Here is a 121,896-nt window from a genome sequence, read left to right on the forward strand (position 1 = left end):
CCCTTACAAACAGGTTCCATCATCTTGGCAGATAAGATTACCTTGCATTAGGCCAGCACCCCTGGAAAGAAACTACTATTTTTGCTGTCTGCTACATATTTATTTTCCGAGTCAAAAGTTGGTTTAGTTTAATAATCAAGAGACTGCCAGGAAGTAAGTCACGTTCTATGGAAACGCGTGTCCAGGTGGAACCGTGCTGGGCTACTTGTTAATTTATATGCACAAGTTTAAAGAGGAAGACCAGAGCCCAGTCCTTCACCAGCGCATCTGCAGTTGGCTACACTCCTCCTGCACTGTCACCCGTGCCAAACATAGCCTGGAATACTCTCATTATAGTTTAATCTAAACCAATTGGTTTGGGTTTTTTGTTTTGTTTTGTTTTTAATAATTTATTGCTTTTTCTCGTTTGCAAAAGAATAACTCACAAAGTAAATGAAAGCAATAGCAAGAAAGAATTTATTCCAATAGCACTTCATGGGCTCTTAAAACACTTCAACACTTCAAACTTTAGCCCCATATTTGAAGGATGCTGATTTAGATTTAAGCCAACATACCCATTACTAACTCTAACTAAAAACAATGTTATATTTACATCAATCAGACCTTGTGTGATACACAGACTGTCACTAAAAAAAGCAAATACATTTTTCGAAATTTCAGTTACAAGCTGATGGAAACAAAGTTCCAAGAAATAGAATGACTTTTCAATTATATTATTTTTACTGCTCCTGGGAAATTGCAAGTTTTGTAATTTATTAGAAACTAAAATGCTACCTGTGTTAAGATTAGCTGTGCTTAGGAGACTCCTGATCACTGTCAGCAAATGCTAAAAAGTTAAAAGTAATGAGAGAAATATTTTAAGATGCCACTACAAGGTAGCACAGTGTGAGATTGAATATAAGAACTAAGATTGAATACAAGGACTTGAACTCAATTCCAGCCTCTAGAAGTTTGCTGGAGATGAAGTCCAGTAATGTGCAGACATCTGTCATGAAGTGTACACACCTTTTACATTCCCAAATAGCTCAAAGAAAAAGTTAAATCATGGCCCACTGCGCTGTATACGTACTCTGTATCTGGGTACTCTGTATATGGAGAACTAAATTTTGCTCCAGCTTAGTATTGATGGTCTGTGTTTCTGCTCCCCCCGCCCAAATACAAGCACCAAATCAAGATAACACAACATTTCCATGGGCCACATTAACAAGCATTTGGAGATCACTGAGGAGGATCACTGAGTGTATAACTAGAAGTAATGTAACGACACCAAGAAAAGGAAGCAAATATTTACGGTGAGTACCTGGAAAAATTGTCTAAGGTCTGTATGACTATGAAACAGAATCCAGGAGAAAACAGTGGGTGGGAGCTCTCCATCAAGACTTAATTAACAGGACAGAGCAACAGGGAAAAAAAATCAGATGGAACAATATTCTGCAGAGAGGAATAACTAATTTGATTCAACTCCTTCTTCCTTCTCTGATGTGTGTATCCAACAGAGCATGAAAAGGCTGGTGGTTCTGGCTTGGAAGCATTTCTTAATTTGCCTGTTAGGTAGCTACACGTACGAAAGGATAAGTCGGGAATGCTCTATCCAGTTAACTGCAAAGTTTCCAGAAGAGGAAGAGGTGACAGCGGACAGAGCACTGCTGCTTCTGCCAAAGCCTGCGGCTGGGAAAAGGGAGGAGGAAGGAAGCCCTCTTTCATTTATAAAGCTCAACTGCATCTTTCTATGCAAATATACATATTCATAAGAACTTTAAGAGACAGCATAATGCAGATCATTTTAAATATTACTAATCCATGACATATGCACCTAATAATGTCAGACAAACAGAGAAAACTAAGTCTCTTCTTCAGGAGCAGATGTCCTTGAAATTCCCTCAAATACTTAAATTCCATTCTCATACTTTGCCTTATCAACTCTGTCTCACAGAGCCAAGAAATGCATTTTTCAGAGATTATTGATGTGCCATAGAGCATAAATCTAAAGGGGATACTGTCAAATTCATATGGTTAGAAATAAATAGGGTGATTTCTACAGCGATGAAGTCACTAAAACAGATGTGATACTTTTATCAGTGGCTACACACACACACACACCTATATATGCATACACAAACATATATATATATATATATATATATATATGTGGTTTATCAGTACAATTACAGGTAGGGAAGATTATATTTATCTTTGTTTTCCTGTGAATTGGAAAATAAGGAAATTATTTGTCTTCTAAAAGACTTGAATTGAGTAGAAAGTGAAGACCTACCTGTTTTGATAAGTAAACTATTTTTTTTCACTCTGAAATATCAAGATAGGAACAGTAAACAGCTACAAATTACATCATTAGCCTATGCAAATCAAATGCATTTAAAAACAAATTCATATTTAGATATTATTATTTTTCCAATTCAAACAATAGATATGCATGTATCTCTAGCGCTTACTAAAGCATACAGTCACCACCTTACCCAAATATTCCTTTAACACTTTGTGCATCTCAGAGAATGGCTTACATTGTGTAGCAAGGTGGGAAAGGGGACTTGTCCCTCGTCAGCAAAACCACTGCATTTGGCCAATGGCAAATTTAATTTTATAGGCTAACTTTAGCCACTATCTCAGGAGCAATTTTCATTCTAGTAGAATCATCAGTCAGCGTAGCCTACCTTTCTCCATAGCCAGGCAGACTATGTAACGTTCTCTTCTTCTATTGGTCAGCATAAAATTTGGGATCACTGTTTGGGAATGGAACGTTTTCCCTGTCCTCTGCACTTCAAAATGTAGGATGCTAAGGTCTACTTCTTGGAATAGATAACAGAAAGTCAGAAGAGCCTGCAGACTTGCTGCTTTTGCTTGTCCAGCGGCTCCTTTACCATAGCACATCTAAACATCTTACGAGCACTCTGCTGCTGTGTTGCTTTCATGCTTTAAACTATTGCTATTTCTTCCCTTCTTCCAAGTGGATGTATGTGGATGTAACTTAACCGGGAGAAACTGCACCCCAGAGATTCACCTCAGATTCATCTTTCTGACGGTGACAGCATAATCCATGAACAGAAAGCTCAGAGGAAGACAGATAAGGAAATTATCTTTTGCTAGTGAAGGATGGGCTAGTAATCTTGCTGTGCCAATATATAGTGGCATCATAGAAGACTGCCACTGCAATCCCAAAACCGAAACAGTATGGGTAGTTAATAGCACAAAGGATGAAAGGGAATGGTATTGCCAGCTGTCATTCCTTCTTGCCAATCGTCCTTCTTCCTCAGAAGTACTCCATAGTGGGCACTAAGGTAATACAGCGAGGGCCATATGTGTAATCAAACAGATGCACTCGCCTGTTTGGTTTTATTCCATAAACTATTAATAGAAATTTTCAGGTGTAGGTTCCTCACCAGCTCTTCCAAATGTGCATTTATTGATGCAATTAATGTCTAAACAAAGATATCATCACAGTCTGCTTAAAACCAGCAAAACCCGACACAAGAATTTTTGTAACTGACTTACAAAGTCAGTTAAGTTGAGAAACTTATCTGGTGAAGAAAATCATCTGAAAGAAAAACTCCCCCAAATCCCTTTCAGTAAAATAGTGACAAATACTAGATTACTAGATGTCTACATCAGAAATATTTCAGTAGGGATACTAGTGTCAGAAATCTTGGTAGCTGTGTGGCATATTCTTTCCCATCATTCAAAGGTGGGAAAGGTGGGCACTAATAACTTAGGAAATTCCTGTGCTATGTGAGGTTCCTCCTCCGTTTCCAGATCAGTATGGCTCAAGACTATTGAGATACCCCAGATCTAGCTAATGGCAAAAACAATTTATGCAGAAAGGTACTGTTACATTTCCCTGGAATGCTTTTGTAAGGCTGCCCGTGCAGATGTATGTTCATTACATCATTTTACGTATCAGAAGTTGGCAGTGTTAAAGAAGTTTGCCTCTAGATCAGAACATCAGTCACTTCCAAGACATTCAAGACTTGTTTGCCCCTTGGGCACAGTCGAGGGAAATATGACTGATGGCAGTAAAACTGCTTGTAGGAGTGTGTTATTGCGAGCACACAATAACAGAGTTGCCTGTCTCCCCACAGGCGTTTGCCATACATACCAAGATGATTGCCATGAGCAATTCACTTCTCAAGAGGAACCTAAATTCCTTCCGGACCCCTGTTGGGAGCTGTTCCGCCATGCACTCACTTTGACATGAGCAGGCCTCATTTCACAGGATCACAGGATAGCTGAGATTGGAAGGGACCTCTGGAGATCATCCAGTCCAACACTCTGTTCAAAGCAGGGTTAACTAAAGCAAGTTGCTCAGGACACTGCCCAGCCTCTGGCAAGGATTGCTTGCTGTTACACCTTAGATTTAGTATATTGTTCTGTTTCCCCATATGGAATCTCTACCTAGAAATTTTTTATGGTGAGATGGCTTTGCATTTTCCCACTGCTAGTCCAGCACCGGATTATACATCTGCTGAAGTCCCCCACAGGGAATAAGTGGAAGGAAAGCCCTGAATATACATGGAGGTAGGGAAGGAAAGAGGGTAATAAAGCATACACAAGTCTGCCATCTCAGTGGCCTGCCCTGCCAATACGCAGTAGAAGACGCCTAGTGGGATCACCTTAGAAGAACTGATTTTATGGCTCTGATCATCAGATGGCTAACCATGACGCTGTAAAACCTTTTCCCTTCTACAGAAATTATGTGCTGTTCAGGCAGGGGTATCCACACATCATTGGTTTTATATTCCTCATTCAAGCTGACTACATCAATTCCTGCTGTATAAATTTCTAGCATCCCTCTTACGCTCCCTCTGTTCTGATACTTAGAGATTTTATTTGATTTCTTATTGTCATGTTTAATTCCACACTGTCAGGTTTATTTTGTCTTAATTGCAAGAATTTCTGTGTAAATAGCTTCATTGCATCCTTCATTTTGGAGAATGTACAGTTTTAAAGTAATTTTTGTCTGTAGAGGAGTTAAACTTTATATCAAACCTGCTATAGAGCACACTTCTAAGGGAAGACTCCATGCTGAAAATCAGTTGCTACATATTCACACAAGACAGACCTCTATACTGAAAATCAAAATATTTAAAGTGAAGATACCTGGAGCACAGATACACTTAAAATGCTAATTTTTGTAAAGGAAGCTCAAAAATATATATGAAGTAGCTTTGTACTATATGATCCACTCAAATTTTATAGCCCTCACAGCTTTCATACACCCATATAAAAATGGTTTGTCCCTTTGGGACACTCATTTTTCCAGGGCAAATTATCAGCTGGTGCAGGCCAAGGAAGTGCCTTTGACTTTAGTGCCTAAAGAATGATTTCAGTGGAGACAGTAATTCACACTGCTTCAGACTAAAGCAAGAGACCACCCATTAGCCTACGTCCAGCCATGGAAATACAGCGGATTACACAGATTGCTGCAGGCTCTGACAAGCATTAATTATACTGCAATGTCTGGACCAGGGCAGATCAAAGAGCCACTAAACTTAGAGCTCTGTCTCCAACAGCAAATGCCTAAGGAAGGCTACAAGAACAAGGCAAATGCAGGGTGATACTTCTCTACACGCCCTCCCAGCTTTCAGCAATTTGCAGCTCAGTCTGTTTCTAAACCAGAGGTGGTATCTTTTAACAGCCTCAGATGGTCTTGTTTTCTGTATTTTTTTTCCTCATTCATTGAAAATATTTTACATTTCCAAAATTGCTTCTAGCTAATAATCAAAGTTCTTTAGAACACTGCATGAACTTCCCAAGCATTCTGTAGAACAGATACACTTATTTTACAGATTAGTAAACAGAGGATGATCAGGATGAAAACTTGAATTTCAGAACTGTGAACACCCGGGACTACTATGCTTTTCAAATAGATGCAAGGGAAAAAAAAAAAAAAAAAAAAAAAAAACCTACAATCAAATATGACCAAGTTATCACCTTGCAGAACAGGCAGAGTCCAGATTTCAGCCTTCTTCACATCAGACACATGCTGAGGCTCACAGCACATTAGATACAAAGTAGTCTGCTAATCAGAACAGAACTGGTTCATGGAAAAGAATTTATTCAACACATTTTCAACTAATACATCTTAAGACCAAACTCAATCCTTACTCAAGACAGATGTTTTTGGATCCTAAATGGAAGTTATGTACTATGAAAAGAATAAGGAACCACACTCTATTACACTGAAGAGGAGCTCTAAGATGTGAGGTATTGGTGTTCAGGATTTTGGTCTTCCTGACTACGTTTTCCTTCAGCATTTAATGGTATTTGAGAACAGATGTTTGAAATTAATTTGCTTTATTTATGATTAAAGTACTTTTCCAACTTGCAGTTTTTGTAAACAATATATTAATATTAATTTCTAAACTTCTTTCTAGATCAGTTAAGCTACATCAACAAACTTGACACTAATGGTAGCAGAGCTATGAAATACATGTGTTGAATATTTTATAATGTTGATATAATATCTGGAAATTAAATAAAATTAGTTAAGCTGCAACTGGATACAGAAGTAGGCCATATCCTGTATATTTTAACTCATTTTTCCACTAATTAGAGCAAGAGGGTATGCTTAGTTAGGCTTATAATTAAGCAATAATACCCTAGTGGTTCAGTAAGCACTACTGCTAGTTTGTTAATTAATAGCTTCATGAAATCTAATGGCAGCTCTCTTATCACTTTGATCAACCCGTTATTGATCTCGTAACAGTATGGACATATCTGGAGAGGTTACCAATGGTTACCAATTGCACCCACATAATCTAATTTAAAACAGAACCTCATCACTATATTTCTGTAAGAGAAAATGAGCATGCTTATGGCATGGCATTTTCAACCATCCACAGCACTGTATAATTCTGTCAGAATACAGTAAGTTCCTGAAAGGTGGTATGAAGACAGGTAATCTGCAAAAGCAGAATAAAGCATATTGGATTAAATTAATTCTTCCTGGAAATATTATATTCAGAGACTATAAAGACTTGAAAGGCCTGTCATACCAACCAGATTCTCACCTTATCAATAAAAATGACTACCTACTACACAGACTTCAGCTGGGCAGGTATGGATGCTTGGCTCCCGTTTCTGGACTATACCGTCTTTTACGTGTTGTGTAGAATGGAGTTTCTTGGGCACTGTTCATAGAAGATGCATTTTTAAATGCTGTCCGAGAAAATACAAAGAACACTCCAGTAAAGCTCATGGAATCTCTCCCTCAGTGCTCAAGGGACCCCTAAGCCCATCCTGAACCCCAGGACAGTGAACACTGAGCTTTACAAGTTCCTTGATAACAAGGCTAAAATTAACAGAGTCAGTACAATTTTCTTTATGATTACTCCAGCAGCAGAAATAAATACAAGTCAGGCATCTCTCAGAATGAGACTGATGCACTTGATTTTGAAGAATAATTTAGTTTCAGTTAATGAAGCCTGCAATTTTTAAATAGCTCCCTCATGGCATTAAGTGGTGCAAAAAACTTAATGTGTTTAATTTTTTAAAATTATAATGGTTCCAGAATATTTCATCATTGAATGATTCATTGAACACTGCCAGATTTAAATATCTGGCAAACATTTCGTCTTACAAAGAATTACAGTCTTACTAAACCCTGAACATAGCAGGCCAAAGATAATGATTAATTTTTTCTTCTGTTCCAGAGTGATTTGTCATTAAATATTAATCTGTACCCTAAGGCAACCAAAATGCCTGGCCTTAGGTAGTTAAAAAAAAAAAGTTTCAAAATTTTTTTTTTCAAGCTCTGGGCAGCCTCCAGGAGTTGATAGGGAAGTCAGGAAAATCTCTATTATCCTCTCCTGCCAGCCTTGGTAATGAAAACCACATTTCGTCGAACGCAGAGTTCCCTCCCTGATGTCTCCGCCGCAGCACGCGGCCGGGGAGCTTTCCGAGGAGCGCGGCAGCGAGCGAGTGCAGCACATTAGCGCCGGATTATGAAACCCATAAACTCTTGTTCCGTTCGGCCAGGGCAACCCCAGGGAACCCCTCCGCTGCTCCGTCAGAACAACTGCTTCCTACCGCCTGCTTCAGCTTTAATCTTTCCCCGTGGGCTTTGCCTAAGCAGCTCAGATTAAGCCTTTATCATTCCATCCACACAGCCTCGATTCATCTCCTGTATTTCCACCTAGGGAATTCTAATAACTCCCTTACCGGCTTTTTCAATCAAAGGAATTCCTTCAAATCCCACACAGATTATCTGGACAAGCCACTTGGTCCACCAAGACAAGTCAAATAAATCTTTTTTTTTTTTCCTCCCCCCAGACAAAACCTCCAGCTTTCCATCACAGCTGCCCCACCGCATACACTGCTCCACGTTTTATTAAACCAGCTCTGCCCTATCCCTGGGCGGCACGATTTGCCTCTGTTTTTAAGCCAACCACTGCATGAGAGTTTATCAGAACAGAAGCAATTTTTAGATCTCCCTCTTGGAGGAAGGCACACGTTCAGTTTTTCCAGGACCGCTGAAGGAACCGTCCTTACGCCTTTACGGAGACGAGTACCGGGCCACGTTCCCAGGGAACCTTCACACCACCACGCGTCAACGACCTCGTTCGACGGTACCTGTAGAAGAGAGGAGCACCCTTAAGCCGGGACACCGCCGCCGGCCTGCTGGCTGCGCGCTCCCGCCGCGAGCCCCTCGGCCGGGCCCAACCTCCCGCCCCGGGAAAGCCGAGCCCGGCTCGCTCGGCGGAGAGAGGCGCCGGGCGCGGAGGAGGCGGCAGACGGCACGCGCCCTGCCCCTAACCTTCCGCGAAGCGTTAGCCTTGCTGCTTCGCGCAGGCGTCACGGCCGACGGCGAGGAGGGAGTCAGGCCCGCCGGCGAAGCGGCGGCCTGCCCGGGCTCGCGCGCTCGGAGGGACGCGCTGCGGCGGGGGCGCCAGCTCGCAGAGCTCAGAGGCCACGAGGAACGGCACGGTTCCCTCGCCGGCGTTTCGAAGATCGCCTCGCGTCCCAAAATACAGTTTCATATTTCTCTTATTAGGCGAAAGGGGATAATGGTATAAAACTCCATACACCCCGGTAGATACGTAATTCACACGGCCATTTCCTAACCGTACTAAAGACCAGCTACAGCTAGCAGCACGCGTACGGATGAGGAAAATGCCACAGTACAGGTGGCGAGCTGAATTACAAAGCACTGCATTCCCTACACCGAGTGGGAAAAGGCAGGCTGAAAATTAAAAGGGAATTCAGCTGCTATGGTCCATTTATTCCTTTGTCTTTCCGAGGCTGCAAACGAGCCGCGCGCAACGCCAACCCGCTTAGTCACAGCGATCCCAGCTAAGAAAGCGACCGGCAACTAGAAGATTAAATGCTCCACATCTTGTTACCAAATACACACACCAACCCACTCCTTCAAATAATTGTTTAAAAGGCAGATTAAAGACCTTTCGCATAATCGCTACATTTGGTTCCAGGATCAACACAGCCAGTTGCTAACGCATTACTTGTATTAGGAGTTAGAGTCTCTATCCTGGGGCTTGCTGTAAAAGAAAATAAATCACATGGCATACAAAGATCACAGAGAAAAACAGTTAAGAGACCAAATGTTGAGCTTTAGACTGTGGAAATCCAGCAATGACGCTACAAATTTTAGATTAAACTATTTGAAGAGAGATGCATTATGAAATGAGGTTTTTGGTTTTTTCTTTTTCCTGCTTAAATCCAAGGTAAAAAATAGCAAAAGAAAAACAATGTTGCAGGAATTGTAAAAAGCAGAATATTTCAGCCCAATTGGTAGGAACATTTAGCTCTGGCCAAGGACAGTTAATTCTAAGGCCACATCTAAAAATCAGTAAGAGCTGGAACAAAAGCAACCATAATTATATTAAAAGTGCCTCATTAATGTAGCGTTAAGCATCAGAATATAGTAAGGAGGAGGGGCAAGAATTAATAGTTTTATTGTAAAAATAAATTGCTCTGTCGGCCTTTTTGTATCTCTAAGGCTTCCACTAGTAATTGAGCTAGCTAAATGTATGCTTTGTTAGATGAAAACGTGGCCAGGCCTTTAGCTTCTTTTTTATCTGACAGCTTACTAGAGTAAAGCTTGCTTTATAAAAATGAACACTGCAAAGGAAAATTAAGTTGGAAGAATGGGGTGGATTTACTGGGGATCACATCATGTTAGTTTTTTTTTTGTTTTTTTTTTTTTTTTTTTTTTTGTTTTTTTTTTTTTTTTGGTAAGACCTTTTCAAAGGAGGTCAATCAGTGCTTTTTTTTTTTCACCCCTTTTCTTAAGTTTTAATTGAATCCATGTAATCAGATTTCCTACACAGAGAACATAACATTTATCACTGATACACAATGAAATCAATACATGTTGCTGTGCCTCTGTTGCACCATGTGGCTGATTTTATAATGACTGGCACAAGGCAATATAATACTTCATTCCTCTTCAGCGATTTTTCTTTTTTCTTTTGTGTGTTATAGGATACCAGACTTTACACTGGTACTTTTACTCTAAGGCTTTGTGAAGATTAAAAAAAGATACGCACTATACGAAGGGTTAGCTGTCTTTCCACACTGATGCTGATCAACACCCATCTTTTCTACTGATCGATGATGCTGTGGGTAAGATTTGGTCAGCCCCAGGCACTTAGCACCCTACATATATCCAAACAAATTCACCCACAGAAATTGCAAGTATAAATCATATTCTGTAAAAGGGGTGCTGACTGAAAATACTCAGTACTGAGTTCTTCTATACCTGATGTGTTGTGTGGTAGTGCACATCTGTCCCAAATAAGCCCAATTATTACAGTTCTCACCACCAACCATGTTTACATTGATATAAATCTCAAATTTGGCAATCTCAAATGCCAAGCACTTAAGGCAGGCTCTCAAGACACTTCTTATCGGTTATAAAAATGTAAAAAGAAAAAAAGAAAAAGGATGACCATTTTTTATGTGGTTACTGTCTCCTTTTTGGGGCAGGGAGTAGGACTGAGAAGGGGATGAGCGATACTCATCATATCGGTGCCAAAAGATGAAGTGCTGTTAAGCAGTAAATACTTGTGCTGTAATACATGAAACAACTTAATTTGCCTTCCCTGCAGTATCATACACACGCATAGAGAAAAGGTATTAGCACGGAATTAGAAGAGCAGTAGGTGATAAAAGTTCATTGTAGATACAAACGACATTTGCCCACTCCACTAAGAACCTCTTGAGTTGTGACGAAATTTTTCTTTAGAAAACCTATAATGGGAGCAGGAGGCTATAGAGAAGAGAAAACTCTCCAGCATGAAGTTATGTTAATGACCATCGGTCTCATTCTGAAATTCCTCAAAGAAGGCAAGCTCAGTCATCTACAGAGATTTAAAGCCAAGTGAGCAATCCTTGGTATTGATTTTAATTTGCATTTTAAATAAAATACATCCTCTCTGCAAAGATACCAAAGCTCCATTCTCACTTTTAAACCTAGTTTTCATTAATTTCCTGAATATGATACTAAATATATTTATTCTTATAATAAATAATACACTAAATAATTCAATTTAAGCTGTTACTACTTGAACCATCGTTACCTGTACCAGGATTAATGCTAAGTTTTTGTTTTTCAAGCAGAACTTGTCATGACTCCAGTGAAAGGAGCTGACTATGCTTCAGTTGTTTGATATTTATATTAGATAAGGTCTAATAAGACTAACAAGCTCCACAAAACATTCAGATCTCTCTTCTTCCCCAGTGGGCACAACAAGAGAAAACAATATCCCAGAACAAATTCCAGAACAGCTCTCATTGGGGGGGGGTGTCTTCCTTATACTATAAAATTAACAGTTTTCTTAGGCTAACATCTAATAGCCCCCTACATATTGCTTTGATAATAATTTCAATAATTATATAATAATTAAATATTTAAGAATTATTTAATAAAAATAATTTTAATTGCTAATAAACCCCTTCACGTACTTCAAGTGAGCATGGAATGCTAAAGAAATCAATGGCATAACTTAGAGTCTAGCAGACAGGTGTGTGCTTAAGCAGTCTAATAAATCTTTGATGAGTTAGAAGTGGGTGGTTTAATGTCTTTGAGTCAAACTGAAGAGAGCGCTTTTACAGATGTGTATTTTTGCTTCCAATTTAATTTGATGGTAACTCCTTATGTCATCCAATTCAGCACTTTTCTCAGACACATAACTCAAGGTAATGTGGACCAAGAGTTAAATTATATGCTGGGTATTAAGAATATACTCTTCATTGGCTTTTGAATTTGCCATCTGCAGTTTGACTCAGTCTTCTGAATCTCTATTTGGAGAAAGGTGTATCCTTTAGCAAATACGGTGTCTACTCATGTCCCTGTTTACTCCTCTGCTTTCTAGAACACTTACAATCTTTTCAATCATCTTTCAATCTATATCACCATACCCTTGCAAGCATTAATTGAAAATAATTTCAATTAGTTAATAAAATTAATAACTATGTAAAATGGAATTGAGCCAGAATACAGGAAATAGCAGCATCCTTCTTGTGTAAAGTGTACAGTGTACATGCTAACACAAAACAAAATTCTGTCTATCTTATCAGAAGAACAGCCCCAGAAACAAATGCCCTCAACAATTACTGAGACATTGGCTGGGTTCTGAGCTCAAAGAGGAAATATTTTCAAAATTATCCAGAGGAGAGGAGTGGGAATCAGTCATGCCTGACATACAGAATACAACTCTCCTCCCAAATGGAGGCTAAGAAACATTTTCAGGTAACCATCCATGGCAAATTATCTAGCTATTTCACAAGGCTTCTACACAGAGCAGATCTAATAAGGCTTTTCTTTGAGACAGCCTGCTTAATGACTGATGTGAGCTACACTCTGCATATTCAGTGTCATGTTACTCCAAAACGTGCATTTACAACACGGTCCTTTCCTATCTTGCCACAGGAAAAGTCACTGGCCATGCTCTTCACCAGAGAAGGAACTGCCACATTCCTGTGATGCCTGCTTCATCTCCAAAAACACGATAGCTGGTCCTGCACACAGACAGCGGCAGCTGCACTACGGCGAGAGCTCCACAAGAGCAGAGAACACCTTGATTATTGTTGATGCTATGAACATCGGTGACAAGGTAGCCATCACATCATGGAAATGGAAGACAAAGTTGCGATGTAGAAACCAAATCTGATGAGTTTCCAACGCGCTCAGACTGCAGTTACCCCATGCTACCCGCCAAACCACCGTCTCTGTGCACCTCGCAGATTCTGAAAAGAAGCTTCGCCACTTCAGCATTAGAAATACAGGACTGACCCCCATGAAACCTAGCTGCTAGTTTAAAGTTACAAGAGAAATCTGTTGGAGACTTGAGACACTTTCTCCCGAGTTGTATTCTTGTGCTATGAACTTTGGGCTACTCTCTGCCTCTTATTTGTAGGCGACTCCTTTCAACAACTCAAAACCAGTGACCCCTTCACTTTCAGTTGCTATAAAACTTTATGTATTTCTAGCTTTCTTGTTCAGCTCAGCTTGTTTCGCTGTTTCATCTTTCACAATTGTGAAAGATGAAGGTAAAATCAAAGTGAGGTGGAAGAACAGAAGCCTGGTGCCGCTGTTAGGAGTTCGGCCCTGCAAAGCACCAAACACTGGAAGCTGCTCAACGCCTTGCAGAGACGCAGCTTTGTGTTCTTTGACTTCCACCCATACGTTGTTATTTTTAGACTTGTTACTGCCTGTCTGCCGCAGTGTCATCATGATGCAGTCCCTGAAGACTCTCTATTCTTTTCCTACCCTAGCACAATGACACTACAAAGAAAAACAATTTTAATCACATCTTGATTCTGAGCTGTCTCCCATTGGCAATAGTGTTTCTTATTTCTCTATGGCTATAGCAAAAATACGCAGGCGCGTGTTTTTGTGTGCGCGCGTAGCAACAATGGTGAAGAAAAGTGTTTATCTATAATCCTTCACATTTCTTATTCATTATTGACAAGAATTTTAACTGGCTAATTTTTAGTTTTATCAAAACATGAAATTATGACTGCAATGACTTCATTGATTTTCCAGGCTTCCTCCCCCCCCCCCCCCCCCCCGCCTCCCCGGGGAGGTGCTGCTTTCAAAAAAAACATGAAAGAAAATCATGTATTTCAAACCCAAATATAACTGCTGACATCTTCCTATTGTTACCCTGAAATGAGAACTCTCTAGTTTACTCCTTGCCATCTGAATATCGATTAACTTAGATTTTTATATGAAGCCTTTTATATGAACCCCAAAGGAACTCCAGATGCTGAGCTATGTGAGCTATTCAATTCCCCTTTGAATAAAGGGCAGAGATAGGGGGCAGGCCTCTTAAGATTATCTGCAATTGATTTATGTTTCAAGATTTAAAGAACAAAAACTGATATCCGTCCAGATCATTTTAAATGGATTTTAATTGGCCTTGAAATAAAACACATGGAAAATTGTAAGGTATTATAAGGTAAGAAAAGAATCTAGGCTCACATTCTGTGGGGATGAATTGGAAGAATAGCTCTGTTTGGGAGCAGTAAATACAGTGGCTTCATCACTACATTTCTGTGATGCTCAAAGAACTAAATTTTAGCTATCAGTGCTGATGCACCAGATCAGTTCTCTATATAACACAGTATGGTTTTCAGAATAAATCATATTTATCATAAAATCAGTGGTGCCCCAGTGAAGTCAATACCAAAGACTTTTGAGATCTACTTTCTCTTCTTCAGTTGGTACATTTGGATAAATAATTTCATAGATGGTTAATAACCTAGGGTTTGTCCATTTGACTCATAACTCACTTATTTTTTTCTTCCTGTATTAAGATTTTAACAAAGACATGACTCTGCCATTTAAAATTATTTTGAGGGATAACGTAGGAAACAGAAACCAATAGTGTCATCCAGTGCAGAAATTTTAACTTTTTGCCTTCTCCTGGACAACACTGACAAATGGCAGAAAACAATTTGACAAATTTACTAACTGAATTGCTATTTACACTGTAGCTAACAAAACACTTCCCTATTTTAAAGTTATGAATTACCTTAAATATTTGGGCAAAGTCTCATTTTGGATAAAAACTTTGGCGGTAATTAACTAATCTGAATCCTGCTCTTGGCTAGCTTTTAAATACTTATGCTAATTAGAAACAGAAGTTTAAATGGTTAGAGTAAGAAGTTAGAGTCTTGAAAGTTCAACTAAGTTATTCTAGGTTTTCTCTCTGTTCTGTGCTGTTGGAATGACAGCAAAACAAGTTGCAGCTGAAGGAAAGGAAGTGTTTCAGACATATGGACTAATGGGAGACAGTTTAGAGACAAGGAAACCAAAATAGGTGGCAGAAATTCAGAGACCTAGAAGAAAGAAGAGGTGTTAAATCTCTGCAGAGACTCTTATTTAGGCTGTTGGCACTCCTGTTGATTTTATTATGAGAAAGTTTTAGACATATATAGCACTAGCATCATTTAGTTCCAGAAGCAACACCCCAAAGAACCTGATTTCCAGCTCCATCTAAATCTCACCAGTATACAAAGAGATTAAAACATTACTGGGCTTCATTAACTCATTGAAAAACACTCCAAACCTAAATACTAAACATCATTCCAACACTTTGGAAAGCACAACGGGTTTGTGTTGTTTTACATCATGAACACAACCGCCTGATCTTTTAGGAATGAGTGTTCAGACATAGAACTTGTATACATACATAAAAATGTTCCCCAAAGCAGAACATGATTTAGGAAAACACCTCCAAAACTCCTCTCCCAAAATAAGCTGGGAACATGGTATAAAGATCTGTGAGCTCTTTGGGCAAGGATCACATTTGCAGATTTGTTACCTGCAGATCACCAATTTGTTACAGGAAATGGGTCTGCCTAAGCCTCCATTTCTGCTATTACTCATCCAGCCTCTGCCAACAGGTCTTGGAAGAAAGAGTAGCTACAACCATAGGAACCAACACCTTGAGTTCCTGTTTCCAATAGCAACCAGTTACAGGAGTACACTAAAGAAACATGGTAGAAATGAGAGAAAACATGGAAGGAGATCAAATAAAGGAAAGTTGGATAAAACATAGTTCATCACCTAAGGCAACCATCTCAAATATACAGCTCAGTGGAAAAGATGCTGGGGAGGCTGCAACAGCAAAAGAAATGAAAGACTGTGAAAGGACAGTAAATTAGATACAAAGTCCAGTTACACAACAGCAGAAAATGTCCTAAGAATTCAGGGCTGGACAGTGCAGTTTCAACCACATCAGATCCTCGCTCTCTCTCCAGCCTGCTGTAAGCACGCAGTTTCATTATCCTCATTATCATTATTATTATTCATTATCACAGAGGTGCTGAAAGACTGTAAGCAGCTCAAGAAAAAAAAGAGAAAAAAAAATTATCAGGGACCTGAAAGAATTTATTTATGAACAATAAAGCACTGCTGCTGGGCATAAAAGCCTTTATCTAATTGAAAGTAAACACCAAGGAGAACAAATAATTATTTACTATGGAGCACAAAGCGATATGAGCAATTACAAAAGGTCTAGGGTGACTAAAATGGACCACGTTCACCACCTTCGCTGCAGCTGTTCTCCTCAAAAGAATCTGTGGAAGCTCTGTCATTTGGGACACTTGAAAAGCAGGTTAGGGGAACGGACTGGAATACTGCAGGATGCTTCCTCCCCCCAACCCCTTTCCCTCCACCAATTTCCTTTCTCTAAAGAGGCATCAGTTGCATTTTCTTCTATTAAATAACTACTTCTACCCCATTTAATTAGTGCAAAAGGAAATGTATGTGGAAACTTATTTGTCCAACAGGGTCTATAATAGACAACTCTAGTTGCCTTTTTTGTTTGTTTGTTTTTTAAAAAAAGGTTTGATTCATTCATTCATTTCTGCTTGTGATAAAGCTTTACAAATTGAGTGTTTAGATAAACTAAATCTGTGTCTGAAATTATATCACAAACAACATTTCAATCATTTAGTGTTGTTATCCTCTAAGTTAAAGGACAGCTGAGGCAAGTTCTGTTGAAGAGCTACTTCTAGCTCTCCATTTTTGATAAAGTTGGTTTAATCTCCAACTCACAATGTAATGTCTTGTGACTATTAATTAACAATTGATTTTTTTTTAAATGACTAGAAGATAACTGGTTTCAGCTCTTCTCAGCACAAAGAGGTTTGTTTTCATTCACTGGAAGGCCTCTTCAATGATTTTCTGATGGTGGCCATAGACTTGTCCTCCGGTACATTACTGAATTTTCCTGTTCCTTATCTGAGCAAGAGTTTCTTGATGAACAGTCTCTGTGTGGTTAAATATACTTTAGTTTCAACAGACACGTGTAATTTTTTCTGTTCCCTTATAGCTTCCCCTTGAAGCTCTAGTCTAGAGCATTCAGTGCTCTGTATCCCACACACACTGAGAAGCAGATATGGTAAATGTTGCATTGGGATAAAGCTGTATCAGAGGTGGCTACACTTACCAGCTTGGGCTTACTCTCAGGTATGTCCCTGCCTGTTACCCAGCTGCTGTTTTCTCCCAGATAGCAGAAAGAGTGGAGGAAGTGATTCATTCTGTTAATGAAATGACCAGCCAAGCAAGCCCTAAAGCAGACCACAAGATAGCCAAAGAGGAGGGCTTATCTGCTATCCGCAGCTGCCCCAACTTCCAGCGAGTAATTCCTGCAATGACCACCTGCCTGGGGGATTAACTCAGCAGAGATGGCCACAGCCCAGGCTCAGTGACCGCTCCAGCCAGCGGCCATGGACCAGATGAGTGACCAGCAGACACCACGTGTCCCCTGGGAGGACACTACCACCTGCCACTCCCAGCAGAGTTGGCCAAGAGCTTTTCTTCACTGCTCCCTTGGACGGTAGGAGAAGGGGGCTGCAGGCACAGCTCCTTCTATGCTCTGTGCCAAGCTTCACAACAGTGTCACCGTAAACACAGGGAAACAGAGCTGATACCACCTTATCTGGAGGTGAATCTGAAGCTATAGGCTATCTGCAAGAGGAACAAATCACTGACTGGTATTTTAGTACTGGTTCCTCTTCACTGCTCTGCAAAAGCAGATGGATGGTTTTTAATTGATTTTTTTGAAAACATAAATAGAAAAAGCTCAATCATTTTCTGGTTACTGTTCAGTGTTTACATTTTAAAGAGAATACAAGTTTAGCTTTGATGCAGCCTTCACTTGAAACTGAATCTCATCTCTATTTATGATTAAATTATTTAATAACTTTTGCATAGACCCAATTATTGCTGCTTTGTTCTAAAAATGTTCTAAAATGCTCCCAGCTGTCTAAAATGCTCCCAACTGTATTTGTTTTTTTATATAAAAAATTGGCTCAACTCTCTGCCCTGCCATCTACTGTCCTCACCTTTTCATCAAAAATTGAATTTAGTTTTAATGCCAAAAACATTGCTTTGCGTGTCATCTCTTTACTCTTTAAGAGCACATATCCCTCTGTGGTATCTTTTGAAACACAATAGAGTAGGTATTCTCTTGGAAAAGCTTCAAGACAAATATGTCTGTCCTGTCTTTTGCTTGCTGGTGTATCTCTGCATCCATGAGTCCTCAAGGAGGGACTAGTAGTTAAAAGAAGGCCCACAGAGACAGCAATGAACAGTTGAACAACCTCCTTTCAGAGCACAGAGGATACGAAGGAGAGAAGCCTCCTTCCCAATGGGCTCTAAGAAAAAGCAACACAAACCAATGGAGCCTGAAGCAGCGAGATTAGAGGTAAATTTTTGCAGGCTAAGCAAGACCTGTAACGAGCACGCATCTTTAACTGGGGACAGGAACATGGTGGCTTTTTTTCCTTTTCTTCTGAGACTATACTACTAAAAGCCACAAGAGAGCTTTCTTCACTGTGAAAGTAAGTGGGATGCTATGTGGAATGAATCACTAACACAACTATTCCTCAATTAACTGAAATTAAAAGCCCAAAGGTATTTCTTGGGGGGGAGGGGGGAGGAAATCAAATCTCTCAGTCCTGCCTAGCTGATCCTTCTACAACCAGTCCGGTGATCCTAATCTTGAATACACACCCCTGCCTTTGGTGCTTGATTTTAAATAGAGTCACAATATCCTTCTACACATAAAAGTAATTAAGCATATGTTTCCATGATGAGACCAAAGTAGCTCAATATCCCTTTTTCCAGTCTCTATCGACAGTTTTTATAAAAGACCATCATACTGAATAGTATAAGCTTCCAGAGAGACAACAAAAGTTGCTACACTGATTTTCAGTCAATAGGCCAAAGTCAAAGTGAATCAAATGTCTTAGATGCAAACAGCTGCCTGCATCAGGCTGAAGAGAGATATCAGAAGTTCTCACGCATATTGCTGTGTCCAAAACCCCCTTCCCTCTCCTTGGTCTGTTTTCTGTTATTTTGACATAATGCTAACATCATTCACAGTAAAAGGAAATCAAAAGCTGGTGATTCATATTGCAACTTGTAGTGATAATCCTTCTGATAAATCAACATCTGCTTTATATTCCTTAGCTATTTTGCTCAGGGAGGTGGTGCAGTCTCCATCCTTGTAGATCAGACTGGCTAAAGTCATGAGTAAACTGGTTTGACTCTGAAGGGTCATAGTTGACTCTTCTTTGGGCAGGAGGCAGGACTAAAGACCTCCTGAGGTTCCTTCCAACCAGAACTATTCCATGGACTTATGTGCTTCACCTCATTGTCCACATCCCTTTTTAACTGAAGCTTTTGCCTGACCTTTGACATCCACATGCATCAGATCCTAAACACTTTCTTAGCATTTTGACTAAGGGGATCCAAAATCTTTTAAAATACTTGCTGAAAGAGCTTTTCTAAATAAACAGGAATAACTTTGTTTACAAAGATTTGGAAGGCAAGATTGGCAGGATTTTTATTATTATTATTATTATTTAATTTATTTTTTAAAAAGAGAAAGCGACCCTGAGAGGTTAATTTTTCCTAAATTAAACTATGGCATTTCAGGAGTTAAATGTAGCTACTTAGAGCCATTTGACAGAAAATGAACTAAATTATAGAGAGAATTTTTGAAATAAGGAGGTTCACTTACGGACAAGTGATATTTAGGAGTATAGTGGGAAGCAAAACAGAATCAAAAGTAGTAATAGTCCGGATTTTTTCAGGTGCAGCTAGAAGCAGCACTATCTATCATTAGGCAACATTTTTGATTAATCTGCTTCAAGGAGAGCAGGGAAGATAGCCAGGGAGGGTCACATTATGCAAAACGTTTCTTCAGCTAAGTTGATTGTCCTCTGTTTGTTCCGTATGTTCCAGGCTGGCTCAAGATGTAAATGTAAAGACATCGAAGGCAGGTTTCATATATAATATAGAAATGTCTCCTCCCAGGGGACCCATGCTACGTAATCAGATATTTTTCCTAACCAAAAAAAAAAAAAAAAAAAAAAAAAAAAATCAAACAAAACATCTGCACTAGAAGTAAGCAGTAGTTTCAGTGTGCAAAGCTCAAAAAAAAGTTATTAACTTCACAAGAAAGTATGCCATAAACTAAAGTTAATCTCAGAAGATTGGAACATCTTTTACCTGAAGAATTGCAGAACAAAACATACAAAATTAGTAGAGTGGTAATCCTATGCATTAACTGGAGCTCCTTATATTTTGACACTATCCCCCTTTCCTCTCCAAAACAAGTAATTCCATTAACAGCATTATTAGCTCTCCTTTAAAAAGCTAATTACACCTAACTCCACTCATAATGTTTAATTACTGGTTTATGCACTGTGCGTGGTTTCTAACATGATGAGAAACTACTCAGACGAAATTAGATCAAAGGCTAACATAAATGTATTCTCATTTCAAACTATTTTCACAGACAGAAGTGGAGCCGGAGGAAGAGAAGCAGCAGCATGAAGATACGACTGCATTTCCGTAAGCGTTCAACATCTGTTCCCTTCGGCCACTACCTCCCCCATGCCCAAACATGCACGGGTGCTCTATGTCTTGGAGAAACACGGCAAACTAAAACAGTGACTGTGTTTAAGAGTTTCATAATGCGCCAAGAGATGAATGAAACTATTTTCATTGCCTCTGAAAGAGCACAACATGAAACCTGAAGCAAAAGGCTGGAGGAGAATCATAAGGGGGTACATTAAGCCAAGCCAATACTGCTGTTTTCAAGGGGCTCTGCAGTACTACCATAATAAAAATCTGCTACCTAAAATGTGTACACAACAGATGGATAATAAGTTTTACCTCATTATCTCACAGCAAAATGATGGGGGGTTTAATTTAAATTGTTGCCTATAAAAATAAAAATGGAACAATTAGCACTCCTACAAATTTAAGTTGTTTCTACATCTATATAGGAACTGATATTGGGACAAAGTTTGAACAGCATGGGAACAGCATTATTCTGTGAGGAGGAGCATAATGTGTATCCAGGAGATGGGTGGAGAAGAGGGGTTCTGCAGGAAGTATTTAATAATACTAAATAATAATACAACAGAGGAGAAAGGCATCATTCAGAAACTCTGCCCCATCAGTACTTTCTCACATTCTTCTCATTTGCAGTCATGAGCAATGGTAAGTTTTCCTTTCCACACTCACCAGGGTTGTATAAAAACTACCTCATCAGCAACGAAGAAGCTTCAACCCCAAATTATTACTTTTCTGTCTTGGTTTAAAGGATAACATAGACATAGCTAGACTGCTCATTATTTCAGAGTGTGATCCAACATTCATTCGTATCACCAAGAAGATCCCAGCACACTTCTGTGGACGTCAGGACATGCCCTTAGATCAGTACCTAACTGCTATTTTCACAGATCAATTGTATTTACCTCTTACTGTTATTTTCCAAATAACAGATTTTTCAGAGTTGCATTATGTTTCAGTCCTTTACTTAACACTCATTTCTTAATGTCTCCCCTCTGCTTGTTTCACTGTGCTGTCTTAACTTGGCAGAGTCATTTTGTATCTTCAGATTTATATCCCCAAGCAATTTTGCTCTTTTTGGTAGATGCTCCGTTTTTTTTCCTGCTCTTGGTTCTTCCATCTCTCTTGCATTTCTCTCCTGATAGTAGCCTGATCTTTGTAATGTCCCCTCTCAAAATGGCTTACTGCAGTCCTGCTTTTCTTGGACAACCACTCTTAAACATAGGCAGACTAAGAATTGATTTACCTTACTCCAGAAAGACACCTTTGCAGAAGACAGTGTTATCTGTCTCTTTCAGCAGCATGAGATGTTTGAGGTGAATACTTGTTACGCCAAAATGCATTTTCATAGGAAGACTGACTTAGGAAGCAATACCATTCTTATCAAGACTTTGATAAAATCTTTAGGGCAATTGCTTATGCAAGTGTTACCTCTTTTGCTCGTGATTTAAAATAGGGGAGATGGTGCACCATAGTTAACATTTTGCTTATCTCGTTCTTTGTCACAGCATACAACATCCCTTTCCTCTGCATCTCTGTCCTTTCACAGATGCATCAGTATAAACACTTTCATTGACGGGTAGGAAACAAGGGAGTTGAACTTCATGCATCACAGCATCAAATTAACAAAGACGGGTCATGAATTATACAGATAGTTTGTCATTCATTTCCTTTAGACTGTATAACTAATTAAAAGCTGTACTTTTCATGCAAATTCTGTAATTACTCTGACATATGCTACCCAAGCATTCCATCCCTGGCTAATACTATGCTCCATTAGAGAGAAAGTTAATGGTGGTCTGTGGTTCTGACATTAGTCTGAACCATAAAAACTAATAGCTGAAACTTCTTGTTATTGGTGATCGTCTTCTGTGACCTCTCATCTACATTTGTTAAAAACACACATCCTCCTCCGTGAGAAGGAGTGAGCCCATTTGAAAGGCAGTCTCATCTTAGGCCATTCCACGAAAAAAGATCCTTCTGCCTATTAAAAAAAATATAATGAAGAGAAATTGCAGAAACAAAGCTACTGATCTGAGACCTCAGACAGTTCACCTTCCCTCGTATCTAAGCATCTCACAGTATTGCGTGGGAAACTGAAAAGTATGTTCACTACATTACAGACAGGAGATAGGGTTAGTTATAACCACACAAACTGAAGTGTTTCTGCAGTAACCCATTGCCTCCGACAATCATTGGCTACATCAATGATCATCAGTTAACCCTTAACTGCACAAACACAACCTGCTCTTAAGATCAAGGCTTGAAAGGCTGAGGTATAAACACAGTACAGGAGAAGAGGGATTTAGGCTGGAGGTGACTTTTTTTCCCTTTTTTTTTTTTTTTTTTTTTTGCTTAATAGATGCCTCTTAAGTAACCTGTCAAGACTCTTTTTCCTTTTACTTTTTCTAAACTTACTACATGCATTGCTGAAGAATTAAAAGCTCACTTCCCCTTTTATCACTACTTCTTTGTTAAAAGATCATTATTTCTCCACCAAAAGCAAATTTAACTTTGTTTTATACATAAATGAGGCACTTGAGGCTCCCAGATGCCAAAAGTTAGTGCTTTTCAGAAAACTAGTTTCAACATTAACCTATCAACAGCATTATTAATTTACGTGGAAACACTTCATTGCATATGCAAACATCTCATGCACCTGTAGGAACAATTGGACAAAGAACATCAAAAGATATCTGTATTTTAGCCCTTTTAATCCTTTACTATCATTTCTATCGTGCAATTTTCCTACAGATGTATGTAAAGATATCATCTCCTTAGTGTCAAAGGAGGATGCAGACTTTCTGTTGCCTCCTTTTATTTATTAGCTGAAAGACAGACATTTGATAATTGTCAAAGGACAGAGTAATTGGGATTTTCCAAGATGCCTAAGGGAACTGGTGTTCATCAACCACTGAATTTCAAATTGAACTGGGCTTCTAATTCTTTAGGTATTAGAAGAACAAAGAATGAAATTTTCAGTAAATGGCTTGGGCACAGAAAGGCACATTCCCCATCACATGCACTTGTGCAGTCAATGGTTAGCACTGAGTGCTATGGCTGAGTAAATAAAGTGCAAGCAAATGAGAAACTTACTCAAACAGAACAGTCATGAGGTTCTGCATTATTTAGAATCTACTGGTTTTTAATAAGTTTAACTTTTAATAAGTTTAGTAACAAACAAAATAGCTTTCAAACTTTGGGAGTTGTCTGGAGTCTTTTTTCCTCCTTCAGATATTGCAAAGGATACAATCTTCTCCTCTCTTTATGCATAACTTTTCCTCAAAAATATGAGTCTTCAGAAAATACAGAAGCAGCAACAACTCTGATTAATGCCTAATTGGATGGGCTATTCCTAACTGCTCTGTAGCCAGTGTGAAAATCTACATCCAAGCAAAGAGGGTGCCAGTTAACAGTACTGTATGTCCTTTTTGCAGGATCAAGACATTGCTTCCCTATTCAGATTTTATGTATGTATGAGAGCTTCAGGACAAGTAGCCAGCTTTTACTGTCTTCATACAACACTTTCTACAGTGTGATTGCAACTGATATTTAAGTGTCTAATTTTTAAGTGTAATGCAACCAACAGCCCATCATGATCACTAATCCTGAAAGAAAATATCTTGAGGGTGCAAGACAATCAGGAGCCCCCTCTTATGCCTGGAAGCTGGCAGAACACAATTAGGCACCAGCAAGTCATTTAGACTCATTAAGGGCCTTGCCAAAGCTAGTGACAGTCACACTCTACCTGACCTTAACCAAATCACTTAATGCACTCACCTCTCTTTGCCTTAGTTCCCAAGTGTAATATGGGGATAAAACTCATTCTAGTTCACAGGGACACTGTGCAAGTCAACTTTTCCAAAACACAGCGAAAGCTTCCAATGTGCTGCTAAGTTTGTTCAGAAATACAGCATCATAGGCTATTTCTGCTCAAGTTTATTTCCTAGTTGTTTATTTTTAAGGAATAACGCCTAAGTGAATTATAAACACTTTGACATTCACTTCAGTTATTACCTTCTACCACTTATTCTGTTGACTGCTCCTCATTACTCAACTTCCATCAGTGAACGTGATTGCCTGTCATTGCTCCTTGGCACTTGGAGAAGTCACCTACGCCTCTAATTCATTTTTGCATGTTGCCAGTTTTGATTACTTGTCTCAAAACATCATTTTTGTTGTTCTGTCACTCACAGTTCATCGTGAACTCAAACGCTGGAAAGCATGCCTCGTTTGTTTGTTTGTTTAATAGGCAACCGTTGCTTTACACTATAGGATGACTATCACAGGGCACTGACCAACCCAGACTCCCAGATAGGAAGTCTTCATATTTGGCGAGCATCCAGCAGTTCAGTACGACAATCAGCACCAATCCACAAGCAGGGTAGCATGATGTAGCTGGGGCTAGAAACAGAACTGGGATAACATGCATTCCTCATGTGATAGATAAATTCAAAAGAAAACTCATGCAAGTTTAAAAAAGCGTGCATCTGTTTGACGCACTGACAAAATAGTTGATCTTCAACGTAAGGCTGTTCAAGAAGTGAGTGATCTTTTTTACGCCATTGTAAACTTTCCTTGTTTTTTCCTTGCAATAACTGAGAAAAACAGACAGAGAGGATTCTTCCTCTGGCTTGCTGAGATTTCACATAATTTCAAAACACTTCCATTTATTATGGACATAATCCATATGTCCACATGGACATGGATTTTTCTCCTCAATAGTCCAGCCAAGGCTTAGCCCACAAGCGAGATAGGATTTTAGTCTTGCAAATCAATTATGTTCCCAACACATCCTCATCACATCAGTTACACACCAAATAAGAACAAGAACTCCTTCCTGCGTCAGAACGGTACATAATTTATCATTTCTCTCATGGCAAGCTAATCTACAAAACTCAGTTTTTAAAAGTTGATGAAGCTTGTTATCCCCAGAGAGATTTAACCTCTCATGGAAGAGTAGAGAGGATTGGTAACACTTCAGATATACTGTACAATTCCTTGATGTATGTTTTCAGAATGACACGCCATTTGTCAAAGTCATTTAGAGGAATGTTACCAAAGACTGATTCCTTCACTGCATTTTGGAGATGTTGTCCCATGATTTGAGCAAACTGCTGACATAGAAGAAGCCAGGTGGGATACTAAGTTATTCATTCCTGAAATACATGAACTGTGTAGTTGGAAAAAAAAATAAAAAATTTTAAAAAACACCATACAGAGTAGCTTTATATCTGTGGCATGAAGTTTCTCATGTATTTGCATCTTGTCAATGCAGTGTAGGACAACTTCCAACTCTGAAATGCAAATGAACTGCACACAGTTTCTGCTTTCAGTATATTAATTACAAAGAAAGAGAAGATTGGTGGTGTTCCTGGGGCTTTTGCAGAGATTTTTGTACAATTGTTCCAGTGAAATTTTGGACTTAGGACTGCTTTATGGTCAGGTAGACATTTCACAGATGGCCTAAATGAATTCCACTTCTCTCTCCTATTGAGCATTTGGATTTACAGGGTTTTGTTCGATTTAGTTCATATGATAAGCTGAATTTAAAGCCAAAGCTCTGAATGTGATGCTGACAAAAGATAAATATATCCTTTAAATTGGCAGTGAAAAGGGCTACTTCCTGGAAAAGCAAAAAAATTCAATCCCAGAGCATGTGTTAGCTTCGGACACAAGGGGAATTCATAAAGAGGAAATGAAAATAAGAGTTGGAAATGCTAACCAAAATCAGATTGTTTCTATCTAACCTTCCTCTGCATTACATGTCCCCGTATTTCCTGTGCAGAAAGGTATTTCTGCAGGGGAGGAAGAAATTACCTGGTACACAGATGCACACACAAAGAAGCTTGCAAGAGTGTTATTAAAGTCAAAAGCCAAACATCCAGGTTAGGAAACGCCAGAACCAATGTTATTTATACAGCCGTAGTTAAACCATCTTGTAGCAAGGCATTGCGCCAGTGTCTCCAGCGATCTGACCCCACACCATTTTTCCACAGGACTCCAGCTTCATTCAGGGCACAGAAGAGGCAGCATTTAGTTTGACAGATGCGTAACCTCTGTCCCGGGCTGCCTAACATTTGACCCTGTTTGCGGCACCACAGGTAAATCCCAGTTTGAAACCAGAATTCCGTTTTCCTCGTCAGCTTTTCAGTAGCACTTCTTACAGGATTTTTGTGAAGATAACTCTACCGTGCTGACAAGAAATAGAGGCAGCGCTATTCTTATTTCACAGACGGGGAATGCAGGCACAGAGACAAGTGTTCTGCTAAATTTAGCAGAATGTGGGTCACTTAAGAGCCAATATTTTCAGAATATGTATTATTCAGGCAGCACTTAGCTATACGCAAAGACTTGCGCATCACAGTGAAGTTCCTGCAATTTACAGAAGTTTGAACGACTTCCCATTAAATGTTTCCAAACTGCAAGTTTCTGATGGAAAACTGCACCTTGTTTCCCACAGGAAACGAAATGTATACAGTTGTGCCGCCCGTCCACTCATGCTGGAGGGGATCCTCCAGCTAACTTCTGAACCTGCTGGCTGGTTTCAGACAGAATCGGCAGAGGAAAAGCTCTCTAAGCGAATGCCTCTAAGCTTAATAAAAACTGTCTGCTAAGTAGAGAGACAGACAAATTATAGTATCTAATGAGAGAAAGGAAGGTGCACCTCTCCGCCGTTCCTGGTCAAGCTCCCTGGCCTGCAGTGCGTGAGAAAACTGACGGTTTTAAGGCATTCTAACACACAAGCATGTGGAGCTAATATCCACGCCGTCCTCTGAGGAGCTGCGTTCTAGTCTGACGATACAAACACAGAAGTAAAAGACTAAGGCGATCTCACAGACACGCAGCAACGAGCACGGCCCTTACCGCAGGGCCGTGCTGCGCCGCGAGCCGAACGTCGCTCCGCGCTCCCACGGCCAGAAGCGGTGCTTGGACCTCCGCAAGTCCCAGCACAACTTCTGATGATATTCTCATTCTCTGCTGACAGGACACTAGAACAAAGTGATGATTTGACTTACTCAAGAATAAATTCCCTGTCTTAAAACAGGAAGCGTATCTCAGTCTTTTCCAAAGGCCAACAGAATATACTGCAACTCGAAAGAGGGGAAAGAAAACGGGGTTTTGAGAAAACAGCTCTTCAGCACAGCAAAACTTTCAAACAAATAGAAGCTATACCGTCTTTATTTGCACAGCTCTCCCCAAATCTCCAGCAGCCAGCCCTCACTTGAGGGACCGGCACCCACTAACACCTGAGTTCGGTTCTATTTTCTTTCCAGATCCCCAGTGCTTAAACCACTTTTCGTTCAGTCTGTCTGAACCTCAAGATGACGATCACCAATCTTGCTTCTGCCTTCTTTAGCACAGCAACCCCCTCCTCACCTTCTACCTTCTTCTTTCAGACCCTCTCTGCAGTCAACTATAGTTTTATACTCTCTGCTATTCATCTGAACTGAAACCCTGCTAATTTTCCTCTTCATTACTGAACTAGATTGTACGGGAATAATTGGGTAGCATTGACCATGTGATGCAAATTATGTGCTGTGCTTTTACCCGAGCCATCTGCACAGGGAACACGCGAGAGGCCTGCTGTGGAATTTACACACCAGGCAAGGAAAAAGGTATCATTTCCATCAGCTTAGAGTTGTGTAAGGCACGCTGAATGCATTTTTAAAGAGAACATGGCTGTGAGCTCAGCAAGAACTGGCTGCTTTTACTATAAGGAGTATACTCTATAAAGAGTATTCTATAAAGAGCATGTCTAGATAAGGGTGATACGTTGTTATGAAAATTAAGGAAATGCATCCAAAAAATAAATGGTAATGGTGCACCAGTAAATTCACACTCTGTCATCTCACAGAGCTCTAGCAACTGTACAGAAAATAAAGCCTATAGAGTGGCCAAGGAGATGACAGCCTTGAAAACAATGACGTGCTGATTACTGCTACTAGAAATCTGCCCTCATTTCAATCCTTTTCACATTCCCCACCCAGAAGCTGCAAATTAAATGCTTGTGCATCTCATAGTCCCCTGTCTTTGTCTAGCAAACCCGTATGACTGGGCTGAGCCCATGCTTAGTTCAGCAGTTTCTTCCACACAAACTGATAACTGCATGCAAGAGCAATGAGAAAGCTGACTGCTGTATCCCGTAGCTATAGGAGCTTTGCAGGTCTGATCTTCCCATTTGTAGAACTCAATGAAAGTTGTGCTTCTGACTAGTGTTGCAAGAGAAGAAAAATAAAGAAAAATTTGGCAAGAGAAAGCATAAAAAAGTAGTCAGAGAATCTTGGTTTACAAAAAGCAAAGGGCCTTTAGAAGGATGGGTTTTGCTTTCCAACAGCTTCCTTAGGTGACAGCTGCTTTCTACTGTGCAACTGCAGGATACCACTGCGTCTGTAAATTCACCTATGCGATCTAAATCAAGAGTGGACCAAAACTTTTCTGACATAGAATCCACAAATAATGTACATGTATTGGATTCAAACATGTCTACTGAAATGCACTATAGAGGGGCAATTCCTTTGGGATCCGGCAGCTGCTAAACCCCTGGAGGGCTCCCGTTACTGCCCACTCCTCTTCTTGTTTCTGTCCTCAGAATTTCACCCTGGTCTAGCTTTTTAGAGATGCTATTAGCTAATATCTCCACAAGAGTTCAGTATTGTAAATACGAGGATTGTAGGTAAAGGGAAGCGGGAGTGCTGGCACGAGGACGTGCAGATTGGAAAGGTACCGAGGAGGAGCTAATTTTCTCTGTAACAGACCTCACAGATCCTGTATAAGACAGCAGATGATATACTTGCTAGAAACAGTCAGCAAATAGCACTTCAGTCTTATCTCCAGACCTGCTACAGTATTCCCACATAGAATGGGTTCCATGTAAGCAAGCCTGTGCATACAAATAATTAAAGCTAGACATTGTGGCTTTTACATTACAGAGTAAGGCCTTTGCTGATTAAAGCAGCATGTACCTGTGACAAAGGGGACAAATCTATTTTTCTCCTACCCACAGCTATTAAAAATGATTTTTAAGAACCTCCTTTAAAATGACAAATTACAAACAGCATGGACCAGGAAATTATAATTCTTCCTGCCCCCATGACACACGGCTCTCCTCAGAAATGTTTCTATTTCTGCACATGAAAGTTCCTCCAGTATGCACAAGGAGAAACATCTGCTTCTGATAGTGCACAGACAGCAATATTTATATCTCTGATGGCTAATAAATGCAACCCAGGTTTTGTTCAGAATATTAACATTGCCAGGAAAAGCAATGTCTGCGCAAGCTGTTTCAGCCGCGCATGTCGAGAACCCAGCGGTATTGCAACTAGGCAGATGATAGTTCACAGCAGTTTTGCACTGGAGTTCCATTCCTTTGTTTTACAGCACTCCCTGCATACAGATCTTTTCAGGCAAAGACGAAGATAAAATCTGAAAGAGCACTCTGAAAGCAGAATTTTGCTCTGAAAGCAACTGAGCAGCATAATGAACAGCCATGGTAGTCTCTCACAATTCACCAACATAAAACAGGTCTTGGGGATTGTACTCACCAACCATGCTCTTTCAAAGTTATACTGTTATCTGTTAGCCAATCGTCTTGGATAAACTCCAGTTGGCGTTAAAATTAAATCTATTGCCTCTCGAGGTCAAGATTGAATTTGTCTTCAACTCCACACTGGTTTATTGAGTGCTTCTTGTTGTGCCGTGTTTCACAGCTGCATGCCAAGGTTTACTGGAGGCACAGGGGAAGATCGTATAGGTTAAGCAGGACAGATGGGCAAATAAGAGTGTTAATGTCATTGCCCTCTGGTCCCAGAAAACGATAGAACAGACCCAAACTGGAAAAGATTCACTCAAATCAATGGACGAACATTTGGAGTGCTGTAAGGCAACTAAAACTCACTCACTCTGTTTTTGGCCTTTTGTGGTCAGCCTAATAGGTCTGTAGCTAAGAATTTGACCCTTTATACTGTAGGAAAACAGTATTAATTACTCTGAAAGTAAAGAGAACTCGCCTTTTAGGTTATGTAATCCATGTTGCTGCTGTCCTATGTAACTACTCAGCGCTAAACAACACATCATTGAATGAAAGCTGCAACACAGGGCAGGGAAATTGCTGAAAAAATTAATACCATCAATCAATGATATTGATTTATATATTCAGTATTCCAGGCAGAGCTGGCCATTTTAAGTTATTATCCTCAGAAGTCAATGTATTCAAATCCTATGCAAAAACAAAGGGAAAAAGTCAGAGAACATAATTTGCAACATTTGCAACTGAGAAAGGAGACACTGAACAAACAGTGTGCATTGAGGAAAAAATCCTGTTGAAAAAGGAATGGAGAAAGAGGAGCATACATGAAGATCTGCTAGCATGCTGTAGAAAGTATAATGCATTCAATATACTATTTACACAATCTTTTCATTTTGCCTGATATTATTCAAAATCTAAAAGTAGAATTTCAGCTGTGCATGTGTCTGTAGATATATCTAAAATACACGCATACACACATATGTGTATATATAAAGCAATTTCAAAAGAACAACTGCTGGGTCTTGGAGGACTTTAAAGTATGAGATACAACTCCTATCTGTATGTAAAGTTAAGGTAACAATATTGTCAGTTAAGGATAGAACAGCAATTTGCATTATTATCCACTGTAATGTAAATTGTTATTTTTACCAGCAAATACACAGCTTGCTTTATACCCAGTGTCAGGATGAATGTTAAATCACAGCTGATGAATAATTCATAGACATTATATAATGCAACTGCTCATTGTAGGATTCATGTTTGAAGAATGACTTCTCCTGGTTAGACGCTGTTTAGATTCTGGGCCAGAAAACACTCTGCCATGACCTGTCTTCAATGAGACCATGATTTGCTGATGAAAAGGTTGGTTTATTGCTTGTATTAAAAAAAGTTACTGAGTTTTTATTACACAGACACATCTACAAAAAACTAAACAAATATACAAATTCAGCCAGCATGCTCCATCCACTAGGTTGACTGCAGAGTAACAACTGTGCAAGGCAAAGTTAAGGCCAGTACACGCCAAATACTATGCAAAATGTAGTGCAATGGGGAGAACATCACATTTGGCATTAGGAAATTTGGGTTCATTCCCAACTCTGCCAATTGCCTGGGACATCACAGAAACACAGCGAAGTGATTTCTCCCAGCGTTCTTGATTGGGAAAAACAGGAAACAAAGATTGCAACCTTCCCAAGACAGAAATTGAGTCATGGTGTTTTCATAACTAGACCACATACTTGACTGGGATCTTCTCTCCAAAGTGGAACAAAGATACCTGGCTTCTACCATAGATAGGCAGAGAGAGGTGAGGATAAATGGCCTGTGGCTCTTCATGAATCCTATGTTACAGCTGGATGAGAACATTATTCACAAATAAAGAGCAGGAATCTCAAGAGCTTCACGGAATTTAACATAAGTGATTATATATACTTTTTTCCAAATGCTAGGGGAGCTTGTTTGAAGATGTCATTCAAAAACAAAACTTTCAAGAACATATTTTTCTTACTACGTTTCCTGACCCCCTCCCCGCTTTTTTTTTTTCTTTCCTCTGTCCTTTCCAGTTCTAAGTAGCTCTACTAATCAGAGATCTCCCCAGAATTGATAAGGAGGGAAGCAAAGAGAACAGAGCAAGAACTTAACAGGGTTTTTAAATCTTGCTCTATATGTTCTCATAACTATGTATGTGCTCAGACAACATCTAGCATTATGGGCAAATTCAGAGGAAAAAGTTATAACTGATACACGCTGAAGGAACGTATACTCCTTGATCAGGTCATTCTATACTGAGCTCTTAAACTCAAGTTTTTCTTGCATCTTCCTTCCATACTGCCCATTAAACATGATCTTTATCTAGAAGTCTAAATTGTATAGTACTTTCAACACCCTTATTTTTTATTGGTAATAATGTATCTGTCAATGGGATGTATGGATAGAAAGAATATTACATGGCAATCTGCACACTCTCCATAAAAATGGAAGTGAATTCAGAACCCAGGCTGTGTTTTAACACAGCCTCTGTCACAAATATTCTGAACTCCTTTTCTCACATCGGCAAGACAGCATATTTCCAGTTTCTGTTCCACACTGCATGGTTTAAGGGGGCAATGTTCAAATGACAGAGTTTCTAATTTGAAGAGACTACTTATCACAGAAGGGGAAGTGATTTCTCTCTAACTTTATTGATGGCCATGAAAATATATATAATTCCTTAGAGTTCCACACAATTGTGGTTCTGTAGAAGTTTTCATTTAATTCATGTTACTTTGTTTTTTGTTTCTCTAGCAATGCTATATGATATAAACAACCCCTGAGCTCACTCTCAGAAACCAATCTACGCAGTCCAGAAGTGCAGCAAGTGGAAATACCTGAAAGTATTAGAGCAGTGTTAGTAGCTGAGAATAGGGGGCCCTTGGCAGGATCAGTAGGTCCAGAAGCAGCAGCAGTGCCGTGACACAGCTGCTCAGCTGTGGTTCTGCAACGCTCGGTGCTAGACTACACATCTTTCAGACGTGCAAGCACAAGGCTGTGAGGTGCGACTAAGGACCATTAGAGGATGAAAGCATCCCCAGACCTTCCTAGAGCAGTCATCAGTGTGCATAGACACTACTGTGAAGGGTGTGACCGCTCTCCAGCTGTTCCAAGCAGACATCACAGCAGATGCATATAGCACACCCACCAGTACAAGCTAGAACATCGGTGAGCAACGGCAATTATTGCTACGCCTTTGCTAGTTAAGTTATATTCGGCCCAGGTATGCTACCTATATTCTTTTCACAACAGAGTTGCAAGTCTGATGAGCACTCTGTAAGGTCAGAGCCATGACAACTAAAAAATCAAAATGCTGAGTAGTATTTCTTCTTTGGCTTTACTGGTATTTCTACTTACGTTAACAATTACAGTAATATTTCATGTAATGGAGGTCCCTAAGCTATTCAGTCTGTGCTTGCAAGCATCCTATTTTTGTAAGTGGTTATGACTAGCTGATGGCATCTTTATTATCAAAATATGCTGCCACCTTCTTAGGGAAAGGAGCATGAGTGCAAAAAATAATTACTCATTAAAAAAAATCCAACCTGAACTTATTAATAATGCTATGCTGTTACAGATCTTCCAGTTACACAAGAGACTGCAGCATACATTCGTATCATGGGTTCCCTAGCTTTGTAGGTAGTAAGTCACCTCAAAATTTGAATACAAGTTAGATGCATTATAATATGCAATCCTCATGTGATCAAGCAGCTTTTTGGCTGTTGCTACTCTAGAGAGAGAGGGAAAGACCACGGATGGATACAGTTATGAAATGAAGAGCATACTGCTTAGATTCAGCAATATCGTGCTGTCATTTTTACACAGTGCTCCTTTCAGTTTCGCCACAATGACAAAACGTAATTGCCTGACTATAAATATGCCCAAATAAAAGAAGGTATACAAAAACTACTTAGAGACCAACGACAATAGTGAAAAAACACCCAGCTCTAGACAAACTGGCCCCTGATTTTTATGAACCATGTAGCTTACCCTTCAGGGAACAAATCACCCAGATCTCCCAACTAAGCAGAATTAAACAGTATTAGAGTACAGACAAGACTCCTACAACACTACTTAAGCACTCTCTGGAACGGATAATTCTCTACAGTTGATACAAGAGCTAGATGCCCAAGCCTGGCTGTTCTGTATGCTGTGCTAATGATGCTGTTCCCCACTGGACAGGATATAAAAACTTGTGATGCCCATTACGATCTCTAATTACTTTCTCCCAACAGAAGATGCATTAAGCCAGCATACTTTATGATGGGATTTATACAGACTGTGACAAATAGGTCAATAATAATGTACAACTTCCTTCTAACCTTAGAAATTTAAGATATTTACCTGCTACTTGACTATCTATGTTTCCTTTGCATGTGTTAGCTGCTGTAGCTGCTATACAGCATTGCAAATAGCAACTAAGTAGCTGTCAGGCTTTGCCTGAAAAGTGACAGCATTTTGATAGCAAAATCACCCCCCATATATTACAGTGCAGAATGCGTTTTGAGAGTCCTTAGGAATATGGCACGCTAGCATAGACCACAGCGAGAGCAAGTTCTGTGAATGATTTAAGTACTCACAACCAGTGACACAGGATAGTGGAGCGGGGGGAAGGTTAACAAGTCTGATCTATTTGCTGTTGATTAGCGTTTGTACCTTTCGGTGCACAGAGTCCTAACGCAAAGCAAGATCTCTTTTTGGAGGAAATGCATTTCTTAAGATGTCACTTAGTTTTTGGGGTTCTTTGTGGTCTCTGAGCTACTTGTGCTGCACTCAGATATGATGTCCTCCCTTTTGCCGTTGAAAGTTATCCCATACTTTGTCTAAGAACAATCTACAAAGCCAAGTGTAGCAAGAATGGAAGTTTACTTTAAAGAAAAGCAGTTAAAAAACTCAAGAGAATTTTCTGATGTCACCTTTTGGGGACCTTTTTCATTTGGGATATTATACATGGACCTGAAGGGGTAAGCTGAACACTATGCAGTACTATCTAGTGATGCTTAGAAGTACAGTAGGCTTACCAGTGCTTCTTGGGGAGCTGTAAAGTACAAGTGTCTTAATGAAATATCATCTTTGTTCATGTTTGTGTTAGTCTGAAATTCTGTGTGCTTATCCAGTAATTCTCTGTAGCTAGTAATAAGCTTGGTGTAAATCTGTTCTGGCTAAATCAAGTTATTATAAGACAGGGAAATTAATAGTTTTACAATTCACTTCCTGCCTATATTTTAAGATTTTGCTGCCAAATTTTACATACTTGTTTCCTGAATGCTGACAAGCAGAACAACTTGTATTGATTCGCAGTATTCATTCTCCATATGACATCACTGACAGCTTCATTACATGGTATGCTAATTTTTTTCCATGTGGTCACCCTTAACAAGATTAAATACATGCTGTATTTTCAAGCCATTTACTTGAAAGAAATTGTGGTTAGATTGTCATCACATCAAGGTTATTTAACCTAAGTAGAAAAAAGAGTAATTCTGAAAGAGAGGTCACCTAATGATAATAAGAAAGTATATTACTCATATAATTTTTGTGACACTTTAAAGTGGTATTCTATTTTCAATCTTATGCCATTCAAATTATCCTGAGGCGCTTTGCATATTTATGGAACACGCACTTAGGACAATTCATTTCCTCTTTGAAATCAGAATTCTGATCCCACTTAAGTCAATGGGAGCCTTGCCATCTACTTTAATGAAATCAAGATTTGGTTCTTACTATAACTGAGATACCTCCATAATACTCTGAACAACCGTCATAAATTATCGCAGTCTGCTGCCCCTGTTGGAAATTGCTAATACAATCAGCAGGTTGGAGGTGCAAAGGAAGCAACAAAGAGATTACAATTGTGAAAGAGAGTTACAGTGACACTCTGCACCATATAAATACCATTTTACCCATATTATGGTGTTAATCTGCATGACTTTCCTGGATCTATCTTCGCTAATTAAAGTTGTTTAATATACAACATGCAAGCATAGAATAATACTTTATTGCAAATAAATATGCTGCTACAATCAGCACATTTTCAGGCAATTCATACGTAAGTGTCACTGTTAATGCATTATGCATACAAAGAAACATTACACCTTTCTCAAAGGCTTTTTTTCTCCTTTTTGTAATGCTTATGCTTTAAAGTTCAACATGACCATAATTTGGCTAACTGGGAGACTGTAAAAGAGGTACAAATAATGGATTGTGCCAAACAGGAGGGGGGGAAAAAACAGCTAATAAGCAATACAGTGTTCATTAATAGCTGCTTCCTAAAGGACTCCCACTAGCCTGCAGAGAATCTCATGCTCTTTTTTCCAAGGAGGTTGGTGTGCGGTTGATGTACTGACTTTCACACAACTCAAGTGTTCCAATAACAATTACTCTAACCTCCTTCAGCTCATCCTCTGATAGGCACGAGACATTCACTAAATAAGCATTTATCACGCGTCTCTAACAAACGCTACACAAACAAACTTTTTAAACTTTGCTGACCTAAGCAGGAAAGTACTCTATTTCACATGCAAAAATTTCCACATACCTACATCACATTTGTAAACGAGACTGAAATCAGTCCTCTGAAAACTTGATAATGTCACTGCAAATATTTAAGATATTGCAGACACACAGGTGCCTGCGAAAAGCAAAACTTCGCAATGTTAGGGACATGAACCCTAACATTAATGTGCTTACTACTATCCAGCTGCTAATAATTTTAAATGACCATCTGATTCCAGCCTCTTGTGGTACTGTTGGCTTGAAAGCTTGCATTTCATTATCAAATAATCAAATGTTTACAGGGGACAAGACATGATAAAGGTTGCAAATCCCAGGTTTGGAACAGCTTCCTTTTTAGGTATCTCAAAAAAAGAAAGAAAAAAAAAAGATATGGTTTCTACAATGAACCTTTCTGAACCTCCATTCATTCTGTTTGCATGTCTCTCTCTATTCCTCTTTCCCAAAGGTGCTTCTTTATTTTTGACACGGTCCTTCTTGCAACCTTTTTTGTATGACAAAAATGACTGGTAGCAGGGGACAGCTCTGGTGTCCCAGTGCTGTGTAAGAGCGGATCTTTTTTAGAAAATAATCTACCAAAATGCATATAAGTATCAGGGAACTATAACCACTCCCAGGGAGCTAATGCTCCTCTTCTGCCTTGCACAGAGGATGTAGGTTGTAGTGCAGATATGAATCCAGCCAAATAGCTTTGCATGCTCTAGCAGTGCTTTATGATCTTTTTGTTATTTTATGTTGTCACCTACACATAGAAACTCTCAGTTCCCTTCCATCTTCCAAATACACTAAATTTCTTGGCAAAGAATTTATTGCTTTAAAATTGCTGAAAAATGCACATTTCAGAAGTCATTTACACATGCCACACAGTCAACAGGATATAAACATAAATATGACATCAATAGCTAGTTCTGTTGAAGTTAGTGCATCTGAAAGCAAAATTTCTGAATCAGTCAGAAACATCGCTACTCCTACACAACAAGCAAGAGACCAACACAAAAGTCTGTGTCAGTCAGCAGTCTTCGCTTTGATTTGAATGGATGCAACTGATTGTGTCTTTTCACGATCATTAACGTTCACAGAAAAATCTGCAAATCACTTTTCAACTTGTCTACAAAAACCAACCATCCCTCCTAATTCCCTCCTCAGTTATATCAGTGATCAGAGCCTTTCTCTGCCAAAAACACACAAATGGAACATCCTTCAAGTTTCTTCTCTAATTACAAAGTCCAGGTAGCGATTACACCCACGAAGGCTGGGGGGATGCGGACGAAGGAATTAACAAAACAGTGACAAGAAGAAAAGCTTCTTCTGTTAGAAGCCCAGACTTTTTGTACACTTGCACCTCATAATATAGCCATATAGTGAGGACCGTGCTCCTACTGTACTGTTTTTGAAATAAAGACAACTGTAGCACACATTGCAGACAGTCAGTATCGATAATTGTAATGAACAGTTTCTCCTTGTTTCCCTATGAGTCCCAGCTTCTACTTGATGTCGCTCTTGCTGGCATATAAGCTCTTTGGGACAATTTTCTTTCCGTGGTCTCTTCCCTGACACACATAGCTACCGGCAATTAAAGTAGTACAGTTACGGAAGATTACTGGCATATTTTCTATGTTTTTCTATTCTACTAATCGAATTCCAAACTATTACCAGAGAGAATTGTTATAAAATGCCGTTGAACTCAAGATTGTTTGGATATTAGAATTGAAATGAGAGAAGAGGGAGGAGAGGAAAAAGGATGCCACTACTGATGCGCTGAAACTCTGAGTTTGGAAAACATGTCAGATAAATATAGATGCCGGTACACTGCAAGAAGGACTCTGCTGAAACCCTGCAAAGCCAGAAGTATCACTTGAGGGAGATCTTATAGGGCCAGTCTCATCCAGCCATTTACGTACCTCCAGAAGTCAGTGTTGCACTGAGTGGTAGACATAAAGCAAGATACGGTCACAAACAGCAAACTGATAGCACAACTAGGTGAATTCAGACTTCTGACTTCCAGTCCTCTCAGTTACAATATGCAAGCACCTACGTAGTCCTCTAATAGAGTACAGGGTAACGGAAGTACGGGCAGGGCTAGAGGGATTATGCACTGTTCTGTCCTTTGGAAGAGCCTTATAAACTCAGTCCTACAGACTGCAGAGTAAATGCGTATCTCATTTCAAGTAAACTCACAACATCATGTATGACACTCAAGTAAGTTGTAGGACAAATATGAAGGGGAAAGCAAGTAAATTACTTTTACATGTATTCGCAATGGAAGTGCCCCCAAACTGAGTAATTTAAATTGAACACAAGTAGGCTCTCAATAGATTTGCAAGGTTTACACCTATTATTGAAAGCAGCATTAGCTTACCCTGAGAACTCCCTCACCCTTCAGAGATCAAGCAAAAAGATCTCTCACAGGCTTTTGGTGTGTCTGCTCCTCCACTGGTGCATTAAAAACTAAGTACAGAAATTAACTGAAAGCTTTTCATTTCTTTCTCTAATTACCAAGCACAGCAGCTGCATGGTGGAAGAATAATGACCTCCCCGCTCCTTGCTTCTCATTTGAGAAAATGCAAAGCTTGTTTGGTGCATATTTTTGTGGATTTTTTTTCCTTAGGACACTACTACTTGCTGCTATCAAGAGTTAGTTTATTTTATTGCTTTAGTTACAGACACTAAAGCAATACAACAAATAGAATATAATTGGATACATCTGTCCTGCATTTGTGCCTGCTGGCATGCCTAAGAAGGCATGTGCCTGCTGGCATGCCTTGTGCCTCAGGAAAGAGCTTGGACCTCAGTGCCCTCGTGCTGAAAGTTATACAGTATTTAACTCACCGTTGCCCTGAAGACCTTCAGAGATGCCTTTTCTCAGTACTGCACTGTATACTGCATAGGAACACATAGCCCCTAAGGCAGAAAACTATCCTGTTACAACTACCCCTGATTTACTGAGTAAGGAGAATAATGACCAGAATAACCAACAGCTTCTGGGCAAAACTCAAGCGAATAAGACTCAAGTGAATAAGATCTTGTCTACAACTAACAGTCACTTACCTGGTAAGGTAGTTATAAGCAGCATGCCTCTCAACAGACGAGCTGGAGAGCCCCTGACTCTTAGCTATTGCCAACTACAAATTCACCTGCTTCAGTACTATTACCTAAACACTGTGTAATCAGCACCATTTAAATTAGTTAAAACTGAAGGAACTCCATTGTGCAGCTACTAGAGGAGTAACTCAAATACAGTGCTATGTAGCCATTCTAGCCATGAAGACAAGTCTGAAGTGTTTAAAATTGGGGCATGCAAAAAAGCTGAGATGTTTAAAATATCAACAAGAACTAAGCTCAAGGTTCAGGTAAAGAAAGGCAATCAGATTCAGCCTTGCACCAAGCTCATGAGTAGCCTCTCACTGCACTAAAGGATTAGGCCAGAACAACCCCAACACACTTGAGGGTATAATTTAACTTTGACCTTGAACCAGGATTTATGGCTCAGCTTCAGTTCAGTTACATTAATACTTGGTGGGCTTGCTTCAGAAGATGAGGTACTTGACAGAATCTTAAACTTGGCAGCAACCAAATAGTTCAGTTTCTTTTCCTGCTCAGTGTGGAAGGAAATACTCATATTTCCTGACGTAATGACCACAGTTCAGTGCAACACACACACGTCAAAATTCAGAAGGACTAGGAATCAAAACTCAAAGATTGGTCCCCAGCCCTACTATACCCTTCCTGTATTGCTTTCAGTGGGACACATCATCTTCTGATTAAGGAAAAGAAGTTTGCTTTCTTCTAGTTAGTCCATGCCCTGTCTCCATAGGATACAATCTTTCTAAAAGATGCATCACTAACAGTAAATAGGTAACTTTTATTTAAGATGACATATTTGCCTTTTTGTATTTTCAGGATACAATCAGACTTCTCTTTACAAAGCATTAGTACATTTTTATACGGGTTTAATCCTCATATGTTGTACAGAATAATGGAACAAAAACAATATGCTTTGATTACTGGGAAATTAAGTTTTTATAGCAGACTGCAACACATTCATAAAGTGTTTCAAACTGTACATTACTCCTACAAAAAGAGGACAATAGCACATGACCAAAGATGCATCTGGCAATGCAGTGAGACCACTGCTATCTATCACCTAAATAGATGAGAAAAGCCACCAGTAAGTGCTGCCAACTGCTGCTCTAATAAACAGTATTTCTCTCAACAGAAAGCAAGCACCGTATGTTGATTTATAGTAAATGTGTCATTCTTTCTCTCTGCTATCAGACCTGAAGACAGTAACAAGGATCTTAAAGCACAAGAATATATTTTTAATAAATACATGAGTGCTGGCATAGCAGTTTATCTGCTATATGTGAGTAAAAAAAAGTATTTGAATTGCCTATGTGAATATCCTAAGATATTTTACTACATTCTGTGCTGTTGGTCTCCTGAGCCCTGCTTTAGCAATAAGTTATCTGTGAATAATATTTAGTGATATACTTGACACATTTGGATGCATGGGAAGAAAGTCATCGCTGTCAAATCAAAGCCGTGAAGAGGCAGCAGAGGCTATGCTTAATGCAGAGGTGAGTCACACATGTGAGTAAACACATCACATATGAGAGTTGAAAAATGCTCTGGATCATAGATTAGTCTGCAGAGATTCCTTATGTATACTTAGGATGTCTGCTGTTCAGTGACCACTAGCCATGAATGAAAAGGGAGTCTCTAGAACAGTACATTTTCTCTCCATCATTAACAACAGCTCACAGGGAAACATCCTGCTTTAGAGGTTGGATAGCTCATACAAGTGGGAAGCTGCAATATTCCCACCAAGATGTTTTCACAGTAGGCCACTAGCCTGGTAGCTGTACTAGCACTATTACTGTATGCTGTGCAATGTGTATGTTACATGGACTGCTTGTACAGTCAGATCCAGCAATATGATGTAGGAGTAAGAGAGGTGGCCTCTGCTTTTCTTCTGGTCTTCTGTATTTATTCAATGGAACCCTTGAAGGGTTACACAATAGTACATTCTCTCTCTATCATTAACAGCTGATGCGGAAACGTCCTGTTTGGAGGTTGGATAGCATGGTAAATTTGTTTTCCTTCAGACTTGATACCTAAGGTGCTAGGTTTGTCAGTAGCTTTTCATTAACATCATCTTCTAGCGTGGATTTCATTGTGTCTGAGCTGACAATGCAGATGTTATCTTTTGAAGAGTTACAGGATTTCTCTAATCCTGACATCTTGTTTAAACTGATATAAACTTTGAGGAATCCAGACTGCTGATAAAAGTTATCCCACAAAGGCTTTCAAATCTTTTAATCAGCCACTGTTTTCTAAAAGAAAATATTTTCTAAGTCTTTGGCTTAATGTTTTCTTTTAAAGAAAGTTCATCTGGTAGCTCTGTACTGTGCCTGGTTTGCACCTCTAAGTCAATGATTAAGGCTGTCTGATACTCATTTAGCTTCACAGCTCAAACTTGGTCCATCATCTGGTCTTCCCACTGAAACATTCTGTGATCAATATTTGTAAATTAAACACAGCTGATTAATATAATCCCTGATGGCCTTCCTCTGATACTCCTTGTCAAGACCCTTTAAATCTGTTCTCAGATCACAAGACAAAGCTGGAAGTTCAAGGAAATAAATGCTCCTCATTCTCCTATTGCTCACAAGACAGTCATACACTCATGCATGTGTAGGTGTACGTACGCACACACGCATGCTATTTGAAATTAAGAGCTCTTCACTGAGCTGCTTTCTGGCAGAAGTATACAAATATAATTAATTTAGCTGTATTATTGTCTGTCTTGCTGAGTTACCTCTAGTGCTTTGAGGACTCATCTAGTTTGCTAGCAACTGTAGGTTTCTAGGAAATGCAAGAGGGAAGGAGTAACAAATTGCACTGAAAAGATGCAGGAAAAAAAAAAAAAAAGAGGCTAGAACCCATCAGCACTTATCTTCCACGCAGCATGCCTGAGATATAAGCAGCTTTGATAATAAAGAACAAGGTAACCTAAGCCACAATGCTGGAAAAAAAGTGGAACAATGACTAGAAGAAAACTTTAAAAACCCACATTCTTTAACTCTCGCTTAGGTCTCCAAGACATTAATTCTTTTTCCCAAGGCATGTCAAACATCAGTATTGTTATTGCTTCATTTTCGTTTGAAACATGAACCAGCTGTCTGATTCAATATCTCTAACTCCTAAGTTCTTAACCAGAAGCCACAATGGTATTGGATGTAAATTACTTTTACTGGAAGGAAATTTGGGAATGATGGACTACTGAACAGCATTTATTTCCTTTTTATATTAACATTTAGGTATACTCTCCTTCAGTCTGACACCTCTCTAACATTATAAGCTATCAACAAGCTCGTGCAGATCAGAGCAGAAGCAATACAATGTTAATTAGAGTCTCTCTGCCTACAGCAGTAGAAACCCCTGAGCTGAGTGAAGAAGTTAACACAAAATGACCATGAAAATACATACTGTTTATAAAAGTTTTTCTTTGAGTCTTCAGATTATTCAAGCAGCAAAATACCACTATAATCAAGTTATCTGAAGATAAAATTCAATTTCTTCACTATGGGTGTATTCCTATTCAAAAAGTGAATGAATGATGATTTAGGATTGCAAATGCTAGCAAGCCAAGGAGAAAAGCTGACTAAAGTCCAGGCCTACGACTGGATCAGCACAGGCACACTTAAGAACTTAAGCAGTTGTACTGATACAAAGACCTTTTGGCTGTGTAAAGCCAGATACTAGGCTATCTTCCTCTTTGAAGCTTTTCCTATATTATGATGCCTACAAGAATAGGAAAAAAGTCATAAGGCTTAGATTGCTTATATGCTGAAACCTCAGCTTACCACACTGATCAACATTTTCTTATAACATGTGCTTTCCTTCTACATCAAGGCAGCACACAAAATTAGGAAGACAAAAGCATCTTATGCAGCTTTGTTATTTACATAAGATTTTAATAACTTACTCAGCACTGAGAAACATTTCTTTTTGATTTCCCCTGTACAGACAAATTAGATTAACTGGAATGCAATAAACAGTTCTGACTTCCAAGCTAAGAAAACAGTAACCATTGCATTAGGCAGAGAGGCTCCTTGATGAGAAGCATCAAGAAATCCTGGAGCAGTTTGCTTCCAGATTTGGCAGCTGAGGATTCTCCCTTTGGAACAGTAACACCCAGAGCCTCGTGCATAGAATTATCTTTTAAGAAAAGCAGCACCCAAAAACAGGAGAAATAAGCTCTGGATCATTACAGGACAGGAAGACAGGCACAACTTTGGAAAAAAGTGTCAAAAATGTTAAAATAATGAACTCCAATGTAGGATATCTTCTTCATCACCCAATTAGCATACTCGGTTCAACAATGTTTCAGCACAACCTACTTCAAGTATAGAAAGTAAACCACTAGATCCAAGTACATACTTTCACATACAGGTATTGTTTTATGACCGCAGATTCTTCCTTCAGAAAAGGATGTTATTGAAATCAAATATAGCAAAGGATGAAATACTTGGAGCATGGTTCAGTGAACATTATCGAAGCACTAATAATTTATACCCAGAAAACCCCTTCCAAAGGTATTGGATCTCCACAGGGCTTCAAGTATCTTACTTGTTACCAGCCAAACTGGGAGTGGGAAAGGCAAGACTTTTATGCAATGGACAATGAGAAGTTGCACCAGAGAGAAAAAGCACAGAAAGACAGTGACAAATTCTATACATTCTTACACTGACTGATTTGAAGCCAAAGTGCATAGCATATGCTGAAAGCACCAGCTGTGGAGTATGAAACATTTCACATTTGAGACATTTAGAAACCAAACACTGATATTGACAGTTTGAGTAATCAAATCCATTAATTTTTTTTTCCCTAAGGGTCCATATTTCCTTATCAGAAAAAGCCCTTAGGTTTCTCCTTCAAAGATCAAGATGAGGCCCTCGGGAATTATATTTGATACCTTTGTGAATCATACAGCCTTACAGAAGACAGTGCTGCAGGAGTCCTCTCCTTTGCACAACAGGCAATTGCAAGATGCAGAGAGCCATAAGCAACAGCATGCAGTATATTGCCCAACTGTGTCATCTGGCACTAGGTTAATTTATCTGTCAGGGACTATTTTCACACTTCTGACATGCTACTAGTCAGTCACATAACTTGATAGGTCAATTGTAGTCTGCTTTGATTTGTAAACGGTCTACCCAAAAGCTACAGTTTCTTGAAGTTATATTTTAACTCAAAGGAATTTTAAATGTTTTAGACTTCAGACATTAAATTATGCAACAGTAAGATCCAATACAAAAGTATGTATGAAACATATGTACGTATGAAAGTCTATAGGCACTAATCTTACTTCTGAGTCCTTGGTAGTGTTCATGAAATGAAGAAGTTATGTGAGCTTGAGTAAAGGTTTATTTTTGTTGGAGGTCCCTAATAAGCAATTGTTGTAACAATGTGGTATTTCATACATACTTTTGTATTGGATCTTACTGTTGCATAAAGATTAGTGCCTACAGACTCGTTAGGTAAATTGTTCATGTGCCAGTTCTTATCACAGTGCAGGTAGACTCCAACAGCAATTTTGGAGGTAAATCTTTCACAAGACCACCTCTCTCCCCTCTTATCCCTCCCACAAAGCTGGAGAAATGCTTATTTCCTTTTGGTAACAAAAAGATTACAGTTTAACCTACCCAAACTTTAATTCTTCAGAGAAACTAAGCAAATGATTGTATTCTAGGCTCACATCCTACAATGTGGACTTTATGTTCTGCTTTCCATTACAAATCAATAAAGCCCCCACTGATGCGAACAGCAGTTTAGCAAGCTGATAATTCACTGCACAGATGGATTAAAAGAATTAACAAATTGCTGTTTGTGAACAGTCACAGGAATTAGAAAGTAACTGTGAGGCAAAAAAAAAAAAAAAAAAAAAAAGATAGTAAAGGATATTCTGATCAGTTTGCAGATAGTATGCCAACAAAGGAGGAAAATAATATTTTTTCTTCTCCACACACGTGTTTCTTTTTTATGGATTAAAGGAACCAATGAAGAAAGTTTATTGATGTTCAAATGCCAGCACTAAAAATAAGACAAGATCACCATCCAATGCCCTCCTGCCTCCATAAAAGGCTCAAGAAGTCTTTTGATGTCCGCATCTACGAAGCTTTCCATCAAATTATACTGAATGACTAATGTTTGGAAAAACACTGGGGAAAAAAAAAGAGCAAACACAATGAAAGCCATCAAAAAGTAGTTCATAAAACAGACCAAAGTCCACTAAAGAAGGTAACAAACAATACAAAGGGCTGCTGCCACACCTTTATTCCTCTGCAAATAAGTAGTAATGTACCAGGCCCAAATCTTTAGTAATTGCTTCCACAACAGAATGCAGTATTGATTTTTCTAAAGCACATAGGGGACCAGGAATGCTTTAGTATAGTTTAAAGAAAAGCTTCAGAAAAGCAGTGGCTGCTGAAGACCAACATTTACATCATTTGCAACAAGAAGAATTGCCAGAACCATGAAGTTTGCATGGGCATGTCCCCCAGCTTTGATGTTCATTTTGTCAAATAAGATGAAAAATATTAATAATCTCTATTTCTTTGTTGTTATCAGAAATAAATATGTCCACACAATCCATTGAAGCAGATGAATCTCTCTTGGGTTCTTTCTGCATGCTGCTAACACAAATAAATAACAGTGGCTTTAATGCACAGTTACATGAAGGCAGACTTTGACCTTTCTTTTTGATATTCGTACACTTTCAATGATGCAAAGCACAAAAAAACCCAGAGAAAACTATTTTCTCATGTATGAAGTGGGATTCTCTTCAGGTAACACAGCAATAATTTTCAACATTTAATTAAGAATTACCACACCATTAGACAAATGATACTGCTAATAACCGCCAACAAACCTACATCCCAAATCAAAATTTGCTTGTAAGAAAAATAACTTTATTATCTGAATACACTAAACCTGCTGAGCTATAATCTTCTCTTCCTTTGCAGACAGGATTCTTCCTAATTGTCAAGAGGGATAAGTACTATTGACCAGATCATAACACAGAGTTGACTGCTTTGCTGCACAATGAATTTAAAGCAAAACTTTCTTTAGGTAAGACAGATACACCACCAACTTTGAAGGCTCCCCTTAAATACATTAGTGCTATGTACAAAGCAGCTGTTCATTTTGATTACTTTATCTGATATCAGAACATCACTAAAAAAAGAAGCTCCCCTAAACTTTTAGAACATACATTACTATCCACAGTACTATGTTTTGCACACAAAACTTACGGCAAAATGCAAACGCCATGGGTTTCCCTGGTAACTACAAAATCAAATCTGAAAGATGAAAGCTGGATGTAAACAATTTGGTTAATTACAAATTAAATTTATTTTAAGGCTATTTCATTTGTTCTAATAATCTTTTGCACAGTAACAGAAATTGCTTATGTTATGTTCATTTTAGCTGAAGTATCTCATAGACAAGCATTTTTGGGAGAAAAACAGTAAAAGAACAAAGTTACTGATATAAGGGAATTCAGGAGCAAATGCTACATTGACTGTTAGTACAACTCATAAGCTTTAAGTTACCCTTCTCAGGTACGTTAATTGAATAACTTATAATACAACAAGGAAGATACTTTTAAATAAAGAAAGCAAGTATTTTTTAAAAAAAAAAAAAAAAAAAAAAAAAAAAAAAAAAAAGGAAGCTCAAAATCCTCAAACATTACTCAGCACCCAGTCATTAATGAAGCCAGCTACATGCTGTGGTCATAAACATACCCATAAATTGTTTACCTGGCTACTATGTTACAGTAATTCTGTATCGAAAATGCAAGTCCAATTGAATTGGAGTGGAATTACAAAACATTTTATACGTGGATCCTACCGTAATAGCAAAAGTAACAATAAAACCTACTTAAAAGTCATGAGAATTTAGAAAGCTATCTTCTTTAACAGAGTAATTATATACAATTTTAGTATTAAATAAATCTCAGGTTCTGTACATCCTTCCCTAAAGGACACTGCAGGTCTAGTCTTAGAAAATACCACTGAGGTAAAATAAGGAAGTCAGTGTATGCTCATGCCAAGTCTTGAAATGAACACACGGTGACCAAGGCAAAAGGAAAAAAAAAAGAAAGAAAAAAACCCCACCATCACCACCCAACAGCTTATGTTCACTTTCCTTTGTGAGGCTGGAGCTAAGATCTTCTAAGCACAGCATTTTCTACAAAAGTAACAGACCTACTCTAAGAGTGCCAATGTCAAGATTAGTATAGTGATGTACAAGTATTCTATTTTTACAGAAAGCATGATTCACGGACTTGATTCTTGGAACACAGGTATGTTCCTATTTATTTTCCTTAGGTAGACAATAACTTGAAAGTGATTGTACAGTAGTTCTTCCAGAAACTTCTCTTAACTCCTTTCATGATTACAAGTGAATTACACATTAACATACATGCTAGAATATTACATTCTGCAATAAGTAGTAAGATGCTACTACAAGCCTCAAGTATAATGTTGTCCCCTTTTTCAGAACTAGACACATTTTCCTTCTTCCATTTCTTTAGGTTATTTTCAAATCAAACTAACACAAATTACTCTTTCTAAAAGTATTGTAGTTGGCTTATCCTTCCCTTTACTTAATAATTCAGTAAGAACATTACCAACACCTGGTGCTTTATTGTTCCTGGGTGTTGTGATTGCCTCTTGGTTCTTCTACAAACAGCTCAGCTGTGGAAAATGCAGTTTGTTGCCTTTGTCCATTTCACCATTAAAGAACTCATTAAAAGTCTCTCTCCATCTTTCTGTAATTGCATTCTTTGTAATAACATTTCTATTTTTGTCCTTTATCTGACTCATGCACAGTTCATATCCTTGTCTCAAATACTGATACCCTAGCAAAATGTTCTGAAGTTTTCTTACTGCATTGCCACTTCAGCTGCATGGAGCCATTTTTATGCCATACTTATTTGATGGGTTCTTGCTTTATCTTTTGGCTGAATCATCTTGGCCTTATGGAAGTCACTAAATCCTCGCTGTGTATCAATATTCAATTGCTTTCTTATATTCCCCATCAAGAACTGTTCATTTTTTTTTTCTTGGAGTACTCCTATTTTTTTTTCTTGGAGTACTCCTATTTTTTTTTCTTGGAGTACTCCTATTTTTTTTTCTTGGAGTACTCCTATTTTTTTTTCTTGTTCTTTTTTTTTTTTTAACTCTGAATATTTCCCAGCTGGTATTAAGTTCTTCCACAGTCTTCAAGCCTGTTCTTAATCACTCCTTGATACGCACATACACAATTTTTTACCAAAAAAAAAAAAAGTCAGCATTATACTTGAAATTTCTCTTCTTTCAAACAACTCAGTATTTTTAAAAATCAGGAACATACATCAGTCAGCATCTACCCTTAGCAGATCTCCTCACTGAAGGCTTTGAGGCAGATTACTTAAAATTTCCACACATTCATCATGAAGCTTGTTTCCTGGGTATGTATTTGTTAAGTTCAGGACATTCAATTTTCTGCCATCTTATCTCCTATAACACTGTTCTCCATCACAGCACCTTCTAGCTGGCTTCTCACCCCTATGGGCTCTATAAACTCAGTCTAGATTACATAATTTCAGCAAAACCATCTAACCTATTCACCTCCTGGAAAGACCTTCCCTTACTCCTCAATCTTACCCCTTCCAACTTTGGTTCCCAGAGCCACCTTCCTCTTGAACTTCCCACACAGACCCTTAAGCGGACACCACTTCTGGCTTCCTACTTGACTCTTCCCAAGTCTGGCAACAATTTTGCTCCTTTCAAGAGCTACCAACCCCACTGCGCTTTTCCTGCCTAGCGCTGCGCTGGTCCGTCTCCTCCTTTCAGCTTAGCCCCTACGAGCCCCCCTTCGCCAGGGGCTGCCCTCACGCAGGGCCAGGCGCGCTGCGGGGGCTCCCAGGGCCTCAGCACACTGCGTCACTCGCTTTTTGGGGGGCCAACCCCCCCCCCCACCAGGCAATGCTGTCCACAGCCTTTATTTGAGATTTACCCAAAAGGCGTTGAAGCCCGCCCACCCACGGCCCCTGAGGGGGCCGCAAGCCGGCGCCGCGGCAAGCCGCTCACCGCCGCCGCCGCGCCCGGGCCGCCCCCACCGCCGCTGCCCGCCCTGCCGGGCCGCCAGCGGCCCCGGCCCGGCCCTCCACCGCTCCACACACGCACAAGCCTTCCGCTTGCCCTCCGCACTTTCAGCACTGCCGGGGCGCCTTGCTCCCCCGCCCGCCTGCCAGACAGTCACTCACCACATACCGCCCTACTATCCTCGCTCATCTGATAGCGACAGCACGGAGCCGCTCTTAGGCTGTTTTTTCATTTAATTTCATATTTATTTTCCTGTGGCGTTAAGCGAATCTGCTAATTACCGGAAACCAGGATGCCATTTACTCTTCCAGCGGAAGCGGAAGGTTCGCCATTTTGTTTCGGGTGATGGCGACTGTGGTGCTCTGGAGCTGGGGAGTTTAGTGCGGGCCCGGCCTTTAGGGGGACTCGCTTCTCGGACAGTCGTTGTTACTGCGAGTTTCCTCCTCCTCGTTGCATCCCCTGGTGATGTACGGAGGGGTCGGGGGTTCTCGACGGACCGCAGAAGAAGCAGGCCCGCCACCCCTAATGTTGTTGTCAGGTGGGGGAGCGGTCCCTGGGCCCCCCGGAGGAGGTGGAGGAGGAGGAGGTGGAGGTGGGAATAGCCGTGTGGAGCTGCTGGTGTTCGGCTATGCCTGCAAGCTGTTTCGAGATGATGAGAAGGCTCAGTACCAGGAGCAGGGGCGACACCTTATTCCTTGGATGGGAGACCCCAAGATCATGATCGATAGGTCGGTGCAACCCAACCCCCAGCCTCTGCTGCAAGATCTCCTGTTATAGCCTCTTTCTGTTCCTCCCCTTATGCTGTGGGCAAGTGAGGGGGGGATGTGTGAAAGAAGGAGGGCTCGCTCTGGCAGGCGTGTGGGGGTTTTCTTCACTGGCAGAGTTGGAAGGCTGCTCCTCCTGATAGTTTTTCAGATGCTTGTTTTGTAATTTCATGGAGCCTTTCCCCCTGGCAAGGGGAACTTTGGGGTTCCCCTCTCTGACAGCTTCGTGAGTTTCCCCTGAACCCTTCTGATAATGAGTGTGTTTTGAGGCTTCCTCTTCCACTTGATAGGGTAGAGTTTGCAGGATGAATGGAGAATAGGAATGAGCTACTGTTTTTCATGCAAACCCCAAAGATCATCTTTTCTCACTTGGAAGCTAAAGGAGTTTTATTGCATGGGAATACTTATTAGACATCTAATGTTTATGTCTCCTAAGCAAGTAGAGTGCAATATGTGGAGTGGAAAGATACTTATCCACCTAACTTATTTCTCCTACATAATCTGGCTGCAAGCTATTGATGGAATCCCTCCAGAGCAATTCTTGACCGGATAGCTTTCTTCTTGTGCTGCGAGTTACTGCATTAGATAGAATGGCTCTGTATTTTGGAGTTGCTTTGTCTTCAAATTCGATGTCAGGTGTGGTTTTTTTTTTTTTTTTTTTTTTTTGGTTTGTTTTTTGTTTTGTAGCAGGTGCTGGTTTATGGCCTGAGAGACTAATAGAATCTTTGTGGGGTTTGGGGGAGTCTTTCCAATAATATTAGCAGTGCAAGATGGGATTTAGACATTTTATTCAGAATAAATTTTCTGCATATTTTTGTGGAGGGAGATAAGAAATCAGATTGGGTATATTTGAGAGGAGCACTTGAAAGCAAAATTTAAGAGGAGTTGTGGCTTTCCCTGAAAACCTCTTTGGGAAAGGTGGAAGGATTTTGGTTTGAAAAGGATCACATGACATACTATAACATTTGTTCCCTCCATTTCATCAGTGTTTTGGTATTAAACATGATTTGTCATGTTTCAATTTTAACATGTATTTGGCTTGGGAAAAAAGAATAGTAAGTCTTTTTATTGCATTCCAGAAGACTGGAGAAATTGTATTGAATTTTCCCCTAATAATGATTTTTATGATTGAAGTTAATTGCCACATTGAAATAAATACAAAAATAGAAGAAAAAATAATCATAGACATGTTAGTTATGTTTTGTTTTTTATATCAGAATAGAAATGTTAAAATGTTTGTCTTCTAGTGGCAATTCACTTCTGTGACAGATTACGTTAGCAGGTAGAGGCATTTTTATCGTTCTGCGCAACACTAACGCAGTTTAGAGTAGCTACAGAAATTGTTGGGAGCAAAAACTAAGTATGTGCATGTATATGCATATAATACCAAAAAATGCAAATAACCTGCATTTGTAAGTTAAGGAAGTTTGCATTTACTAATCCTATAAACTCCTTTGGAAGCTTAGATTTTTTTTTATCTCCAGCAGCAGAAAGTCTTCATTTTCACCTGTTGAGAAAAAAACACATTGCTATGAGAAGACATGGGTTGAAGTTTGCCTGTGGACAGAGCTTGATTAACCAGACCTACATGTTTAATTAACTTTTGCTATTAGAATATTTACTTTCTTTGTTTTTGGTCTAGCAAGTTGGCACAAGTCAAGAGTTGTGTGTGGGAAGACACCTCAGCGGAGTCGAGCTTACTGTCACTTTACTTTTCAATCAGTTTCTTTTACTGATGCATAAACATTGTCCCAGTGCAATGTTCTTCCTGCAAATAAAATTATTTTTACTTAGTAGAAAGGAACTGTACATCATTGATCTTTGCCGTTTTTACGGTGAACCTCCTTAAATTGCATGTATATGTTACTGTTCCTATGTATGTGTGTCTCTCTATCACATAACCCAGAACTTATTTCCTCAGCCAAATGGCTAGGGGCCGAGCCTAGCCATGATTTTACCTCCAATGGACGCAAGTTTCTATGGTGAAGATATCTCCTGAGAGTTCGGGACTAGCAGAAAGAAGCGAGGAAATTTCGACCGTTTGGTTCTTACGGATAGGTATTTATGTATTCGGGTTTGTGTGAATGTAAGCTATTTGACTTTCCAGAAAAACATATTTTGCAAGTGACATTGATTGGTTGGTTGAACCACATACGGTAAGAGCTGTTAAGGAAATGGATCCCACTTAAACTATTAAAGGATACCTTTGCCTTTAATTGTAGTAATTTATTATTTTCTTTGAGAGGAATTTAGACAATTAAACAAATTTTCAATACTTGGTGACAAATGATTAGCAAAATTAAATGTAACTTCTAAAAGGAAATATGTTTTAACATATAAGTATTTTTTTTTCATTTTTAATGGGTAAGTATTTAAGTAGTCACATAAACTCAAGCCCTAAGTTTTTTGCATTGACCAGCTCTTTCATCTTGCAGGTATGATGGGCGTGGTCACCTGCATGACCTTTCTGAATATGATGCTGAATATTCCACGTGGAACAGAGATTATCAATTGTCTGAAGAGGAAGCTAGAATAGATGCCCTCTGTGATGAAGAGAGGTATTTAGCCTTGCATACGGACTTGCTTGAGGAGGAGGCGAGGCAAGGTATTGCTCAAGGAAACTTCCTGAGTTAGCACATATTTAAATAAATAATTACGAAATTAAATTTCTCCTACTTATTTTATACTCACTTTTTCTGATGTTATCTTGACAGTACCCAGTGGATTGGAAAAACAGGAGTCTTTGCGTATGTGAGAGGACCTCAGGATAGTTTAAATATAGATCCACACAGAAACTGCCCAGATTCTGAGGCAGGCTGGGATTTCAGACCAAAAAAAAAACCCCAAAATAAATACATTCTTCTTCTTTTTCAGTGTTTCTTTTTTGTTTTTTGTTTTGTTTTGTTTTTTTTAAACTGAAAGTCAATGTTCTTATGTCCATAATTTCTCTAGAATGTTTTAACCCCCCAGCCTTTATTTCTTTAGGAAGAAATAGACAGCAAATATAAATGCTGCCTTTTTCTGTTCAATTTTCAATCAAAGTTAAAATGAACAGTTGAAAAAATCTTTAATTTCTAAAAACTTAAGTGAGAAGTATTGCTTTTTTATTTTTGAGAAATTAGCTTTTAGTTATGTTGTGTTAATTGGTAATTGAATTTTTGTTCAAGAGGAGGAATATAAGAGACTGAGTGAAGCTTTGGCAGAGGACGGTACATATAATGCAGTGGGATTCCGTTATGGCAGTGATTATTATGACCCTTCAGAACCCACTGAGGAGGAGGAGCATCAGCCTGCAAAACAAAGAGGTAAGAGATAAACATAGCGAGGGTTAGTTTAGATGAAGAATACAAACCTATGTCTCCCACATTAACTTGTAGTTGAAGATTGAAAATCTGTGTTTCATTAAAAAATCTCAAAGCATTTCAGTAAAATATTTCGGGAAGTGTTTTACTGAATCCTCACAAACTTTATTCTTGATGTGTTCAGATGTTTTCCTGATACAGCACAGCCAATACTACAACAGTCAGGAGATTTAGTTCTGCTGTCTTACAGATTCATATTCATAAATAGTAATTCATCACATTGCTCTCTTACCACAATTTTTCTTGGTCAAGAAGGAAAAGGTCATTACAAACATAGAACAACAGAATAATAATTAACCAGAATACACTGTTTACTGTTTTTTTTTTTTTTTTTAAGCTTAGATTTTTGTCATCTGAATTGTTAAAATGAATCTCTCTTTAACATAGTTTGTCCCTCTCCAGGTTCTTAGAAAATGCAGAGTTCTGGTTCTCAGTTTCCTATCTTTAATTACAATAACTTTATATTTTCAACATGAAACCTTAAGGCAGTTTTCACAGTGTTATTGAACTGTGTCTTGGTAGACTTAAGATCATTTAATATACATAGAGTTGTCTTAATTTCATATTGGTGGATTACAGTTGTATGAGATGTATTTATTTTACCAAGTTGTGTGATATAAAAATAAAATGTAGGATCATTTTATATTCTAAAGATTGTTCAATTTTTTGCAGTTTGGTATGGGAGGTCACGCCAGGGCACTGTCACTGCCACTTACATTCTGCCGGAAGTTTCCCCTGTACTTTTCAGTACTGATACTGAATTGCACGATCTTTTCTCAGCTGTCTTTGATTTGTTTTATTCCCATTTGTCTAGTAAATTGCATAACCCAGCAGTTTTGAACCAGACTGCCTACAGTCTTTGAATATTGCTTATGAAATGGATGTTTTGTACATTAGGTAGACCAATGAATAGCTTGGGGTAAGCCTATTGTAAAACTGCAGATAATAGAGAGCATGTTTGTCGTTGAGCTCCTCCATCTCTCTCCCACAGAGAGATTAAAAAAGTGAACGTCCTTACCTTTTTGCTCACTAAACGAGAATCTGTTGAACCTCATAGTGTGTCTATATAGTAAGAGCTGTTTGCAAAACTGTTTGAAAACGTGCCATAGTGTTAGGGAATCTACCTTTGATCACTTGTGTAGGTAATAAGCAGAAATTCCAGTTGGTAAGAATGCTGTCATGACTCCAAATTGTTTGACTGGATTACTCCACGTTATTTTTCTCTGTTAAAGTGATGAGGTATCTAGAACAACTTCAGTCTTACTTATGTCGTATTTTTGGGAATGTGGTTCTATGTAGATGTTAAAATGTGACAAGTTAATCACTGTCAAAGAGATATAATTACCTTTTTTCCATACAAGTTAAGTTGCATTTAATATTTGATGCAGCAAGGAAGCGTCACCCTACACTATTACACAATCTTGCAGTGCAATCTGAGAATTTTCAGTGCTGCTCATGGGAAGCAGATCACTAGAATATTGTCTTAGTTGTAAAGTTTCTTGTTGAACTGTGTCTTCTAGGATATTTTTAGTAATGATGGCTAATAAAAGAGGATTTTCTAGTAAGTTGGTAGAAAAGGCACTTGGGGGAAAAAGTGAAATAGCAACATTTGTATTATGTTTTGCTGTACTCTTACTATACAGTCTTTCAATAGAATTCTGTATGGCCAGAATTTCCAGCAGCATGGACCTGTAAATGCCCCGCATATTTTTTCTGTAAATCATAGTAGAAGAAAATTCAATATTGGAAGATGCACGTAACAGTAATGTGAATTCCAGAGTAGTTCTGTGAACTCTTTTAAGTGTTAGCTGGAATTCCTGCCAGAAGAAACAGTCTTGTTCTTCCTTGGCTGCTTGTTCTTTCTCCTTTCCTTGATGCCAAAATTTCTGCGTGCTTTTTGGAGCTAATCTATTTAAATCCATTAAAAAAATTAAGGAACAAAGACTTAACTCTTCCTTGCATAGGTAGGAGCTTCTGTATAAATACTTGCTATTATACTGACACAAGATAAGCTGTTCTGCTGTCTGTATTCTTTGATGCCATTTAACATACGAGGTAACTAACAGCTTGTCATTTGTAATTCCATCTAGTCTACCCATGGATTTTAAATTTCTAAAGAACAGAAAACATACATTGTCTTGGATTTTAATGTGTATTTTTACAGAAGTTTAATTGCTTTATTTGCTCTGTTCAGCTCTGTCCTGCAAGTTTGCCTGTAACTTTTCAGAAGTTCTTGAAGCTGATTGCTAATAAAAATGTAATGTCAGCATGATGCTGAATTACTTTAAAATACAGTCATAACCTTTGTTGTATAAACTACATTTTCATCCTTCGGGTTTTACTAGTGTTTGCATTCTCTAACTTGTTAGGATGAGATTGGGGTTTAGTTTCTCTGAAGATATTTAAACCAAAGCCAGTAGAATAGATCATGCTCAGAGTTTAAAAAATATAAACTTTCCACATAAATAACTGGAAGAATTTATAAAGCCAAATATTTTTGGAGGAATGTTTCTGTTGTACTACGTAATAGACTGTAATACAAATTGACCTTTATAAAAGAATAGCTATTTTAGACAAGCAGTTAATATGATAAATCTGTTTGTTAAATATTTGAGTATGTTAAACTTGGCATAAATGTAACTGTATGAATTTAAGACTGACCTCACAGGTTACTAGCAATGTTTATTTTAATCCGTTATAAGTCAGCTACTAGTTTATCTCTGCAGGTGATAGGAGTGAATTTTAGCCTCCCTATTGCATTACTGTACAATTTTCATTAAGCTTAGGAAGATGAAGGAAGTGCTTGGCTTGTTTGCATAGGATGAAGTGGTACATTAACAAGCAACTAGATTCATCTACCACCTACCAAGGTTCTTAATAATTTTAGAGGAAGTTGGTATCTACAGCATTTTAATCTTTATTGGGAAAGGATTCACCTACTGTATTGAAAATGGTTCCCCTTAATTTTGAGTGGGTTTCCTTTATTAAAAAAAAAAAGAAAGAAAAAAGATTTTTGCCATGTGATTGGACACCTGTTTACCTTCAGTACTTTATTCAGGATTATGGTTTTAGACTTCTTGATATTTCCATTAAGACATGATTTACACAATCTTAATTATATTTACTGTAAAGAAGACTGCATGTAATATAGGGGAGAGGAGACATTTAAAAATGTTTAGTGCTAATGCTGTTTATAGTTTAACTTGAGATATTTCTAGATTGCACACCTTTGTAGATATAGTTTGTTTCAATAACTATGTGAATATTTGTGTATTTTAATGTTTCTTATACAATTTTTTACTCTGTCATTTCTTGTAGAAACAGTTCAGACAGAAAATGTAGAAGAAAATGAGGAACCTTTTGTTGCGCCTTCAGGATTGAATGTACCTTCTGATGTGGAATTGGTAAGTGTGTGTTTTTAATACAGCCTGTTTTTCAGTCAGTTGCAAGGAATTATGGTGCTTTACTGGATTTTTTCCGTTAGCTTTAGCTTGGTAGATTTTTTAAACCATTCTAAAATAGCTTAGCTAGTTTAGTAGCTTGTTCCAACTTAGGTTATTCTCATGTAGAAAATATTAAAATGTTTGTACTAAGTACATTTAGTATCACTTGTGGTATTACTTTAGATAATTTGGAATAATACAATTGTTCTTCTGTATATGCTTATTAAGATTATCACCATGCGTCAACCAACTCACAAGATGAATTGTGTATGAAGTAGCAGATCTCTTTTTAAGAAAATCATAAAGAAACTCTGGGGTTGGCATTTCAAATGTAAAGAACAGTTAAACCAAAAATTGCTTTTCTTAGAGATTCTTTCTGTGTTCTTTTTAATTCAGTCCCAATCTGAAGCAGGGAGGAAGTGACTTTTTTAAAGCTGTTTAAGACTAGTCTGTTCAAGGAGAAAAGTAATAGTTTATTTCTAGAAAATTATAAATAGCATTATAGAAGTTCCTTTCTTGGTATGATGTTACCAGAATTTACTACACTGTAAGCAGTAAACTTGATGGCGGCTTGCATGTTTTCCCTGAAGGGACCTGAATAGTCTTCTCCTTCCAAGGTATTTCAGTGAAATGAGGTAACATTGGTATCTGAGAACAGTTGTAAACATGAGAAATTTCAATGTGCTTCAGGTTTTTTTAAGAGATACCAAAAAGTCAAATAATATTCTTTCATGTATAGTGTTGTTATGAAAGTGTTAATTTACTTTTGGGCTGCCTTCTCAATTTGATAAAATTTGCCAGTAAAGAGTTGAGTCAATTTGTAAGAATAATTAATCTTGAACATAGGCTATTTTTGTAAGATGTTTTGTACAATTAGATATTAATTGAAAGTCATCTATCCTGTTCTGTATGTCTGTGAAATAAGACATTTAACAAATCTATTTACTGTGCAACTTGCTTGTTCTAGTTTTATTTTGTATATTTTCTATTAAATCTTACAACATGCTTCAATAGTGAAGCCTACATCTGAGTTCAGTGAAGATTTTTATATATTATTGCCTTTGTATTATGAGTTATACTTTAGTCTTAGAATAAGAATGAGTTTTCAGTCAGACGCTGTTTTTTCTATTTTAACTTTTAGATGTTACTTTCAAGATTTATCAGCATGTTAGTGAAAGATAGTTTGTTGTTCTACAAAGCTGCTTTGCTATGTTTTTTTCTAAAGCTTAAGATATGTAGTTGCACATATGCAATGTAGTTGCAGAATGCAATATGGGACCTAAATGCAAAATTATTGCAGTAAGTCTGCTACTGAATTCCAGTATATTCAAATTATTCAAATGAGCAGAGAGTAAATGCTGTATGTGGGGTGTGTGTGTGTATATATATGTGTGTGTGTGTGTGTATATATATAAAATATATTTACACAACTAAAAGTCATTAGTGGGTTTCACAGGCATTTAAAAAAATATATTTGTTACTGTACCTTCTCCCCATGTAGCAGAGAAGCATGTCATAAATTAAATTGCCACTGTGCTGGTCCACCAGTGATTGGAAAAAGCATGGTGATACATTGTTAATTTGTGAAGGTAACAGAATGATGTCCTGGGTCTCTCCTGAGTCTACTGCTAATAAACATTTAAAGACTTGTGAGGTACAGTTGATGAACAGCTTGTTGATGCTGTTATTAGTGGTGAGGAAGGACACTTGTTAATAATTTTGAGGAGGAAACTCTTAAAGTGTTTGGAAGCAGAATAAAATTTGAAAATCAGCTTGGTAACTTGGAGACTTCATTCAAAATTTGTAAGCTGTAGTTCAACAGGTATAAAATAATATAAAATAAAAGAGCAATCCAAAATATAAATGTTAAATGAAAATTAAGTAGCTAGGCAGCACTACTGCAAAAGAGGGTTTTTTGTTTTGTTGGGTTTTTTTCCTCATTTTAAGAAGGTTGTGGATAAACTGAGGAGCCTGGAATGCCAAGGAAGTGTGCAATAAGGACATATTATCTTTCAAAATTATGAGGAAAGATTGACAACTGCTTTGTTTTCTCTAGGTGAGAATTCTGAGAGGCAAAATAAGACTTAATTTTTTTTTCCAGTCTTGAAGGATGGAGGGTAGTTACTTAACTAGCAAAAAGGGAAACTCACCTAGGGGAAAAACTTTTAACTATAAAAACAGTTAAAGATCAGAATGCCTGAATAGGTTATAGCATTAATGTAACTGGATTATTTTTTTCAGAACGGTTTTTCCCTATTCTGACAGCTATTCCTTTATCCAGAAATTTTAACAAACAGATCTTACCAGTTAAAATGCTTCATCTTTTTATTGAATATAATAGCAAACTGGAATGTGTCTGTTACAGCTGCCTCTCTGTTTGATGGCCATTTAATTCTTCTCACTTTGTGAACTTTAGAAAGTTTTGTAGATCAGAGGTGTTGCTAGTGATCTTCGAAGCATATTAATATTCATAGTGTTTGTTTTCCAGGCTTGTGAAGTAGCAGCAGTTGCAGATTCAACACCAGACAGTAATTTTAGATACAGTCATTTTTGATCTTCTTTGCTCAAGGCTTTGTTTCTTTTCAGCTTCATTCATGAATCTCTAGGCCTTAGTGTTTTTTATATTTCTACCTAAGAACCACAGGAATAGGAAAACTCAACATAGGATTAAATTGTGAAACTGAGTATGCACAAGTGCTGTCAGATTGTTGAGAAATACATTGCGTCTAATTAAAACAATCTTTGACAGTGTTCTAGAGGACAAATAAAATTTGAAACAACTAATTATTTTCTGGATTGAATATGTTGTTCTAACAAAAATCTGATCAGCTGAATTAATTCTAAAAAAATATATTTTTTGATCTCATTCAGATTTTTTTCTTAAATAGAGCATCAGTCTCTTATGCTTGTGGTATCTTAACGAAAAGGTTTTCAGAGTTCTGCAATATACTTCATCTAGAGAGAGAGAGGAAAAAAGTGAAAGCTAAAATGAATGAAGTGTCATATTAATGATTCTTCATAAGTGTACACTATGCATTTCTAGATGTTATCGAGCACAGGACAGAACAGACTTTTCTGAGTATGAAATTAAAGACAATGAATGGTGAAGTTTATCCATTCCTCCCTTTCTCCCTTCTTGGTTTTGAGGTTTCAGTGCTCCTTACATGGAATTTCAGAAGTGGAAATGTATTGATGGTATTTACTGTTATTCAAATTCTTTATTTTATTAATGAAATACTCAGTGTTGTCATTGGTTCTTTATGAGAATCTGATAGCACGTAGGAATTGCAATTCTTATGCTGATCTTAAGAAGCAGCATGTCCCCTTCAAGAAAATGCATGGTAACAAGCTTTTCTAGTTGGGAGCAATATTCACATGTTTAGTAATAACAGTATAGAAAACAGCTGTTGGGAAGAAAAGATTGCATGGTGAGTCTTCAGAGCACCTTAAGTTATTTTATAATAGAGCCACCTGAAGTTGGCACTGCTGCATGAAGAAACACATCTGTTTCCCATCTGGTGATGGTAGAAATGTTTTTATTGCAATGGCATATACCTGGCTTAAAAGAATTTCTTTACTGCCCTGATCTGAAATCTGGATTTGTTTGGCAGTTGAGTTTGGTGTGCAATGGCAAAAACTACAAGACTGGGACAAGGAGAGGATGTTGCAAAGATGAGGTGAATGACCAGCTGGGGAAGGATGAACTGCTTTTTTCAAGTAATGATTAGCTTACACCAGCTGAAAGTGATAATGAAAATATGGTGCTGAAGAAAGCTAGAAGTGGAGCAGGGTTCTGATGGTGCTTCTAATTCTCTCTGAAGTTCTGACGAACTTTACAGGCTGTTTATGAAAATATAAATATATACTGTTTTTTCTCCCACAGCCACCAACAGCAAAAATGCATGCAATTATAGAACGAACTGCAAACTTTGTTTGTAAGCAGGGAGCACAGTTTGAGATTATGCTAAAAGCCAAGCAAGCACGCAACTCCCAGTTTGACTTCTTGCGATTTGATCACTACCTCAATCCTTACTACAAATTCATTCAGAAAGCTATGAAAGAGGGACGATATGCTGCACCTTCTGAAAATAAAACAGAAGAGAAAAAAAGTAAGTAATTGCTTGTCAAATGGCTATCTTTAGGATGTGAGTCATTGAAATGTCCACTGATGTTGTTTGGTAGAAAAGCCACATCTTTTTGACATATTAGAATGGCAGTACTGTCATTCTGTAGCTGAGATTGATATCTGAAATTAATATGGTGATTCAAAATAAGAAGATTTACTTAAACGGTATTAAGAAAAGATCTTTTGGGGAGACTTTGATATATAAAAGCTGCTATGATCTTGGAGCTTTTAGAAACAGGCTATTCCAATGGAGAGTTGGTCTGTGTACTTAAGTGTTTTATTGCTGACTAGCAATGTCATCTTGTATCTGTCGCTTTGTGAATAAGTAAATTTATGAAAACCATGATTTTTTTTTAAAGAATGAACATATGCATGAGCTGCACATGTCTTCCTATCTCTATACAAATCCATATATAACTCTGATAGAATTCCAACATTGTTTTTGTTTAGATTCAAGAGCTAAATCCGAGGAAGATGATGACGACGACGACGACGATGATGGAAACTATCTGCATCCAAGTCTCTTTGCATCTAAAAAATGCAGTAGGCTTGAAGAGCTCATGAAGGTACTTAACCTTTTTAAAATAACTGTCTTGTAAAACGTCTCATTATAGGACACACAAATTCTAATGTACAGGAGTTTTTTTTTTTTTCTTTCAGACTTAGACCATTACTTGAAAACGTAAATACATTTTAGTAAACTTCCAAGTTACCTTTTTCCCAGTACATAAATAATTATTTTTCCATTTTTAAGCTGTAATGTTCCTGGTTTTGATATGCTCTGACACTGAGCACTGCATATTAGTCAAGAACTTATCCCACAAACTGTACTGAAGCTAAAGATTTTAAGATACTGTCTTTCATATATTAACTGAGATAGAATGTTTTCTTTCTAAATTTGAGTAGATAGGATCTTGACATCAAATAATAGTTTCAGTGACAAATATTTCAACAGAATTAATAACACTTATTAAGTCTAAGTTTTACTGAATGCGTGAAAAGTTTTTGTTTTCTGAGCTTGCTCAATAATGCAATAATGGGATGGTTATATACATATATACATACATATACGAGACTTTCAGAGGAGTGGCAGTAACACTTTAATATTTAGACAAATCAAGTTCTGTATTTGATAATACAACTGTGGTAAGGTAATGAGAGACACTTTTTTTTTTTCGCGTCATGGATTTACCTTCACATCAAATGAAACTTTTTTGACATTTACAAGAAAAAATCTGTGATTCTGTGAATTAAGTTGCTATTGTGAGATAGAGAGCTACAGGTTTAGATAGATTTGCCTTCCAAAATTTGATTTATAATGCTGTGTTTTAAGTAGACTTATCAGATTTTAATCTCTGTTTTCATGATTCTTACAGCCTTTGAAGGTAGTGGACCCTGATCACCCCCTTGCAGCATTGGTCCGCAAAGCACAAGCAGATAATAACTCATCTACACCACAGTCAACAGATGGGGCAGCTGTACAGACATCACAAGTAGAGTATTCTTCTGATTGTAAGTACATTGTGATTAGGCGGCTAATAGTTTATCATGTTGAATAGTATGTGGATGCTGATGGGAAGAAAATGTGTTAGTTTTGAAAATGTGTTAGCTTCATATTTTTTCATTCATAATTGGTATTTATTCTATTTCAACTTGCTGAATGTTTGAAGGCGTTTTTATCGACTGAGTATCTGTCACATTGTTAGTTGCTTGGAAAAACAAAAACTGAGGGGGCAGCCAACTTTTCAGTATGTGAGTATGATTATCACAGGTCACTTGATGGTTTTGATCAGCTTCAATCAGTATGCTGTTAATGAAGCCTGATATAGCAGAATTGTGTAAGAAGGTTGATGATCCTTCTAAAACAAGAATCTATTCCAATACTCCAACACAAATTCATAGCTTTTTCCTAAGAAACCAGGAGCCTAGATGCAATAGTCTATAATAACAAATTTTTGGAAATTTCTTGCTCTTTTTCTACTCTTTTTCTATAATTGTGTGACATTTTGTATCTGGTGCAAATAGCTATTAAATCAAATGGCATTTTAGAACTGTACATTACACTAAATACTAAGTAATAATTTTCATTCTTTTTCCCTGTTAGCAAGATGATGCTGAAAGAGTAAAGAGTACTGTTACTTTGAAAATGTTTCACTGTGTATTTATGTCCTGTAACTGATTTGCTATCAGTAGCTTTAGTGTTCAAGTCATTACAGATTTTGCTCTACAATTTTTCCTCTTAAAAAGATTTTACAAATGTGAGTATAAAAGCACATCTTTTGGTATAACTTAAAAGAATATTTTATGTTAATTGGTAATCATGTGATTTCATTATCTAATACTGTCTTCTGTGATTCATACTTAAAGATCAGATTTTAGATCTTTAAATTTTTAAACATTATCTTTCACTAAAGAAGTGTTGAATGGCTTGGAATGCACCTAGTTTGAACTAGAATTCTTTTCATGTCAAACTGTAAGTACAGGTGTACCCATTTAAGTGAGCTATTTTTTTCGTAACAGTAAAATCATTGCTGTTTTCTGCAGGTAGTAATAAACAAGTGGGATAAACTAATTCAGTCATACCTTCTGAAGCAGTGCACTGAGATTATAAAATATCTTCAGTGTTGAATAAAAAACTGTCCTATAAGGTAATTCACAAGAGTCCCATCAAAAAAGACTCACTGTATTAAGCTGAAAAGCATATAGTAAATCTGGTTTGAGCAGTTCTGGTGGACTGTCTGACATTACAAAAACTCCACAAAGATACAGGTGTATATCTATTGAAAAATCCCACTTGGGTGGTGAATCCAGGTTTTAGTATGATATACTGTTCTAAGGCTGGCAATAGTTTTAAAGTGAAAAAATATTTAAGTCTTTGTATTATATGATCAGTTCATATAATTTTTCATCATTTCACCCTTTTATTCTGTGCTCTGGTACAGTGTTACTCATGGAAAATAAAATTCAGGAAAACACAAGATTCAAAGTTTAAAATTTGATCTTTAAATGCTATTTCTCATGACAGTGTCTGAGCTGGAGGGCTGGCTCTTAAGTTCCGTAGCCACAGAGGCTATTCTTTATTTAATAAAGCAGTAGACATTTCTTCCTTTTCTTTTTTTTTTCTTTTTCTTTTTTAATAAAAATGTCAAAGCAATTAAGTGATTATTATTAGAGAGCAGTGAAGAAAGTTGTGTGCTGAGTTTTTTTCCTATGTCTGATATACCAAGACTTCCCCCCTGCCGCTTTACTCTTACAATTTGAGACTACTGGGATATAAGAAAATGCATGTTGCAGCCTTCAGTACAGAAAGGTTTTATGATAATATCAACCTATAGATAATGAATACTCTTACTCCACCACATTTTGAATTGTTCTAGTAGCATTGTTGCAAGGAAGTGTGACACTTATTTTGGAAAGCCAGCTGATTATAATACATTGTAAGTTTACATTCCCACCCCGAATGATTGCCTATGTTTTTCAAATATAATATATTTCTTAATACAAGTGAACAATTTTTATTTAGACTGAAGAGAATCGTATTAAAATTGAAATAAGAGCTTTGTGTTGGTATGGAAAAATACTAGATATTTCAGGAAAGACTGAAAATAGAATTAATGTCTCTATAGAATAATCAGAAAACTGAGGCACCTTACTTTCATGTCAGCCTTGGATCTGAAGGCATATGATGCATTGCTATTAAATGATAACCTTTTACTTTGTAAGTGAAGTTTGCACTTCCTCTTTTTGCCCTTGTAACTCAACAGATCTTTATTCTGCTTTCCTTAAAGACAACTTAATTTTTTGAATAAAGTCAATACTGCCATACAGGATTGCTTATGAAACTTACTTTAAGAGGATAATTCGTTATAATTTGATGCATTGGTTAAGCTTTGCCTCCAGGGATATAAGTTGTTATTCTAAACACTATGAAATATTTTTACTTGAATACTTTTTGTTTATACACCCTTCAGTCAAATCTTTAGAATTAAAAGTAACTGCTATGTGAAAGTGCTAGGCTAACTAAACCCTTATGAAGTACTATGTTTTCATTAAAAAAAAAAGGCCAAAAAAAAAAAAAAGCCACAAGCCTTTGCACTTTCTACAAATGCACATTTAGAGTCTGACAAACCTCCAGTGTGGAAAACTTAATCAATTCAGTTGTTCATTATCTTGGTGTTAAATTGCAAAACCTGTCTGTTTTCTGTGGTCTCAATAAGTAGATATATATTATCTAGGATATATAAATTACATGTATTTTTTGATCCTGGTGCAGCTTCTAAGTTCAATGAGATCAGTATTGATTATGCTAAAAGGATCCAGTTTGAGATATGCAAACTGCTATTATTTCTGTATCTTAAAATCATCTTGGAAATAATAATTCTCTTCCATTTTAAACTGTTTTAAGATATTTCCATGAAAAATACTACTCATAAATGTATGCGAAGAAAGTTAATGTTCAGCTTATAGCTTTTATGGAAAGACTAAAACTCTTAACAAGGTTTAAAAAGAGAAAATTCTTGTAGTATTTCTGTGATGTAATATAAGATGGTAAAGCTAGTATGGTTAAATATAACTTGTACTGGCATGTGTCTTTTTTAACTCTTGATAATTCATCTAAACTAATGCAGTTTAAATAAAAGATTTTTCTATCCATTTTTAAGAAACATAAGCAGGTTTTAGTGGCAGTTTTTAATAGCAATATGTTTTGTTACTTTTTTTTTTCTTTCTTGAAATAGCTGCTTTTGTGTTACTACAGAATAGATTATCCATGGTAAGAGCAGGAAGTGATTACATTGTCTCTACTAGAAAGCCTTGGTAGAGTGAGATGTAGTTGAAGTAAGAAGCAGCATCAGAGCGGATAAAATGAATGGCTAATCATGAAGTGATTTAGCTGTGCGTGTCCATAGTGGAAGACTAAAAAGGACACCAGATAAAATTGAAAAGCATCAAAGTTAAATGTAGCACTTTGAAATACGAAACTGTGGTGCTAACTGCAATGGCATTACTGAAGCAAGCCGCTTAAAGCAAGTTTATATGTAGGAATCAGATGCGTTATTGCGCTGATTGGAATTACGAAGGGTGTTGCTTTCCATCTGTCTTTGCTTGAGCACTGCCAGTTTTTCTCTAACCTGACACTTCTGTTGTTCAGCTTCACCTGATGAGTTTTTTTCCAAGTAACTTTGGTCATCTTCTGAGTTAGATGTGCTAATCTTTCCTGGACTGTTTTCTTCGGGTGGCTGTTGTGTTACGCTGGTATCAGTCAGACATACACTGAGGATTTTTTTTCCTCCCTTGATGATAATTATCTGTAGAGTGAGATACTGAATTTGATATATTGGGAATGCTTGAATGCGTTAAAACAGATGATGAGGGGAGCAATATACAGACTGAGAATATTCCTTCAGTGTTTGTGTGTTGATGTAGAGGCTGCTTTAGACCGCACTCCGCAGAAAGATTCCTTTGTTATTTACCGGGATTTTGCTCAGTTTCCCTGTAGTGTATTTTTCGTCAGGTCATACTGAGCTGACCTAGTAGATAGAAACTAGTAACAGCCAGTAATGGTGGGTTGTTTTCTGGTTCCTTAGCTCAGAGATTCTTAACCTAATGCACAAATATTCACCTCTTGCTTATCTATTGATATGCAGCTTCCTAATAGTGATTTAATATCATTTGGTGCAGTTAAGGTGTGAAATAGTGCCTTTAAGATACGAAACGCATCCTTTTTCCTCCTGCTCTGATACTGTATGAGTTGATAAAAAGTAATACATTACATGTGCTTTAGTAATGTTTAATTAGGTCTGTTTTTGTCACATTCAGTTACTCACCAAGTCACTCTTGACTCTGGGCCATTCTTGTGAAAATGTGTGCTTTCTGACATCTGTTTGGACAAAAATTTAAGTGGCCCCTGAATCTGAAATTTGAAGTTTGACCCGTCAAATGTAGAGTAAAAATTCACCTCCAATAAAATAGATTCAGACTACATTATTCTTAAAAGTAAACTTTTTGGGAGGAGGGAGAGGGGTGAAAACATCTATAATTTTGTTATGACTGTAGCATATTTAAATTATCTATTTTCCAACTCAGGTCAGCCAAACTACAATTGTAACTAGTGCAGAGGTAGTATAATTTAACATTTTCTGTTATAATGAAAGAAAGTCACCTCTAAGCTTTAAGTTTCTACCATTTGTGAATGTGAATGACTACATAGCTTCAGAGTTAATAGGCTACGTAGTTTAATTTCTAATTAACTGGATATATAATCAACACAGCTCTGATCCCAAAGCTGGTAATGCAAATCTGTTTACCAGTTAAGACAAGAATTATTCGAATGTGTGGAGGAGATTTTTACTAGTTTTATTTAAAGCTGTTACTCTTATTTTGATCTGTGGTAGTAGCAAAGACTATTAATACCAGAACTAAGTATGTATGTATTCTAATTTTCTGTTTTGAAAAACAATTTTGTTCTAATAGTGATACTATTGCTTTAATTAAACCACTACTGATACTGATATCTACTGGTTTAATTTCTCAAAGTTAGTTTTGAATCTTCGTGCACTTCTTCCTTAATGCATACACAATTGTAATTGAACTAAAATGCCTGAGGTGAATTAGTTTAGGAAGAATGATTTCATATGAGATGATTGGGTTTTGTAGGCCTTCTCTGGTTCACTTCTTTATTCATACCTGTCTGATTTCCAGCCGACCCTCAGTAAGTACTGATTATGTCCTTTTGATATATATACTTCTTACTCATTCTAAGTGCATTAGTATGAATATTTTTAATGTGATGTGTGAGTCTAGATTCCAGATGTTTTTGTACATGTTTGATACAATTTTTTTTCTAATTGGGTATTTTTTCTTCTTATTAAAATTTTGATCTTAACTATATATATATATATACATATATATATATATATATATATATATATTTGTATTTCTTTTTCTTTAATAGCAACTGTGGCAGCCATGTATTACAGTTACTACATGCTACCTGATGGAACCTATTGCCTCGCGCCTCCACCTCCAGGAATAGATGTTGCCACCTACTACAATGCATTGCCTGCGGGGGTGACTGTATCGAGCACTACAGGGGTAGCAACAGTGCCTCCACCCCCTGGTACTACACCTCCACCTCCCCCAGAAACAACTGATAGCAGCAGTGGGTTGACTTCTACCACAACTTCTACAAGGTACCACGTATGATTATATAGACATGCTGTGTATGAAGTGCTTAGTAACAATTTTATTAATGCTGATTTCTTAGCAATGTTCTTCAGTGTTTATACTGTTCCAATCACCTGGTTCCACTTTGGTCTTTGGTATTATGTATGGTTACTGTTACTTGGCTACTTGGAACTTTTTGCTTGATGGAAAAATAGTAGTTGATTTAACTGCATAATAAGCCCAGAGAGCAAACTTTTGTTTAATGTTTACTTGTTAAAACAAGAATCTGAAAGATATTTATATTCTCTTTGTAAAAATGATGTACTTCTGATTTTCTAGCACAATTGCTCCAGTGGTTGCCATTATACCTCCACCCCCAGATATCCAGCCTGTTATTGACAAGCTAGCTGAGTATGTTGCTAGGAATGGAATAAAATTTGAAACTAGTGTTCGTGCCAAGAATGATCTTAGGTAAGAGAAGGCATTATTTTAACTTTTGTTTTAATAGTTGATAATAAGTGTTTCATTTTTAAATATGTTATCAGGGCGTACGTATCTCAGAGGGGTGCACTATCTTGTGTGTGTGAGAGAAATTCAGGGACCTGCCTAAAGGTCACTTTAAAGCATTATTGCCCAAAACAATCAATGAAACAAAATGTCTCGAGAAACCGTGCTATGAATATATGTTAGGCATAAGCTGTATTAACTCCAAACATTGAATAGTATTCTCTGTGCAGGAGATGATTAGGTGGTAAATGATTGTACTCACTGTGTTCGTGTGCATTTTCACAAATTCATTTTTCTCTTAACAGATTTGAGTTTCTGCAGCCATGGCACCAATATAATGCTTATTATGAATTTAAAAAACAGTTCTTCCTTCAAAAAGAGAGCAGCGACAACTCTCAGGTACATGCATATTTGTATATAGATGTATTACAGATAATTGGAAAATAAATGGGAAAAGGAATTGTTTTTTCTCACATGTTATCGTGAGACTTTTCTTAAAAGGAACTGTATGAAGACATTCATGGCTTGAATGCTCTTTTGTTGTTTTTAAATTTTGTTTTGCATTTTTTTGGGGTATTGTAAGCTTGTGGTTATAATATAAAATGGCAACCAGAGAATCTTTTCATGTTCTACACAAGGAAATATGTGTCTTGAGGAGATGTAGAGCTTTCTAGGATTAGGGTTCTGTTCTTGGAAAGGCTAGGTGCAGCTTTTTGACAGTCCCGTCTTCTTGCACGCCTCATGGTTCTTCATGAAATAGTAGTTAAAATACTTCTCTGACATGCTGCTACTGAGGGAGGTTTTGTTATGGAGGAGTCCTGACATGGCTGGCTGAAGCAATGTTGTCTCTCATTTCAATCTCATTTCAATTTCCTACTTCCTTCGTTTCTTCTAGTTCAGGTTATTAGAAGATGATGTCCAGACTTTTCATCCTCGTTTTTAACCATTCTAGCATTAGCTAATAGCACTAGAGCAGGGTTTTTTTTTTTTTCTTACTGAAAATTACAAATAGTATCAGAAACACTTCATCTAGATCTTCTTAACTTTTCCTGGGAAAAGCTGTTTTCTTTTTAGGCCTTAGGTCATGGTCATCTCAAGGCTTATATCAGAGGCTCAAGAAATAATTACCAATACACCTGACTTCTTTCAGTGTTACTCCTCAAAATAGCTTTCCGGAAAATGATATAATTCTCTGCTAGTTATTGTTTGAGACACTTGTGTCTAATACTTGATCTTACTGAAAAATATTTTGAAAACACTACTTTTAAGGACAAGGTGTGGTAAATATGGTAGTCAGATTGTTTGGTTGGTATTTTACGTGCAAAATTGTCATTTACCACAATACTGACTGTTATGAATTCAAGCCCACTGATTTGCAAATAAGAAATTCTAGTATAATAGTTCTATAACTAATAAGGATTTGTTAACGTTTATTTTCTGGTGAAAAATGTACACAAACCAAAATGTAATAAGGATTTCTTTGAGCTGTTCAAATGAATATAGCTAAAAAGCAAGCAGAAACTGATTTAAGTCCCTTGGGGTCTTGTGTAGCAATGCGTATTTTCCTACTGCATGGTTTTTGTAGATAATAATAAAATATTTCTCTTTTTTTTTTTACTTTAATAATGTGAATATAGGCAACTACTGCAATTGATTGCTCTCCATTTGGTCATGAAAATTAGTAGAAGATTGGACTTTTGGCTTCAGTAACTTTAAGCTGAAGCCCTAGATTCCTTTGTGTTTTTCTTCTCTGAACGTTTTCAGAAATTACTGCTGTTGGTCAGGGAACAGCTGCAGGGAGTAGTGAAAAGATCTCTTCAATACCAACTTTCAATATATTTAACAGCAGCCAAGTGGAAGCAACCAGACAATTTGAGAGGCTCATTTAAATGTTACGTTATTTAATATGATACCCTGACTTACCATATATGTATTTTTAATGTTCTACAATATACATCTTCAAATTTTTGTAGTACAAGTTTCTAGCTCACCTAGAATGATGCAGTCATGTAATAGCAGAACAAATAATTCCTTATGCTTCCAGTATCTGATTTTTCAAATCCAAGAACATCTGTATTCTGTCAACGTAGTGCCACAAAAGCCATCAGTGGATCCATCATTTATCTGGCAGAAGACTGGAACAAATCAAACACTTCAGCCTGTGATCACTCCTGTAATAACTTGAATTTGTAAAGAAAGTATTATGCAATTGTGTATTAGCAAAAATGTCATGAGCATTTATTCTGTCCCTCTGAATTAACTTGAATGGACTTTGCTCTGAACCCTGAAAATCAAGACTAGAAGAGTAGACCTCAAATATGCTTTCTGGCCCTAATTTTAAAAATGTCATTTTTGAAACAGTTGCTGGCAAAAGCAAACCAGCTGAAGCATGCTTTCTTTCCTTTAAAATTGCAACACATTCTTATTGCAGTTCTCTCTGTAACCTCTGGATTTACATGGAACAGACGCAAACTTGAGCTTGTGACTGCATAGAATAGATTACTGATACACAATTTGCTGCTGATAATGTAATTTTTTTGCAATGACTGGAAGAACTGCAGCTCTACAAATGCTGCAGCAATTCTATCCTGAATTATCCAGTTGATAACCTTGCATTTTTCTGTTTGAAAAGGGAGTATCTTCATCTGAAGACGTTCCAGTGGATACTGCCTGTGATACGCCAAGTGAGACTCAGTTTGCAGATGAACATACACCTGAAGATGCATCTGAACCAAGTGCTAAGGGAGTTCCAGGAAGTAAGAAGGATGTTCCTCCTCCTAAAACCATCAGTGACGGTAAACTGGTGAAAGGTACATTAGCATGATTTGTTGGACACTAAAATATTTGTTGGGATATACTTCCAAAAAAAAAAAAAAAAAAAAAAAAAGAGAAAAAGTAAGGAAAGGAATTACAGCATGTAGAAGAAATAAAGGACTGAAATAATTGCTTTCATATTTCTTATTTTTGTATTAGATTGTATCAAATGTTCACTGTCTGATGGAATAATTGTTTTATTTCAGTTTTTTATTTCAGTGCAAAGTTGAAGGCTTTCATTATTGGGCTTAATAGAATCTTACTTCTATAATTAAGCAATGTAAAACTTGACTATTACAAGTTCCCTATGAGAAAGGAGATATTTCTTCTGAATAAAAGCTACTTCTTCTGACTAAAAGCTGTAGTCTTAGTGAAACTGTACATATGGAGGAAGTAGGCTAGGCGTGTTTATAAGTTTCTCCATATTCCCATGTTGGAATTTAGTCAGACTTTCTCTAAGTAGAATGTTTTTTCTCTTGCAGTCTTAGCAGCAGAGGGACCAAGTGGGAGGATCCATTGGAATCCAGTCAAACAAGTCAGCTGATGCACTATTAGTGTCCTGAGTTTGAGAAAATATTATATATAATCCAGAGCTGATTTCCTGGGCTGTCAGGAAATATATTACTAATTTTCCGCTTTTCAGTAAAGAAATAAAAGACTTAAATCTTTTAAGTAGAGCTAAAAACAATTAAAAAAACAAAACAGGAAAAAACTCTTAACTCTTGCCCTGTGTTCACATGGATGCCTTCCAGCTAATTTGATGGCTTAATTGCTGAAAAGTTAGCCTGCTCCCTGTGGTCAGGGAAGTTCTTTTTGTTTCTCCCTATTCCTTACTGCAGTTTCTTTAGGTGGGCCTTAGGCTCCAAGCACTTTCCTGTGGTTTCCTTGCTTTCCATACGCTGCACTTTCTTCTCTAGGCAGGCTGAGTAGCTTTCCCAGGGAAGGAACAATCTCCCTCATCTTCAAAGATTCCCTTTTAAGAGAATGTGACCTATAATATAAAATGCAAATGCAATGGTGTGTGTGTGTGTTGTGGTTAAGGTTACTAATAAATGGCAACCTAGAGTGCTATTTCTTTTATTTATTTTTCTCCTCCCCCCCCTTTTTTTTTAATTTAAAGAAAGAAAAAAGCTCACATATAGATTATGGAATGTAATCAAAGAGATGTTTCAGGTCAGCCCTATTCTTTTAAACATACTTCCATTTCCTCTCTTTAATATGATACAAATCCCAGTTTTTTTGTAACTGAAATACAGTAGTTGACTATAAGACAGACATAACATCTGTACCAGATTTCTTTTTCTTCTGCTTCTGAAGGCTTAAAAATCTCATTTAGTATTTGTTTGACCATATGAGAAAGTTGGAAATCACTGTTGTTATTTGTTATCATGTAATTCTTCGGTTCTTCCATATTTCTAAGCCTATTTTCTAACTCCAGAATTACAAGATGCAAAGCTCATTTTTCAAAAACCTTGGCATGTAATTTAATTATTGTATTTAAATTTCCCTAACTGAAAGCTTAGAGGATATATACGCAAAAGGCATTCTGAAAAAGAAAAAATACTGCAGCAGACCGTATGGCAGTAGATTGCTATTGCTTGAGATGTGTGAGAATTTCAGTCCTTTGTTCTTCAAGTTGTATTTGGATAAACAGTTAACAGATTAATTCTGTATTTTGCAGAAACTACTTTTCAAAACTATTCCAAGGAAATTTCTTTGAAGGAAAAGGATTAGTTCAGATTTAAATGTAGTAATGTATTAGCTATGCTTATTATTTTTTGGAAGATCCGCTAGTAAAACCCAGCTTAAAATGATCCACGATTTCCTTTTTTACTGTGCCATTCTGTTGTCCGTGTACAGGCATTCTTCTTCCTTTGAATGTACTGGGGTGAGTGTGCTGTGTTGTCTTTTGTTTGGGGGGAACAGCGGCTGCTGGAGAGGAATAGTTGACCACCAATCTTGTTGCAGCAAGACTAGCTAAGAAATACTTTTATGTGGGAAAAACTGCTTAGCTTTTGCATTTAGTTCTCCTATAATGAAATGCTGTTAACGCCCCCAAGTAATTAATTTTCATATAGATGGAAGTAAGTCTTTAAGTACTGCTGTGTGAGCCTGACAAATGCTATCATTTTGCAAACCGTCAGATTTAGTGTGAAGGAAACATAGGCAAGTATATCCAGCATAGTGTGTCAGAAAACAACCTTGACAGAGTGCTTAGTGAGGAGAAACTGGGAAAATAGTTTCAATAAGAAAAAATGAACCATGGAGAGTAAATACTGAAATCTTTTCTAGGATTCTCTTGTTTGGCCTGAAATACTATATTTCCCTAAAAATACAGAATTTTTTAAGGCATTACTTAATATGGGAAGATGCATATTAAGATTTATTGTAGAGATAATGCCGGTATAATAATGAGGCGTGATACAATTAAGTAGGCAAAACTATTGTCAACTATTTTATGCCTTTTACAGCTTTACGAAATATTTTATCCTAGATCACATCATTTCTGATTTCATGCTTTAATCCAAAACACTTCTTACATAATTTGGGGAAGGGGGGCACCCTAACTAATTTTGAATGGAGAAACTAATTTTGAATAAACGGAAAAGCATTTTAATAGCCATATTGCAGACTCTAAGGAAGGCCTTGCATCTAAAGCGTAGAACTTTTAAAATTTGTGGTCAGCATTCCTTTTTTCTCCACCCATCTAAAGCTTTGGTATTATAACCAAGGGCTTATGTATTCAGCTTAAGTCATACAATGAAAATTTCATAGGAGATTGATCAACCAAAAAAAAAAAAAAAGTGTGTGCAGTAGGGGTTTTTGATCAATTTAATCATACTGCAGCTGTTTAAAAGAGAAAGTGACACATAATAGATCTGAATATTTACATATCCATAAATTCACAAGGTAAATTGCTACATACTTCTTAGATGGTAAATATCATGTTGTTTCTAAAGAGATTTTTTTTATCTTAAATCTAGAGGAGTAGATCGCTCATTTGAGGAAAGAAAAAAAATACTTAGACAAAATATTTGGGACAGAATATTAAATTGTTTCTATTTAACTCACCTGAGAAGATGTAATTCTTGAGATGGTTTAGAGTACCAGTAGTGTAGAGTTTTTCCTGCTCTTACTAAAGTATTTAAAAAGGCTTAAAAAACACTTGTTGTTGAGGAGATTAAAAAAAAAAAAAAAAAAAAAAACACTATTTTAGTCGTGTCCTTTTCCCTGAAGTAATTTGTATAATGTTAAGATGACTCAAGGGTTTTTTTTGTCTTGTATTTTGAGGTTTGTTGTTTTTTTTTTTTTTTTTTTTTTCCACTTACTTTTTCACAGTGTAGTCTTCATGAGTAAAGGCTAGAATCAAAAAAAAATTCAACCTGCTTTCTACTGTTCTCTAATGATGTGTAAAATCTTGCCCATTCATTCACAGCATCATTTGCTCCAATAAGCTTTGCAATCAAGGCCAAAGAAAATGACCTTCTTCCCTTGGAGAAAAACCGTGTTAAATTAGATGATGACAGTGATGAGGAAGAAGAGGAGGGCAAGGAAGGCCAAGAGAATGCTAATAGTGCTTCAAATCATACTCCAGCTGTTACCACTCCCTGCACTGCTACTGAAGAGAAGAAACCTCAACTTACACAGGAGGAGTTGGAAGCTAAACAAGGTATCCAATATTACACTGAAAGCAAAATGAAAGACTGAGTCGTTCAGGCAAATGGCAAAATTGTTCCACGAATAAGTATGCTGCTTTAGGTATTTTGAATCTTCAGTGTGTCATTTTAACAAGAATCAGCTCCCTCTGTGGCATTTCCTGCTTATTTTTAAGAATGAAGTTTTCATTCGTTGCTCGACTAAAGTCAAACTGGATTTGAGTACTTTGCCATAATGTATGATCTTTCTGATATTCTTGTTTTGATTACAGCCTGAGTGAAACAGTAGACTTCTAGTTTCCAGATTGCATTAACACAGTCCAGAAAAAAGTATGCCCAGTTCTTCCTTTCCTTCAAAGAATATTGAAATGCTTCCAGCTGTTTTTCAGCTGTATAGCCTGCCTGTATGCACAAATAACAACTTTCTTGTTTTGTTCCTATCAAAATACAGTGCTTTTAAGTCTTTGTATGGGTTTTTCTGTTACTGTGTTTATGCCTGTAAGGGCAGAGGGATATGTATAGCTGAATGAAGCTTTAAAGAGATCAAATTTCTCCCCCTTAATCCCCACAGTTGTTTCACAGTCGAGGTTGTTTATTAAAGTGATAATGCTGTGTTTACCAGCTTAAAAACTTAATATTGTTCTTATAGTGCATTTGTAATTTTTCATCTTTAAAACTTGGGGGTGGAGTGTTGACTCCTGAGTAGCAGTTCCATTTTAAACTTTGTAGTGCAGAGTATACTATAGTGCACATATCTAATGAACATAGGAAATGTCATAAAAATAGTTTAAGATATATTTAAAAAAAGTTGTGGGGGGCAAAGTGTAATTCAACCAAAAATGTCATCTTGTTTGTGCACGGAAGACACAAATCTAGATGTGCAGGATGAAAAAGTTTAGACAAAATTTCTGTTAGATGCATAGGTAAATAGATTGGTTTGTTTTCTCCCTGTAATCACATAATAATAAATGCTGCTTGAAATGGTCATGAAACTTTCTGAAGAGTATCTAGAGCAGCTCTTTGTGTAAACACTTTAAAGTGCCTATAAAGAGGACTGGAAAACATGAGGTAAGAATCAGAGCTGTGAAAAGAGCAAAATGAAGAGTTTACATTACTTCTTTAAGGAGCATAAAGAAAAAGTTGCTAAATTTAGACGGCTACTTTCTTAAATAGTTCTCATAAATACTGAGAAAAAGGATAAGTATCCTGCATTTTTCAGTTTCAGATGGTTCAGATGTAATGTAGGAGGAGGAGTTCCTTGATGTCACCAAGCTATTTTCTGTGGCTTCTGATACAGAGGCACTAATCTATGAAAGTGTGTTTATTTTTATGTAATATGATGTTTAAAATACATTTTAGCAGCTTTTTACATATAAGATTTTCTTAACCTATTTCAAATTGTATGTATGTTTAAATTAACATAGTACGCATAGTGATCTAAGCGTCTTTTTTGGAAGGTATATTTTAACTGAAAATAGTGTGTCACCTTTATCTAGAATTTCAGAAACCATATTTATTTCTCATGGATATTAAGGATTTACCAGAATGAATTCTGCTTGTTTATCCGAGAAGTTCCCAGATAAAAACTTAGTTACTGTTTGTGATGAAGAGGCTTCTAAAAACTCTGATAAATGTATCATTTAATAAAAAAAAAAAAATCTATTATGTGAGAATGATCAAAGAAATAGGTTTCTGTATTCAGAATTAAGGCTTTTTCTTTTGTTACGTTAAAAATAATAATGCAGTCAAGGATCACTTATTCATGAATATTAAAGAGCAATTAAGGTAACACATTTCACAGAATTACAGAATGGGTAAGGTTGGAAGGGACCTCTGGAGATCATCTAGTCCAACCCCCCTACTCAAGAAGGGTCACCTAGAGCATGGTAGACAGGGTTGCGTCCAGGCGTGCTTTGAATCTGCATAGAAGGAAATTCCACAACCTATCTGGGCAATCTGTTCCAGTGCTAAAGGTTCATTTGCTTTTATGTACATTGAAAGGTCACTAGTACGTATTTTTATTTACAAACTAACAGTTTTCCAAATAAGTTTTTCAGTGTAAAGCTAAACAAAAATATTGTTATACATCAGAACTTGTTTTGCAAGCTGTAACTAGTAGCCATGTTCCCTTTTATGAAATCACTTTCCCATCCTAACCTCAGCTGATGACCAAGCTTTTTTAAGTTTACTGCATTTGTACTTCTTTCATTTTGATGCATCAGACACCTGTTCAAGTCCTACCACTGCTATACAGGAATTTTATTGCACAATTGCCAACATCAAGAGATCTTACAAAGTTTAAATGGAGGAATGACATTTACTGGTTGTGATTTGTTTATGAGGATAAGTGGGGGATTTATACGTTACTGTAAAGCCCTGTCTGTCTTGAAGGAATAATTCGGATCTTGTTAAATGTATGAATATTTGAAGTATTACTGCATTCAGGTGAAAATAATAGAACAATGGCTACACCATTATAGAGCTAATAATATCAAAATATAGAAGTAGAATTAAGATTATTATTCTCACACCTTAAAATTTTCTAGTAGCCTCTGGAGAGAAAATTGTGCTTGCACAATCCATTAGGTTCAACATCTGGTACTTGAAATTTTCATGAGAAAAGGTGTTTTTGTTGTTTGTTGCACTTATGCTAAAATGAGCAGGAATTACACATTTGCAGGTAACTTTTTGTCCTTTTGTTAATGAATATCAACATGATCTTTCAGTTAATGAAAGATAATTGTTGTAAACTTAGCTGAATTAGTTTAGTAAGAGCTCTAAGGGTCTGACATTGTAGCTGTGAAATACACTCTGGATGTATCAATATTATAATATTTCATTTTGTGAGTTGAAAAAATTGTGCATTTTAGCTGTGTTTTGGAGGAATTATGAGTTGTGTTACACAGCTGAGTAAATTGTAACTTGTGTTTATTTTTTAATGTGTATTTGTGTAATTATTGATAGGCTCTTAAACCAGGTGTGTTGCGTGGTTTAATTTTTTTTTTCTTGCATGTTTGTTCATAAAAGTGTATAGGCTGTGTTTTCTCCTTCCCCTCTCCAAGTGTTTATTTAGAAAACTCATGTGATAGTCCACGTTCTTCCAGAGTCAGGTACTTACTCAGTGCTCAGGTAATTTATGCCTCTGCCAGCCTTCCTGCTCTGAGACTTTACAGAGAGGTGTGTGGCTGGCACCTTGGAATTCCTCTATATTTGTGATTCTGCCCTTGAAAGGAAGTTTTAGAAGAGTAAGAAGTGAATGTGCACATGGATTTTTACTACTTAAAGACAAATAATAAATAGTGTATACCCACTGTTTCCATGTGTTTACAGAGGATGGACTTGGAATACTCAGGGCTGTTCTATTAAACTCGATACTTATTAGATGTTTCTGCAGCATTAAGGGATTCAGGTGGGATGTGTGAGATCCAGAGAGGCTCTGTACAAATCTATCATTAGAGACATTGTTCTGAAGACGAAACAAAATTCTGTTGAATGCGTGGTTGTTTAGGAGAAATTGGTTTGGAAGGGATTTTCATTTCTGAAACCTCTTTGCAAGTACTGAAATTGGAGTAAACATATGGCAAGTATCCATTTAGCATAACTCTAACAAGGAAAGGCTGACAGCAGCATTTTTATGTTGCTGCTTCTGCACAGGCTGAGGAATGAGTTAATAGGTGAAGAATGGTGGAAAAAGTGACTGTGTCCCATATCCCTCGGCATCTGTTCTTTCTGAAGATGATCTTACTCTTCTCTCTTTGTTAGTTAAGAACTTCTCAAGGCTTTAAAGGAGCTGCAAAATACTGAGCGAAGCTAGTAGAAGGGTATGGGGACTTGCTCACAAATGTTGCTATTTAGAAAAATCAATAACTTACTAGAAGGAGTTGTTCATAGCTACTTTTAAAAAGTAGTGTAGTCTGTATTAATGCTTGATGTTGGCTTCTGGAGCTGTGTGTCAATTATTATAGGACTAGATTGACAGCTGTGAGGATAAAACCTTTTTATGTGGTGTCTAAAACAGTGGAGTGCTTTCTGGTGCTCTCAGTACAATTCAGTGGTATTTGACTAATATGCTAAATGCTGCAATACAAACGCGATTGCTGTAACTAGGACTTTCATGTCAATTTCTCTAAACTTAAAAATTACTATTTAGTCTTTGATGCTTGTCATCAAACAAGTGGTATATCTGTAAATTAAGATGCTTGGAATTTTGTAATTTCAAGCTGATACGTCCTTCTTAGGTCTTTGAATGGATGTAGTAGAAGGACTTGTGGGGATTTTGGGGGAGTGGGGTGTTTTTAAGGAAAATTAAGTTACTCAACTGTAATTCACTTTGAACTTAATGTTTTATTGTGCCTCAGCTAAGCAGAAGCTAGAGGATAGATTAGCTGCTGCAGCAAGAGAGAAGCTTGCACAGGCCTCCAAAGAATCTAAGGAAAAGCAGCTACAAGCGGAACGCAAAAGGAAAGCTGCACTGTTCTTGCAGACCCTGAAAAATCCTCTGGCAGAAGCAGAAGTTGAGAAGATTGAAGAGAATTCCTTTAATATTGAGGTAAGCAGGAAATAACTTTCTTTTTACCATAAATTTAGCAGTAAACTTATCAATAGAATGTGCATCTGACAGTATGTTATGAAGTTGACTGAAGAGGGAGAAGCTCTTGCAAATGGAGAGAAATTTGAATTTAGAAAACTGTTAATCTTCTTCAGTTATCTTAAGTATTTCTCATATCTGTTAGTTACAGAATTGGTAGAAAAATATGATGTATGATACAGAGGTCAGTTACAGAAATTAAAACAAGCTTGTGAGTTTAAGTCTGCACTAGTGGTCCATGAATTAGAATGCTTTCCTTTAAAGATTATTTGGATGGATTTTCCTAACACTTACTTTTTTTAATGTGTATTTTGGTGTGAGTAGACATCTTCAAGTCTAAAAACAATTTCACAAACAACTGACCATTAAGACCTATTTTGCTACTGTTCTCTCAAGTTTTATTGTTTAGTTTCATTATTACACTGGTATAAAACTGAGGTGAATAGTTAGTAAATTGTTCCATACAGTTTAAAGCTTCTAGCTGGGATGCAGTTAGCCAAGAAGATAAATACAAAGATGAGAGAAAACCGGACTATATAATGATCATTCTTTGTTAATATTGTATTAGATAAGTAATGTAAATTCTTTAAAAGTGTAGACATTTTTCTCTCTCCTTTAGGCTCTGGTTTAGTACAGGATTATAAAAGGTTACATTTTAGCAGAAGGATATGATTTAAAATAAAATTCTAAGTTTACAGATATTGGAACAAGGTACAAAGAGGTGTGTATATGCACGTTACTCACTGTGCAGATAATCAAAACAAAAAAACTTGTAATGAAAATGTTAAGGGGAATAATAAGTGTTTTTTTTTTAGCTGATTTATGCAGGGCATGCCTGAGCCTAATTTATAATGAAATTATCTAATCCCCAGGGTCTCCAGCAGGAACTCTTTTGGGCAATAGAAGCAGCTATTTATCTGCAGCAAATCGAGTGTGTCATATTTCTGCACTACTTCCTATATATATATATATATATATATATATATATATATATTTATATATATATTTATATATTTTTATATATATATTAAATTTATATATATGGTAGAAATTTGTACCCTTTGCTGCTTTCTAGAAGGCTAGTGTAAAAATAGTCATGTGGCAGAGCTGGACTGCTTTCTACCTTTCTTCTGTGTCTGTAATGTTCCTGCCTGTTCACACCTGGTTTCAGCATTTGGATATTCAACTGTAATAGATATTACCATAGGATGATATCATCTGGGGGCTTTCAGAAGCTCTGTTCTGAGTAGGTCATCGTGTTTGTGCACTCTTAGGCCAAATCTAAAAGTAACCTAAATGTTGATGACAATTTTATGTCTAGTTCAAGAGAGTGGAGTTGCTAATAATGTTTGACTTTTTGGACTATTGTTTCCAAAGGAAATAAGAGTTACTTTCTTCTCACTGTACACTGAATTACTAGAATTTATCACAAAGAAGAAAAAGAGGATTTATTATGCTGAAGTAACTTGTAATCAGTTAGCTGCAGTGGATAGATCTATTACCAGTCAGTCTGTTGATCAGTAGTTATAATTACAGTATTTCTTTGCCTAAGCCTCTTGAAATCTACTTTGTAAGACTTACAGTTTTTGAGTAGATAAGCTTAAAGAGGGATCGTGGGCCAAAAGGTATGTAACTTAAGTTGTAAAAGTATTTTAGTTCTATTTTACAGTGTCCGTGGGTTTTCTAGTAGTTTGTTCATTATGTAAAAATCAGTGGGTTGGTGTCGTTGTGATTGAAGCAGATATATAGCTATAATATATAGGTAATTGCACTTCTGTCTTTCTCTCTCCTTGCATGCCATATGTGGTAATACAGAATAATCTTCATCTAGTAATTTAAAATTTGTAAAATAATGACTATAAATACATAGTACTTCTCGCAGCAGTTAAAAAGGGCAACAATTGATGAGTAAAATTTTACTAACTTGCTTCATTTTCACTTTTGTCATATCTTTAGTAAGGAATGTGTACATCAATTTTATTTTTAAGTTTGATTTCTAGTCCTGGTACAAATTAGTTCATTAATACTTTTAAGAATTCCATTAGTTCCATTAGGTTAGAAATAGTGAGCCTTCACAGGCAGTAGGTGATAATGTGTGAGTTAAGCACTGAGTCAGTATACCTATAATTGTGCTATAAGGAGGAGATAAACAACATCTCTGCAAGAAATTAATCTCAAAAGTACAAGCTACAGAAAAATTCAGATTGCAAGTTTGTGTTTTACAGTAATATAGACAAAGCTATAGTCAAGGTCTCAGCTTCTTTTGTGAACGAGAATGAATTTTTCAGTTGTGTACTTCATCCTATTTGAACAGTAGTAGTGAAATACTTCTGTCCTCTTACTCCAGTGAATGGTTTATTTCAACGGTATATTTGTGATTTTTATTGATGTCTTCAAGACCATTATAAACAGATTGAGAGATGATGTTTCTGAAATTAAATCATTTCCAGCTTATTGTTGAAAGCTGGAAGAGGTAGAAATCATACACATATTACATTCTTTGTCTCCTATCTTTAACTAATGAAGGCACTTATTTCCTAGGAGTGATTTTTTGCATTTTTTTGAAGAAATACAAAACTAAACTCTTAAAAACTTACCAAAGCCACTGATTTGCTCTTTTCTTACACATAAATGGAAATTTCTGTTTGCAGTACCTAAAAAATAATGTGTTTCACATAAAAGAAACTTTCTGATTTCAATAAAATAACTACAATTTTAAAAGCCTAAATGAGGGATTTGCATTCATTATATACATAAAATCCTTCTAGTATTGATCTGTTCATACACTATAGCACTGTACTGAAGCTTTTCTCTCCATCAGCAGGTTTTGGCAGCAGAGCTGCTTTCTCTATCCAAGAGTCACTTTCCACTTTGTTACGTATTTTCCATTTAAGTTTCTGGTTACTTCTTCCCATTCCATGGAGGAGAATAGGTTAGTTTACTACTTGGAGGTGTTTTTTTTTTTTGGGGGGGGGGGGATTGTTTTCCGCTCCCCCCCTCTCCTCCAAGCTGTTGTAATAAGTCTCCTTCTGCCAGTATAGGGCATGCCCTAAATTATGATGAAGCGATAGTTTTACTTCCAAGAGTGTCACTCCTTTTTGTCAGCCTCAACTTCATTTTATCTGAAGATAATGTCCCAATCCAGAGTAATTTCATGTATGCTTGCTAAAAAGTTAGTGATGGGGGCATGTATTTTCTGTACATGCACTAGCATCTCCAGCAAGTTCAGACAGTCTTATGTTCTTAGTGGAAGAAAAGCTCTATCAAAATCCATTTTCAAAAAAAGTCACCTTAGACTTGCATCTTCAATGCAATAGCTGTAAACAGCAGGTGGGCAAGTAGGAATGGGCTTTGGTGTGGATTGCGTAAGGTTTCTTGAAACTCAGTCTGTACACTGAGAGTGTGAAATTCATTCACCTTAGGGTTCTGCTGCTGGATCCTACACAAGCCAAATTTAAATTCTTGTGTTTCTTTATATATGCTTCAGTCAGACCTGTGCATGCTGCAAACAAAAGTATCTTTGGGAAGCAGTTCTGGAGATGCATCGCTCTCAGAAAAGCCAGTACTTGATCATTACACTGATAAGCCAAACTTTCATCTTTGGACTGGTTGAAGATCAAAAACATTGCTTTGCTTGTGGCAGACTGGTAGCAGAATGAACGATGTGGCTTTCCATCATTTTCTTTCCCACAGTACTAATACTTCCATTACATCACAAATAATTAATTCCTCAGTTGTTTGTGATTTCTTTTTTCTAAGTAAATTTTAGATTATGCCTCAAAAAATTTTAGGAGAACAGATAATTGAAAGAGATATTTGTTTTGGGTGATCCCTATCAACATAGAATAGCAGGTTTGTGAATTGAGTGTGGACACATCCTGAAAGAGATCCTGCTTAGGATCACTGCTACTGTTAATACTCATGCCAGTCAACGGCAAAAATTTATTTAGGTTTGAGTTTTGTTTTTTTTTTTTTTTTTTTTTTTTTTTTTCCCAGTTCTGCTTGCATTCACTCTTTAATACATACAGTGATAGAGCAAAATTACTCAGACTTGCTGTCCTGCTGTCATTCTCAAGGAGTCCTGTCAAGAACCTATACATTCTTAAGCTAAGATACTTCTGATGTTTATTAAGATGATGCTCGAAGTAACTGTAACTCTTCACTAACTGCTGTCACTTTTTCAGGAGAGCAGATAAGTGTCCCTACTCACATTTGAACTTCTTCTAAGGTCAACTTGCTGAAAACAGTCAAATTTTCAGGAAAAACCTTACCTAATCCCACTTCCTAGTAAACTTAAATGTAGTATGTTTAAGGAGAGCTTCGAAGCAACCTGTTTCACCACTTCTCACCAGTAGAAATGGTGTGGAAATGCTTTCTTGATAAATGGTTTTCTTTTGAATATCAAATATATATTTAAATGTCACCAATATGACCTTTCTTTTTGAAACAGAAATGACATTTATATTGGGAACACCAGTACTGTGTGAATGAACAGTCTAAAATGCCATAATATCTTGGGAAACAAAATAGTCTTCCTACCATGCTCTCTCATTTTCCCTGTCGTTTTTGCACTCTCTATACACGATTATATATGGGTATATTTGTTTTGATTTTTAGTTTAGTTTGACACATGTTTTTCAAGCTGATGCCTTTGGATAGTGGGTCACCAGTTTTGATTTCTCATATTTGAAAGTTCTGCCCTCTATATACTTCTTGATACATACACTGTCTGCTGTTTAAAAAAAAAAAAAAAAAAAAAAAGTGTGTGGGTTTGGATTTTTGTTTGTTTTTCTATTTTGTTCATGCTTTTATGGTAGTGGTTACAGAGCCTGTTTGCATCAGGTCTGTTTGCTCTGTAATTAGGTGGCTCCATAAATCTTACATGATGCAAGTTTTAAGTATTTATCTATTTTTATTACCAATAACTCGATACACAATCAGTTTGTCAACAAGTTGGTATGTAATCAGAATGGCAAACGCTGCTAGAATCAAGAACTACACCTAGTGATAGATGAAAAACTAGTTATGTGATTTGATCAGTGGAATTAATTTGGGATGTTCTACAAAATGAAAAATAAATTATTATTTTTAGGAGTCTGGTAAAAATGTCATTTAATATATTTGGCTCACCTTTTGCGGGAAGGAGCGCCCAGAGAAGAGTACAGGAAACAAAGATTGATATGTAGTGGTCATAAAGGAAACGTAATGGAATGATTTTTGTAGTTTTAAATCCGTCTCAGAAATTGGAGTAGTAAATGAGATATATAATAAAGCATGAAGAAGAGTTGAAAATTTCTGTGGGGGACACATAATTCCCATGAGATTGCTTTTGCCTAATAACTATGTAAGAACTAGTAATGCTATTTATGTGTGTATACACCAGCTGAATTTTGCTGAAGGCTTGCTTATCACACCCTGTAGAAATGCATTAGAAGAGCAAAGCTTTTTTGACCTCTGTCAGGTTTTCCTGATACCAAATGTTTCTTAAAAGAAATGCTGTTACTGACTATATGTTATACCTTTGAACAAAATTGATTCTATTAACTGCATGTAAAGGACAGTTGATAGCCTAGACCATACATAGTGCTTTTATGCTCTTTGCCTTCACCTGGATCATAAAAACAGTCAAATCTGCTTTTTCTATAGCTGTATTCCTCTTTTTTTTTTTTTTTTATGGTTTCGTGTTTTTTCTTGAAGTGAAATCAAGCAAGGGGAACAGAAAGCTGAGAGATCGGCTTGAGCAGTGAAACAGCATAGCTTTTCAGAAATGCCTTTTTACCATACGGACATGCATTACAACAGTACAGTTATACATCAGACCAGTATTCAAAAAATGTTCTAAGTTTGGTCACAGTGACCAAGGACTCAGATCCCAGAAAGGACCACCTTTTAGTAACATTGTAGTTAGTCAAATCTCTGCCCTTTTAAAAGTTTTTAGTAAAAAATAAATGAATGAATGTAGTATTGCACTTTTTGTAGCTTTCGTATGTAATTCACCACTTTTGTAGCAAGGCAATTAACATACCTGTTAATTGCAATCTGTCCTATCATCAACAAACACAGGTTCGTTGCCTTATGGTAGGAATCAGCTTATGGTAGGAAATACCTGACAAAAATAGGAGAAAGGGCCAGCACTAGTGGTTGGCAAGACAAGGCTTCATGTATTTGCTGTAGTATAATGTGTTTGACTACGTTAAAGTAGTTATTTGATGTAGTGACAGCTGGTTTGCATTTGTAGTTCAGTATTTCTTGTATACAAGCCATGATTTACCTGATAATGTATTTACTGGATTACAGACTATTCTGCTAATTTGTCATATTGTATACTGTGTCAGAAATGCTGACATTTTTAGATTATGAGTACTTTGATCTACACGTAAAAGACAGTTGCACTCAAACTGTTAACTCTAACTCTTACCATCCAATTTAAACAAGGAGAGAATTTGCAGTCATAATGCTGTAAAAATTGACAAGCATATGAATTGAAAATAATTCTGTTTTAATGACATGTCCAAAATGCCATCTGCCTTTTTGTCTTTGAATATAAAGGTTCTGTAGTACCAGGCAGTACTACTTCTTTCATCTTTTCAGTCCTGAAGATCTGTTTTTATTCTTTTTGTCAGATAATTTGTCCTTTTATTTGTCCTGTGTATAGCAATCTTTTTTCTGCAGAGGATAGTATGTTTAGAGCTGAAATAGAAATTCATGGTACAGGTTTAAAAATAAGATGCTATTCAAGTTTTTCCAAGCATAGGAGGGTTATCAACTGGTTCAGATCATGTATGTCTTTGATACTTACTGCTACAGTTGACCCTATTTTTTTTTTAGCAGTGACCCATAGGTATTATAGTATGCATCTACAGAATGATAAACATGTGCAAGTTGCATACTACTCAGCCCTGGTGAGGCCTCATCCCGAGCGCTGCGTCCAGTTCTGGGCTCCCCAGTACAAGAGAGACATGGAGCTGCTGGAGAGAGTCCAGTGTAGAGTTACAAAGATGATCAGAGGGCTGGAGCACCTGCCCTACGAGAAGAGGCTGTGAGAGCTGGGCCTCTTCAGCCTGGGGAAGAGAAGACTGAGGGGGGATCTGATCAATGTGTACAAGTACCTGAAGGGAGGGTGTCAGGGGGACGGGGACAAACTCTTTTCAGTCACCCCGTGTGACAGGACAAGAGGCAATGGGCAGAAACTGAAGCACAGGAAGTTCGGCCTGAACGTGAGGGGGAATTTCTTCCCTGTAAGAGTGAGGGAGCACTGGCACAGGTTGCCCACAGAGGTTGTGGAGCCTCCTTCTCTGAAGATCTTCAAGGCCCGCCTGGATGCAACCCTGTCTGACATGCTCTAGGTGGCCCTGCTGAGCAGGGGGGTTGGACTAGATGATCTCCAGAGGTCCCTTCCAACCTTACTGATTCTATGATTCTATGATATAGTTTTGTATGTATTTTATTTAAAAAAAAGACTTGATTTATGAGCAGAACTTAATTGTCTAATGAGTATTATAGGACAAATACTTAAAGAATAGCTTTAGGGAAAACTGAATCTTTCAGGGTCATCCATTTCTTCGTTCTCAATTTTTACTATCTAGTTTTTATGTCTTTTTTTCTGTTTGGCTTGGAAGAGGGTCCTTTGTCAGGGAAGGCTTTCTTTATCTTTTTTTTTATAAAAAGAACAGATAAAAGCATAAAACAAAATTGCATACTAATGTGGTATTTTGCAGGAGGGGGAGAGGAAACTTGCTGGTATTTGGAACTTGAGGGGGGGCTACTGTTATCTCGAAAATTGCAGGAGAGCCATCATAAATAGCAGAAACTGTGGTAGGAGGAAGGACTAAGAATGCTCTATGCCTTGATTTTATTTTATTTTATTTTTTTTTAATCTTCAGAGAACTTTAGCTATAAAGCCATACTGATCCATGCAACAAACACCAATTCACAGCCATCAATTTATGTGTAGTGGGCCATTCAAACTTGAAAATGCAAAATTGTATCTATTTTTTTGAAGAGCTTGTCACAGGCAATGTGATCGTTATAGCTGCATTCCAGGGCAGCAACTAAACCTTGATGAAACTGTAGTCTTCCACTATTTAATTTTGAGACTTATTCTATAGGAAGTGTTTTTATCACATATATTTAGTCATTTGAGGCCAGTTTGTTTTATTTCAGCTGGAACTAACAAACTCTTATAAAAGTAATAACTCCACTTGCGGTTCAATGCACACGGCAATATTGCCTTTGCGCTGCTAGTGGACAGTTGCTTATTAATACTCAGTCCAGGAATACTTCAGCATAAGCACTGACTTGTTTGTTGTAAGCACTTTTTAGTTCAGTTCTAATGTTGGTTCATACATTGGCTAATGTAACCTCTGAGTAACTAACACATGTTCTGATCTTATGAATACTGCAAATGTCTTCTAACAAACTGAGTACTTGTTCCTGTTTCTATATACCTGTTAGTTCTTCCCAACAGAGTTCTTTCCTTAATCCATTACTACCAAACAAGAGTTACTGAATTGCTTGTGTTTTCCAGAGAAATACCTTTAAAACATTTTTTGTACTGAGTGTTTACTATAGGAAGCATTCCTTTATTAGGATTCCCTTCAATCCTCCGAATAAAACATTGAAGAAAAACTCTGGCAATCAAAGTATCTGACCCTAACACGTGGTAAGGGCTGAAAACACATGCTTTTACCCAAAACGGATCACTTCTGTACAAAGCAGATTAGATGAACGGCTGTCTGAAAGTATCCAGTGTAACTTCCTAGAAGAGCTGGCAACAGAGAACTTCTATGCCCTGAGATGTGAGTTAAATGCAGCAGTGCTGCAGCTTTGTGCTAGCTGGTCAGTAAGGCAGAGACTTTCTGACTCTTGGAGATGCTTAATGATCTCCCGATATATGAGCTTCCCCCTCCCAACACACACATTCTTCTCTTTGTTTCTGGTTCCCCGTCTCTAGTTTGCCTGGATGCACTTTCCCTAGGGAAAACCCAAGCTGATGACAGCTTCTTTTATTTGTCAGACACTAAGATGGTGGGTTCTTTCAAAGATTTTTATTTAGCAGCATTACTCATACACCTAGAAACTTTTCTGCGTGGCCTTGCAACTTGTTGGCATTAAGTTCTTTCACTTAGCTCTACAGTCTGTGCAGGTGGGGTTTCACACCCCTTTGCTAGTGATTTTTTTCCATGAAGGCAAATGGCAGTTGCCACCGAGGGATTTGGTGCTTTTCTTCGCAGCTGATTTGCCGTTGTGACCTGACAGCCGCAATCTCGGCTCCCCATCTCAGTGGTGCGTTGTGTAGATTCGGTCCGGTAGGTGATTTCTTTTTCTGTGTTAGCTGTCATCTTGCGCTCCAGGACCTATGTGTTCACCGAGGGGAAAAGTCACTTCTGCATGGCTTCTACTATAGCTTTCTAAACATGATTCAGTAGTAACCTGAAGCAGTTCTGTCTGAACAGGCAGAAAGCCTGCGACTGCACTGAAGGGAGATGCCTGAACAGCTCTGTCCCTCTTCCTGCAAGTGTTCTGAAAATCACGGAGAGCACGGAGACACCGTTCCAGCATCTGATGCTTTCTGTATACATAGGGGTGCTGAATGTCAGGGACTCTCTGTTCTGGTTGCTGAAAGCATTGCAACGTTAGTGCTGAAAGTAACATGTTGTTCAGTTATTAGCTTCCTTCGTGGCGCTGATATGATAGCTTGTATTTTATGCAGCTGAATGAACTTGGCCCTGAAAACTGTTGTTTCTTACTTCTCTCGTTTTCCCTCTTAACTCTACTTTGCCTACAGCTGTTTTGTTTCAAGCTAGGAGAGGTATCTACTCCAAGGCAAACTGATCTGTTACATATTCAGAAATCTTCAAAGGGAAGAATAAGATATAGAGATGACAACATTGTTAAGGAACAAAAGTAGGCTGCAGTAGTCTCTTAGGAAACCTTGGAGTTTGGAGATGAGGTGTCTGGAATTGTATGTGGATTGTGAAGTTAGTGGAATCGGAAATGGGCCTCTAGGAAACCAGTTATCCTGAAATAGGAGGGGTATTTACATTTAACTCAAGTGTGCATGCTATAAAATGTTTAAAATCCCTGAAGCAAATGAGTTTAGTACAGCTTTGTTGCTATTTCTGTAAATAGTGTAATAGCCATTATCAGTTAAAGCTCAGAAAAGAATCATAGCTCTCTAATACTGGAAGGAAAGCCCGTTTTCCAATTATTCAAATGTAGTCAACTCCATTGCCTTGACATATTCACAGTAGGGGAAGGATAAAGAAAAAGATCACCAATTTCTAATTTGGTTATTTCACATTTTAATGGATTAGTTTCTATTCTGATCACGGTAAGCATCCTTGTATCAAATGGTGAAAGTGTCAGACCAGCCTGAGCGAAAATTATGACAGAAGGAAACTGATTTCTCAGTTGCCTTGAAATGGCAGCTTGGGGAGTGACAGAATTTGAAATAAGGAGCATATCTGTAGTGCCTGACTTGACTTGTTCTAAACAAGTCATTCAGCAGAATTCTCTCAGGTGCAAACTGATAATATGAAAATTTATTGAATTATTGCTCTGCTTAATTGCCTGTAGTCAGAAATATTCACTGAGTATGAATTGAGTAATGACCTAATTTATTTTTAAGATTAATAACATTTTGTGATCTTTCAAACTCTTTACATGCGAAGTATTTATTTTACAAAGTATAAAAATATTTTGTATCAACATTATTTCATTTTTACTGTTTTTTGTGATGTAATTGAAGTAGTACTTTCAGGGATGGAAGTGGCTTTATTTTGAATGTCAGTAGTTCCTGATTGCGTTTTCAAGTTTATCCCTTTTTAAATAGAAATAATACATAGATGAACAGTTTTCTGACAGTACTCATTTTTTAGAATGCATTTCTTTATTTTTAAAAAAATAATAATAAAGCCAGTTGAAAACTTCAGAACTGTGTCCTAATTAGGTAATTAAGCTGACAGTCTCACCATGTGAATCCCAACTTGCGTATGTACCTCTGGGGGATTGTATAGGCCTTTATTAAATACTACTAGATAAATGTTTTGAAGATGTCAGCCTTACCTAATAATACTAATGTAGCACTGTGAGAGTTTAAAGTATTTATGGGAGGTAAATTGTTGCTGATTTATCATATATTTTAAGACAGACATATTTCTCATGTGTTTTTGTGAGTCAAAAAATGTAAGATGAGTATTTAAGTATTATTTTCCTTGCTGTTACACTTATTATTCAGCATTTTTACAAAAAGTGCTTAAGGCTAGAAAGAGTACTGAGCAAGGTATCTTAAGCTTCTTTGCCAGAAGAAGGGTGCATTTATGTGACCTGCGCAGGATTGGAAGTTAAGCCCTCTGTTCAGTATAAAGAACTAGAGATGTTTGTCTGTTGTCTATGCATATATACATATATATACACATACATATATATATATATACACATATATATATATATATATATATATATAAGGACTTTATCAGATTAAATTTTTTTTTTTTTTTTTTTGAAAACTGAGTATTATGTTGTTTTTTGTTTAACTTTTGATTGCAGAGTGTCAGTAGCATACCATGTCCCGTCACGGCAGTAAGAACTTTACCTACTTCAGAAGTTAAACAAGCTGAAAGGCCTTTGAGCAAAAGCAAAGATCCTCCTAGGGATGAAGAAAAAGAAAAGAAGAGAAAGAAACACAAGAAAAGATCTCGGACGAGATCTCGATCGCCTTCCAAGTATCATTCGTCGTCTAAGTCCAGATCTAGATCACATTCAAAAGCAAAGCACTCACTTCCTACTGCTTATAGAACTGTCAGACATTCAAGGTGGGTTTGGAAATCAAATGTATTCTTTAGGGTTCTGTATGGGCTAATACCTAACACGTTTCTGCACTTCTTTCATTATGTAAGCTTCTTCATAACCGTTACAAAGGGTATAGTCATCTTTAACACAGTGAATAAATAATCATCAAATGTTTAAAAAAAAAAATCTTTTAAAATGGCTTTAACAAAATAATCATTAGCTTCTAATTACATAATGCAAAATTTGCACCAGTAAATGCTCTTTCAGTCTGGTCATAAAATACGTCATGATAATATGTAGGAATGTGATTATAACAGGAAGAAGAGAACTTGCTAAGAAATCTCTGGCTGTTGCTGGTATAAAGTAACCAGACAGTATTAAGATAAGAGATAAAGAACCATGTGGCTAAACAGCAAAGTTCAGAAAGGAAGCAAGCATGAGTAGCATGTGAGAAGATAGATGGATGAATGGCAAGAGAGAGAAGACAGGAAACCGAGAAAAACCGAGGGTGAAAACAAAGTTGAGGAGATGGAGAGACCAAATAAGAATGTAGCCTATTGCAGTTAACTCTATATTTAATCATAAAGGAGACTAAGTTCATTATATTAATTCTTTGATTATAAGATTATATTCTGTTGTTAATACTGTTAATCACATCTAAGACATTTCTGTCTTAGTATCTTTAAAGTTTAATAACTCAAAGCCCAGCCACATAGTAGTTGCTGTAGTCGGTAGGGAGAACATATTGCTGGGGTAGTGTTTTCTAAATCAAGCTACAAATGCCTGAACAGTGTTTAAGTGACTTGTGACGATATCAGCTATATTTCAGTTCTTTCCTACCCCCACTTTTGGCAGCGTACCAGAACTTACAGCCTCATTTTTTCCCCTGTGCATTTTTGTTTGTTTGTTAGCAAGGTGTCTAACACTAACACTAGTAAATGTTAATGATTTAGAACTTGTTCTTTTATACTGCATTTTTTAGATTAACTAAGATTCTTTGCTGAAGACATTTCTGTTATTCAGAGATGAAGAAAATTAAATAAAAAGAATTTGGTGCACAGGGCTAAGTGATCAGTCTGACACGCTGCTTGTTTGACTACCTTTGACCTTGCAGTCCTGATACTCCATATGTTTTAGGACACATTACAAAGTACTTTGTGCCATTCCTTTTCTGTGCATACCAGTGTGTAAAGGGGGTGATGCTGAATGAAGCTTTCCGTGCTTAAGAAGTGAATACAAATCTTTTCAGGGCTAAGGAAATCTTTGAAAAGTCTCCTCAGGTGAACCACTCATCAACTCCCTGTCAAGTCGTATCTTCGCTCAGAGCTGCCATGTCACTTCATCTAAGCTATGTTATACATATTTGTCCACTGTTTTATCATTACTATGATGTTACTCTTTGATTTTACCATAAAACAATAAAATAAAATTGTCTTCCTTGGTACCTTCAAAAACTCACGTGAGAAGATCCTTACCAGCACTTGGGTATGCAGCTCAATGTGGTAAAGGCAGTGCCACATCTTGCATGAGCTTGTATCTGGCACTGAGAACTTGCAAGATCAGTTTGATGTGTACTAAGATGTGTTTTCACTGATTTCTGGGTGATCAGAAGATCTCTAATCCTTTAGAGAGGTTTGAATTCTTTCAGCTGGTCTACATTTGGTTCTGCAGGTGCCATGTTGAATGTGTCTACTGGCATAGATCAAGAAACAGACACATAACAGCCGTAACATAATGAATCAATACAACACCTGATTAAATCTGGTTGGATATTTTCTAGGTCAGCTGTTGAATCCTACACCCTCATTGAGAAGTCCAAAAGGCTTAATGCTGGATAGCTGAATTTTACAGTTGTATGATAAAATTTCAAAATGTTTTGCATCACATCTTAAAACTTGGCTAAACTTAGAGCTGAATGGAAAAGGCTTTTCTACCAGTTTAAGCCAAGGCTTCTTGAGGGTCTCTCCCCAATTCAGAAACCCATTTGTTTTGGGACTTTAAGGCAGTATCATCAATGCTCAGTGACTGCCAATTCCTTTTGAATTTTTTGCAGACCATTTGAAACATTTGTAGTAGCCACTACAACAGGTAAGAGAGCTGTTAAAGTCTGAATTACAGCATTTCAAAAGAACATGCCTAAACCTAATGTTCTGTGCAATGTCCTCTTGTAATTTAACATTAATGAATGCCTTTTTCCTGAATATTTTACTTAATATACTGACAGTATTGATTTACCTTAATAGAACTGCTACTCTTAACACTTTTTTTTGGTTGTTATTTACCAGTAAAGAGCAATTTGATGGGAAGACAATTAGAATTCAAAATAATTTTTATAACCTGAAAAAAAGAATCTAGTCAATAAAGACAAGCAGGTCTTATGCAGGGTGGATCAGATATCATCAGCTGAAAAACAGATTGCACAGTTGCAAAGAATACAGTTGTACTGAGATGTATGAACATGAACAATATATGCAAGATGAGAAGTAAAATTGTTGTTTGTATGGCAGTAGTTAGGCCTTAGCTAGAGTATTGTGTCCAGGCTTGTGAGTGACACTTAAGAAGGATGTGTACCAGTTAGAGGAAGTTTAGAGGAGATCTGTAAGAGTTATTGGAGCTGTGAAAAAAAATGAAAGAATTGGGATTGTGACTGTTTGGGAAGACTGAAGGAAGATGAAATAAGTCTTCATATATGCCAAGAAAGAGGGGAATAGGCCATTCTGCTTCCAGTCCTTGAGGTCTGGGCAATAAGTAATGGATTTAAATTGATAAAAGGGAGGCTAAAAGACTTTAATAATGTCTCAGTGGTAACAGTAATTAATACAGCTTGTGAAAGCTTCATCGTGGAAAATTTCTGTGTCAAGAATTATAGCTGGGAAATACAGTAATCTTTCCTAGCCCTGTTTTTCTAATTAACATCCTTGAAAAGTTATCCATATGGCTTCACATTATATAAGAAATTGTGATAATAATCAGCCAGGCTTCACTGGAAATATCTGTTAGGCTTTGAATGTTCATTGTGCTTCCAAAGTTAAAGCTTTTGCTCCTGAAACCAGAAAACTTTTTTAAAGAAGCGAGAATGGGAGGCTGATTTATAACCCAGCCAGATAGTTCTATTCTTTCTATTGTTTAAGTTAAAACACGTGCCTTGCTGTACAGTTTAGTGCCTAGCTATGAAGATGGCTGGGTTTTTTCTTTTTTTCCTTTTGATTTATTTATATACTTGTGTTAAATCATAGCAATTTAATTATCATCTTGTCTCCTTCAAATATGGTACCTTTCAAATGTCTCTGCTCTTTAGCTTTCCCAAAGCTTGACCCAAAAGAGTATTCTTTCGAAGATTCCTGAACCAGTAGATGTTATGGCTTACTGCTGAATGAATAATGTAAAGAATCATTCCCCACAGGATAAAGTTCTGAACTATCTGCAGAAGTTAATGTGATGTTCACCTGATATTACTTGATAGGGCATATAGGATAATCTTTATTGTGTGGACATTGGTGCTAAATTAAACTGTAATATTGCTATTTGGAGTAACTTTGCTGTATTTGAATGTCTTAATCTAATCTTGTATGGTGTAGCTCTTGTCACCTTACTCTATTCTGTACAAAATCTCAATACAGAAGAATTATCGATGTTTTACTTTTCCTCTGGAGTGGACTGAAAAACAAAAGCTAGAATTTTTGCTTTCTGTAGTAATTATTGCTACAGAACCTGTTAATGAAGTAACATAGAATAACAAACAAGATCTTTTTCTTAATAAACAAATTTTTGTAACTTTTTTATTAGTTACCTGCACAATGAAAATATGTATTTTTGATTTGAAACTGTTTCAACTTTTATACTTAACTGTGCCAACCAGAAGAGGAACTATACTTTTTTCATAATTTCTCATTAGAATAACTGCAGTTGGATGTTAATGAATAATAAACCCTAAAATATAATAATGACCAATCATCACGTATTTAGGAAACATTCTTAAAGCCTTAGATGTTGTGGGGTCTCCGTATGGAAGAGACCCCACAACACTTCTCTGGAAAAACACTCTTGGTAGTTAGTAGTTAATTGTAAAAGTTGTTTGAAAAACTAGTATTAGATTAAAAATCATAGTTCCTGTATAACTTACTATGACAAGTTTATGGGGATGAGGAGTGAAGTTAAGCATAGAACTTTGTTTTGTGCTGTCTTTGTGCAAGTGGTATTTGATGTTCTTTACAAGTTCTTACTCTTTAATTCTTGTAATTGTTTATTTAATTTCAAAATAGGTTTTGTGCTTAGAAATCCTGCAGATTAACACTGCACTATACTTCTGTATATATCATTTATATCACTGGTTTATCATTTGCTTTTAAATTCTTTAAAGGTCTAGAAGCTCTACTTCATTTACAATAGTCTTTTTGTATTAGTGCATTTTTAAAAGTATTTTTAATGCATCTTCAGCAATATTGAAGTTAATTCTGTTCCGATAACATCAAATTGATTCAAAGCATGTTTTGAATATTCATTTTTCTAGGTAGTGCAATGAAACCTATTTTATAGAAACAAGTTAAAATAATTGTAGCTGTGCATTGAACACAGAGGTACCAGTTTTATTGTAGCATATAATGTGCTAAGAGCAGTTCCTCTATGTAAATGTATGTTAAATTTTGTACCAGAATTAGTCCCATTAAATTCTTGATATACTGTGGTTTTAATTCTGGACCAGTATGACAGATCTAAACTTAATCAAAAACGATGGAAAGCAGTAAACCATGTCCAGCAGCACCGTAAGGTGTTACTGCATGGTTTACTGTGAAGGTGTTAGTCCCAAAGAGATAACTACATGTTATTACTTAATGCCAAGGATGAGGCAAATTTGTTAAATTTATCTTGGAAAACAAACAGCCTTTGGTACCTTTTCATTCACTTGTAGTGAGTGCTTCATTGGTGCTCTTTTCCTAATTAACTTTAAAGCACCATAACAGATTTGTTGTGAATTGTATCTGATAAGGGTGCTTTTTACAGTAGTGTAGACTCTGTCACTGGTGTGCTAGCTGAGCAGTTTGAGATTTCGCAGTTGGGGGACAGTAAGTGTCAGTAATGACCATGTTAATGTCAGTGTTCGTTTTCTATCGAATAGATCTTTGCAGCACATGATCTGAGTTAATGGTGTATTGTACGTGTGTAAGTGTGTGTGTAAGAAGAGAGGAAGAGATGTGAAGGAGCGCATTATGTATTGTATGATTTAGTGATTTGGTCAAATGAACTTTGGATGTTCAATTTTTAAAACAGAATAGAGTTGAAAAGTCTAAAATTCAGTTGGATCATTTTTCTTTATACTGTCTAGTAATAGAACAATGCTAAGCCATGTACATTGTTTATCTAGTTAGAGTCATAAACAGTAATTAGTAGTGGTATGCTTTATTAGTGGGTTACTTTTAAATGAGTTTGGATAGAATAATTAATTGTATACGTGTGTCTGCCTCAATTTCACAAATTGAAGAGACTTGAAAGTAGCTGTTCTTTGTAAGAACATGTATCTTTTTTCTCCTTTGAAATCTGTTTTCTTACTGCTGAGGCAGTGTCTATCCATGCAGTTTCTGTTCCTATACTGTAATAAGACATGCCAAGCTTTGTAACACTTTGAGCTTTTGGGACCCTGCTAAACACAAGTGATATTAACTTTATGTAAAGGAATAGAGTGTCTTATGGAATACATTTATTATTACTTTAATTAGACTAATTGTTACAACATTAAAACTGTTAAGCTGTTTTCAACTGTTTGAAGTTAATGGCCAAATTTCTTAACATTAGTAATTGGAAGAATGTTGTAGAGCCAAAAAAGTCATATCCGGTTCATAAAAATGAAGCTAATGCATTTTTCTTTCTGATTGTTTGGACTTTTTTTAGGCTGGTCCATATAAGCTTGTTTCACTAAGGTTCAGCTTTTGGTTAAGGGACTGAGCCTTTTCAGGATTCTAGCTAATACCAAAACTAGCACATTTTATTCTGAATGTGAAGTGTGTGCCTCCGTATCACAGACTCACAGCATCCACAGGGACACTGAGCATGGAACCGAGTCTGAGCAGCTCATCAATGGCAGCAGCAACAGAGCGAGAAAATTATCAGTCAGCTTCGACAACGAAAAGATTTGACTGCTGGAGCTCTTTTGAGGGAAATCCTGGTAAAATGTCAAGGTGTCTGACTGACCCCCAACTTTATGATCTGTTTTGTTTTGGGTGTTTTTTTCCTTTTTTAATCCTTCTGAAAGGCCTGGTAAAGATCAGATTTCTAAGTGAAAAAGGAGTTAACTTACAATACTTAACTACCATTGTGATTTTTTTCTTTTATTTTCAGTAGGTCTGTTTTACTATAGGTGTTAAGAGAAATGGGGTGTGTGTGTGTGTGTGTACACATGTGTGTAAATACCTATTTATATATATGGTGTGAGTCTGCAGCGATTCACAAATGCTTCTTTTTTAGTTACACAAATTAGGTATTTTCAAGAAGGTGAATGCTTGATATACATGGAGTGAAGTACCTGTAATAGATAAATCAGAAAGGCTTTGGGGAAAAAAAAATCTGAAGTAAAATGATTAGAACTATATTCAGTGGGACCAAAAATACCTATTACTACTGAGAATTTTGGGGAGACTCCAGGTTTCTTTTTTCTTTCATTTTTTTTCAAGCTTGAGTCCCTGTCTTGCTCCCTCCTCCATCTTCCTCCCCTCTACTCTGTCCTTCAGGATTTTTCCCATTGCACTGATTTTGTTACTAAAAAATACTCAGGTTTTAGTTGTACGTTACTCAATTCCAAATCACAGAGAAGAGAATGTAAGGTGTTTAAACTGTCATCTGATCTTAACTAGGCATGCTTTCTCTCTCTCTCTGTGTGTCCATAGGAAAAGTATTTCCAGTTGAAGTGCTAGTGCCAAACAATGCTGGTCATGGGTTGGTAGTCACTTGCGCAGGTGAAAATCTTGGCTGTGTTAGGATTACTCTGCAACATCTGGGACAAAATTTCCTGGACTTGTCAATGTTGGAAATGCTCTGAAAACAAAATTTCTCTTTATCTCTGTGATGCAGCAATTCTGAAAATGTACTGCTAATTTGGGACAACCAGGTCAGGCCTAACAGTTCTAGGCTTCAAACCAAATTGGACTTGTGCATGCCAACGCAGTAACAGCAAACGCTGTTGCCGCAAATATGACTGTCTGCACTAAAGTAAAACCTCGTTGTCTACTGATGTAGAAGTTGGCATTAGCACACGATGCCAAAGTGAACTGATTCTTTCCCCCGTCGAGAGTGAAAAGCAATGTCCTAAATGTATCAGATGGGTTAGAAGGTTTTTTTTGCAACTGACAAGTCTTGGAGACTAAACCCCCATGCTGATATAAAATAGGCATTTGACTGGCATAATATTTTGGTTTGGTGGCAGCAGAATTCCACTGAAATAAAAGTAATGAGAAAAATAGAGTAAGTAACAAAAAAAAATATAAACTGTTTGCTGTTTTTTCCTACTTAGGTCACGGTCAAGGTCACCTAGGAGGAGGGCTCACACACCAGAAAGGCGGAGAGAGGAAAGGAGTGTTCCAACAGCCTATCGCATTAGTAATAGTCCTGGAAATAGTAGGAAACGCACACGTTCCAGGTAAGGGTACCCAGTCCTGGAGGTTCCCTCATTCTGGGGAGGAGCTTGAGACATGGTCTGCTATTTTGTATCCTGCATGGGTAAATCTTCGGTTTTTGATTTGAAGCTTTGTAAATCATAAATGGTATTTTGAAACATCTGTCCAAAAAAAAACCCAGAAGTGCTAATTCTTCTTCCCCAGTTTTTGAGTATGCTTGAACACTAAATGTACAACCAGACCAGGGTACCTTACATACACTGCTCTTTCCTAGCAGTGAGTTCAGATTTTGTCTGGACTTCAGAGATTCCTCTTTGTTGGGTCATTTTGGCTGGCTTTGATTGTGCAATCTATGTATGGCTGCTACGCAGAGGCTGTATATTGGTACTGTTGTATTCATACTGGTGTTTTAAAGTTGTTTGAGAATATATTATGTCTTCATAAATAAGGGGAAACTCAAGTTTATGAATCAGCACAATTTACATTCAGCAATATTTTACGGTATAACTGGAGTGGGAAGAGTTAAGCAAGATGTGTCTTTCTTGCGGACACAGTTTGCATGTCATCTTTCTGAGCCTGTTATCAAAGTGGCCTAACAAGTATTATTTCACCTCACCTATTGCACATGTAAAACATCTGCAAAGTGTGTGCCCAAAAGCCTTAAAATCTTCTGCACCTCTAATAGCTATGTGAAAGGAAGTGAAAACTGTTCATACACATTTGTGCGCACAAACAGTGTACACATAAATGAACACATTGAGGTTATTAGACTAAGCATGCAGAAGTGTTCTTATATGTGAAGATTCTTTAACATGCTTCTCCATATCATATGGAGTAAGAAGCAAAGAGCTTGTTTTCACCTACATGATTTTAAAAATACTCCTTTTTTTTTTTTTTTTTTTTTAAGATAACTTGAAGTCCCTATCAGCCTCTGACTAATTGATATGTGGTGTATATAATTGAGAGCTTCTTCAGTATACTTAACTTAGAGGGGTTTTTGTGTTCATTAGCTTGAGATAATAGAAGTTGCTCTAGAGTTTACCTTGTAAATTTGGTTAAGCAGAAAAGATTCAGTATTCAGAATCTTAAATGTTTTTCCTCCTGTAAAGGCAAGAATTTTTTCATAGCCCTGTGTTACTTTTCCAGTGAAGAGTGTTGGTGTGTCTACTACTTGACCCTTCAGCAATTTGGGTTATAAATAATTTTTTATGATTTTTTTGTGAAACAAACTCGATTCGTCTTTAAACAATATTGTTTATATACACAGAAATTGGAAACTTCTGTTAGGCCTCCAACAAACTGAACAATGCACAGAAAAATACAGCAGTAAATGCAAGAAATATAAACTGAAGAAATAGTACTGGAGTTGAACATAGATGATGATATATTGCAGCTCTGATTGCAGAAAGCCTGCTGTTTTAAGACTGACTTACTAATTTTTCAAGTAAATAGCTAGATGCTGTGATGGACTGTTTTTCACAGTCTTCGGTCCTTTTTCCACAGTGCTGTAATGAAAGCAAGCTTTGAGTTCGAACTCTATTATAAGCTAGTTTACTTAGACTTTCTGCGAGCAAGTAGTGTATATTTTGCCTGATAGCTGAGAACAGATTTGAATTTTGTCTGGCAGCAGTCAGATGAGTGTTTATTAACTGTGGTTATACTAAGAAATAGGAAACCTTGAAAATACAATATTGTCAGAGGACTGGAAAGAACACTAGCATTAACAAATAGTGCAGTGTTTTAATCTGATTAATATTGGTGGTAATGCCAAATAGCTAGATTTGCTTGAAAATTTATAGGTATACTTCCAGAAGAAAAAATGTGAGAACTTGGAAGCCACCTTTTACTTTATTATGTCTGTGAATTACTGGCTTACTGCTTGCAGAATAAGGTGTTCTTCAGAATAAACATAACTATTTTTTATAATTTGCTTATCCTGTACCTCAGTTGCCATCATAGTCACTTTAAAAGGCAGTCTAATGTGAATCAAGTGTTTTGATCTGACTGCAGTTGAAGCAGTTTCTGTAGAAAATACGCATAGTCTTTTTAAGCTAGCCTTTGTAGATGGGAGAATAGTATAAAATAATCCAAATTTTAGCAAATGAACTATTATAAAAATAGAAGACTGATAGACACATTCATTAAGCTGATTTTTTTTGTGTATAATACAAAATCATCATAGTCTGAGATTTAAAAACTTTAATACTTTAAAATACTTTTTATAAATCATGAATATTTACAAAGATTTTCAAGCATTTAGTATGAAATATGTTCACTGCTCAATTACATTATGATGTTTTCAGAAACTAAGCCATTACAGTACATAACTAACTAGTCAAGGAATAACTTACTTCAGAGCTTAATTTTTATGGCCATGGGAATGCTGGAGGTCAGTAGAGCTGTGTTTTTTTTCATGCCATTGAGTAATTATTTATGCAAGCAAGTTGAGAGGAGCCCCTCACAGATACTCAAAACCCAGCTGGTTACAGCCCTGGGTAACCAGCTCTAGGTGACCTTGCTTAAGCAGTGAATTGCAGATGATCTCCAGAGGTCCCTTCCAAGCCCAACTATTCTGTCAATGTCTGATTTTACAGTTTTAATTCTTGAATGTTAACTTTTACGTAAAAATAAGATTTTTTTTTTTAATGTGGTAAATCTAAGTGTCAGGGGTGCAGTATTTATATGCAAGTTGACTGTATTGTAACAGAGCTGCTTTTTAAAGTAGCAAATTTCCCATGAAATTCAAAATAAAGGAACTAATAATGTGATAGTAAAAAAAAAAAAATGGTTTGAAGTGTTATGATGTTTTAAGATGCTCTAGAAGCCTCAACAGCCTACTGTTCTGAGTAGACCTCTAGCGAACTTTATCAGTTTTTTGAGCTGAGCTTGTTTTCCTTTGAGCCTTAAAAATGGAAGTTTCACTGGACAGCATGCTAGTGAGATGTGCTCACAATGAGGTATTCTGCTGCAAATTTAATTAAGTAATTGTAATTATAACAATATCAATACTAGTATATAAATCGGAAGGATGTAAATTCATAGCTAGATATAAAGATGTTAATAGTTCAATCATGAGTATATTATTAATTAAATTCTCTTAGAGTTTATTATTGCACATATGTTCCATAGTTTGTTCATTTGTGGGCTAGGAGTATTATAAAAGATACATAAACTCTTGCATTTCTCATAATGCACGCTCAGATACTGTTTGGGAAGGAACGCTCCTCTTGCAAAGTTATTTTGCAAGTCTGCAATTACTTTTCTCTGTCTTCCTTTGAATGATCAAATACTGGACAGTTATTTTCAGTGCATTTATAAGGCAACACTCCAGGTGAGAAGCTCAGATACTAGTAGTTGCCAAACCTAATGTGATATAAGAAAGGCTGCTGAGGGAGTATTTTGCGAAACCATAGGAGTGCAGTTTGTGGTAAGCTTCTAATGCTCGCTCAGTGCATGAGAAGTATCATGTAGAAGAGGGCTACGTTTAGAAGTGTCAAAAGTATCTTCCACTCAGCTAGTTTAGTACTCCTTTAAATCTCCTTCAATAAATTATTTCCTTCTCGCAGAAGTCCTCATGAAAAAAAGAAGAAGAGGCGGTCTAGATCACGTACCAAATCCAAAGCTAGGTCTCCTTCACCATCTGTGTCCCCAGGCAAACCATCCACACACAAAAATTCTGTACATTCAACTAGTGTCTCTCCTGTGGAGAGTAGGGAATCCAGCCAGGAACGCTCCAGGTAATACATTTTCTTACTGTAATGTGGCAATGCTGACATCTCTTGACCATGAGTGTATCTTTGACATTGTATAGTGAGGAGATCGTCTGTCTGTCTATGTGTGTATGTAGACACAGATGCTTATATTTATATATATGTATAGATATACATATATAGATATGTGTGAGTGTCCTGTTTATTTTTGGGGGGAGTTCTTGAAAGTAGAAGAGACTGGTAGGGCAGACGGTACTATGGACATCAGAGTCTAATGAAGACGTTGTGTCTGCTATCTACTGGAGTTTTTATGCAACCCAGTGAAATTTTAGGATCAGATTTCAAAAACAGAAAACCTTCTAACATTACCTCTGCTATATTTGCTATTTTAAATAGGAAAAAAAATGTTAAAATTTTATCAGAGAAGTTTCTGTGACCTTTGAGGTAAAATGTGATTATTTAGTGTGGAAAACGGTAGACTGTGGTCCCTGTTCAGGTAAACATCTTGATATACTCTTAAAGTAAAACTTGCACTGAAAATTCTACTGCCTAGTTCTAAGTTAGAAATTGGTAACTGTCATTAGATGTGGTAACTCTTTAAAGTGGAATTTTAAAAGATTGCTTTAAATTTTATTGTGTTTGAGGAATTCCTAATTAAATTATTTCCACTAAATACAATACTCTTGTTGAAAATCCCTGGCCTGCTACTCATATTTCTCTATAGTATCAGTTGCATGAGTGACTCTTCTGACAGTGACTTATCATAGCTTCCAGTTGAATGAGGAAGCTGTTGACTAATATGAGACTTACACAATAAAGCCCAAAATTACGATGATCAGTAAAATGAATCTTGAAAGCGTATACTCTACATTTCTAATTCTGATTATCTTTTTTAGGGGAGTTTCTCAGGAAAAAGATGGCCAGATCTCATCAGCGATTGTTTCTTCAGTGCAGAGTAAAATCACTCAGGTACAGACAAACAAGTTCAGAACATCTTGCCTAATTAAGTATTTCCATCATGTCAAATTCTCCATTTATTTTATACAATTCTGAGTTTTGCATACATGTAGACATATGCTTGTTGTCATTCGTAATCTGTTTGCTTATCAAAAAACTCAATTTTGTTGCTTTTCTAGCTGCTACCTTTTCAAGTGTCATCAAATCTCTGAAGGTCAAGCTCAGTTCAATGCACTGTTAAGATAAGAAAGTCCAGCTTATGCTGGAACAATCCATCAGTTACCAACAGCAGGTATTATTGAGAGCCCGTCTTACCAGATAGTATTTCTAACTTCTTTCATAGAAGAAAAAACTAAGGAGAATCACCTTGGCAGAGGTTAAGTTTGTAGAGCTGGCAACAGAGGAAAAATAGGTTGTCTTGTAAACTAAAGCAAGTATGCTTTGTCTTGAGCAGTGTCTTCAAGTCAGTGATCTTACTCTTGCTGCTGTTTATACATGTGAACTTTTGTTGCTATGATTTTGATGTATTCTGTTTGCTGTGAATCACTGAGTGACTATCTGTGAATAACAGTGTCAAATATGTGCATCGGTATGGTGTGCAATGAACTACATCCATTCAGGTTCCCTAACAGTTTTAATGTTAAGATACTCAACCTTTGTCAAAATTATTTATTTTTTAAAAAATGATTACATGGTATCACTGTTTTTGAATTTCATTCATCTATGTAGTTTATACATATATCTAACTTTCTTTTAATTTTATATGTCAAATTTAGAGGAGGAACGCTATATCTGAATTATACTTTTGAAAATTTACAAAACAAAATCAAAATTGTGCTTCATACTATTTTTCAATGGATAGAAACCAGTTGTTCTAAGATGAAATTCCCCTAGGGAAATAGTGGTAGTTAGGAATTAAGACTATTAGACTAGTACCTTACTCACTGCCTTTGGCTCATTTTGGAAGAGAAACCAAGAACAGGAATATGTAGTAAAATGGACAATAAAATCTATAGGTATTGGAGAAAGAAAACAGAGCTGTAATGCCATAGCACTACTTCAGCTACCAAATAAACATATGGAAACCTCTAGTATGAGAAATGAGATGTGAACTGTGCCAGAGTCTTCGAGGTAGAGTAAATGTCCCATCCTTTAAAAATATATTCCTTGCAGACAACAGTTACCGGTGCATATATTGAATGTTCTTTATGGCATAGCATCTGGAAGCTAATATTGGTCTGCTTGCTCAAAATGCAGATGTAATAGAAGGACAGATTACTAGTCCTGGGCACTGAATTGAAATACAGTTTAAAATGCTCCTGACAAACAGCTTCCAAAACCCATTAAAACACAGTTCTTGTTCTGCTTTTTGCAAATAGTAACTAAAATCAATTGGATGTTTGTGAATCTGCAAGATATGTTCCAGTATAGATTAGTTTAGCATCGTTACCTCTGAAGCAGCAAAGAAATCCAATTTACCTAATGATCAGCTAGACTGTTTTGCTGCCAGTGTGCTAGTCGACTTTGGCCAACTTTAGTATCTTTTCTCATCAAATCCTCACATCTATAATATGGGAATAATCATGTTGAATTCCCCCTATGAAGTGTTTTGAAAACTTCAGATGAAAAATGCTAAATAAGAATCAGGTATTTTAATTCATCTATATTGCATTTGTGAACAAGTGTTTTTAAGTAATTTGTAATTCATTACTGATGCACATTTTTTATTTTGTGATTTTTTTTTCCGCGGCCCAATTATCAGATGCCATTTACATGAAATTTAATTTGCTTTTATAATGCTATTCCCACTGGATGCTCAGACCGATTTGAGAATTGCTATTTTGTTTCACAGTGATCTTGTGTTTCAGTCTCTCTGGTATTTGTGGAAATTCCACTGCAGTAAATTTTTGTTTCAGCTTTAAAATCGCCTTTGTAATTTAAAGTTTGACCACAGAGTTGGTAAAAAGCTGTCCTTTACAGAATTGTTACTGTTTTCTCTTACCTCTCTTTCTGTGTCGCCCCCTCTCTTTCTGTCTTGCCCCTTCTCAGTGCTTAATGCTTTTGTGTTCTGAAGACAGCCATAGTTTCTTTCAGTTTTGGTTGACTTATGCCTTTTGTAGTGTAGAAAAACACGTAGGAATTGCTCAGAATATTTAAATAGAACACTTTGTAGCAGCGTAATGAAGGCAGATTTTAGATTCAATTATAGGAACTTCCTCTAAATTCCTTCAGCCTTTTTGATTAGGGGCTGATAAAATTTGAGAATCATGAGACCAAGTATCCTATGTGACTGGCGCATAAGGTAGCAATTTCACATAAGTTTGTGCTGTCACATGCTTCAGCTCTTTAAAGCCCAAGGAAGTCTAATCTTTTTTCTCTTCTTTTCACAGGATCTTATGGCCAAAGTGAGAGCAATGCTTGCAGCTTCCAAAAACATACAAACTAGTGCCTCCTGAGACCTGTTGAACTGAGCATCAAGAAATTATGTGGGGGAAAAAAAACAATATAAAAAACTGCCTCATCTCAAATGTACAGCTGAGCTTAGCTCACTTGGTTCACAACTCCCTTGTCTAATATTATCAGAACTTAAGGAGCTAAAACCTATCTTTCTGTACAGAACTGTCTCCTTGGAATTTCATTGAATTTTTTCAGCCAGAATCTCTTTGGAATGTTTTTGGTTTTTGTAAATTGATTTTTTTGACTAATTCTTCAGTAACATTTTATGATCAGCAGTCTATATGTGTATATTTGTAAATATCATGTTTCTGTGATAAGGTATTACACAATAATAAAGAAGGATACGCCTTTCATTAGCTACAGAGTTCTTCTGGAGTCTTTAATTGTTTGGTTAACTTCTATTACAAATTCATTTTCTTTAAGACTTTGTAGCAACTCTCTAGCCTGCCTGAGGGAGCAGAGAAACTTTTCATCTTCCTTCTTGCGCACAATGATCTAAGAATGCGTGTTTTATGGGTATGTAAGTTGTGAACAGTTTTTTACACAGGGCTGTAATTTTCTGTCCATCATTTAGCACGGTTTGTGAGCCTCGATTTGAGGTGTTGACCTTTTGAATTCAGTGACTAGTAGTCAGTAGCTTCTTTATGTGCCTGTTTTCTCTAGGTGGCTACAGCAGCAAGTATATTTTTGGGGTCATTCAGCAGGCGTACTTTAAGGAAATGCAGCATTCTTCAAATTGTATCTCTTATCTTTGAGGAAGATACTAACTTTCATGAATTACTGGCGTATACCAGTTAACACTTTTCAGAAGGCTTGTGAACTCAGTACAGGTTTATTTATTATATATTCTGTGTAGCACAGTGAGACTTTTATTTTTTCATGAAAATGTTCTGAAAGATAGCTTGAAAGCGAGTATAATAAAAAAAAAAAAAAAAAAAAAAAAAAAGCAATCCCTGAAATTAAGATAAAATTAAAGAATCCTCCAGTCTTTTTGCAGCTAGAGCTGAACTTATGTCATCTTTACTTACTATTACGTAAGTCTTCTAAAAGTGGTTGTTGTGAATCTGGTTTAAGAGGGGCTAAGACTACAGAAAGGAAAAAAAAATTAAGGGTTGTTTAGATTAATTGATATTACAGTAGGCAAAAGAAGGCCGTTCTGCACAATAGGTACTTTCAGGTTAATGGTGCTCTTGGAACACTAAATTTTTATCTTTTTTTTTTTTTTTGGGGGGGGGGGGGGGGGGGGCTGATGTTTTAAAAATGGTCAAGATGAATTTGTAAACTTTCTGTTGAAGAAAAATCTCAGTAAGTACCACTGCATATCAGAAGGTGTATATGTAGACGAAGCTCTGAGTCAAATCACTGAATGAACATCTTTGGATACCACTTTGTTCAAGAATACAACTTGAGACACCTTAACAGGTCCTGGTGTAAAGATCCTGGGAGCATAGTTATTCCTAAAAATTACTTAATGTGGTAAGGGACCTTTATAGTCTTATTATATAAGGATATTTTCCAGCCTTCATTATTGAAAAAGAAATTGTGAGTGAATGGATTTTATACTGTATTCTTCTACAGGTATAGACTTGGTTTGGTTTCTGAGTATAAGGACATATATCAGAAATGCTCTATAATTAAATAAAATCTATTTATCTATCATCATCTTAAGATCTTCTGTAAAAAGTTACGTTAGTTTTAATGCATCTCATCCAAGGCATTCATCTGAAATAGAGCTACGTTCTCTAAAATTGGTATGCTGAGCTCATTTCAAATTTTATGAAAATTAAACACAATGGTCACAGCTGAATCTAAGTCTTATGATGTTGAAGTTTGGATGCTTTTCTTAATTTTGTTCAGGACATTGGGGAAGCAGACAAATACCAGATTGGCAGTGCATACCATGGTTATTACAATAAATACCTGTTTCTTGAGAACAGCGTACTTGTTTTAGGCAGATTGGAAGTTTAGTATCTGTTTTGATACTAATTTTTTGATATTATGCAGTGTATGGTGCAGAGGAATAAACATAAACTGTGATGGAAGAGAGTCACCTAATCAGTAATAAATATCCATGTTATCCACTATTTACCTAAACCTCTTAAGTTACTTGTAAGATTTGTTGTATTAGCACTAAAAAAAACTTTGACTTTTGTAAAGGAAATAGCATTTTCTCTATAATGTGGATGAAAATGCTAGTAAAGATGGAGATAAACAAGGATGTAAAGTAGATTTTGTAGACAGCTGTTGTAGATTGTTGTGCAGTGTTAAATTTATGGCAACTTTATATTTCTCCTCATAAATGAAGTTGAAAGTCTCACCATGGTTAAGTAATTGGCAGCTTGGTTGCCAGTTGTTTGTCATTTAACAGGAAAAAAGCCCTGCTCTGATATAACATGCTGGGCAGCTTGTTTTGCTGCTGCTTTACAGATTTATTCTCTTTAAGAAGGTTGTTGCTTTAATGACTTCTTAAAATATTTTCTTCCCTTTTCCCCTTTGTGGTATGAAGTCAGATAGAGTGTTTAGCTCCAGGAAAATTTGGATTAAACTGCATTTTTATACAGTATTGTTTACTGAGGCTTGTTTGCATTTAGTACTCCCTCATGGGTGGCTGTATTCTCCAGGATTTAAAAAGTACAAGTGTTTTTACTGTTTTTTTTTTTTCTTTCTTTCTTTCTTTCCCAGAAAGAAAATTTGCCAGAATGGACATTTTCCTATATTAAATATGAGTTTGGACTGCTTTGCCAGAATAATTCCTGTATATGCTTTTCCATTTAGAAAGTGATTCTGCATGTTTTGTCTGAGTCTTCACGGACATTAGCTGTGCTGTGACTGCTGTAAGTACAGCACAGGGCTTTAGCTAGAGCAAGCAGCGTGAGTTCTGGTGTCCGATACATCAGTAGAATGTGCAACTGGATATCAGACAAGGGCTTTAGGAACTTCAAAGTGGAAAATTTTCAAATTTCTCTTTCCCAAGTATGGATTTTCAGTGCAAGCCCTGAAAGAGACGTCTCTTTGGACCCAAATACAGGTCCTTGCTAAGCATTTGGGAGCAGGCAGCAGATCTGAGATCCACAGGAAAGAGGGAAGTGGACTGCGTCTGCCCGCAGTGTCTTGTCCCTGAGGACTGTACGTGCGCCGATCTTTGTGATGTGGCCACACACCTTAGGGGGGCCCTGTACCACCCGGCTATATTGCCAGAAATGTATTTCTGGTGGGAAATACCTGAGGTTGCTACAAGAGGGACTTTAGAAAGTGTGAGACTTCGGTTTGAAAAAGTGGGCTTGAGTAATCATGAGGAAGGTTGTGTTGCAGCTCTGAATTGGCGGAAACTAGTATTAGTTTTTCATTATTTTTCTGGTTTTCTGCAAATTGAATGTAACGTGAGATTGCTTTACTTTAAATTCAGTCAAATACAATAACTTGAGTAACTGTTTAGCTGTGGGTGCTTTGAATTATTTCTCCTGTGTGCATGTAAGAAACCAAAGGGACTCAGAATATTAGTGCTAGCTTTCCAAAGCACTTTGGAAGGGCATTTGTTTTCCTTTATATATTAACAGTCTTTTCTTACTGTCTTGGGAGTTCCAGCTTATAGTTTTGTGGATTAAAAAAAAAAAAAAAAAGTCACTTTATACAAAAAAATTTCATCTGTCTCTATTCATACAGAGTAGCTGTCTCAAAAGTAATTCCACTGGCTGACAGTAGAAGCTGCTCAAGAGGCATCCTTTCTCTTCTCCATGGAGACTGTTTCAATTGAGATGTGAGAAAATTGCTTAAAACCTTGTTGAATTTCGAACCACTAAGTCATTTGCAGCCTTGCTTATTTTTAGGCATTATGGCAATAATTTCTCAGTAATGGATAACTTTATGAAACAGAGCTAATAGGCCCAACGAAGGTATTGTTTTCCCAAAGGTAGTCAGTAGCCTTGACTTAGCCCCCTGTTCTTTCTCAGAGGAAAGCAAAATATCCTAGGCAAGTAGTAAGTGCTTCTACACATCTATCCTTTAATCAGTTTTCTTCAGAAAAATCTTTCTCCATGCAGAAAATTTGAAGCGTGACTTCATCAACTTTCGGAATCCACCTGTCTGACTACATTCTTTGTAGTTTAAAAGCTGGATTCATAATGACTTTCACTTCTTCTAAAGGTACTCTAATTTGAATGAATTAAATGTATTAAACAGCTTCATAATTAGCAGTTGAGACAGCTAATGGGTGGTAATAAAGCAAAAATTATTTGAGGATCTCAGTATACACTTTTTTTTTCCCTACAGCTGAAGAGACCTTACTTCACTTGCAGGTCAACTTCTTTCAAATTGGCATGATCGTTCTGCTCAGAATTACTTGGTTTTATCAAGAAGCTGAGAGCCACTGAGATACATCTGCAATCTCTTGGCATTGACCATAATTTCAGATCAATTGTCACTTGTAACTTTTCATAACATTTTGTTTGACACCAATTATTTTAGAACATACACTTTCTCACTAGTTAAACTTCCTGCATTTTAGATAACTGAGCACCATTCTCCCCATTTTTTTAATGGGACAACAAATGATAACATTTCAAATTCCTGTTTTCTTGGATTTAAGGTAATGCCTGTTATCTTCTGTGAAGAATTTTATTGCAAAGTCCTATTTAATTAAATTTCTACTCAAGTAAGTTGGGTTTATCATATACTCCTCTTGTCCCATCCTTACCCGGAAATTAATTATATGAAGCAAAGAAATGAAGGACCTGTTGACTGAGGTTACTAAAGTGCTAAATCATCCACCTCTTTGCTAGTTTTCCTTTTGCCTCGTGATCTGAAAGCATGAAATACAGCATTGCAGTGATCTAATATCCTTATTTGATACTGTAAATTAATTTGGTTATAACCTTATGACAATTTGTTTGAAATTCTCTTAAACGCGTCCCTGAAGTTGAAAGCTCCATGTTTCGCTTATTTTCTATTGTGGTTTAACTCTGAGTACTTTCTGAGTATTTTGTTTGTCTTCTAGACAGATCCACTCAGTACCAGAAGTGTAGTTAGATTAACTATTAATGTGTGGAGGGAAAGGCTTTATTGGAGCAGTTGGTTGAAAGCTTGCCTTTCTGCTAATGAGATTTCTCTATCTTTCTGGTAGCCAACCAGTTTGGTATTGCTTTTGTTATTCATGACTTTTAATGAATTGGGCTTTTGTTATTCTGTTTGTACTATCACAGGATTCCTGATAATACATAATGCAAAGCATATCTTTGATTTCACCTTAATTTTCCCTGCTCTGTATAACAAAAGCCCAAAATTCCCATTGCCAAAAGCTTCCTGTGCTTTAAATTTTTATGTATCACATATTTGTCATCAGTTGCATCTTCTATTTGTGCTTCTTGAAAAGATATTAGCTTATCTGATGCTTTTTAATCAGGAAATGGTAGAAATCGACAGTCTCAAGCTGTCATTGCGCACAAAGGCATCATTAGCCATACATCTATTAGTCCTGTGGAAAGAGAATGTTAAATTCCTACTGTTCAAAATCTCCCATTGGAAGCAATAGTGGCTAATGACTTTAATGGTATCACGCATGGCAAAAATTAAACACATCTTTCACCCTTTTCTAAAGCTCTTTCTATTTTAAGGCATTATAGCTAAGGAGATGGAGTGAAAAAAGAATATTTTATGTGGAATTTCAGAGAGTAGTGTAAACGTGAGTGAGCTGTGTTGGGAAAATCTGGTGGCGTTTGCCCAGTATTTTCTAACTGGCAGAGACATTTGCTCAATTCTGACAACCTAAGAGTTTTGATGACACTATGATAGCTTTTTGAGCATGGAAAAACTATTGTTCTCATATTGCAACAATGAAAATTTGCTGTATTTTAAGGCCACTGCAACTTTGTCAATGGGCCAAGACACAAATCTTTACAGGCAGAAGCAATTTTGCATTTACTCCTCAGGTAAATGACTACTTTACATTGAGTTTAGAGTAGCAGGTAGTGTGCAACTGGACCACTTGCTTCACAGAAAGCCTGAGCTACTGGCCTTTGAAGTTCTTGAACTTGCTTCCGCTTTCTGATTTTGTAAATTAGGGTTGGTTTAATTATCTGTGTCTCTATTTGAAGCAATAAATAGTTTGCTCTGCCTTTTGGGTGTGTAGGTGACATACCTCACCTCATGGAGGCAGGAATGGAAACCACTCTTGAGGATGTGCACAAGAGAAGGATTTCTCTGATCTGTGGACTGGCTGCTCCTGATGAGGCAGGACAGTTCTCAACTTCCCCAGGCCCTTAGTTTTGAGGGAGACGCGCTGTCTTCTTGCATACAATGTGCAGAAATTTGCCTGGTCAGAGGCATGCTGAAATGTCACTGAAGATTAGGATTTGTATCTTGCTAACTTCTCCATATTATCTTGTGGCGATGCAGGAGAACATGAATGTGATGATTTTACTCCAGCCGCAAACAATGGCAAGGGGAGCCACCTTTCGCGTAAGATACCTAGCGTTCTGAAAAGAAATAATGTTTTCTGCCTCTCTGCTTTAAAAACATGGAGATAGAGTAAATGTTGCTATTCAGCCTTTAATAATAGCCGTGTTGTGACAAATCTCCTTTAGTCACTGGTCTGTCTGCAAGGTAAGAGAGAATAGAATATTTTGGGGTAAATCGTGCAAGGATTAAAAATGGCAAGAATAGATTCAAATGGGTGGCAGAGATGGCGTGTGGAAATTTGATCAGGTTCAGCCAAATGTAGTTTAACATCCCATCAATTGACCTCATTTAGGAGGTCAAACCACGTGTAAAACTGAACCCCAATAGAATAATGTCCAGTTTCAACTACAGTGCAAGATTATTCCACTATTGATTTTTTTTTTCTTTTAATGTTGTAAATTCAAGATCAGTATTTAACAATGGAAGGCAGAGTCCTGTATTTCTGTGTATTTGGCTCGGACACAGTGATTTTTTTTTTTTTTTTTTTGTTATAGAAGTGAAGAAGGGAATAGTGCTGAGATTTAAAGTGCTCACAGATTTGAGAAATGAGTTGTGAAAAATTGTGAATTTGAATTGTAAAACTTGAGTTTTGAGAAGTTAAGAACTAGCTGAGACATCAGCTAAATGATGGCAGACAATCAACATCAGATTGAAATGTCAAACCAGGGCTTTATTTATGTACACTGCACATCTAAAACCAGCTAATCGGTGCTGTAGAGGGTGCCCACCTGGGGCTCTGTACCTCTTATCTAAGACTACAACGTCATATTGGGCTGTAGCTGAAAGTAATGCAGTTGACTGCTATTTCCCGTACTTCTGAATAGTCTCTTGCTCATTCCAGCATGCTGGAGGTCTGAAGAAGACCTAGTGAAGTCTGAAAATAAGGACAAATTTGCACAGCCTTCAACTGATTTGATTCTTTTGGAGAAATACTTCATTTGCATCTGAAGAGGTTGATGCTTGAGTATCTCCATGCAGTCCATATCATGTATTGTTTCATTTGTGGGAAGATCTCTGCTTTCTGCAGATCTGGATGAAAGTGGCTAGCCTCCATATGCTTATAAGCACTTTTTTTCTCTTTATACCTGCTGTCTATTTGGCAAGTGCCTCATTTTTGTCTGGTCCAACTTCATCCCAGGCTCAGAATACCAATAGTAATGGCATTCTCTTTGGACAGAAGTAAGCAGCTGTGATCCAGTTACTGGACCGAGCAGTTGAGTGACCTAAAGTACTACCTCATGCTGGTTTTTTGTGTGTGTGTTTGAGTACCTCAAACCTCTGTTCTAACTCTGGACCTCACAGTCTGCTCAAAACCCAATTTTTATAGGTCTCATCTCATCTAAACAGTAGAACTTTCAAGACGAAGTTGGATAGTAATGAGTTTTACATCTCCGTAACAGCTCCAGCGAAGTAGGATTTAGCTGCGCTTTCTTTGAAGTCACTGAAGAGTCACTGATTTCATTCAGGAATTGTCAACTGCACAAAAGCAGCTTTTCCACAGTTGTCTTCCAAATGAATTGCTACCTTAAGAATTAGCTTTCCATTACGTGTTCTAATATAGTTACGTTTTCCATCTGTATCACATAGTTTGAGTTTAACTGAAATGTTGTTCTCTGTTACAAAAAACTTTCAATATCATTTCTCTTCGCCTAGCCAGAAATTAGCAGTGGGGAGGGGAAGAGTTTTGCAGAACCTCCCCTAAAATGCATGGTCTTGCAGAATGGGCTGCTAGTAAAAAGCCTTCCAAATCCTCCTATTTTTCATGCTGTGAATGATCTGTCAGTAAATAAAAATGACCTGCCAATCACACTTGCTTTTCTCCACTTTCTTAGGGATATTTTACAGTTCAGTGCATAGCTGAACTCTATGAAGAACCTTCTAGATGATCAACCCTTGTTCCAAATTAGGCTGCATTATGTGAGTAAGTGGCTAGTTGTTGGGGAGAGTTTTTAGCAAAACCAGTATGGAGAAGAAGTGCCAGTGGCTGACTGGGCCTGCACTGCCATTGGTCTGGGGAAGAGAGGGTGGAGTGCGTCTTTTCCTGCTGGTGAGACACCATATGCAGGTTCTTGCCTTCTGCTGGCTATGCTGGCCAGGCAAATCTACTGCTTCACAGCGGTGCTGAGCTGCCAGGGGACTGATGGAACAAATAACTTGCAGCAGCATTTTGAGGAACCAGTGCCAAAAACCAAAAGATTTCAGAAACTTTAATTCTTTTAAGTGGGGAGAGAGAGAGGTAAGAGTTAAGCCTTACCATACATGAGAGCCTGATTCAGATGCATGACTATAACCACAGATATCTGAAAACCTGTTGTTATAAAGAAAATTTACACTGTGATGTGTAAATGCTCCTTTCAGAAAAGCCAAAAGAGTGTAAGTGGAGAGGAATTCAGCCCTATGAACAACAAATGAAATTAAATGACCTTTTTTTCGACAATTGTTGATGTCATGAAATAACAAGGAAAAATGCTGTAAACAATGTGTTGAAACACTGAATCACCAAATCTAACTTTTTTTTTTAATTGGACTGTCTGGAGGATGAGCTGTTGCTGTGTCTAGAAATACCCATGAAAACTCAAAAGGGAGAAAAGGAATGAAATGGCTAATTTGTTAACATAGTGCCAGTGTGCCCTTCCCATTCTGCCTATCAACAGAAATCATAACGGACTAATTCCTTGCTGGAAAACATTCTTGTTATTTGTATGGCTGAATCTAATGGAAAACTGCATCAAGTGTAAAACGGGGAGATGGGCAGGTGCTGTGCTATCACAAAAAATAATCATTTAATTCCCTTGTTGTAATGCTGCAAGTTATTTTGCCAAAATGTTCACTCTGACTGGGGAGAGGGGAAAAGCTTTCTGCTACCACACAAAAAAACAGGAATTTGCTCTTTGTATTTAATACTTTAAATGATGTTGCTTATAACAATGAACTTGCAGTGTTGGACTACTACCCTCTGCTGCTCTTCTGTGTGGGCACTAATGATGCCAAGGGTGAATTGGAAACCATCAAACAGGTTTTTGGAGCTCTGGAGATGGTAGTCAAGGGTCTGGGAGCCCAGGTCATTTTCTCCTCAATCCTGCCAGTGAGGGGGAAGGATGGGAGGAGGAACAGATGGATTTTCCAAATTAACAGCTGCACAGTTGGTGTTGGTGACAGGGTTTTGGTTTTTATGACTATGGGACCCTGTTTGAAGATAGACAACTGATGAGGAGAGATGGGATCCACCTCACTAAGTGGGGCATTCATATCCTTTGGGGAAAGACAGGCCGGGGAGGCGAGGTGGTGGAGTTGCTCTTTATGTGAGAGAGCAACTGGAATGTATCAAGCTCTGCCTAGGGGTGGATGAAGAGCAAGTCGAGACCTTATGCGTAAAGATTAAAGGGCAGGCAAACATGGGGGACACTGTTGTGAGTGTTTACTACAGGCCACCTGATCAGGAAGAGGAAGTCAATGAGGTGGTCTACAGACAACTGCAAGCAGCTTCACGATAACAGGCCCTGGTTTTCATGGTGGATTTCAACCTCCCTGATATCTGCTGGAAAGACAACATAGCTAGGCACAAATAGTCCTGGAGGTTCCTGCACAGCATCGATGGTAACTTTTTGACACATTGGACAGTAATTCCTGTGCGAGGAGATGAGTCCCCCTTATTTCAGGCCATGCTGTAGAGTAGTGTGGTTGACTGTGATGATAGTTTTTCAAATCTGTGTACCCTTCAACTTAGGTCCTAATAGAAGCATTGATGAAGGAGGACCTTTAAGCATGAACGAATTCGGTGCGTCATTGCAAAAGCATGGCTCCTGGCTGGAAAGTTTGCGTTGTGAGGCCTTAGGCCACTACAAGGATGTACAAAATATAGAGGCAGGAAGAAGGAACATTCAGAGGTGTTTTGTTGATTCTATGTTGGCTGCTACAAAATTTAGAAATACTTCAATATTTGAGTTTAAAAACCAAGAACAGCAGCAGCAGTCCTCCCATAACCACAATATAACCTGAACCCCAACAGCATACAACTCTATACTGTTGCCAATTGTTATTGTTTGAAAAGACAAGGAAAAGGAAATATGTTTAAGAGGCTCCATTATAGCTTCAGTTTTGTTTTATATTCATTAAATATTTTGTATGCACAGTTTAGCCAAGCATTGTGGTATTAGCTGCTGGCTTTAACTGTCAAGATTTGTACAAACGTGCTGCCACTTGACTAATTAAAGTCTGGCCAAATGCACAACATTAGGCCTTAGGTGCTTCTGCTAATTGAACTGACCTTTTTACCTGTTATTTCATTGGAAAAAAATACTATCCAAGGGCTTTTATAACTAACAATTATTCATGAATTCTGTCTATAACCTGTTACCATTCTCTTAGATTGGAACAACAGGAAGCTGAAGCGTTATCCACCGTAACAGCATATTAACATACCAAGCAGGACACGAAGAGCTGGAGCTTAAAGTTTCAACCATCTCATAAAGTAAGGCAGATTAGTGTGGTTGAAGTACCAGACTGGCCCTTGGTGGGAGCGTGGTCTGTTCCCAACTCTCCGACAAGATCCGTCTATGAAGTTACTTGGATCACTTCAGTCTTTTTGAGCTCGGTCCCTCATGAGAAAGGTGGAGGTAACAGTGGTACTTTGCTTTGCTCAATAGTTCATAACCCTTAGCTTAAGGGTGGAATACTGCTTTTGAGAGCTTTGAGCACAGCCTAGAAGTGACAGGAAGTAAATGCTTAAGTTGAGAAGGGAGAACAGAGTATGGTGCTGCTGTCGTGTTACATGGTTGAAGGTTGCTGCTCTAAGCTATGAGTCAGGTGTACCTGTGACGTGCAATGAGGCTAAAATGTTTAGGCAGCTGTTCTGTAATGCAAATGGTAATCCTAGGTGAGGATGTCGTATCCCTGTCTTGTGAGCGTGATTTCCTGGCATACACAGATGTTTGAGGAGAAATGCACTTCCACTTGTGTAGAGAGATGGAATGAGATTTGCTAGTACTAGAGAGGCCTTAGAAGACTCCTAAGTTTTTAAGACTATATTTTTGGTGGGGATTTTCCCCTTTTCCAGTGCCTAGAACATGCTCTGTTTTCAGTTACATGTCTACATTAAAATTGGATTTGGAGTTACTTTTAAATATATTAAATTCTTGACTATTAAAAGTTTAATAGTAAATGTGCATAATATGGCATACCTTATTTTTTTGTTTTGTATCTGAAGTATCTTCATATAGATAAGGCCTAATTTGTACTTGTATTTAAGAAACAAAGTGCTAGTGATGGTACATGAAACTTTCCTTGCCTGGTTTCTTCTGCAGCATGGGATTTTTCTTCTTCCCAGCAGCAAGGAGATTAAAGACTTCTCCGATAGGTTCATACAGAACATCGTGGAGATAGCTAGGGAAGTTAACTAAGTACTTAACAGATGATGGTGCATGAAGTGAACCTCAAAGATAAATACATAACTAAAAAATGACAGCTCAAAGCTTGAAACAAGTACTTCCTTGGGCTGTAAATATTCTCTATTTAATATAAAGAAGTAAAACTGAATCTTAGTAATAATATTTTTTCTTGAGCAACAGTCAGTCTGTGATGGGATATTTTTATAATCCTAGCTATTGATCTTCTGAAGAGCTGTTGTGTTTGTAATTATTTCAGAGAAGCATTGAGAAAAAGCAAGATCATCCTTGCACAGTATGTTTTTTTTTATCACTTAAAAATACATTCACTGTAGAAATACCTCCTTGAAAAGAGGTGAAGATTGTTCCTAGCAGCCAGGGCTGCTTTTTATCATACTCCATCTGCCTGAAGTCTTGCAGCTGGCACAGTTTGTTCATTCTGTTCAATCTATGCTCTCTTAAACCAGCAATGAATTTGATAATCGTTGTGCTGAGTTTTTAACATACAATTTTCTTTCCACTGTGAGCTATTCATTGGTTATTACTATACAAAACAGAAGCTTTCCAGTGCTCTCTCCAGAGAGGCAGGGTGGAAACTGCAGTAAATGGACAGTGTGATGGCCTCTTCAGTATGAAGACTGGTTAGCACTGGGGCTACTGAAGGTTGGTGGAGCAACTGAAGAAATCTGGCACTCTGTTTATTCCCTATTACTAACATCAGTAAGGAGTCTCTGCTCATCATCAAAGCTCCAAGAATATCCAGCAAGTCAGCACAAGCCATAAAGGTCTGTTTGCGAGAGGACTGCAGGCTGTTAAGTCTTAAGAAGACCATGAGCATCCCGAAAGCCAGTCTTGGGAAGTACTGCCCTGAAGAGCTGGGAGGGTGGTGTACGGACGTGATGCTCTGCTGGAGACAGTTGTGCGGAGCCTCAGTCTGGCTGCGAAACAGTCTTATCGCAATGGGCAGGACGGGTTGAACACAAGTGGGAGAGAGCTGGAAACTGTGTTTTGCTTGCTCTGAGAGGCTGTACTGCAAGTAAGGGGCACTTGGCCCAAAGGGTTAATAGAAGAGCTCCTCTCTTCTGCCTCCATCCCTGGAAAGTGTGGATAGATATGCACAGGGAAATACTTACAGGTGTTCATGACTATCTCTATAACGTATTATGTCCTTGTTACAACCTTCAAAAACATACTGTCTCTCGTTTCTTATTCTTCTGAAAATGATGTTATGACAAAGCTCCATTCCTGCTAAAGCTCCTGATATATAATTTATGCAACTAGAGAACGTGTGTTTTGTTTTTGTTTTTGTTTTTCTTGCAGATCTTCCTAGAGTACTCTGGGGAGATCCATTTATCAGGCCCAAAGCAAAGCTTTGTTTTCCCTTCCTCTCCTTGACAAAAAGCTATCACTAGATGCCAGTGTCAGGAGCAGCACTGCAGTCTGAATTTGTAAAAGACTCTATTATACTGCCCTATGTCTGTCAGCTTTCAGATGAACAACAAAATGCCGTTGCTTTCATCTGTACATGTGTGTAATATTAATAACTGATTTGTTGACCCTTGCATTTCTTCTCAATGTGTCTCAGTAGAATTTAAGCAATGCACATAATTTTCCAATAGAAATTGCAAGCAGGTTACTTAATGGAGAAATCCTCCCACTTCTTTGACTACGCTGTATAAATCTTTCCATAGCTGCTGGTGAGTTCACATATGCTAATGAATTGAGAACAGCTTCCAGGATGGGAGCCCATTCCTGAAATCTTAGGTAAACCAGGACTTCCCATAGGGGCCATGTATGTGGCTGGGCGATGAGGAGTACGATGTTGGACTTGCCAGTGGAGTCTGAGCTGCTGCTGCCAGGCATAGGTGCTGACGAGTTTGCCAGTTCTGTGCGGTCTTTCCACTCTCCTGCATGGAGCCCTCTCTTAGCCACCAAGCCTGATCCTTTCTGCACCTGAGCTCTTCATCTTCCTGTCCCCAAATAACTGATGGTTGCAGGGGGTGAGGCCTGGGACTAGGACAACTGGTGTATGATCAACTGGAACAGCTGCAACATAGGCTGCAGAATGTTGTGGGCTGCTTGGATGAGCAATTTTGAGTTTGGTTGAAGAGAAGAAATGTTCTTACCTCAAATCACTGCAGAGGACCTCAGGGACCCTAACCTCACATGGAAAGCTGGATGGTACGCCTCACCCGTGCTTCCCCTTGCAACCGGTATCTCTCTCATATATATTCCACTCTGGCCCCTCTATCATGGCAGAAGGGGAATATTATGTGTATAGTAGTTTTCAATGCAGTTATTTTACCTGTGACCTTTTCACAAAACCCACGTTATTTTGTACACAGTACCTAGAAGAAAAACAAAGAGGTTCTTTTAAATAATTATACTCCTTTTTTCTGCTAAATGTAGATTGGCCTTTTTCTGATGGTTATGATAAAAAAAAATCATACTAATTTACACTGCTAATGACAGGTTTGCTGGCATTCATGCAAACTCTTGCTGTCAATATAGTTAAAAAATGACTGCATGTGGATTATTTCAAAAGCCAGCGCTATTGGGCTCAATTTACAGTTGCTGGGTGCCATTCTGTTGCCTTCTTCAGCATTTCAGCTACTCATCAGCAGCCAGCTAACCCCACCTGCTGTAGGTGACAGTCTTGTTCCTACAGAACCAGGCGGGATTCAGGAAATCTGAATGGGAAATCTGGGTTCTGAATCCCAATAAAATTCCCTAAGTGGCTTACGGCAAGACAATCTCTTTGCTCTGGTCCCTATTTGCAAACAGCAACATGCATGCCTTCTTCCTTCCAGCCTTGGCCACGTCTATTTAGTTTGTAAGTAGCTGGAGCAGGGATGCCCTTTGAGTACGTCTGCACTAAGCTTGGTGTGATGGAGCTGCCCGTGTTCCTATATCCATCACAGAACTGATGTTTAAAGCCCAGTTGCTTTTCCAGAAAGCAGATCTCTATGGTGTGAGGTGAGTTTTCCCTTTCTTTTTGCATGCACAAAGATATGTTTATCAGTTCTTCATTATT

At 37.3% G+C, this 121,896-nt stretch overlaps 1 protein-coding gene across 7 annotated transcripts; it reads left to right on the top strand.

Moving 5' to 3' along the window:
• The first annotated feature begins 50,428 nt into the window (after positions 1–50,428).
• On the top strand, positions 50,429–107,381 carry SFSWAP (splicing factor SWAP). Of its 7 annotated transcripts, none has more exons than XM_062590037.1 (19): positions 50,429–50,808; positions 53,280–53,449; positions 54,012–54,149; positions 57,525–57,610; positions 61,533–61,758; positions 62,226–62,341; positions 63,152–63,287; positions 68,728–68,965; positions 69,279–69,410; positions 69,752–69,845; positions 72,079–72,256; positions 75,697–75,930; positions 80,275–80,465; positions 92,055–92,320; positions 98,315–98,470; positions 99,799–99,924; positions 103,468–103,638; positions 104,508–104,580; positions 106,959–107,381. In XM_062590037.1, exons 1-19 carry the CDS (start codon positions 50,546–50,548, stop codon positions 107,022–107,024), a joined length of 3,060 nt encoding a protein of 1,019 aa, XP_062446021.1. In that variant the 5' UTR covers positions 50,429–50,545; the 3' UTR covers positions 107,025–107,381. The 7 variants fall into 7 exon arrangements, with proteins under 7 accessions (XP_062446021.1, XP_062446023.1, XP_062446022.1 ...); XM_062590039.1 differs by having other exon boundaries at positions 98,315–98,457; XM_062590038.1 differs by having other exon boundaries at positions 72,079–72,241.
• The last annotated feature ends 14,515 nt before the right edge of the window (positions 107,382–121,896 follow it).

This window comes from Rhea pennata, chromosome 17 (assembly GCF_028389875.1).
Source record: "Rhea pennata isolate bPtePen1 chromosome 17, bPtePen1.pri, whole genome shotgun sequence".
Classification (NCBI taxonomy): domain Eukaryota; kingdom Metazoa; phylum Chordata; class Aves; order Rheiformes; family Rheidae; genus Rhea; species Rhea pennata.

Bases quoted from the DNA above. Each gene is read 5' to 3' on its own strand.
- SFSWAP (XM_062590037.1), top strand. From the start codon at position 50,546: ATGTACGGAGGGGTCGGGGGTTCTCGACGGACCGCAGAAGAAGCAGGC. The intron at 62,342-63,151 runs GTACTTAACCTT...TGATTCTTACAG, and splicing joins GGCTTGAAGAGCTCATGAAG to CCTTTGAAGGTAGTGGACCC. The intron at 99,925-103,467 runs GTAAGGGTACCC...TCCTTCTCGCAG, and splicing joins AGGAAACGCACACGTTCCAG to AAGTCCTCATGAAAAAAAGA.